A 144,179-nucleotide genomic window follows, 5' to 3' on the forward strand; every position below is an offset into this window, starting at 1 on the left:
CACGAAGTTGCCCCATTCTCTTTTCCACCCATCCTATGCTATTTTTATTGCCATTAAAATCAGTGTAAGAGGACAGCTGGTACATGACTTAGGAGCTGTGGAAACAGCAGAATGCTTGCAAAACAATTCTTAAATAAATTTAAGGGTCTTTTGTAAGAGACACAGCTTGAACCTAAGCCTATGAAAACCTGGTTGGGTGCTTTCACATGTCAGTTACCTGTCAAATTCGAGCAAAGCCTACTTTTCCTGCTGTATCCCTTTCCATGGCATTTTCTTCACTTGGATGTTAAAATAAGAACAAGCTCTTTAAAACTGTCTCAAGAAATGAGGATGAGTACGTACCCTTGGGGGAATCCTATGGACACCATCCCTCATTGAGAGGTCATCCTGTCTGCAATATGTGTCAGCTCTAAAGAAAAAAGGGACTGAAACCATTCCCCTAAACTTTGCAATTTGCACTGGTGAGATTTAGGCAACTCCCTAAAGAGCAGATACATTTTAATGTTGTCCTTCTGAGGTCTTATACTCTTGGAAATTAAAAGCTGGGAAACAATAGGAGGTATCTCAATCCTTTTGAGGCATAGATCTCTCAAATGACAGCAAGTTATATGCCACTTTTGGATGCTGAGCCAAGCAGGTATCAGCAGGTACATAGACTTATATGCCACTATGACTGTAGTTATAGATGCTTTTCTATTGAGAATGTTTTGAAAGACTGAGGCCTAGAAGTTAATTTGTTGGGGGTTTATTTTTCCATCTGGTGAAAAAATAATTGTGACAACGCAGGCCTATCTGCCACCACTTCCTCAAAACCACTGTTTTGCTAACTTTTCCTAGTATCATCACCAGTACACCTCAGAACGGATCCAGTTCTCAGTGTAAAATAAACTGAGACTACAAAAATTATAAAATAGAAGTATTTCAATGCTCTGTTTTGTGCCTGACAAATATGAAGTGCCTGAGATGCTGAGACCATAGCCAGCTCCTTTGACTAATGTTGTCACTGCTATGTCATCTCACTCATTAATAACTGTATGTGGTATCTTGATTTACAGTTGTACAAGACATATACTCCTTTTGACGTGGAAAGTCTTCTTGCCTTGTGTCTGTACAAAACCTAACACTATGGGGAGGAGGCCTAGGACTCGCGCTACCACGCGGTAAGCATTAAACATTGAAAAACAAATCTTGGGCTTAACTATCCTCCAGAAGAGGAGGATAGTTATGCTCCACATAGTTATATATTCATTATTATATATTATTAGGTATTTAAAAAATAAAAACAAAAAATCCTTAACCAGAAATTCACTACCATTCAAGGCCGTTGCTAAGCACTAAATATCAAACTGGGAGGATTCCAGTAAGCTACAGTGCAGTGAATGAGACCAGAACATTCTGACAAACATTTTTTTGGAAAAAAAAATCCCAAATAACTCACACTAATAATCATTATTTTTCACACACATTGCGTGTGATTACTTTGGTTACCGAAATTAACCAAAGACTTTTCTACAAGTAAGCAAGAGAGATGCTATCAAGGAATGTGAACATCCTGGTGATATTCTGGTCTAGACAAAAGCAGAGAGAGACTGAGGGTTGTGGAGGTGCATTGTAGATATCAATGAATAACCAGCAGAGGACACTATGAAATCTGTTTACTGAAGTGACATTATTTTATAGTTTATTTAAAACTTTTTGGTTTTCAGCTTAGATTAATTGTCTGAATGTATTACCCAAGCCTTATGTCAGGAAAGGAGAGAAACGGTAGGAAAGCTTTGTAGCAGGTCTAGTAGAGTAATTATCCATCAGGTAAAATGCGATAGTGACATACACTAAAGGTCAAAGCAACACAGATACATTTTGCTAGACTGTGAAGTTACAGCTTGAAAGAACACCAACAGTTAAACTTTTTGGGAGACAATGTGATTATCTGACTTCCTCAAAGCTAGTGCAGATAGAGATGGAAAGGAGTCTGTGCTCCTTCAGATGAGAAGGCCATTACTATCTTAAAGAGACCCATGAGGGAAGTTTTGAGGTGCATTTTGCCTTTACTGGAACAGAGTTGCCCTACACGAAGAAAATCAGATCAGAAACCCTCCCTTTAACAGAAGAATATATTAAGTACGTGCTGAAGTATTTGGGGAATGTGCAGACAAAAACCATGTTGAACTATTTAGCAATCTAATTGAGACCATCCTGCAAATGGTGCAGGATGCAGTCTGCAAAGCAAATTACACACTGAGTAAACAAAAGGCAGCATGCACATCCTGCAGTCTGGATGCTCACTGGATGAAACTGGGATTGCTGAAGTGCTGGAGCTGTAGGAGGTGCAGTCTAACACTGGCAAACCCGAGCCTTAGATAGTTTAACTGCTCTAAATTTATCCTGCCCTGAATTCAGCAGCTTGGTAGGAGTTATTAGATAATTGATATTTTTTCACTAATGTTCATGCTAACAAAGCCAGGAAGAGATCTACCCTAGTTAGACTGGTCACCACGTGGAAAGTGAGATACATTAACCTAGTGAGGAAACTAAGTCTTTCTAACATAGGATGTAGTCCAAATATAAATGTTTCAGCAATCATGGCATCTCAGACAGTAACTATGCTCTGAGCTGTGTCAGCTTCACTATTTTTGTAGAGAGAGTAAATCAAAATGGGAAACTGGTCCAGCTGATGGGTTTTCTTGTGTGAGTTATTTTTTAACTGCATCAGTTCTCTGATCTGGTTCAGTGAATGCCCACACAAATACTGGTGTCAGCACTGCACAACGGGCTGTGCAAGGGTGAACACAAACAAGCAGAAGTAGAGAATGCTGCCACTTAAAATACATCAAGGCCCAGAGAATCCCACACAGGAGAAAAATGTTTACTACAACAATTGTTTGATAGAGAGTGAAGCTCATGATGCAGTCTTTTGCCTACTGGGACCATTAACAGTTTCATTTTCTCTCTGTCAACCAAAAAAAATGTAGGGATTTAATATCTTCCCCCACCCCTCTTTCAACTTTCATTTTTACATGCTAATTGATGCAGATTACTATTGCTTTATAACATGCTTCCTAGAGGAGCAAGGTAACAGCCCTACTTATACCTACTTACAGATATACTTTCTGCAAAATAAAACATCTTAGCAACATAAACAGCCCATGGCAGAAGGCATACCAAATCCCTCAAGGCTGTAACAAATCCCTCAGAGGTGGTGTGTTAATGCATTAATGTCATAAGCTGACGTCTCAGCACTGCTGCTGAGAGAAGCAATCATGCTGCCTATCAGGCTCCCTTACATCTCTGTCCGTGGCACCAGCATGAGCATGCATTCATCTGTGTAATGAAAAGGATAAGGGGTTTGTTTGATCTGGGTCACAATTAACCTTTATTCATTTACTTACTGGTTTTTGCCTGGTTAATTGTAACTCAGATCAATTCCCTGAACTGGGTCAATGCTTGGCCATGAAAACAGCCATGTCAGCAGAAAAGAAGGCATGGGAGTGAACCAGGATGGACTAAGGAAAATAGAAAAACTGCTCCTTTCAGTAGCACTGTTTGCTTATCCTGGCATAAAGTTTAAACCAAGAAACGATGGCTCAAAATACTTTTTTCATTTCAAGTGAAAGCAAAAAAATAGGAGTGCTAGTTCTGTGGCAAAAGGGTCGGCCAAGCTCACAACCAACACCTGCATCATTTAATGGTTCAGGAAACTAAAAGGGACTCGGGCTTAGGAAGATTTCAATTCCTTTAATTAACAACAATTCTGTCATTTGTTGTTTCATATGTAAAATAAGATTCCTTTAACTACATGTCCTGATTGAATTCCTTCCAATAATATTTCTTTTCCAGGTGCTCTTAGAGTGAAAACCCAATGCAACCCAACATAGCACTTTAGATGCATTCAAATAGGATTTTCTCATTTCCTGCATTCTGCAGATTATTTTTAATGAATATCTTTCCAGTACTGACAAATAGGATATGATATGTAACCTTTCACAAATAGTTGTAGCACTTCAGAACAAGAGGATGAGAATGTACACATTCCACAGATTGTTAATAGGGGTTGCGAATCTACATGTTTTAAAACATATAGATCTTTCAAAAGCTAAATACACAGATTTGCTGGTTACCATGTAAACCTCTACAAAATATCTTTGAGATTGTTTTGCATGTTATTTCCTTAAAAAAAACATTATTTGTAATTCTATTTTTGTTTCTGTTCTGGTTAAATATCTAGTATAATATTCCTGTGTAGTTTAAATGTTCAGTCAATAAACAGAGCAACCTGATGAGGAAAGCGTAGCAACACCAACACACTAATTACAGAGAGAAGTCTCACAACAAGATTATCAAATAGTTTATTTAAACATGCAACTGTGACTTGTAAGAGCAGCTAACTGCTGGTGATAAGAAGCAGAAAAGTTACTATGATGACTACAGAGTATTTAGCCTTCTTCTGTATCTGAATACTGAAAGTAAATAGTGAATGACTGAAATAAATAGGAATCTACCCACATTCTACTTAAGGAAAATTGTACTAGACCCTGCCCAACACAGACGCCTCCTGCAACTGTATTGTAAAGGAATCAGAAAGACTGTACAGTGAAACACTGAGATAAAATATTGAGAGACATTACAGCACATAGGAGAAGTACTAAGCAATAAAAATACAATCTAACAGCTAACTTGATAGCACACTTGAGGCAAACCCTTCAATAGCGGCAAAGTGCCTAAATAATTACAGTACTTCTCAGATAGGAGGCTTAGCCACTCAGAACTTCATTTGTGAAAATATTTCAGTGAGGTAGGCCTAAACTTGTAGTCCAAACACAGGATCTTAATCAAAATTATATGCGTTGTCCAACTTAACTGAATGCTGAGAGTTTTGGAAAGATTCATGATTCAAGATAGAAGAGATTATGTTTTTATTAGATGAGAATGATCTGCAGCTAGATGGGATAAATTAGTTTGCATTCATGGTAGAAGAACTGCAATGGTTTGGAGTAACAAGGATGTTTTTGGATGGGACATTAGTACAGAGAGAGCTCAAAGCACGTACCGAGTGGTGAGTGGAGGTGACTACTAAGAACTGTGGACTAAGAACTTGGTATTTTAGATCCAGACTAAGTACAATGGTGCAAAAAGGCTATTCCTCCAGAATTACCGATTGCCTGAGAGCGAACCAGCAATCCAGCCAAGAAAAGAGGAGTAGAGCACTGTAAAATTTGTTAGCTCCTGATCAGAGCTCATGTTTGTATTTCTTTGTTGGTAAAAATCTCTGCTTAAGTAAATAGGTCCAAGGCTAATTTCCCTTTGAGTTTCAAGAACTGAGCATACCTTTCATGCTGAGGAAAGAACAGGACCCACATAAACAGAAGGTTCCAAAATCAGACTTACAAAGATGTCAATGATTAATGCCTTTTGCTAACATTGTAGTTTTCTACACTATAGCAGCAGAACTAGGAAAACCCCTCTCTCACATGTTTGTCATCATCAATACAAAAACCATGCTAATATCATTACAAGTAAGTCTTGCAGGATTTATTGAACTGATTTTCAAGGGGAAGGTGAACAAATCATCAAGCAATCTTTCTGTTAAATATGTATTAAAGTTCCCTGTAGTGATAATGCAAACCCATTTGCCATGGAAATCAAATTCTGAATAATAAAGTACATGACACCTCTGCTTCCTGGATAAACAAGTTCTATTAAAGAGAGAACAGCTGTCTCGTCATGGTAAAGGATGGTAAATATTGAACTCCTTAATACTGAGTTCAGTTCTGTGACATTACCGAAAGCATATTTCAGAAAATTTACAGGAAAAACTGTTAAACACCCAACATAAAGACTACAGAAATTATTGCAAAGATGCCAGAATTATCATTAGAGAACAAAAAAAGAAAATATGTTTGTACTGGTCATACTGTAGAATATTGTGCAATCTTGAAAAACGTGGAGATGCAAATGATACAGTTGTCATCTCAATGTATCAAAATCAGCTCTGATTATGTCAGTATCTCCTCCTTTTCACCACAAAGTTACGCAAAACACTTTTTGTTCAGGCTTGTATCAACATGTCAGAGAACCTGCAATTATGTGAAACACATAGCACATTAGTATAGATTACAACAGCCAATCATTCTGCAACCAAAATATCAGGATCCAGTGGTCTGAACACTTACTGTAATAAGGGCACAATATTTTATCCAGCACACACATACATCGTATTTATTATGACAGGACATATATGGCACAATGCACTTGTGCACATTTATAAAGGGACAGAAAAAAAGTGTGTAACATTGAGCCACACTGAAAGCCCATCCTGTGAGGTTTGTGACTTTGCTCCCCCAAGATCACACTTTTATGAGTAATAATACATTGCAAAGAAGAAATAGTTAAAAACATGCTAAGAAAATAAGTCATATCACCTATGTGAGGAAACAGTAACACCACCAATAGAATAGAAAGAGATTTATGTGACATGCTGTTCAAAAAATGGAGTTTTTTATGTTTTAGCTCACCTGAACAGCCAGATGAATCCTAAGTAGTTTAAAGGAAGACAAGAGAAGAAAAAAGGGAAAAGAAAAAAGGAAGGGGGACATCTGGAGGTATAGGTTTCTAGAGACAGACACATACAGCAAATTGCACTCTAGTAGATACAATACATGGACTATGATATGTATCTTAGAGAGATGATGAGAAAAAGAAATCACTGAGCTTACTGTTTCTCTATGTCCCTCTCTGGTTAGCACTGAATACTGTTGGTGTCTGTATTTAATCCTAGAGCATACAATCCATCTTTGAACGCAGAGATGCCTTTTTTGCTGTCCTCAGGTAAAACTGAAAAATGTTGATGCTGTCTTGGAAGTTCCAGTGTGATTTTATTAAAAAGGCTGGCCTATTTAACCACCATACATTCAGGATAAAGAAAGTAGGCAAAATAAAATCTAAGTTCTTTAATCTCAGATATTTAACAGCAAAAGCTTTCTGCAAGTGAGACTGGGTGAGAAGGAATCTCTCAAATAAAGCACAGCTGCTAAGCCTGGTATTGACCTGCATAGAGACAATAGAAAACACACTTCAAGAGACTATTTTTCCTTGGCATTTAAATGGGTGAGCTGCGTCTAATGGGTCTCTTTCATTACTGTTAGTTGTCTTCAACTAAGCAAATATAGAAAAGGCTTTTATGTTTTTAAAAGGATAATAATTTAAAGGCAAAGAAAATTCAGGAGAAGCACACTTTTTTTCCCTCCTCTTGTAGCTTCTAGACAGTAGCATAAAAAAGAAGCATTACTATTTTGAACTAAAGGAAAGAATATGAGAATTTTACCCAAGGATAAAAATGCAAGGAAAAACCTTCATTTTACCATTAATAATAAAATGCTAGAGAGAGCTTTGCCATTGGGATTTGTTGGTCAAACAATAAATCTGAAGCAACTTACTAAATGAGTTCTCTAGGGGGCCCTCTCTAGATTCAGTACTTTAGTGCTAACAAGACTACTACAGTAAACTTTCAATTGATATTCATTACATTACATTTCTGCAATGATTTTTCTGGCCTTTTCAAATGACAGGACTAAAATTGTTGTGTGTGTAGGGTTTCAGTATAAAAAAAAAAAAGCTATTTGACAAAACAAATGGTAGCATTACAGAGCCAAATTCTCCTCTTATTCACAGAAAACCTTGTTCCTATAACTCAGAGCAAAATTTAGCCTTTAGTTTGGCTTTACGCATTCAAAATTCTGTCTCTAACAAGTTACATACTTGTAAGATATGAATTTTGCTTGATTAGGGGTAAATAAGGATATAGATCAACAAGAGCATTTCCTATAACACCTTTGGGAGAGTGCTATTAAAATCTTCTACAAATGTGAATTAATTTCACCTCACAGCCCTGTGCAGCAGAGAAAGAACTTGCCACTGAGAGGCTATAACACAAATAAATACCTCCTTTAAGCAGGTCTGCTAGAAGTGCAAACCAGTAAAGGTTGTGTCTGAAATTGAGAAATGCTAGGCTTTTGGACCTGTAATCATGAGGAAAATTCAAGGTGTATCAAGTTCAAAGAAGAACACCTGTACTTGAAATCCAAAGCTATGTTAGAAAAAGTCAGCTATGTCAGATTTGGCCCAGGTCACACATCATGGGCTTTGCAGTATGAGAGGAAAAAACCATTCTGTCCTGATTATGAGTCTCTAACACTTACATACAATTTTGGAAAACTGTAATCAAACATTTAAGGAAGAACAACACCACAGTTCATTAGTGGCTTCAAAACATTTATCCTTGATGCAGAACACAAAATCTTAAATGCATTTACTTTTGGGGAGAGGGAAAAAAAACCAAAGAAAGAACTAAAAGATGATTTTATTGGATGTATTTTGAAAGGAAACTGACAGAGCTGAGTATCAGAATTGTAAGGATCTTCACAGCACCTACCTAAACACAGAAACGTCTTTCACAGAGCAGGTAACCCTGTCAAGGAAAAATTAAATACACCTTCAGGAGCTGAAGATGAAAGAGGAAAAGCTTAGCAATAAATAGTGGTATCTTTTAAGTTAGACGGGGCAGACACCAGTGTTTATTCTGCCTTTACACAGCACTAGCTTCACTGAGATACAGGTACCAGGAAGACCAGCAGCCCACCACATGATTTGTATGGAAAAATGACAATGCAAACATTTTAGGAGATACCTAAATAGAAAGCTAATACAATTAGTGGCCATGAGTAATGATGCGATGACTATTACAAGGCACTTTTGGGTGAGCTGAGCCAAGTCCATGACTTTTGCCCATGGAAGTGTTCTGGTTCCATGTCCATTCATTTTCCATTGACCATTCTGGCAACCTTGGCTGCCCACTGAGCTTGCACCACAGCCAGTTCTATTTCTGACCACAAAGTGATCAGAATATGCAGCATGCTGAATGGCCAGGTCTTTGTTACCCTTGCTGTGAGTTTAGGGTCCTAAGCTGTTCCTGAAGTGCATTTGGACACTCACAAGTTTATGGGACTAGATGGGATTCATCCAGGGGAGCTGGAGCTGAGGGAGCTGGCAGAAGAGCTTACTAAGCTGCTCTCCATCATTTATTATCAGTACTCAAGGAGCTGAGATTTTTTTAGCCCAGAGAAAAGGAGGCTCAGGGGGGTGACCTTATTCCTCTCTACAACTACCTGAAAGAAGGGTGTAGCCAGGTGGCAGTCGGTCTCTTCTCCCAGTGACAGGATGAGAGGACATAGCTGGAAGGTGCGCCAGGGGAGGTTCAGGTTGGACACCAGGTGGAATTTCTTCACGGAAAGGGTTGTTAAACATTGGAACAGGCTGCCTAGGGAGGTGGTGGAGTCACCGTTCCTGGAGGTGTTCAAGAAACGACTGGACGTGGCGCTTAAGTAACACGGTGTAGTTGACAGGGTGGTGTTTGGTCACATGTTGGACTCGATGATCTCAGAGGTCTTTTCCGACTTCAGTGATTCTGTGATTCTGCGATTTCGGGCATGGCTTCGGAGCGCTGCCACACACCTTAGCGCCCGGCTGCTTGCACCGACGCACCGCGACTTCGCCGCCCATCGCGCCCCAGCCTCGCCACTTCCCTCGGCGGCTCCCGGCGCAGCCCCGCCCGCAGCCCCCCCTCCCTGTGGGGATGGAGGTGGTGATTCCCGAGGAAGGAGCGTGCGGCTGCCACCGCCCCAGCAGAGGGCGCGGCGGCTCCGGCAGGGCGGGGTTTGCCGTCTCCTCCTCCTCCTCCTCCTCCTCCTCCTCCTCCTCCTTTTCCCCTCCCTCTGGTTATGGCGTTCACGGCCCTGACCTTCGTTCGGAGGCTGTGCTGGCGGTCGCCGTGCGGGATAAGGTGAGTCCCGATGGCTCCAGGGGTGCCCCGCGGACCCCTCGCGGGGGTGGCGCGGCCGCGGCGGGCAGCGCTGGGGCCGGGGGTGTCCGTACCGTGGGACTGGGCAGCCCCGTCTCCCCGCCGCCGGGGATCGGCGGGGAGACCTGGTGCTGCCCTGCCTGTGCCGCTGGATCAGCCGGGTTAACGTTCCCTGGATGGCCCCTGCCTTAGTGCGCCTGGCCAGACGTCGCTTTCATCCTAAAAACTGGGGAGATAGCTTTCTGCCTCAGCTGGGGGCACCTCCAGCCGTACCAGCCAGCTGTAACACTCTGTGTAACTTTCTCCTGTGGACAGGAATGTCTACTCTTGCTGCCGGCTGATCTTGGTTAATCACATTCCTGACCAAATTTACAGTTCCTAAACACTGGGGAAAATTGTAACTCAATTCCTTCCTTCAACTATAATTTAAGGAATGTTAAGGACATTATTTTTAGAAAGTGGTCAAAAATTAGATAGGCAAGCACAAAAATAATTCATGAAGAAAATTATGTTAACGTGTTTTTACATATTTTCAAGTTTACCTTATTAAGAAAAAAAAACCCTCAAAAAAACAAAACGCCAAGCTCCAAAACTTTATTATTAGGCACACTGTTAAAACAATAAAGGAATGGATGAGGGGCAATGTTTCTTGTTTTCCTAAGCTTATTCAGTTACAGAAATCTTCCAGTCTCTGAGATTTTTATTTTTTTTTTAATCTCAGAGTAGTTTACTGAACTATTACACTTTTTATAAGTGATCTTCAAGTCTGATTCAAAAAATAATTGCAGTTCAGGTCTAGTACTTCCCATTGACATGCACCCAAGCTCTGCATGTTCCAGATATTACAACTGAGGTGGTAAAAAGTTTTCCCTCTCTGGGGGGAACAACTGAGTATTGGCATGTTGTGGTTTGTTATCCAGCACCTTTGAGTAGTGGTGTGGTGGCTTGTGTGCCAGCACCTTTGAAGAGTTTGTTTTGGGAATTGCAAACTTATTGCTGTGTACTGTATGAAATTAAGGGCTTGTTAGCCATTGCTCTTGTGGAAGTGTGCTGTAAGAATTTAAGGGCTTATTGGCCAATACCTTTTCAGTCTAAATAGTGGGCTAGTTGCCAGAGTTATGGCGACTGTACAATAAGTTCCCAGACATGTGTCCAGTGTCTTTGCTCAGCCTGACAAGGACTTATAATGAACATCATGCCCCTGACCACTGGGTCGGGACAGCTGCCCCTGTCAGCAGCAACATGGCAGCAGAGGCCCATCCTCTGACGTGGTGACAGTGACCGAGACTCCCTGTTTGTCCTCCAGTCTCTCTAGAACCCCTGAGGTTTCCCTCTGGTCCCCTTAACACCACAGTACTCTGCTTGGAAACCCTTCCAAAACCATTATGGTGAGGGGAGGTGGTGATGCAGCAACAGCAGATGCCTTGTCAGGTGCCTGGACACCCATGGGAATGCAGAGCTGGGCCGCTCTTTCTGTGCCCTGTCCTCGCTGCATGGTGGGGGTACTGCCCTGAGGAGAGACAAATGAGGCTTCTCCTGGGAAAAGCCTCAGCAAGGGGTCAACTTCTCAAAAAAGCCTGGGCCTGTGGGTGTGCTGAGGGGAAGTTGTCCTGCAGGCAGTGGTACAGGCCAAGCGGGATGCAGTCTGCTCAGGATGCTGCGCATCTGAAGGACACCATGGGTTTGGACCTATTGTTTCAGATTTATTAAATCACAGCTGTCCTCCAGCTGGCTCAGTGATGCCAGAAGAGCAATGTACATAGATTGAATCTTGGTTTTTAGGGATTTAAAGCCCTCAGGATCAAGATGGTCTGAGTTGCCAGGCAAGAGACGATTTCATTGCTGTCTGTCTGCAAGGGCTGAAGGGCTGTGACCAAAAGAGACAGAGCTGAGATGAACCTCTGTGTCTGCAGAGACCCCCAGACATCCCCTCCAGCCCATGTTCCCCACTCACTGCTGCAGATCTCATCCACATAGGCATGCTTTGGTCCCTCAGGTGCTGCGTGGCCACCCCTAGGCACAAAGCTCTGTCAGCCCCTGTTCCCCCATGTGCTCCCAGCAGCACAGCCCCTGGCCCTGCCCTCCTCCCCCTCAGCAGGGATGACCCCAGGAACCACCAGTAGCTCTGTGTGGGCAGAGGTGGCAGAGGGAGGCTGAGGCCCAGCATGCAGCAGCTGGGGCTCAGGTAGCCCCAGGGCTGCACCTCCCTGTCAGTGCAGGAGCAGGGATGGGGGCCAGGTTGCCCAAAGAGGGACCCCAGGGGCTGGGGCTTACCAATGAACCTGATGGCCACCTCTTGCAGGGCGGCCTCAGGGTCCTCAAGGTACGTCAGGCACTTTTCAGCCCTGCTCCTGTCCTTCCCTAGCTGGAGAGAGCACAAGGACTTGGGCATGTCACAGAGCCCTCAGCTGGCTGCAGCAGTCCCTCCTGCCAGCACTCACTGTTGCCGAGAGCCCTCTCTCCCACTGGGTGCAGGGAAGGGAGAGGGGCCTGGAGATGAGCCCTTGGGGCTCTGTTCTTGGAGGACATAAACTGGGGTGCAGCTCCAGGCTGTGGGCTCTGGGCTGCAGCAGGGCAGGTAAGGCCCAGCTGCAGAGCCCACACCCCGGGCTTTGGGTGCAGGAAAACCCTCACCCAGCCTGCTCCCTGGCACTTTTCCTTACCAAGCACTCACCAATCCTCCATGTCTGTTGTGTCTGCACCAGGTCTTTGAGCTCCCTCCACCTCAGGAGCTCTGCAGCAGCAATGAGTCCTTCTTTGGCAGCCTGCATAGCATCAGAAGCTGTGAGATACCACCATGGCTGGCAAAGGAAACCTCTTGCCTTTGTCCCTGGGGTGGTCCTGCCCTTAGGAAGCTGGGGCATGCCCTTGACAAAGCATCTGGGTGTCTCTTGGGAACAACCCCGAAGGACAGTGACTGAGGCTCTCAGCCCTGGCTCTCGAGGTGGCCCAGAAGCCACATATCAGGGACAGCAGGGAAGCCTGTGGGGATATGCCTGTTCAGGCTTTGGTGGTCACAGGCTGCTGACAAGACCTACTGGAGCCGTAGGGCAGGTGTTGGAAATGGCTGTGCCAGCTTCTCCATCCCTGCTCACGCTGGTTCTGTGGGGACCTTTCCCACAGGTTATGCTGGGGAAGGGCTGCCCACTGCCAGCAGCCCTTGCCCTGCTGCCTGGGCCCCACGGGGAGGGTCAGCCCACCCCTCTCTGTGACAGTGCTCAGCCTTGAAATCTGTATCTTGGCCACCCTGGGGGGCTGGCTGCTCATGGGAAAGAGCAGCGGGACCAGTGCACTCCATATACAGTTCTTCCATCTCTTCTTGTTCCTCACCACCGCTGACCCCACGTGGTCTCTGAAGAGGCAGATTGAGAACTCTCGGATCTCACTGCTCTCCTGGCAGGAAGGAGGAAAGGTGAACTTCAGAAACAGTAGCCACTTGCCCACAGTGAAGGGGGGTTGTGATCCTGGCTGAGGGAGATGCCGACAGTCAGATTCCAGAGCAGGGAGAAGTAGCACTGGGCTGCAAGGCCCAGAAGCCACAAGAGCCCAGGGAAGTAGAGCCTGCTCTGAGTGCCCCTCACAGGGCTGGGCTGCAGGGCAGCTGTCATTGTGCAGTGCCCATCTCAGGTCCCACACTCCCACATCAGCCTTACCATGTCAAAGAAGCACGGGAGGTTCTCCACCAGATACTCATCGGTGGGGCTGGCCTTTTAATTCTTCAGGTTTTGATGTATCACATTTTTAATGATCATCGTGATGTTTTCCTTGAGATCTTCAGTGCCAAGCCACAGGAGCTCCATCATGTTAGCATGAGGAGCTCCGTTTTTCCTGCTTGTATGGCAGACAGAGTTTCTTTTTTGAGATGAGATTCATGCCTGGAAAGCTCCCCAGGCAGCCACCAGGCCCCAACATGGCAGCAAGGGTGTTTGGAGCAGTCACCCCACCACTTGACTCCCAGCCCACACCAAACCACCGCCTTACCCCCAGCCCCAGACCCCTGGATGCCAACATGGCTGTCCCTGATGCCACCCTGCTTACCAGGGCAGGTGTCTCTAACAGCATGAGGAGGCCTTCGAGCACCTGGGAGGCTGGCAGTGTTGGAAGCTCCTCATCAATGTTGAAGTCGTCATCCAAATCATCCAGCTGAAACTGTGTGCTACTGTCACTGGGGAATGGCCATAGAAGCAAGCACAGTAGTAAGATACTGGCAGAGTCTGCAGGGCTCGTGGCAGGGGGTCAGGTGCTTTTCTTCACAGCCAAGTCAGAGATGGAGCTGCTTTCTGAAGAAGAGGAGCTGGGACTACTGGGCAACCAGTTGACCTAGAATAAGACAAAGAATGCCCATAATATCCTGCGTGTCATCTTGGGCTCAGAGAAGATCTGTGCTACAGTTGCATGGCCACTGCAAGGCAGAGCACTGTCAGCAGGGCTGCCTTGACCACAGCATGGCCTGGGCCAGCCCCACATGGCTTGGGGTGCCTGGGGGCCCTGCCTGGGCAGGCAGGAGGGGGACTGAGGTGGTGTTTCCCATGGGGCTGGGAGCAGCATGGTGGCTCTGGGCTGGCTCAACCAGCTTTGGCTGCTGTGGGCCCGGACAACTCACCAGGGCTAGAAAGCCTGGTGGGATGGAGAACCCCGCTCCTTAGGGGTGTCCTGTAGCATTCCTTGGGTCTGGGAGCCAGAGAGTCTCAGGGTCCCTCTCTCCACAGCAAACAAGCCCTCAGGATTTTCAGGGCCAGTACCTGTCTCCTTGTGGAGCAATGCTCAACAGTGTTGTGACTACCTTCCTGGGGAAAAACTCAGCTACCAGGAGAAGCAGGGAGTCAAAGCAGTGCTGCTTTGGTCCTTCCTTGATGCTTTGCAGGCTTTCATGCATGAAGCTCACAATCTTTGGCACGTGGAGGGGACACAGGTGAGGATAGTGCTGCCACTGGAGTGCAGCCTCAGCTGCCCTTTCCATACCTCTCTTCTGCCTTAAAGTGCCTTCAGGTGCCTGAGACACCTGGGTTTGGGAGGGAGGAACAAGGCCTTAAAGGGCTGAAGGACAGGGCAATCCAGCCACAGGCCACGTACATCTGTTAGCAAGAGGTGTGGGTTATATGTGGCCACCCACAAAAAGTGTTTTGTAGTATTCCAGAGGCCTGTGTGGTTTTCTTCATCTCCTCCATGGCTGCAAGGATGATGTGTGTCCTCTCAGAGCACGTGAGGTACCTTTCAAAGGACTGTGGCAGGAAGAAAGAGAGCAAAGATGTCGTACAAGCTATCTAATGGTGCTGCTTAGCTGGGCATTGAGAGCAGCCCAGGCCAGAGGTGCCCAGCAGTGCCAACAGTTGCTGTGTGGGGGAGGATGAGAGCAGAGGGTCCTCAGGCTGAGGGAGGAGAGCTGGGCTCATGGTCATGGGGTGCTGGCCCTGCAGAGGACCAGGGCTCACTGGTGGGGAGGAGAGCTGGAGCTGCTGCTTGGGACACCAGAGTGCTGCCCTCAGATAGTCCCTGCTTGGGGACAGCAGGAACCCTCTCATCAGGGACAGTGAGGCCATGTCAGCTCCACTTAATCTGGGTCCCTTTGCTCACATGAGTGCCCTGCCGAAGGCATGGACAAGAGTCTCAGCAAGGGGGAGCTTATTATCTTGGTATGGTACTTTTTGGAAGTCGGCAGCAAGGAGCTGATTTCACCTTCTGCATGGTGTGCACAGCATTTACCCCTTAGCCTTGTCCTGCCTAAAGAGCAGGGCAGAAATGGAAGTCAGTAAGACAGAGCAGCTTTGCCATTGGGCTTTCCAAACCACCCTGAGATCTGCCTGCAAGATGGCAGGACAGGAGATTGTGGAGGGTGTCAGATTGGGATCCACAAACTGGCAGGATTGAAGATGGTGAAAGGAGCAGGGAAGAAGAGCAGCAGAGAACAGATCCAAGACATGAGGAGAGCACTCAGCTTCTACAGCGAAAGAGGGCTAGGATGCTACGGGAAGCAGCCAGAGGGGCAAAGGTGGTCAAGCAGAGAAACAGAGCTGTGAGGTGATGTCTGTGTGCGGAGGGATGAAGGCCACCACAATGTCCCTTAATTTTTTGCTTACAGATGAATTCACTGAGGTGAATAGTCTTCTTAGCTATAGTTCTCATTTCTAAGGGTATTTGTCAAAGGAGGATATGTGCCAGCAGATGTTTGAGGAATGAGATCTCGATGTCATCACAGTGGAGTTCTCTTTTTTAAGGCGGTCCTGTATGAGGGAGGAAGAAGAGCAGCAGGGCTGAGGGCAGGCAGCTGGTGCCAAAGCCTCATATCCGAGAGTGTGCTCAGGGCTGGATCCCTGGTGAGTCCCGGCTTTCCAGGGCCCTGTGGCCCCGACTCCTGGAGCAGTCAGCTGGGCAGCAGCCCTGGCAGGGAGAGCGGCAGGGAGAGGGGCACGGTGTGGCTGGAGGGTTCCTAGGCCTTATTTGCCATTTGGAATAGCTGTCCATCCATTCGCTCAATGTGCAAATCTTCTCCATGGCTGCAACCTGCACCTCAGTTCTCTCATACCTTGGAAAGTCCAGCAGCACCTGAGCAAAGAGAAGCTGCTGGTGAGCCCCAGGAGCAGGCATTCACTCCAGTAGCAACAGCGCAGCTCCGCTCCTGGACAGGACTTTCACTGTCCCTCAAGGCTTCCTCTGACCTTGAGCAAAGGCTGTAGGGAGGCTCCTGCCCCTGGGGTCCCTTGCAGGCCTGGGACATAGGCCCTGGGCCAAGCTTTTGGCCAGGTGGGAAGGCAGGTGCCACTCTCTGTGCTCCAGAAGAGCCTGGTCACACAGGAGGTGGGCACTGTCCCCGCAGCATGCTCTGCCTCCATGGCACTTGTCTGAGGACCACCCACCCACCCAGGAGTGGGCAACCCCTCCCCTACAGGGTGAGGAACAGCCCTGGGACTCCCACTCTTTGTGCAGGCCAGACCTGCAAGATGTTCTGCAGCTCCTCACCAATTCTGGAGGGAGGAGTGTTCCACACTATTGCCTTCAGGAGGGAGTCCATGGCTTCCAGGGTCTGCAAGGAGGACAGAGAGCAGTGGCAGTGATTCTTCACCCCCAGGAGGCTGATCTGAGCTCCCAGTGCCAGGGAAGGAGATGTGCCCGTGCTGCCCAGGAGACACCTAGGAGCAGGCAGTCTACTGCAGGTAGAGCAGCCTGCAGCACTGGATGTGTCTGGGCCCTGGGAAAGGGATGACAGAATGAGGGCAGGAAAGCAAAGCTGAGACCCTGCCCTGCCTGGTCATGGGGCAGTGCAGAATGGCCAGAGAGCAGCCCAGAGGGACTGGTGGCTCCTGCAGCTCACCCAGCACTTACCTCCTCCTGGGCTTCTGTGTCCCCCTTACTGATATGTTTTCTTTAGGAAGGAAGAGAACAGCTCTGAAGCAGGCTTCTAGGAGTCTTCTCTTTTTGCCCTCCAGCACCTTTTCCACTGGGCTGCAAAGAGAAAGGGCCCAACTGGACAATGGTGCCGGGGGAAGTGCCTTGAGGTCTTGTGCAGGGGGATGCAGTCCTCTGGGGAAGGGCTTCCTGGGAGTGATGGGCGTGTCCCTAATCCTTCAATAGCTAACAGGGTGAGCTTCTGCACCTCTGTGTGCATCTTCTCACGGGACTGGGCATCCAGCAGCATCTGCAGAGCGCAAATGAGCTGGGACCTGGCAGCTGCCAGCGCCCGGGGTGCCACCAGACCCCAGCCCTGCCCAAGTGCTGCCCTCGTAGGGCAGCATAGTGCCAGGGGGCCTTGCCCCCTTCCCCAGAGCTCTGAGTGTCCCCTCACCTGGATCCTCTCTACCATCTCATATCTGCAGCAGAAGTGGACAAAGCACTGTGATGAGCCACAGACTGTGGTGTGTATGCACAGATCCATGATTTTCTGAGGTGACCTTGTGGCCCACATTCTGGCAGCCAGGGGAAGAGAGACAAACAGGGGGGAAACATGGCCAGCAAGACTGGAGCCCTGTGGTGCAGTGCCCTATGGGAGCAGCAGAGCCCCTCTCAGTAGATGCTGGCACAGCTGCCATCCAACTGGCTGCAGTTATCTCTTTGGGGCTGTCAAGGGCCTGGATGGAGTCCATGACTTCCTGTTCTTCTCTGTACAGGGGTAACAAGCTGACATCTAACAGAGGGGTAGAGCAGGGAGGGCTGCAGAGGGTCCAGCGACAGGAGAGAGGAGAGGAAGATCTGCCCTCTGCCCAGCCCATGCCCCCTCCCCTGGCATGGCCTTTCCTTGTGGCTCCTGGCTGGAGGGTGCCCAGCAGAGGAGCTGCCATGCTGGAGCACATCGTGGCAGGGAAAGCCCCAGTGCCCCAGGCTGAGGAATGTGCTGGCGGGCAGACAGGAAAGGTCCAGCATCCCACTGCATCCCTGCCTCCAGCCAGCCATCTGCGTCTTGCTGCCCACTCCCTGTAGCAGGAGCTGGGGCCTCTCTGCTCTCTCCCTCCTCCTTAGCAGAGGCTGTGCTGGGGCTGGTGTCCAGCCCTGAGCAGCCTCAGCGTTCAGGCATCACATCCACCCCCAGGATCTTTTTGGTGCCAGCGTCCCGGGCAAACATGATCCTGGCATCATTGCAGGATCCTCTGGAGAGCCCCAGCCCTGCCCAGTCCAACAGGGCCTCTCACCTCTCTGCATCTGTGGTGGTTTTGCCAGGATCACCTGGTAGAGTTCTGCTGGAGATCTGCTTTCCTGGGGACCCCTATCCTCCATCCAGGCTACCTCAAGGTGTTCTTCTGGAGAGCTGCTTTCCTGGGCAGCACTCTCCTCCACCCAGGCCACCCTGGGCTTGCTGGGGGGTCTCTTCTCCATCCTGCTAGAAAATGACTAGGAATAGGAAAGGGGGAAGCAGGAAGCTTTGGGAAAATAACTCAGCACTACGGAGCAACAGGGAAAGCCTTGGGCTGTGCTCAGAAGATCCTTGCCAGCTCTGTGCTCCTGTCTTGTCCGTAACTGTCCTGCTGGACACCGTGGCTGGCACTGCAGCTGTGCTGACCACATGTGGGGTTTGTAGTTGATTGCTTTGTATTGTAACTAAAAAAAAAGCAAAACAAAACAACATAAACCAACTTATGCAACTCTTTCTACAATAGCAGCAACAAACCAGTATTTTGTTTAATTTTCTTCTAAATTGAAAGGAACGTGAGCAGAAGGATTGCCACTTTATGATCCTGTAACACCATTTCTGTGTGTGAAATGGCAAGGGGTGGTTACTGTGCCTGTCACTGTTCTGCATGAGGAATGTGTGGAAAGAGCAACGCAAAAGATGAGAGCACCGTGAGATAGTGATCATGTCACAGAAGAGATGTTATACATGTTATCTGAAGTATTACACATAATGGACAAAAGGTGCTCCAGGAGTCACCGAGTGACAGTTTGTGTACCGCTTGCTTCTGTCTAACAACACTTCCAATTCTTTTTCTTCCTTATCTCTCTAAAGCTACTTAAAATAATGTAAAATGAGTGTTTTCCATTTCTGTCAGGAGTTTTAAAACCACATGTTTCTAGCACCACCCACTGCTTTTAATCCTACTAGGATTTTTAACTGCTTTTGTGTGTGCTTTATTTCACCAGGCTCTACTAATGTTTTAAAGAAAACCTTTATTAAGTAAATGGAAGATGGATTTCAGGTATCCATCCTTTCTTTTGCTAAGTGTGTCTGATGTTTTGTGTACAAAGAGATCTTCTGGCTTTTGTTTAATCTTGAGAAAACTGCTATGTTGCTTTAAAAGTTAGGAAGTGACCAGTCAGTATTTTACAAAATGTTGGCATTTTTAACTCTATAAAGTCTTTATGCAAGTGACAGAAGTACGTAATAATGAGAGACCTGTCTTTAACAGGCTTTGCAGTCTTTTCGTTAATCACCTAAACAGTGAAAAACTACTTTAAATGTAACTGACTTTTAAAATCTGAAAATTAGGAGTCTTATGTTTGAATGTTTCTTGGGATAAGAGACATTTATGTGAATAGCTAGAGTGAGTAGGATGAATGGTGGGCTTCCAAGATATCTTGAACGATTAAATGGCAACAAAGAGATGTCTGAAGTAAGGAAATAAATATGAAATGATTGTCAGCCTGGATGTTTCAGGTTCAGGTAGTGATGACCAGAATTTATTTCTTTTTTCAGAGTGTACAACTGGCAAACTATCCAGTGAATGATCTTGTGGGAGTGTGCAGGCATTTGTCCTGGACTGTCACTACTCTGCCAAGTTGTGACTCCTCTTGCTTCTCACTCTCTCCTGGGAGCTGGCTTTTTACCCAGCTGGGTGAGGTTGCCGGGCCCTCACCACTCTTCTATGGGTGTCGCTACAGCAAAGGTAATTTGTAGCAGCGGGGCAGTGGCAGCTAATTGCCCATACAGGGTGCAGGGCAATAAGAGGAAGGTTTGTGTTATGGTTTCATACTTTTTGGTGAATTTTCCACAGAGAGCCTAGTCTCTGCTAGGGTAAGATAAACATCAGGCTTCATTGTTTTTCTAGCTCGGGCCTTAATGACTGTCCTATCGAAAAGCTAAATAACCTTGGCACACCGGCTAAATCGCTTAAGGGAAGCCCCATCCCCGCTGTAGCAGAGGAGCTCTTGTTCGTGTGTCCCCCCCCCCTCCCCGCTCCAGAGAACTGTGAGAGAATCCCTGCGGTGCTCACCCCGGGGGGGAAGGGGGGCGAGGGCCGCCCCACACCACCTCTGCTGTCAGGGAGGCTGCCTTTGCCCCGTGGGGCTTTTGGGTCTCCTCGCTCTTCGCCGGGCGGGCCGGCACCTCCGTCCCTTGCCAGCTGCCGCCCCCATAGCTGAAGTGAAGGGGACCCGGCCCGGCGTGGACTGTCTGGAGCGAGCGCTGTCGGAGGCGGCCTGCCTGGAGGGAGCTCCTTGTGCGCCGCGTGGGGAGCCCCGTTTGCCTGGAGCAGCTCCCTGTGCGCCCTGTGGGCAGCCCTGGTTTTCCGCAGCAAGCGGGAGCAGCCCGCGGGCGCCCCGTGCTGGTTGTGGTTATACCTGCGCCGAAAGGCAAAAAATGCTTAATTGGATTCGGTGAAAGTTTCGGTCACGGTATTTTTCTGGTTTTTTACATATGTATATGTATGTGTATATATATATATATATATATATATATTCAGCAAAGAGCTGTTATTTTCTTTTGCACACCTTTTCACCTGAAGCCTCTTAATTTCGAAGTTGTAATAACTTAGAGGGAAGAACCTGGTTTTTTCCTATCCCACCCTCCTTAACAAACATCTTTGTCTTGTTAAACTAAGACACTTTGGGAAGGAAATTATTTAGCTTTGTTGAAGTAAGTAGATGAGAAGGGGTAATACAGAAGGCTTTTTGATTGCCTTTCCTAGGCTTCTTTTTTTGCTTGGATTAAAACAAGTGCAAGTTTGACACTGGTGGCTTGTAGGTCAGGTTCCAGCCTCTCTGCCTGCCTTGTGTGGTTTTGGCAAAGTCCTGTATGGCCACTAAAATGGGACATGGATTTGCTCAGTGAGTGACTAAGAAGGATTCAGTGTCACAACAGGGGAGCAGCAAATGGAGGGAGCAAGTCATTCCCATAGTGTACTGCAGCAGCCTCTCCTATGTCTTTGGGATTCTGGCATGGCATCACTGTGTAGTCCCAGAGATGGCAATGCTGTTGTGTCTGCTGAGAGGTGTCAAGTCCTCTCCTCCTTGCTCTATGATCTAATTGGGGTGAAGGAGCTCTGTTCCTGCTATTTGTGTATGCCTCTGAAGAATGAAGTCCTGCCCAAGGTGAATAAAATGTGAAATAACTTAATCTTTCTTTTGTGTTTTCATCCTTTGTTAATTTAATAGAGAAATAATAGCATTAGCTTAGCCTTAACATTTTTTAACTAAGTAAAAACTGAACAGCAAAGGAAAGTCACTCTGAGTCTGGACTTTCTGAAAGATCATTCCACTTTTCCTCAACCAGATTTTTTTGTTCACCTAATTGTTTTTTTGTCCTCTTCTGACTTGTCCACTTTGCATCCTTAATAAGGAAGAGAACTTGTGACCTGCTAAATGCAAAAAAACCTTTAACCATAAATATATGTGTGTACATACCTTCAGACCAGCTGCTGTGTTGTTCCCCTCTCCCCAACTGCTCATCCTCAACTTTTGTTAATTTCTGGTCATTATCAAATTGTATATAAAGGAGAGTCTTAAAGTCTTTTTATAATATTGACCACAGCTAGGCTGGAGTGAAGTCCACATTGTCAAACATGGTGTAAGCCTATAGCTCCATTTTTAAATACTGAATCCACTTTAGTCACTGCCTAGATTGACAGGAAAATTTGTACTAGATACACAGATCATCTTGGGGACAGCAGCATTCAAGTAATTCCAAAGATGGATAGTAAAATTGGAGGAAAACAAAGCAAAACCAAAACAAACCCCTGCCCTTCCCACACTCTCATTTTCTTCTTCCTGTAAATGTGACTTCAAAAACATGTTTGGGAATAGGATCTGAAAGTAAGTGTCATGTTCTGGGCTTCCAGGACAGACCAATCGGAGAAATGCAGTATTAAAAAACTTGTATCTGTATCTGTTTAGGTACACTTTTTCCTGTTGAAGGTCTTTTATTGATCCTGGAAGTGAAGTCCCCAAGTTGGCTAGGTAGCATCCAAGTTGGTTAAGAGGTGAACTTGTTAAACTCTGACACAGTCTTGCGAACACATCAGTTTGAATGTTAATTAAACTGGCAGATGTTTAATCCTGGTTTGTCTGGGTGCACTGCTATCTTAATAAAGGCCTACAGCTGATCAACCGAAATAAAAGGACTTTCTGTTCCTGCAGCCATTTTTGATAGCCTGTTCCACTTTGTATTGTTCAGATAGGTTTCTTTTTACAGGCATAAGATTTTGAAGCAGATTTTGGAATACTTTCATTTTGAAAGAATTTCTCTGTATAACAGAAAATATTCTTTCCATGTCTGCCATTCAAACTTGGTATCTCCGAAATACCAGGAACTCTAGATTTTATTAATACAGACGAGCTATAATAGGACAAAGACCCAATAGATCTTACAAGCATTTTTACAAGACACCTAGACAAGCTATCTCCATAAAATGAAAGAGGAATAAAAGTGATGGCACATAGTTGGCATTCTTCACACTGTCTGCCTGCAACTTTTAGGCTTGCAACTGATAATAAATTTTCTTTACAAAATAAGAGCAATGAGGATATTTATGAGGTAGGCAGTAGAATTTCTTAAATTCTTGTTAGGTGTGTATAAAAAGGGAGAGTTTTCATGTTAGGTATGATTTTTAAATGATGGTTCTGTAACTGAAATATTAACATTAAATAGATTAAGCATTCTATCAATCTTCATTTGAAGTAATCATTAATTTTTCAAACGTGACTGGTTATGAAATCTATTATATATGATGATCTAAGATGACAGCTGTATCAGTGAGTTAGGATGGGAAAAGTTGGGCTTTTTTTCTTCTTTTTAAACTAAAATGGAGGAATGTTGATACAAAAACTGAGAACATTTTAAAAACAGTAAAAATGCTTGATGCGTATTGCAATTTAACCAAAGAAGGCTGTGACAACATGCTTTTGCCTTCTTGAAATAAGCCAAAGTTATTAGACTTCTTGGCTTTTGATTCCTAACTGTTGAAGTAAACCTGCTTTTACAAAGCATTATAGAGTTGGGTTAGGTTTGGTCCTTTGGAGTGGGGTTTGGTGGTTTTGGGGGAGATTTTGACAGAATTACCTTGTTCTGATGGAAGGTTGTTCTCCCAGAATGTTTTGACCACCTCTTCTTTAAGTGTCTACAGGCTGTTTTACAGCCAGTCCTTTTCCAAAGTACACTTTGAAATTAGTCTTCACTTATGGTGCCCTGATTGGAGAACCAGGTTTCTAGATAGAAGCACACACACTTGAAAAGTTCACAAAGAACAGACAGGCTGCATACTGTCAGTATGTCTATTCATAGGCATATAAAGCTGTTAATCATAGAATCATTTAGGTTGGAAGGGCCTTTAGGATCATTGAGTCCAACTGTTAACCCAGCACTGCTGAGTCCACCACTAAACCATGTCCCCAGATGCCACATACACACATCTTTTAAATACCTCCAGGGATGGTGACTCAACCACTTTCCTGGGCAGCAATGCCTGACCACTCATTTGGATATTAGGAAAATTTCTTCACCAGTCTAAACCTCCCCTGGTGTAACTTGAAGCTGTTCCTCTTGTCCTGTCAGTTGTTACTTGGGAGAAGACACCAACCGCCAGCTGGCTACAACCTCCTTTTAGGTAGTTGTAGAAAGGTAGAAAGTCTCCCCCGAGTTTCCTTTTCTCCAGGCTAAAAACCCCTAGATCCCTCAGCCGCTCCTCATCAGACTTGTGCTCCAGACCCTTTCCCAGCTCTCTTGCCCTTCTCTGGACATGCTCCAGCACCTCAACGTTTGTCTTGTAGTGAGGGGCCCAAAACTGAACACATTCTTGAAGGTGCCAAGTACAGGGGGATGAAATTTAAATAATTAATAAAAAGTAATAATTTCCAAAGGTTAATTATATTGCAGTGAAAGCAGGCTTCTAAAGCAACTTTCTTGTAATTTTTAGTATCTTGCTTGTTGATGTTTTGATTAGTGCGATATGTATGTTTTATGTATATTTTAAATGTCTTAAAAAGCAGCATATTCGTTTCTCCCCTAGTCTTACAGAAAAAACAAGTAATGGGATTTTTTTTCCCACTTACTCACAGACGAGCTGTTTGCATTCCAGCGATTCACCTGCACATGACTGCAGCCACCATGCAAGTCAGCCAGAAGGACTTTGAAAAGGCTCAGGAACAATTGAAGCTTTTGAAAAAGGATCCTGGGAACGAAACTAAGTTGAAACTCTATGCTCTGTTTAAACAGGTAGGCTTGATTTATTTCATTTTGTAAGGAGCATTTATAACCTGAGGGGATGGACCTGTAAAATATTTACTTGATTTAGGAGCTGTTCAAATGTATTCTGTCTTAACAAGCTCTTAATTTCAAGTGCTTGAATTCTGTTCTTGAAATGCCAGTCCCTTAAACTCTGCCTAAATTCTGAGGGAAGCCAAACCTGTTTTTTCTTATAAATCATGCTTTGAATAGAAACCTGTGTTCAAAGAAATAGAGCCAAATTACATCCATTGTGTGATGCCTTCCATATAATAATATAGATTCAGCTTTGGAAAATGGCTTATGCCTAAGAAAAAAAGAGTATACTGTATGCTTCCTCTTAAATTTGTTGTACCTACAGTCAGCTGTGCTTATAGTATAATGGTGCTGACATTTGACGGTTGATTTCTGATGGTTTCTTCTCTCTTTTTTTTAGTATGGTCATTGTAGGTTTTGTTTGGGTTTTTTTGGTTTTCTTTTAAATTCAGGGAACCATTCCACCACACTTTGAGTGAAGGTTATCCTTTATTACAGCATGGAGGGAGACCTTTGTAAAAATAGCTGCAGGTCCTTAGTGGGCTTTGTACTGGTATTTGGGGAAGTATTTGTGGATCAAGGTTGGCTGCAGGGTCATACAGGCTGTGGCTTGTTATATTGAAGAAGGCAATTGTAGCTTATTTAAAATAAAATCTCGAAGACAGGTGATGGTTCCAGGTAGCTTTACTAACTACTAATAGTGAGCTCATAAATGTATTCTTTCTTTCTTTTCTGCCTCCCACTTGAAATATTTCTCTCTGATAGTGTACTTTTCCTCAGGAGAACTGATCACAGAATGCTTCAGGATAGCTCAGAACTCTTGCAGTTCAATTGGTCAAATGCCCTTGCTCACAGTAGAGCCAACTTTGAAGTAAGATCCAACTTAATAGATCCCATGCAATGGTTTCTTTGTTCGCACGGCTTACGAGTCTGTAATTTTCTTTCTAAGTATAAAACTTCTGCAGTTTTTGAGGTAGGAGAGCTTAACTGTTTTGGAAACCAGTGTCTCATATTGGGTGGCTACTTGTGAAAGCCCACCACCAGGTGTCAGAAAATAGCAGACACTGAAAAGTTCATAGTATGTGAACTATCTGAATATTGTCCAACTACTAGGTATTTCTCCTGTCTCAGAGTTAAATTCTGTATCCAGGTCAGAAAAATATTCTGAATAGTTATCATTTTTTCTGCCAAGGCATCTGAACTTTAATGACGGGTTTAAGTAAGTTTGTTTTGCTCTCTTTTCAGGCTACTGAAGGTCCCTGCAATGCTCCAAAACCAGGTATGCTGGACTTTGTCAAGAAAGCCAAGTGGGATGCATGGAATTCTCTTGGCAATTTGTCTCAGGTGACAATACCTATAGTTTCACTTTGTAGATCACTCTACCTTGAAGTGCCTGATCTGTAAGTGAATGGCTGATGTCTATTACATGCTAGTTGAGCAACTCTGCTTCAGCCATCAAAATGTTTTACACTGTATTCCTCAATCATTTCACTGCTTCAGTGTTTGGAGATTTTTGTTTAGTGTGTAAGCCTAATTCTACGTTATTACTACCAGCTTGTATCAGTGTAAGAGATCTTACATATGTGGTGATTTCCAATGAAAATACTTTTTTTCACATTATGATCTATTCTGCTGTTCTCTTTGAGAAAGATGAATTGAGCTTCTCAGCTCTTACAACAAAAAGCAAATCTCTGAATCCAGCATATTAATAACTTTGTCATTTTAAAAAATCAGTCTCTTATGCTATTTACTAAAAGACTAGAAAAAAGTAGCATATGGAGAGCCTCTCTTCATTCTTTTTTTCTCAGTATATCTTGACCTCTTTAATACCTTTCATAACCTTTAGAGAAGTCAAGTGAAGCAAGCAGGAAGAATAAAGATGCAGAGATACATAAGCATTCCTTTTTCATGCAGACTGTAGTAAGTCTGACATCGCATATAGCTACCAAGGTTTCTTCAGTTACTCTTAAATGAAGGAAACAAGCTTTTCAAATCAGCTGTGTCACTGCTACATTAGGCCTGCTGTTCAGCAGTAGTTCTTGAGATCAGTCAAAGCTATTCCTTAATACAGAGGGTTTTTTCGCATTTTTTTTTGGTTTGTTTTAAAAGAAAACATGCTTGCATAATTTCATGAACATAATACATTCTTGTCCTGCTTTGGGGTTTTTGGGATGTATTTTAATATTTTTGTGGGTTTTTTTGATGGCCCTGCTTTTAGGAGTAGTGAAGAAACACTTAAGGAGAAGAATCTGGTCTTGATGTTAGAGTGGAGAGTGGATAGACAATTTCATGTGCTACAGATTATGGATTATAAAATTGTTCAAAGTATATTATGCTTTCAAGAAAATAGGTTGTAACAAGCAAGAACTGAAAATTCTTTTAAATCACTGTTTAATGTAGAGATAAGGAGACAGGATTCTTTAGGCTTCTGTGTGTCATGCTAGTGCTAAATGAAAACAAGTGTCTTCAAGCAATTTTAAAATGCCATAAGACCCATTTTAGCACTCTAATTTTCAGACCAACATATTCTAAAATAAAAGCTTTTGTTGGAGAAGTGTTTCACTGGAAAGAAGAAACAGAAGATCCATAGAGATGTGTAAATGCTGGGAATATGACAAAGGTCATCCTAGGTGTGGATGGGAGTACTTCACCGACAAAATAAATCTCATCATCCCAGCATTTATGCACTTCTACTTTTGTAGATCTATTGCTGCTGCTTTTCGGATGACTTTAAGCTTGTTGTGCAGTGTTTAAATACAACATGTTCCCCTTGTCACCCCCCTAATTAGAATGCTTTATAATTGAGATTTTTATTTTCTTTCGTCTTGAAGCACAGTCACCTTCCCCCTCATTTCCCCCCAGGTACCCATTTTATTAGAACTATAACTGATTTACATTTTAGCCTTTCATAATATTGTGTGTGGGTTTTTTCCTATTCTTTTAATTTTTTTTTCTTTCTTTCCTTTTTTTTCTTTTTTTTTCTTTCCTTTTGTAACAGGATAATGCCAGGCAGAAATATGCTGAACTTGTCTCAAGTCTGGTCTCTGCAGAATCTGCTAGCCAGAAGAAAGATGCTTCTCCAGAAGAGGGCAGGCATGATGGCTATGAAACATTAATAGTTACTACCAAAAACAATATCACAAAGATAATGTTTAACCGACCTGATAGGAAAAATGCCATCAACCATCAGGTAAGGAAATTAACTTGGGAGGATTAATGATTTTTTCTTTCCTGGGTAAACTATTGAAATTTTAAAGAATCCTCACTACAGGTTAAGAAGAACTGACTGAAACTTGGTGGTCTGAATTTTATGAGGGGCTGGTATCCTGACTCCAGTGACAACCTAAGGAATAAATATCCAGTACAAAATGAAATCATTCAGCTAAAATTTTACAGATTAGGCCTTTGTGTGTCTCTTGATTTCATTCAAATTTAATATAGGATTATGGACTGCACTAAACTAAAATGGCAAACTGCAGGAAGACTGGCATGTTTTGTGCATGCAAGATTTGACTGTAAACTGTGTGATGAAGGATTGGTGCAGCATTTGGCTCTGAACCGTTGCATACATGTGTAGGTAATCTTCCACTTCCCAGTTATCTTCATGACTAAGTCCATCATGTTGGAAGCATAATGATCATCCTGCTTAACAACTGCAAAGATACCAGAACTAGGGTCTTTGTCCCACTGCTGCTAACTTTTTAGTATGTTATTTTGCCCACTTAAACTACTTCTTAAGTTTTAAAATTAGCTTCCAGTCAGTGTTTGTTTAACAAAGGACCTTATATTGTCCTTTAGATTTGCATTGGAATTTTTCACTTTTGCAAGTGTGTGTCTTTATGGTCAGAAGTACCTCACATGTAATACTTAACCTTCTGTGAATGCAAAATTTTTCAGTACTTTAAAGGATCGTAGTTAATATGTCTCTTGAATTCCTTGTTGTCAGTGTCAATCTCATTTTTGTGTTCTTTTGTAGCATCACATTTGTACTTTGTTGATTTTCCTTTTATGCAGATGTACAGAGAAATTATCAAAGCACTTGAAGAAGCTGGAAAAAATGATTCCACCATAGCAGTTATTACTGGTATGTTTTGTATTATACCAAAGTATAGTATTGACATGAACTGTCTACATGTATTTAGGCTAAGATTGAACTGTGTAAGTGAGGAAATTCTTTCTTCTGTTATAGATCAAATATTTTCCAAAGTGTCTTGGCAAAATTACTTCAAGGTGGCATTTTGAATTCTTTAGCAAGCTTGCTGTTACATCAGAATGTGTTTCTCAGATGAGAATATAGACATGGAATACTCCTAAGGGCTTTTACTTTTGAGTAGCTGATATATTTGTTCCACAGCATCTTTGCTACTGCTTTTGGAGTTCATTGGTATGAGTTTAGTCAATTTGCTCTACCTCTGTGATACATTTGGAACACACTTAAAACAAACATCTGAAATCCTGTACTGGCACAGTCAGTAGAAAGTTTACACTGCATATTTACCGATGATCATCAGAAAAAATGGTATTTTACATTGATCCTTTTTTTTTTCTGTGGCTGCCATGGGAAAGGATTGGCCAGGGAAGCTGCAACCTGGCCAAGCTGTGTACATCCCTGTCACCAGATGTGTGCAGCTGGATGACTGCAGCACTGGTATTGAAAGGGCAGCCCAAACTCATGCTGCCTGTGAAGTCTAGCTACTCTGGGGACGCATCCTTTGGGTTCTCTAAAGGACTCCTTTGGTCTGTCTCTTATGCTGACTGAACAGCGTGGTGGCGAGGACAGTCAGCAGGGACAGAAGGACTGAGGGCAGGCACTGCCTGTGTGGCCCATCCTCATTGCAGTTATGTGTGTCTTTTTAGGAAATTAGCCAAAACTTGAGCTTTGGCTGACAGCTAAGTAGTGTGAATTCAAGGTGAATTTGGGCTTAAACCTGCTTACTCTGAGGTAATTGCATGCATATTCATCTCCACTGTCTGCTTTACCAGCAGCTGGTTCCCATTCCCAGGCTCCTGAATTTCCTTTCAGTAGCAATGACTGGGCACCACAGCCCTTACAAAATAAAAAGGGTCGTTCACACAACTGGAATGTCTGAGTAAATAGCAAACACCTCTGCACAAACCTTTCTACTGCATTTTACATAGTGAATAAGAACACTGCAGTGTAAAGTAATGGATGTGCCAACCCATGAAAGGTCCCATCCTGTGAATGTCCTCATGAAATATGGGATGATTTAGACAATTAAGTCATGCAGTCTAGCTTTAAAATGCTCCATGCTTTTTTGGTGGCACCTCAAACTGACTTATACATTCACTAACAGGTTATATGTTTCTTGATGAAGAATCCATCTTCCAGTACAATGATTTCAATGCAGTACTGCCAGTCTTATCCTTAGAATGCTATACCTTTTCCTAAATTGATCACAAAAAATGTGAAACTTCTACCTCGTATTAAGTAGGCTATTCTGTCTACTTTTGATTCCTTCATCAGTTTGAAGGTGGATGAAAGGAGATGCATCAACTTACATTTCCGTTGTCCTGTTCAAAAAAAAAAGATTTTCACATCTAAGTGTTAGAATGATTGCAAAATGACAGAAAAAACCCCTGAGGAAGTATGCAGGGAAAGAAACAAAATATTTTTCCATCTGACGGTGTTACAGAAAAAAAATTAATTTTCTGCCTCAAATATTTCACAGTTAATATTCTTTGGCTTTTTACAGCCAAAGAATTTTTTTTCAGCAGATTGTCAGTCAAAACTCCTTTTTAGACCGCAGATGTCCTTTAAGATAGTGTGTACACTTTGAGAAAATCCCTCCAATTGCTTAATAGTGTTAGACACTTAGTATGAATGTTAGACACTTAGTACTTCTTTTGTAAATCTAATAAATGAAAGCTTCTCTTCTCTTACCTACTCAGACACCACTGATGCATTTACTCATATGTGTTCTCTACAGGAAATGGAGACTACTATAGTAGTGGAAATGACCTGAATAATTTTGCTAATATCCAGCCTGGTGAAATGGAGAAGATGGCAAAAGATGGAGCAGTATTACTCAAGTAGAACATCTTGGTTTCATATATGTATAAGTTACTGTAATGGGTTAAATATAATTTGCAGGCTTTGTTAGAAAACACAACTGCAGGGACCCAATTATGCTACTGTTCATCTATTTAGATGACTGTGTCCAAGGGCTCACCATGTGCATAAACACAAAGATAATGTGGGAGGAAGAAGTATTAATTGTATGAAATAAATGAGATTATATTAGAAGTCTTTTTAAGTACAGTGATGCTAATGATTTCATTTCATTTTTCAGTCCCCAAAGTACATGCAGATATAATGACAACATCATTGTTTTAAATGTATATGAAAAAAATTGTGGGTTTTTTGATATCCAACAGTGTCCACATTAGCAGGACATGTCAAATTCCTTCAATGACAGACTTCTTTTGAATAGAGACCAGTTGGAATGAACTTGCTCAAAATTACACAGTAATTCTGAGATCTTGGCTCTATCTTGAAGTGACTTTATCTGTTAAGCTAATTTATTTTCTAAAGCCAAGTTGATTGGGGTATCATCTGACACAGAGGTTTTGGGGACAAACAGCATGGTTCTTTTTTCCCTACTTGAGCAGATTTTGTCTTCTCTTTTACTTCTGTATGCGATGATTGCATTTGGGAGATGCTTGCAAGTTTGATTGTTCCCTCAGGCACTTGAATTTGATGGAAAAGCTAAAATACACAGAAACCCAATTTTTTTATTTATATTTTAAAGATGAACTGCAAGTAAAGTACTCAGCTTTTACTTAGACAAGCTGTCTGTGGATCACACTTGCCCCTCAAAGTGATAATGATGCAGTGTGAACCTGTTTTGAAGCTGTTACTCAGTGGTACCTGCAAAGTGTTCCAGCCTGCAGTGCTTTATAGGGTGTTCAGCACAATGTAGAGCCTCATGTGCTTTATGGTCTTTAATCTTGCTCTTGTGAGAAGCTTGTGTTTGCTGTGCTGTTACTATTACACAAACATAGTGCTTCATTACAGCTGATGCACAGAGATGTCAGGGAACTGGAGTTCTTACAACACTGTTCGCTTTTGGGAAGTGTTTTATTTTGAAACAAAAGGCTCTTTCTTAAACCTGTGCAAAAGAGCAGCAGGTAATTCTGTGTTGCGGTAACATCACAATTTTGGTGCCTGTTGGGGCTTTGCTGTGGAACAGTCTGTGAAGGGAATGGCTATCCCAGGGGTGGAGTTGGGATGGATGTATAGGCAAAAGAGTGTTCTTGTTAGTGAACTGTATTTAGTAACTTTAGCTGAAGAGGAAAACACTGTCATAACTTGATTGCAGGAACTAGGAAAGCTCTGCTGACATGTACGTGTTTGATTCTTAGTTGCTAAGGAAATGCATGTGTTTCAGATAGTTCTTATTTTGTCAGAATTCATTTCTGAAAGGGTCAAAAACATATGCTACGTAGTTTCTATCTAGCTCATGAGTTTTGTTATGCAGTATCTAATCACATGTTTTGAAAGTTGTTTATATTGGATGAAAACCACTTGAGATGTCTCTTGCATCTTACATTTTCTCTTTTCCCTTCTCTCTAGAGAGTTTGTGGGTCATTTTATTGATTTTCCTAAACCACTGATTGCAGTGGTAAATGGCCCAGCTATTGGAATTTGCGTAACAGTCCTTGGGTTGTGTGACATTGTCTATGCTTCTGACAGGGTAAGTACATTGCATAGCTGATCCCAAGACAGTCTTTAAGACTCTTTCTCTAGCAAATACTATTTGATTTGGGGTAATCTTGGGAGAAAAGAACACTTTAAAAAAGTCTAAATGCATTTTATATCACATCAAGAAATGCCTATATTAATTACCGGCACAGGGGTGCACCAGCCAGTGGTTAATATGCATGGAATTTCCCTGCTGTGATTATGGTTATCAAGTTACTGTCTCCAGTTTAAAGGCTCTTTTCTAAGAACCTCTCTTCTATCATGATGTGAAATGATGCTTGTAAGGTTGCTCTCAGGTGTGGGAGGGGGAGCAAAAGTTTATTATGGAATGGAAGTTCAGTAGCTGGCTGAAGTGATCCATTACAGGATCACTCATGGCCTATGCGCTCCTGACATATGCTTGTATAATGTGTGTGATTTGTTCAGTCTATTCTGGTCCCTAGATCTCTTTTTTTACTAGAGAATTGTTGGATTCTCCCTCTTTCGCCCCTCCCAACTAGTCTATTTTTGCTACAGGGTGAACCTATTGTTTCTTGTTCCTCAGTTTAAAGAACAGACTGTTTTCATCCTCCCTTACAACAGCTGTAAATATGCTTAGTCATCAGCATACTTAGGCTATTAGATATAGCTCCGGTTAATTTTCACTCTCTCTGTCTTTTCTTTTTTTGAGCTAAACAGCTGCAGTTTGTTCAGCTTTTCCTCATGTGGCCTGCAGTCACATTCCTCTGGACTCCTTCCAGTTGTTCTGTGTCTCTTTAAGCGCAGTGGTACAAGCTGGACACATCACTTCAGCTCATGTCTTACTCATGCAAAGTGAAGCAGAAGAATTTCTCCACATTCTGCAGACTGTATTTCTGCTTTGACATCCCACATTGTTATTTGATTTACGTACTTGTGATCTGATATAACACCTGATATAACAACTAGTTAAGTAAAGTAAAGTTGCTAGTGAAACAATTGTTTCTGTTGTATACTATATTTTTGAGAAAGCACGCAGGATCACCCTTGAGGAGAAAAGACAACGCAGAAAGAATCGAGCCTTGCAGAATATACCATCCAAGGAGTCTTTCTGCTGTGCCTTTTGCAACCAGACATGCCTTTCTCGTATTGGCCTTTTTAGCCACCAACGCGCTTGCAACAAATGTGGGTAGAGCCCTTCCCAAATCTTCATTCGCGAAGCCTAGCCATGATGATGATACTATATACTAAGTTATTCCTGACAAACTTTAACTTATCCGTACTAAATAGTGTCTTCTGACTCAATTTTATTAAGACTATTTGGAATTCTAATCACCTCCCCTCAGCATAATATCTCCTTACAGCCATAAGTTAGTATAGATTTAATTGAAGTTTAATCCAAATAAGCATTAAATGTTTTGTCCTGTTAATATTATCCTTCTTTCTTGAATGGCTTGAAATTCACACTTGAATAGAGACAGTCTATTAGTACCTTCCTATCTGCACTGGTTCAGCTTTTGCTTGTGCCCTTGGTAACAGTTCTCAGAGTATTTCTGTAGGGTCTAACCTAACCTTTCATTTAGGTTATCCTTCATGAAAATTTTCCAATTAACCTCAAGTTTATCGAACCTTTCTCCAAGGTGATTGTTCTCTGTTCTTCCCTTTCCAGGACTGTGAACTCCCATGCAGTAAGGTCATTTTCATCCAAATTACTACTTAATTTCACACTCTCCAGTAGTTTCATTGGAGTGCCTTAGGCATTGACTACCCACTCCAGAAATGGCCAGCTTTGCTCTGTTCAGGATCTGGTTTTATTCTCAGCCAGGCATTCCCAGAGCAGATCATTACCAGCCACCTTATGGGACACTGCACAGCCCAGTCTGACAACAGAACAGTTAATGTTGCCTTCTGCACTGGGTTTTGCTCCAGTTCATGGGACACTAGTTTGTCCCCCAGAATATTTAATCTCCTGTTGCTTAAGCATGTCTAATACCAGTCTGCATCCTGACAGATGTTGTCTAGTCTTTTTGTACAATGTTATAAATATCACTTTGTTGCTAGGAAGTCTATTGATCTGTCTTACCATGTGGCTTTCTGTAGTATAGCAAGGGATTCTTTTTCAATGAAGATTCATGAAGAGGATTCAAAACCTTCTGTTTCAGTGAAAGCTCCATTGGCAACTTTTGCTCTCTTTGTGATCAGTTCATATTTTTAAATGGAAATAAAGGCAACCTTTTTGTCTTTCTTGCTTTAAGTTGATGTGAGTTGTCAAAACATAAAATTCTGCTGTTCAGTTCTAACTTGCCACTAACAATATTATTTTGTATGACCCCATGATGCATTTCTGGCACAGGCTCTTTTTAGATTTTCATAAAATTAGAGGAAAGGAGATTCAGTGACTTGAATTTTTCAGGAGCAGAATAAACTTAGTGTGCCTTCAGAAAGGCAAAAATACTTTTTACCTTTTAAGTTATTTGAAATATGTATTTAATGACGTAGGGCAGATGTGTACCAACATCCTGAGAGCATGAAGCAGTGTTAGCAGATGACATTTAAAGCCTATCGTGGTAACAGTTCAAGTGTGGTTTTGGTGAACTCTGTCACAATAGAAGCTTTAAAATGAAAATTAAATCCTAGTACTTTAATTCTGTGCTCTGTTGTAAGGTTTGCTTTATTTTGTTCTTTCTTTTTTTCCCCAGGCTACGTTTCACAGCCCATTTAGTCAACTTGGACAGAGCCCAGAAGGATGTTCCTCTTACCTGTTTCCAAAAATCATGGGCTTAGCCAAGGTAAGAATATCTGCACTGTCTGTGGGATCATCTGACCTTTGTGTGTTGGTATCTTCTGACTGTAAGTGCAGATGTGGTCTTCTGTCCATACTCTTATTTTCTCTGTCTACTCTAGAAATAAGGAAACTAGACAAGAGTAATTAAAAAAAAATGGAAAAAAGACAAGAGAGATGGCAGAATCTAAATTTTCTTTTCTCAGAACAGCATAACTCCTTTCTGGTTCTTCTGATATCCCACAGAAAAAATCTGTGTAATTTTAAATACTTATCTGATAATGCATGCATTAATACAATGTATTTTTGTTGACCAGGGTTTAAATCTGTAAGGAGCAGAGCGAGTGCTTATAAACATCCAAGTATCAAGAGTAGTCTGTTTAGTGAGACATAGCCTGCCAGTACATGTTCTAGAAATCTTGGAGTCACTGCAAAAGTGAACAGACACATTTATGGTGAGGTAATTTCAGATTACATCCTTGGAGCTCTGTTTAGAAAGACATGTACACTCTTAGTGAACAATAGGAACTGTAGGCCAGTCACCAGTGGTGTAGCCCAGGGGTTGATACTGGGTGTAATACTTACTTAACCTCTTCATTATGGCCTGAATGATGGGACGGAGTACCCTGCTTGAGCAGGGGCTTTGAAGTAGACAATATCTGGAGGTTCCTTCCAACACCATCAATTGTGTGATTCTGTGTTCTTTTCAGAGGGCAGATGTTAATGAGCAAGAGAGTAGAATAAATGTGTCATGGAAGTGTGTAGATTTCCTGTCAGATTACTCAAGTTTTGTGTCTTGTTGAATCACACTTTCTACTTTTCTTCACATAGGCAAGTGAGATGTTGCTTTTCAATAAAAAGCTGACTGCAGCAGAAGCCTGTGCCCAGGGACTTGTGACTGAAGTTTTCCCTGACAGCAGTTTTCAGAAAGAAGTTTGGGCAAGATTAGAAGCTTATGCAAGCCTCCCCAAAAATGTCAGTATTTTACATTTTTCTCCACCTTGTAAGCCTGTAGCACTCCCAATTCTCCTACCAAATCTATCCTGTCACTTGGTTTCATTCCATCCTTAACTGAAATAATGAGGCTCAATATATTTTCCTTCAAGCACAGATCTGTCCCTCTGCTACTGGGAAACAAATAGCTCTCTTCTACTCTGTCTGCACCTAAGACAGTGCACTGTACACAGAGATTCAATGACTGAAAAGCCTTCAAAACGAATTAATTAATCCATCTGTGCAGTCTCTCTATGACTGCCTTGGATGCCTTCTCTTAGGTTTTTATTTTGGCAATAATTTATTTTTAAGAACCTTACCACCGGGTCTACAATGTTAACTGTACTGTGTGCACCCTGCGCTCTCAAGATGACACTAGGTGACTTTAATTTTTGCTGAATTTAGTCATTCTGCTAGCTTAGGTTTTGCAAAACTACTTAAGTCACAATGGTATTAGGTTACATTGGACAAGACGAGACACCTGTGCCAGCTGCTGATAATGTGGGTTCATTTGACACTGCGGACAGTGGAGTGGGTTTCACTTCTTATGGCACCTACTGTGATTATGAGCACTTAGTGGGCTGCTGTTTTGCTTTTCATAAGCCTCCTCCACCTTATTAGCACTTTTAGTAATTAAATGCAATAAATACTTCCAGTGAAAAGGTTGACTAAAAGCTAAGAGGTGCAATATTAATACAACTGGATTAGGATTGCAGTGTGGGTTTTGTGTTATTTTTCTGGCGCTTTAAATTAAAGTATAGAAAAAGTATAGAATACTTAACTTCCTAATGTTCCTCTCTTCCTCCTCCAGTCCTTGGCAGTGTCAAAGCAACTGTTACGGAGTATGGAAAAGGAGAAGCTCCATGCAGTCAACAGTAAAGAGTGTGAAGTCCTGACAGAGAGGTGGTTGTCTGATGAGTGTGTAAATGCTATTGTCAGCTTCTTTCAGAAGAAATCAAAACTCTAATCTTTACCAGTAGAATCTGCACCATCTGGCAATAGCCTAATCTGCCCTTATCATTAATAAACTTTCTCTTCAAATAATAATTCTTAATACCTTTTGATGTGGTATATTTCTATTCTCAGTATTGGGTTAAAACTAGTTCATAAAATTAATACACTTTTATGTGCCTTGGATCTGTTATGGAAATTCAGACTGGGGGAAAAAAGGTTCACTGTTCTGTAGGCATCAGTGATGTTTTGGAACAATACTAAAGCAAATTGTCTTCCAAAAGAAGCAACAAATTCAATAGTACCCTATTTTGATAGCTCTTCAATAATTATTAGTGATTCTTTTTATTTATCTATGGGGAAAGAAATACTATATTAATGAAAAAATAAATAGAAGTATTTAATTACGGCTGTGCTTATTGTTATTCCTTTTGTAAAACATCCTCAGTGAGAGGGAAAGTAGTTCCTGGGAGGCATATTAATACAGTAGTCTTACAAAAAAGTATTCACATGACTTCGTGTTCATCGCAAAGATGTTTGTTTTGAGCTTTATGGGTCCAGTCTTCAATATATTTTTCCATTAATTCCCTCATATGACCCCTTTTCTGTGAAAAAGTGTGATGTGTTTGCTTTCTTCAAGGAGAAATGCAGCCATTGATAACCTGTTGATGGATGAAATAACAGAAACAGGGTTTCCTTGATCAGTAGATGCCAACGTGCCTCTTACAGGAATGGGAGATGAACCATTACTCTCCATGAGTAATGGGAATAAAACAACATTACCTCTAAGAAATGGAACTCCTATGTGGTAACTTTTTGAAAAGTTGAATCATTCTCATATCACTTAGGAATTTCACTTCATGTTCACATATACATTATCCATCATTAGTGTAATTTCTTCAGTAGATACTCTGTATACTCTGATGTTGGTTTATGTTATTAATGAAGTAGTATACAGCAGGGAGGGAGATTTTTGCTTGGCTGGTTTTCTTTTATTGGTACTGGGTCTTCCAATTTAGCACTGCAAGAGCCTCATCAGTACTTTCAAGTACAAACAACAATTCTTGCGCACCACATATTCTGATCTATAGGAAATGCTTATGCAGATTGAAAACTTCAACCTGAACTTTTAAAAAATTCACTTCCTTGTTTTCCCTAACTGCAATACGCAAATAATGGTATCTCCAGTTTCTATCCCTCATGATAATGAGGGATAAAAAATATGTTCACCTTAAGATTTAGTGATGTGTAGAGTTTTATATTTTTCAGCCAGTAAAATATCTATGGCAAATGTATTTTTTACCTAGTAGTTTAGATAAAAGTAGTATAGCTAATCTTACAGATATGAAATAAGGAATTCTTTACCTACTGATATGAAGGTTAATTTAAAAATCTGCAAAGGATCTGCATTGATTAAAAAAATAGAAATTAAAGTACTTGCAGAAATTCCATGGAGTTTGTAACAATATACCTAAAAGTAGATAACAAAACAATTTCTAAGTTACTACAATTTTCATTGAAGAGATGTTTTTGTTGTCTCACAGCACTGCTGAATGTTGTTTTATTTCTTTTTGGCATTTAAAGTTATGAGATTTGTGGAACATTTTAAAACATTTTTTAAAAAAGTATCTGAGCAACAAAAGGGCAGAAGCTAACTTCTGATCATACTGTTCCATTAGCCCTGATCTTCTAAAACTGTGTGACTTCACAGTTCTTTTGTGACACAAGGACAGAATACTGTTTTTTTAGCAATGTCTACCATTGTAAAGGAAGTAAAAGAAGGTTTCGTTAAGTACATAAAATTCTGCAGTAATAAACCAGAACAAAAGACAGTCTGTATTTGTCAAGGACAAACAGTATCAAACCGATCTAATTTTCTTCATTAGTGCACCTGGCTTGGTGTAGAAGTGGACAGCAGTGAACATAATTTAACTTTAGTAAGGCTTTTGTGCTGTTCTGCTATGCAGCTGCTGAAAACAATTCCAGTAAATGGGATCTAAATTAAATCACAGTTGTAGGGTTGTAGAATTGGCTGAAACACTCTACTAAGAAGTAGTCATCAGGTTATCAAAGTGAGAGGGCATAAACTGGGATCTGACAGGAATCATAGAACAGTTTGGGCAGGAAGGGACCTTTAAAGATCATCTAGTTCCAACCTCCCTGCAATGAGTAGGGACACCTTCAACTAGATCAGGTTGCTCAGAGCCTCATTTAACAAGACCTTGAATTTTGCACCACATCTCTGGGCAATGTGTTCCAGTGTTTCACGACCCTCATCGTAAAAGACTTTGTTCTTATAGCTAATCTAAACCTGCCCTCCTTCAGTTTAAAACTATTAACCCTTGTCATATCGCAGCTGGCCCTGCTGTTAAATCCAAGTGTGATAATGGCATGTATCTTAACATTTTCTGCTGTTCCTTTTTCTGAGTGTGTTTGTGAATGATTTGGATGTCAGAAGAAAACATTGTTTTACAAAATATGTGGCTAACACCAAGTTTTAACAATTATGAGCTGGACTATTCATAATCAAAAGTATGAATTTCAATGAAGAGAAGCATCTTTCCGCTCATACTACTGTGGCTGCATTTTCTTTTCATGATGCTACTGATGATTAGATTATCTTGTAGCAATGCTGAAATTAGATGCCCCAAGAACATAATTGCTCTAAAATGGTTACCTGAGAACCATTTCAATAATGATTATCTTGTTTTAGCAAAACCTTACCTATGTTTGTTTCAAATTTAGTTCTTGCTAATCTACCCATCAAGGACAAACAAAGTCTGCCATATGGGGTAAGAACACAAAAATCCCCTTAAATTTAGCACTTCCTTGTCCCAAACCCTCTACTTTCTTCATAGTTCTTCATCTCTGAGAATGTGCTTTCCCTTTGAGCTTGTTGGAAGACATAAAGAAAGGCCAGACCAATGGAGTGGAGAGGGGAATTGTCCCAAATTTTGCTACTCTGTGCTATAGCTAGCAGAGAGTACGAGTAAATTTTGGAAGGGGGTTTTATTGAAGTATGCTTTTGCTTGAGTTTTGTAAACTATATATTCCAAAATATTTAGGAAGAATCTCTGTGGGATTGCATTTCCCGTTGCACGACATTCTTGTAGCAGTTGTGCCATCTGCTTCTGTAGTAAATCTGGAAAAGGAATGAAAATATGCTTGGTTGTCTCTGTTGGGAGTCAACTGGAAACTGGGAGAACCATGATGGTGGCTTCTGCCAATCTCTCCTCCCCTACTTTGTAAAATCTCATTGGAAGTTCAGTCGCTTAAGCAGTGCTAAGTAAAGGCAGGTAATATTTTACCTCTGTGGTGGATATTAAACCAAGAAACCACTAAAAAATTTTTTTAACTTCTTTCACTTGCATTTGATGCAAAATCAGCTTAAACCAAATAACAGTTTCCCTTGTGCCTTTCAAGCTTTATTTCCTTTTACCATTCCTATTACAGATAGACACATTGGTATCAGTTTTCTTCTTCTGGCCAGTATTCTGGCCAATACTTAGGATATTCTTCGTGGGGCACTGGGCTTCTCCTGGTTATGGGGAAAAGGAGATTGGAGATAGAATGCTTTTTAGACCAAAACCAGACTGCTGTGTTTGTTGGTTTTGGTTTATATATTTATTCCTTTTTGCCCAGTATCTAGCTGTGTTATGAAAGTTTGGATAGTTTTTAATTCATAACATTGCAGCACATACTCTGAACAAGACTGTACTTTGCCACAGTAGAATTTCTCTCATGGAGGGTCAGCTGGGAAAAAACAAGGAAGCCTAGACAGTGGCACATTGGCAATAGTTTCTCACCTGTGTTTTGATGTTGTGTGCATCTTCCTGTGAGAGTCCCAAACAAATCTGGAAGTTAGTGGCACACGATTAGGTTCAGTCTTTAGAGCAGAATGTGATAAGCAGATCTTCTGTGAGATGATTTAAATTGCTCTGTTGCATATATGCGACTACTATAAAATTTATTACATGGTATGAGAATCTCTGGATTACTTTTAGAGGAAAAAACCTTAAGGAAAAAAAAAAGCATTATCTAGGCATTATTTGGGATTCTTATGTAAACATAGCTGAGTTTTTTATTAAGTCGTTAGAAACAGATTGCAAATTACTTGCAAATAGGAATGGACCTGGTATATTAGTTTTCATGAGCTAGCAGAGCAATTTGGGTCAAGTTGTGAAACCACCCATTTTCTTCCTTGTCAGAGTGCTTGGATATTCTCTGTAAAAGAGGAAGGTACCTCTATGCCTAAATTTGCTCTGCAAATTTAAACCTCCTGGGGGGAGAAAACTGATAGGCACTTTGCACATTTCAAATTGAACTTAAGAACTCACAGAAAGAGTGACCAAATTGTCATTATCCTATGGGAAGGAGATAACCAAAGGAAGAGTTGCTGCAGGCAGTCCTCGTGTTCAGCCATAATGTGGCATCTTCACTCAAGAGGCTAAAAGAAAGAGCACCTTTACCAGATTCATCCAGCTCACTTAATCTGTCTGGATATGAAATCCAGAGTGAATTTTATCAAATTATTTACAGAATTCTGTGTGTTACCTTTCTGGTTGTTTAGTGGGTACACAAATAGCCGTGGTGTGGAGGTCAGCTTGGCTTTAGTTGAGCAAAACTTTGTTCTTTCCCATGGAAAAGCTGCAGCCCAAATGTAGGGTTGTTCTACATTGAGTATCTCATGTGGATAATGTTTTTAGCATGAACTTTGTTTTAACATAGGAGAAAGATTTGTAGAATGTCTGAGCTTTAGGTGTACTTAGATAAGCTAAAGCTCCTTTTATAGGGAACATGTGAAGTTCAGCCTCCTCCTTTGAGAGCAGGGTTTAAGAGCAGAAAGAACACAGGTTAATTCACAGATGAGTGAGTGTGACAGCTCAAAGCCACCGTAAATGGTATTTGCAGAAGAAACTCGCTTTTGTCAAAAATCAAGAATATTAGTTCTGCTGTTCCTTCTTTTAATGTGTTCGGCACTGTTCTTACTCTTTCCTATAGTACAGCTCAAATTCAATAAATTGTAGGAAGAATATTTTCCCACTATATAACCACTAACTGAGGGTTTTATACATTGGACAAGAATTATGGCAGCAGTGAGGCTGCTACAAAACAAACCTTTACTAATGACAGAAAACAACACCAAATTGTCACAGTCCTCTCCAAGCTGCAGGTCATCTTTCTTGCCCTGTGCTCAGAGCATGGCTAACTGCAGGTTACTTGGCATCACATCCTATTCAATCCTGGCTCCAAGGACAGATGTTTCACTGCCTGAGTAATCTGTTCGGTAGGTGCTGCTGGCTTCATATCACATCACCTTCACTTCCAGCAGCCTACAGGACAGGCTGCTTTCCTCAGAGCATTTTCCTTCCAGTGTTATCTGTAGAAGCTCCACCAATCCATTTTTAGATCCTAGTACTCCAGTCACGGTGCAAGGAATGAAGTGGCTGTATTTCCAGCTTGTGCTGATTACCCCCCTCCCACTTCCCATTTAGGCAGGGAGTTTTCGAAGTGGTAGAGCAAAGAGCATCAATGTCTCTGTTTGAAAATTGGATATGCAGAATGTCAAACCAAGGCTATTAGATACCCTTTATTCTGTTTAGACAGATGACGTAGGGTGATTACCTGTCTTTTCACCAATGAAGAAATTCACCTGCATCCTCTAAGAAATCATACTTCTGCCTGGTAACGTATCAGATTCTGTGATAAATCTACATCTGCAAAGGGACAGGTCTATTGTAGCTGCAGGTTCAAATTAGCTTTCAGAAACTTGTAGAACATGTCAAAGAGAGTTTCACTAAGTCTATGAAAAGATCCAGTTCCTGTAACAATACGGGATTAGGTTTTTGACGTGTTACTGGAAATCAAGAGTGCTTTCTTTTTTGAAGAGCTTTCTCTGCCTTAGAGTGCCCAGTAACCTTTGTTATTAACTTGTTTCTCTTTAAAGCTGTATAGCCTTTTTTTCTTATTATTCTTGGGAGCTAGTATCAGTCCCATTCTTTAAACAGGGCATACTTCAGTTGTGCTCACTGACCCCTCTCCTAGTTTCTTTTTACAAGAACATAAAGCTACCTTCTCACTTGAGAAGTCACTTTTAAGACTGAACCATGAACAGCTGTAGATAGTGACTGTATCAGTTATGACATATTTATTTCTACCTGTTCTTAAGCAGCCTTAAATTGAATCTTTGTAAATACTCAGTTTTCACTATTATATAAATAATTATCCCCTACCTACTTTATAGAAAGATCTGGGCCCCAATCATCAAAATCAATGTTTATGAAGAAATAATCAAGACAATGAAGAATTCAAAAGTTGTATGATACAAAGAAGGGCAAAAGTTTTCATTTAGAACAAATATTTGTCATAAGTTTAAATTAGGTCTTAGTTGTTTAAGGACATAAAGCCTAGGAGATGCATTTGGTAGTCTCGCTTCTGTACCCCCACACAAATATAGTTAAGATTAATAATGTGATACATAATTGACAAGTTAATAAATGAAAGCACACACTCTATCCCACTTCACCATGCTGCTACTCCCATTGGGCTGTTTTTTTTTTCCTTATAAAGATTAATCTGTAAGTATGTATGACTTCTCTTCACTGTTATACAATGCAATTCTTTCATCCCCTGACTCATACAGGCTATTACCTCGCTATAAACGATAAAAAAAGGCACAAGGAAAAACCAAAGTGAATCCACATGAATTATTTGGTGCTGAGAGGGCTTCCAAAACCGGGGGAGAGGCAAAGCTCCATTTTACATACTTAGGAAGACTTCTTCCACAATTTCTTTAATGCCTCTGACACCTAAGCAGATAACCCCATTCAAAGAATTATACTTTATTTTTAGCGTATTTAAAAATTGTTCATATATTTCCCAGCTTTGTAGTAGGACATTTGTAAGCACAACAGAAGACAGGATGTAAGCAAGTTTCAAGCATAGTTTATTAATTTCAAGCAACTGCCACTTCCCAACATCCTCCACCCGCATTACAACTTTACACATACTGTAGAAGATCCCTCTATCTCCAGCAGTATCACAGACTGGTCTGCCTTCTGTGTGTGGGTCAATATACACATAAAGGTTCTTCAGAGGTTTAATGCCACTTACCCTATGTATGGAGATAAAGTATTATTAAAAAGGTTTTAAAGGAATCATTATCTTCTATTAGAAACTTTTAAATGGTAATTAATTCTTAAACTATAGTAGTATACACCAAGGTAATAAAAACACATTCTAATTCCACAGGGCTGGAATCTTGTTTTTTCTGAATGCTTGGCAAACTGAGTATATTAAATGTGAAGCTCCTTGTCACCATGAGGGAGAAGGAAACAGAAATCAGCACAGTAGCTTCAGCCAAACTTTCTGTCCATAGGACCTCTGGTGAAAATATGAATTACATCTTTGTGTACAGGAGGAAAAGATTAAGTTATCCTCCCTCTTAGATCAGCTGAGAAATAGTTCACTCTGTAGCACAGCTGTTCTGCTTGCACCCAGCCACAACCATGAGAATTCAGCTGACTGCAGTGGCAGCTGCAGCTACTCTACTCTCCTCAGAGACCTCAGGCTATTGGGACAGATATTGCCCAAAACTGGAGGCGTTCCTTAAGAGTGTCACAAAGTCCTCAATTCCAGAGGTTTTTGAAGCCAGAGCTAAAGATTTTCTCTTGTTGCCAACAAGTATCAGCTGCATGAGGAACTGAAATTCACTTGTTTTGAATAACCTCTGCCAGCTAGTCTCTGTATCGACAACTAAGTTTGACAGAATTAAAATATATAATGAACCTACTGAAGTCAAAGAAAAAAGCACAAAATCTGCTTAAATATTTACTTAATACACACATTTTAACCAGATATAATGGCTGATTTTTTCTTAAGTGTCATAGACTTCGTACTGATCATCCTGTCATTTTAAGAAAACTACATTTAAAGGGTTTATTTACCTACATTTAATCACAATAAAAAAAAATCTCTTCAACCAGAAATGAAACAATCTATGTAACGAATTTTAATACAGCACGTATGTTTCAGCAATTATCAGTACTGCAGCAGTGTTAATCAATTCTAAACTGAAATGCTGGAAACTAAAAGTTTAAGACAGAACTAGATGAAGAGTATTTTTCATATCTTTTATAGGACAGAAACCTTTGTTCATGTCTTCTGGTAGCCATCATCTTCTTTTGAGCTGCACCTACAACACAAAGAACAAGTAAACGAGCAACTTTATGCTTCTCCAGAATAGCTTATAACAGTTCTGTAGGCATTAAGGGGCATCTTTTCTACTGCTTTGTTTCTGTATCACCAACTCATTTCATTGTTTCATATTCCTATTTTAAGAATAAAGTACAAAGCAACAGAAAGAATAAGCTATTACTAATCTGTGCAAAAGTGCCCTCAGAAGTGCTGCCTATGTTGTAAAAGTGCAAGTTATACTTTCTGTATTTAACTACCAAGCAACTAGTGTTTCACTAAATGTGAAAGCTAACTTTCTTCACTTCCTGTATGAAAAAGATACCTTAATATGTGGAAATAAGGAGAGATTGTTTTTTATTAGGGATTTTACAAAATAAATTGAGAAGAGACAGGTTAAAGGTTCCAAATAGGCATACAAAACCACCCATCTCATGCTTGTTTTCGTAGTTAGTTCATTACATCTCCTCGGTGGGGTATTCCCCACCAGCAGAATGACCTGCTTTGTGGCATTTTTCCATTCTTGAGTGCACTAAAAGTGCATGATTGTTGCCATTATGTACCTAGATGGATACAAAAATCCTTCTTAGTTCAAAGTATTATAAAGTATGTGAAACCAGTGGGGTTTTCACAGCTTGTTAGAATATATTAATAAAAAATGAAAAGATGAACTTCTTAACATCATCAAAGAGAACATTAAAACAGCAGTATGGACCTGAAAAGTTTGATTCTGTTTTCCTCACCCTGTATAACCAACTCAACTGTCTCAAGCTTTTTTAACTCGTTGCTAAATGTTTATCTACACATGCTGTCAGAAATAACCTTGTTAGGAAGGTGAAGTTGGTGTCTCAGCAAATCAGACCCATGGAGTAGGCGTTGAGTGGCCTGTGACTCGCTTTCCTTTTTTCTCTTTCAGCACCATCAAAAGGAAAAGTGAGAAAAACAGCACAAACATTAGTCAAAGCCTGAATTTAATCCCATGTCCTACAGGAATAATTTCATTACAATGAAAGCAGACAGACAGTATCTGTAGGGTTTTTTGCTTTGCTTTTGTTTAAGCAGTGATAATTATATATCCAATTAACATAGCCTATAACTCTCCCAAAGATCATAACATTTAATAATTCCTTTAATTAAATGATAATAGGAAATGCAGGAGTGGGTCTTACGAATTACCTGATTTACCATCACTGAAGACAGATTCTTTTAAAAATGGCTACAAATGCCTTGTTCACAAAAGACTTTATTATCTAATGATGCATACTGAAAACATACAGAAATCTGCATGGTCCACTTTACATGCAGCAGAACAATCTTCACTTTACAATAAGTAAGTGTCAACTGTTTTATGCAAGAGACAACACTTTAAAGTCACATTTCTTAAAGAAAAGCTTCATTTACAAAAGAAATAAAAGGTAAAGAAGCAATTACCGCTTTTAAAAAGCAGCTGCTTTGTTCAAGAGTGGAAGGTTTATGCCTGTATTGAAAGACAACATGATCACAAATAATGAAAACAATGAACAAATGAAACACTTTTAGCATAAAGCAGTACACTTTCAAAATGACATACAAATAGTTAAAAATTTCTTTATGTTGTCTATCTATCCTTTAGATATAAGGTCTTTCAAATGAGATCCCAACATATGTAATTACTAAATGAAAACTCTTCTGTAAGTATTGGTTCTATGTCATAGTGAACTGTATTTAACAAAATGTATACAAAGTCTATAGCAAGTTGATTAAAAAAATTAAAGTAATAAGAAACAGTACACTGAAGGCGCTCTATCCATCAAGTGCGCTCTCTCCAAGTTTTAAATGTGATGAACAGAACAGAAGTTGTAACTATGCCACGGTTGCAATGCCAGAAAATAAAACAAGATCATTTATCAAACATGCAGGGAATTCTGCCACAATGCTATTGTCTCTCATTTGTCAGTTGTTCCAGTAAAATAACAGCTTAAACACCGGTGATGTTGATGGGTTAGCTTACCTTCAGTGTACTGAAAGTTGTACACAACCTGCTTTAAAAGAGGAGACCATCCCTGCGGGCAGGCTCAAGAAGGAACAGACCCCCTTCGGCACTGACTACACCAAGGGCATGCTGCTGTGGCCTGCACACACACACCTAGGAAAATGTGAATATAAATAGCATTTATGCTGGCCATTTTTTAAAGACAAAAATGAAGCCAAGTCTGCTTAAAACAAATCAACCACCCAGTATTACTGCTCTCTTTTTTTTCTTTCTTTTTTTTTATAACAGACGCTTTTTTCTTTTTATAATATATACGAACTGCAACCATATACATTAGCATTGTACTTTTGTGCAGTCTTGGCAATTAAAACAGTTCTACAGTGAAAATTTTCACATAAGACACAAAACAATTACTCTAACATTTCTAAAAGAAATATCAGCCTTGATGTTAATTCAAATGTATCATTTCTTCCTCAACTTTGCAGGGGAAATATTTATGTTTATATACATTAATAACTGCTGTGAAATTTCTTCAGTCTTTGTATCTTAATTACTCAAACCCTTTGAACTTCTTCATCTGGTTTAGATTTTTTCCTGGATGAAGGCATGCTGTAGAGCCTGGTTGATGCTAATCCGTTTAGCTGGGTCTAGCATTAGAATCTGGTCCAACAAGTCCTTTAGCTGGTGTACTTTTTTACGCTGGTCTTCAGGGAGTCGTTGGCACCCAATCAAGTCTGCTAATAGGTCCTTGGTTGGATTAATGGTGCTCATAACAGTAACTTTCTCCTACAAACACAAAAATGGCAACCTTGTAGAACAGAAGTACCGCACAAACCCCCATCCGTCCCTTTTACAGAGCTTCAGCAGCAGCTTTTCTGCAGGCTTGTCTCATATCTGAGCAGCAACACCCTTCCACCATACAGCCTCATAAACCATCGTGTGGGCAGAGAAAAGAGGGAAAAGAAGTTGGTCGGGGGTAGGCCACCAACAGCAGGTGCATACATGAACCTAACATCCCAGCTAACTGAGAACAGAGAAGTCCATATGGAAAGTTCCCATATCTGACCACTAATTCTGTGATTCTTGTTAAATATAATATGTTACAATGATATCAAAATTAAGTGACCTCATACAACATAAGCACATCATACTGATATGAAAGCACAATTTTCTTTATTAGTAATTTAAAAATAGATTATGTGAAGATACCCTGTATATCTACCAGATTAAACCCAGATTTCTCTTAATTGCATTCTTACATGGTAGGAAAAAATCTTTTGCCATTTTGTAACTATATAATCTGTCCATACTGCTGCAAAAGGACATATTAGTTTCCAATATGTCTTTTTTTAATTAAGATGACGGCATGTTTGAAAGACTGTAATAGTAGGAAAGCTTGAAAAAAAGTAAAGAGTTAATCAACGCATTGAGGACTTACCCTTTCTGTAACTTTATCTACTTCTATATACATAAAGTTGAGATTTTGATCAAAGTGCTGATCTTTGAACACACCTTTTCGAATCATCTGGAAAATGAGGAAGAGGCAAGAGTTTCAGGCAAGTTCTCTGTGTCTTACATATTTCACAATTAGCATCCATGTCTACTAACTTATCACAACATGAATAATTTAATACTAATGAAAAATATATCAAAAGGACAGGAAAAAATGTCTAGATTGAGTAAAAAAAATACAGTTAAAACCAGTTGAAAAAGGACAATATCTTCCATTGACTTACGTATTTTTTTCAGGTCAGTGCTTAGAAGGTTTCTGCTTTCACTTTATACTTAGTCTATGAAAAAGAAGCTGTATACTTTCACTTTATAAGATTTTAAATCAATATCAATTACACAGTCAGAGTAACATCTGATATTTACTTACTGTTAAGAGAAGATGTACATGATAAAAAACAATATTCCAGGAGAAAAAAGAATGTATGTTCTACTGTTTATTGCAGCAGTTTCAGATATTAATTAAAATAACATACTTATTTTTCTTACCTTGTTTGGCATCTTTCCTTTGAGATCCATGGCAAGTTTCAACATATGATTATTGGTTTTGCCAGGAAAGAGTATTTTTCCTGTATAAAGCTCATATAATGTGCAGCCTACAGACCACATATCTATACCATAGTCATACATTTTTCCTATAACTGAAACAGAGCAATACCAGTTAATTCCACAAAGGCAGCCATATAATATCACAAAAGCAGACAGATGAAAAAATTATGATTTCTAAACTATATTGGTGCTGCTCCTCTTAGGAATAAAAAGTTTTGATAAAAGAAGCATGCAAAATATTAAAGTATCCCTATTTTAGAAAGGGATACTTTACCTACCACCAAACTAATCAGCAAAAAACCAAGAAGTCCGAACAACAACTACAAATTAAAACTATAACCCATCAGAATGACATCTCCCCATCCTCACTGAGCTGACCAACAACATACATGAAAAGTCATACAAGTGCTTTCAAAGTCTGAATTTCTGACTGCCATCATATTTCCAGAGTCATGTTTTGCTAAGACCTGAGGGTAAATTCAAGTCAAATTCTCATCTGCTAGTACTGGTATGTCTTGCTATGTGATTCATGTAGAGAATCCAAAGTGTACTTACTGATTTCTGGAGCTCGATAAAATCTACTAACTAGATAGGGTGTGATGTCATTATCTGCAACATGTGAAGCTGATCCAAAATCACAAAGCTTTAGTATTGTTTTAGACTCATTCACCTGAAAATTAAACATAAATATCTATTAGCACCATTTGTGGACAGAATTGACAACAGCACTGTGAAAGTGACAATATATTTAAGTCAGAGGTAAGACAAATATTCAGCCTTTAAATTGGAAGTTCCTTCCTGTCTGTATTGTAATAAAACTGTAAAACTTTCTCAAACTGAAAGTGACAGTTAATGCCTTCAGGTTCTACAAAATACAAAAAAAAGAGTTCAGTTTCAGGTACTTTTTCCTGATCAAAATATCCTTGGTGGACCCAAATTTCATTCCAGATACTGAAATTTGATCAGTTTAGACTTGAAACTCCAGTATCCAGAGTACCTACCACTCATAAAACAGCATATTATTCACATATTTCATGCTTGCATAGTAAATTTTAATGCTGTGATGGTAATAAGAAGACATTCTAGATAAATTAAAAATCTGAGTTTGTCACAGGGACAACCTCCAAGAAAACCAAAGGAAATCTCTTGGATTTCTCTGATGTAGCTCTCATGCCCTAAGACAAAAGAGGAATTAAGGACCTTTCCCTGTTATCTCACATAAACAAAATCTCCATCCAGACTCAGATAACCTACTTCCATTTTACACAAAGGAAGAACATTTTTCAACTATCAGTGGAAAAATTCCAAGTGTTTCTCCTAAGAAAACACACTATCTTACTTTGGAAAATTTGCTCTCTATAAAGATACAAGTGGACTCATGTTCGTTTGAAAAAGATTTTATTTATATGTGTTATTATATTTCCTACTTACTATTTATATCACAATATCATTTTATACCGAAGTATAAACCCGAAATATTTTCAGTAATTTTTGACTTCACCTAAATTAACCGAATGATATAAATTTCAAATATGTAATTTTACACTATATACCGTGCAAAATAAATTTCAATTATTTCTTACTTACCAAAATATTATCTGGTTTAATATCTGCATGTAGGATATTGCATCTTTTAAGAAGTTTTAAAGCCAGGAACAACTGCTGGCTGTAGGAACGCACTGCTTTAATATGGAGTCCAACGTCTTTCCCATATTTCTTCAACACCTCTCGTAAATTCATACTGTTAAGAGAAAGGGAGAAAGAAAGAATAGAAAGGATCTTAATAAAGAAAAACACAGTGGCCTCCTAAACTGTAAGATAAACTTGAACAAACCAGTTAGCTTTAAATATTTTTTGAGAAAAGCAGCATTCAAATTAACATACTACTGTTAGCTACAGCAATGAAACAAAAAGGCTGGTCAAGATCTATCCCATGCTGTATATACACTGGACTTACTTAGTTCAGGGCACATTTTTATTCAATTTTAGTTTGAGAGGATTTATTTGCACACAAACAGCATTTTCTTAACAACTGTAAAGCCTTTGTACTCATTTTCTTCAGAAATAAATGAAAAAGAAAGCATGCAAAAGATAAAAGTTGAAGAGATTTTTTGGCGACTTAAACAGCAGATAAAAAGACCATAATTCCAGGACAAAAGCATAATTGTATATAAATAATGTACAAGTGTGTTATAAAGAGATAGTGCATTTCTCTTAAGAAACTCAATTTGTTATATGGCTTATTAATGGAAATACCATAGTAATTTCATAAAATTTGCATTGTTTCACCATATAACTTATCTTCATCCCAAATATGGCAAAAATCAAAATGACATACACAGAAAACCTAGGATATGAACAATAAGCAGGAATGGGGATTAAGACAATTAACATATCTGTAGCTATCATGAAACTGTCTACAATTAATGTGTCAAAAGAACTTAATTACTTAAACAGAAAGTGAACATGAAAAGAAACCACTGTAACAATTTTCTTCCTCAGACTGTTTACATATATATACATATATACACATTCTTCACAGAAAATACAGCATTTGCGAAACCTGCTCTGGGTTTAATACAAACCCTTAAAACAAAGAATTATGAAAACTAATAAAAATACTGACATACACATAGAGAACATCTTAAAGAGCAGTACTGATGAAATGAACCACCTTTAATACATTATTTTGTTTCAAGTATTTTCCAGGCAGAAAGCTTACATCAATGCTTAAAGGAAATCAGAAATAGTTCCGTAGTCTGTGGATTTGTGCCTCCAGATAATTTTTTTTTGTTGTTTGAAAGTTCCATGCATTCTTGAATCTTGGCAATAGAACAAAGTATCAAAACAATAGCCAAAACCAGAAAGGTAAAGAACACTCAGTAGTACTTTACCTTTTACGGAGAACCCCAAACATTTGTCATCTTACCTGAGTGGCTCAAATACCAGACAGAGATGTTGTTTGTGGTAGAAATGCCTGAACAACCGTAGACAATGAAACTTGTCATCAGGATCAGCATCATTGAGCTTCTTTAAAAATTCCAGTTCTTTTAGGCCAGTTTTTTGCCTGAAAACAGAGGAATGTGATTACAAAACAAAATCAGATAAATTCCAATAGTTTTTTAAATCTAGACATTCACTTGTGTGGTTATAATTATCCAGGAATGAAAAGTGTCTTGTCATTACTTAATGTACCACATCTTAAAAAAAACCAAAATCACAACAGGGGTTTGGTGTCAGTGTCTACGTACTGGCTAAGTTTATTTAATTCTGATCCTCACTGTGCCTTATAACCTACTTATCCCTTCCTCCTCCCTCCCAGTTGCATGCAAAGCTAAAACTGGATTTCCTCTTGTAATATGACACCGAAATTTCAAACAGCACTCACCTGAGAAGTTTATTTTTTTTAAAAAATACTTAACCACGTTATTAAAAGAAGATTTAAGCTGAACTGATTATAGATTCAATTACACAACCAAGCTTATTACCTATACAACACACCAAACTAAAATAGCTTATCGCTCCCCTTTAGTTTTTAAAACTTTTCTAGATACTTATTCACATAACTAAAAATAATCCAGTATACAAAAAGTAAGACAACTCTCAAAACTTCCAAAGTAAAATGCATAGAAAAGATTTTCTTTATAGTTGTCTTTAGCAGAAGAGGACATAACAAATGGCTGTAGAAATACTGCAGCAGATACTGAAAATGAATATTGTAGACAAGTCCTCAAATAACATAGTTTAATAGATCATATTTGTTAATGTTCATTCTGAAAGACCTCACTTTTTTTTTTATTTCAACAATGAGAGTCTCATCCCTTTTTATGTATCTTATATACATGCAAACATATAGAAAAGATACCAAAATAATTAATGTATGGAGGTCGTTTTGTAAATTGCAGATGATTGATTGGGATCCAACCCACAGCCTGCCACATACAATTTTGTCCATCAAAAAAAAAGTTCTTTTACAGTCCAGGACTCCCATCTCAAAAAATTTAGGTCTGGGCAGGCCTCATAATTAACTGTAACCTTGTTCCTTGCCATGGCTATTCCCTGCAGTTTTGCAAATGAGAAAGTGCCTGATGAAAATGCAAGTACCCTTCTTCCTGTGATAGCTGTAAAGAAGAGTGGATACATAGTCCTCAAGCGCTTCCCATTATCTGGCTCAAATTAGCAGAAAAGGCAGGAATTACAGCTGTAATCTGTCACTTCACTTGAAACAAAGGGAGATTCAAATCACATAATGAAAAAAAAACATTCAACTGTCACACATGCTTTATTATTATCAAACAAAGACATTACTTACATAAGTTCGTTGTTCCTGATGATTTTAACCGCTACTTCTTGGTTTGCTCTCGCCATGTCCCTGGCTCGCACTACGTTACTGAAGACTCCCTGACCAGTGTAACCATAGACATTGTAACGTTTATCTAGAACTTCACCTATATTAACACCTAAAGGATAAAATCAAGAATTTCAAATTATGAGTGACATACGTAATGGAACTTTTCATGAAAACTTTTCATGAAGAATAAACCATTCTCTATAATTTCGAGAAAAACAGGGTAAATGACAAAATCCTTCAATTTTATGGTGTACAATCACCTAGCTTTGTGGAAATTACGGGGAACAAACGGCTATTCTGTATATTTGGAGTCCTTTGATAACTCAGGTTAAAATCTGCATGCTCATTTAATCCATTACATTACACGATTGGAGAGTGCTCTGTGATATATCTACATTAGAATAACATTTCAGTACTTTTCCATGAGGATTTTCTCCATTCAGCACTCTCATTCTATCTGTCCCTACTGATCAACAAATACCACTTACGGTAATAGCCTTCTGCATCAGTCCAGTTATCCCTGAGATTGGGGTTTTCTTTGAAGTCTTTTCCAAACCCAGCAGCCCTTAGACGAGCACTCTGAAATAAAAAGAAAAGTAACAGCTTTGCTTGTGTGCTCTGTATTTTTCCTCGATGTTTACTTACCAAAGCCCTTTTCCCCTACTGAAACACTGTTCCTCTCCACAATACAAACATACTTATCTTGTAGGAGGGAGAAACAGCTTAACATAAAAAGCCATTTACATACCAGTATCTAAAGTCTGATGCAAGGAAAGAGGATGACATCAACCAACAGAAGTATTATTAAACATAAATGGGTAATGTTTCAATTAATACCCACAAGAATTTTTTTTACAAGTCACATTAGAATGCACATTTTGGACCATCTAAGTAAGACGACTTATTTACAGCATAATAAAAAAATTAGCAATTTGGAAGGAAAATATAACTCCTTAAGCCTTGAATTTTGGTTCATTCAATGGCACTTGTTCCATATATTATACATGAAAGTATAACATTACTACAATTGCTGTTGACATCTCTTAAGAGACTTGGCAATATTTTATCACAAATTCCAAACTATGAGTTGGAAAGAATATCTTCAATTGAACAACAGTTTCGGGAAGGGGGAACTGCTTACTTATAAGCCATATAAATCCCCACTTGTAACTTCTGAATTTTTAAAAATACACCCTCACACACACATTTGTTATAATTCGTTATATTGACCATAAACCAAAATTAACTGGAAAATTTCTAAGTTAAGAAGGAAGTTCTTGTCTTGACTTATTTCTTAGTGTTGTCAACGAGCAACAATGCAAGAGGATTTATAGAAAATGGCACATAAAGTCTCAAAACTAGTCACTGGACTGCCAACATTTCCAGGTCACTTCAGCACATGTAGAGAAAAGCTGATGGAATAGTGCAAAAGTAAAACCAGGAAATATATCTTTCCATCCAAAAAAACCTCACCAAACAAACCACCAGATTACTCCAACATAGCATCATTAGACAATTAAAATATCTTATGCATTTTTTAAATTAATCATACATGAACCTCTGAAAACAGAACAGTGCAACATGGTAACATTAACAAAAAGCTTAACTAATAAATAGGTTCATGTTTTTGCCCTATGCCATCATAGGTCCTATTCAAACAGCAGGTGAATTCCCCAATTGCTTCCTCTGGTAAAAGTCACACTAATTTCAGCAGGTTTTATTTCAATGAAATACTAATTAGAACCACTTTGTCTGACTTGGCTGATCAAAAGATTCAGAACATACAATCCACTTAGCTGCACATGCTTTTACAAATCAAAGTTCCCACAGCACTCAAGTGACAGTGACTAACAAAAATCAAGCAGAAAGAGATCGTACATTTCATCTCCAAGAATTACCTACATCAAAGTATGCAGCGAACATATCATCTGATTCTGTGAACATATCAGGAGCTAGCAGTTTCTTCTGAGATGAACCTTGAAATGAAATTTAGATTACTCAATATGAAAAAGATGTCGAATGATAACTTTGTTGCCAGTATAATTTGACACTTGGTATTTTTACAACATAGTCTAAGATCGGTATGTTGGCAAACAGGAAGCTCTACGAATGTTTCTAGAAAATACCATTTCACGTATTTCACATTCTAGAATATAAAACTCAGACTAGTTCTTTAAAGCATTCAAAAATTTATACTTCTGTGAAAAACTATGTGTAATAGCTTTCAAGTAATTCACACAGCAGAAAGAAAAAAAGCTAAATATGTACATGATCCCCACAAATAATAACTATACATATAAAAACAAGTATAAAATGACTGTGCATATATGTAAAAAAAATACTTATGTTTTCAATATACAACTTCAGGCTTTTCTGCTAAGTATTTTGGTAAAAACCAAAGTTGTAAAGCCCAGACGTTGCTTCTTTGGAAAATGTTTTCTCCAACCCTGCCAAAAAGGACCTGGTGTGTAGCTTTTTGTCAAATACAATGTTTACTATTGTGTTAAAGGGAATCATTTTTAATGTGGGCAAGATTATCCCTTTCTCACCTTTTAATCATCTTTAAATCCCAAAGACATTTTACTTGATTGATAAGATAACAGCAAAGAAATATAAATTAAGTACATAGCAGCAAAAGCAAGCAAACTTCAAACTGTTTCATAACACACATTATGGCAGCAGGCCTTCATGAACATGGTACATCACAGACACTCCCTTCAGGGTACTACGCAATGGAGAAAAATAAATGGTTAAGCTAAGAGGCTTCAGGGTCTCGTGATGCATGTAACCAACCACTTCCACACAAAACAACTAGACTGAAATCCGACAGCATCAAAAAATCATCCATCATGCTGATACTGCTGTTTCAAGATATAGACCCATCACCCAACACTTGTGGGGAGACAGGTTACACCACTGTTCTGAGTTACAGACCCTTCCAGAGACTTCCTCAAATTTTCTTTTTAATTCCGATCATTCACACTTGCACTGGGCTACAATGAGTTATTACCTAGTTTCTTAGCAACTTATTACTCTGGCCCTGTAAAAAGTCAGGATAGGAAAAGAATGGCTTTTGCAAAGAAAGATACTTCACTGCTTTCAGCAGTTGTTACAGCCACCTCCAACCCAGGATCCCACCAGGAAATGAAAAATTCCAAGACTTGAGTGTAACTGATGTGTTTTTAGAAACCTTTTTCATGTGTCTATGTGGAAAATGTCTATGTAGTTAAGGGTTATATTTTCATACGCTTTTGTACACAAAATTACAGAGCAGTACATGCTAAGACAAAACTTGAAAAATTTACTGTCTGTTACACATAAGAAGACTAAGTCTAAAGTTGTGATATGCAAATAAAGTGCATAGGACAGTTCTTTTCACAACTGTTGTAGGAGAACAATCTGAAAACACAATCCTCAAGGGAACACCAGGACAAACTACAGAGCAGTACAGCAGTCCCAAAGAGACACAATTTCATTAATTGGAAGAGAAGCATCCACTAGAAGACAGCGTATTTAGCCCCCAAGGATATGTGTGGCGCATGACATGAAATACAACCCACTGTCCAACTATTTCCCTCTGAGGGGCTGGGCAGGTTCCACAGCCCTTGTTAAACAGTGCTCTTGCAACTAAACTGTAAAGAGAAACTGAAGTAGTTTAAACTATCTCATGTATGACCACACAGCAGCTAGACACACCTCTGACTACTTGGAAGATGTATAGTAATCCACTTTCAAAAGACAAAAAAAGCAGCAGATTTTCAATATTACATTGTGCATGGGGAGATGCTCCATTTTCCCTTTGCTGCTCCTGGCAAAAGGCAAGTTTTATATCAAGATTTATTTTATTTTAATATTGCTGTACAATTAATTATATGAAGGGAAGAAGAGAAGGAAATAGCCATTTCAGCAACTAGTTATGCTGCTAAAATGACCCTCTGAAGTCTTAATCATTTTAAATGACTACAGACCCATCTCCATTCTTCTGACACATTGGCTTTGATCAAAAAAAAGGAGAAAAGGAGCATAATTTCCAGCTCACCCAAAATAAAGACTAGGCTACATTAAGCTTCTAAGAAAACAACACGCATGAGTGAAAAAAAAATCTGGAAGGGTGATTCTTAACTATAAAGACAGACATTCTATTTGCTCCTCCAAATGTATAGCACAAATTGTGTTAAGAGTTATTAGAAATACAGAGAACAAATTCTACTCATATTATCCTTCCTAATGAGGAAGCTTTATTTTAATCTTTTATTTTTAGTACCATATTTGTGAAAACATTCATAAATTCCATCCAAAATGTCAACCTACTTCCAAGTCTGGAAGTATGTAAGGAAACTAAGCAAATGCCTGAGCTTTCATAAATTGCATTAGATAGATTTCAGAATCTTACCGTTGTTCTGTTCAACTGTCATGAGGTTGTGCTTGGCTTTTACTGATGCTTCAAATGTGTCCACATTTTCCCGTTCATACTCCTTAACATCAGCAGCTACTCTTTCTAGTATGTCGTCAGGCGAATTTGAGCGACTACGTGTACTACTTTGAGGACTGCTTGGTTCAGATGGTACAGATATATTACTGTCTTCTGTCTGGCCCTTGTATTTCTAAAAATAAATTTAATTTTTAATGTCACCATCACAGTTTATCACAATTTAAGCATTTTCATACCCACCCTTTCAATGGCTTGTGCTAAACCTTAACCTTTGCCTTCATAATCACCTACATCTCTAAAGACAAGATTATTTGCAGAATGGGATACAACTTTTGAAAATTGACTTTTTTCACAATGCACCACAGCCCAGACCATAAGACTGAAAAATTAATGGGTGTCTTTAGGACTTCATATTTCTGTAAAAAGCGAATATTATTGAAAATTAACTACTTGGTTATGCACAACAAACTGTCAGCAGCAACAGATTTATTACTAAGCCATTCAGGCATACAAACATTGAAACAGTCTCAGAGGAAAAATTAACTATTTTATGTCTTGCATTCTAGAATCTTTCCCATTTTTATTAGTGTTATGATAGAGAAAAGCAGGTTTTTAGATTCATGTTTTTTATTTGAATTGGAAATCCTATTTATTCATTCATTCATGTTGAAAAATTTCAGAAGCATTAAAAAAATTCAAACAACATCTTTACAATTTTTTTAGCTTTAAGTACTACAAAATTACACAAACCTCACTTCCTATCCCAAAAGCTAAAATTCAAGTTGAATAAATGCTGATACCACTCAAACTATTCAATAATACAAGCAGAGGTTTTCCATTTAGGGAATCAAGCTCTGGAATTTTCTTCCTGCATGCACCAACATCAGGTGTAACTGGCCTTTAATGAGAATTTATATGGTTTTTCTCAGTCATAGTTTTGAAGGATTTTACAGTGGGCTTTGCATAAAGCTCAAATCATGAGCGGTATTTTTATTGCTACTCAAAATAAGCAGTACACTAAAACCAGTGGCTTTGTACCTCATTAAATAAATATGCCACAGCATTTTGCTTGCTATGTTCTAATTGTGTGCCAAATTCCACCTTTGAAAAGAGACACCTGACTTGTGCTCTACAATTTCATTCCCTTTGGTCACAGCTCCCTGTCAGGGGTCTCAATCATGTATTACATCTGTGATTACTGATACATTATCTACCTTAAGAGAGGAACCCACGCCAGTGGCTTTATGAAACTTTGGAAACTGACATGGACAACTTCTACTTGAAAAAAACTGATACATAACTTAGAGCTACACTGACATTATTATATCAATGATATAGCTACAAAGAAACTCTACAAATGAAAATAATATAAGAATATTTTTAACATGGCCCAAGACTGTCAGAGATGTTTAAGTGAAGCAAAAAATGACTTGCAGAAGAATCACTTCAGTCTTAAAAGCAATGCTGTTTCAATAGAAGTGTAAAGTTTAACAGAGACTAACATTTACAATTAATTAATTGGAAAAATATAGCGATAGTAATTACTATTGTAAGGTAGCAATAGGCAAGGAACCTTACTTTATCCCAACATTTTACACTACAAACATGAAATTAGTGTCTGTAACCACATACCTGAACAATTGCTTGTCGCTGTAATCTCCTTTGTCTTATCTCTGCTTCTTCATCCTCTTCTTCCAAATCAAAGTCTTCTAGACTATGAAAACATGATTATTTTTTATATAACCTCATAAACAGGAGATTATCTACTGAATGTTACCAAACACAGTTCTTTGGTGTAGAAAGCATAGAAGACATTGAACAATATTGTTCAACTGACTCAAAGCTACAGTGTATTGAATCCCAGTGTGTATATTTACATTTCCTTACAGAGAAGATTTATCTCTTAATATCTCATTGGGACATTCTGTAGATCATTTTTAATTGCAAACAATTAACAGCAGCCTTTTAAAAGAAAACAAACAAACAAAAAACCTTCTTCATTTTCACTGCAGCATCCTTTCCTTAATAATTTGATTAAGAATGCATAGTCTTGCACAATTGAATAAGTAGATATTTAGCAAATATAAACACAATTTGCAGACAGCAACGAATCCTTTCAGCTATTACAGCTTTTCCTCAAGCAGTAAGCTTTAGTAATCACACCACAAGTTTTAACAAGATACTGATCAAGCTGAATTAACAAATCTAGTGATATATCATCCCCTCAGGTCTGCCCACTAGCCAAGGTCTTGATATTTTTTGCATATTCCAAAGTTTTTCAGAACATCCCAAAAGTACTTTGACAAGATCACAAGTACTAAAACATGATTAAGGTTTTAGGTAACAACTCAAAAACTACACCATGAAGATAAGTATTAGTTCATTCTCAGTATGAGTGGAATTACAGCTTTTAAATGATCAATGCAAGTTAGAAATGAATTCTTACTTTTCATCTGATGAAGACTCCTGTTCAGCTTTCATACCCTCAGAAAGACTACCTTTAAATTTGTCTTCTTTAACTTTGCTTCTGCTCCTACGTCTATGGCCACCACGTGACCTGGACCTCCTTCGAAGGCGAGATCTACTTCTTCGGCCTCTATCCCTGTTGATAGTAAGAAGGATTTAGATCTCAGGGTTTTTGGTTTGTTTTTCTGAAGAAGGAAAATCTATTCATAAAACATAAAGGTATATAATGACTCCAAGTAATAAAACAATTTAATTCATGGAGAATAAAATGAATTCAACTATGTTAACACACATAAACATGGACAAAAAACCCTCATAGTCTTTACAGATAAGATAGCAGTCCTTACTCTTCTAGTAATACTTTACAAAATACACTTGAAAATACAGGGTTGTGTTTACCTTCTTCGAGGAGATCTACTCCGCCTCCTTGGAGATCGGCTGCGTCGAAGGGGTGTGCGAGATCTCCTTCTAATGGGGGACCGAGACCTTCTTCTGGATGGGGACCATCTGCTGGGTGGGCTAACATCTTTTGACCTTTCACGTCTTGACAAAATATCATCTCTGGTCCGTGTTCTTAAAATAGAGTAAGAGAGTGGTAGTAAAAATCAGGAGCAAGCTGAAAACAACAAAAATCACAGTTCCCTCTAAATAATCACTTCAAAAAGTCTTACTGCAGGTGAGGGACCACCAGATGGGCTTCTGAGAGAGAGATGGATAAGTACACCACAAAGGTGGCTGCCCTTCCTGTGTGTCTCTCCCCACCCTGGGAAGTATGTGCCCACACACAGGACTAGTTCAGGACAAGTATGGAAACAGCTTGCTAATTACTACCTTGCAACTAAGAGAGGTTTTAAAACAAAGGTTGTTGTTTAGGACTTACATAAATAGTGGTCTGTTTTCATGTTTATCAGAAACAGTATTTAAACAATACATAAACCCCAAAACCTTATTATTGAGAATTATTTCAGCATCTTTACAACATAGTATTGAAATCTATGCTTAGGATCATGCAACTTCACAGTAGTGACACTAATGCCTATTTCAATTGGGGCACTAGAGCTGCATGGCTTCAACATTTCACGCATTCTAATACAGCAGATGAAAACTAGAATTCTTAATTAACATGTAAACTCACCCTTCTCAAATTAAAAAAAATAATTCAAGCTTGATTCTATATACTATTCAAAATTTGTTCATTCTTGTGAATTCACAATTATTCAAGAAAAAAATCCTTAATGGGACAACAACATTAAAAAGCTTAACTGCAAGACAGCAAGACTTCAATCAAAAATTGGAATGAATATAAGTTAAAAGTGTTTAAGAACTATTCTAATGAGGCAGCATCAGAAATTCTTGGAAAGTAGTTCCACACTATTTTAAAGAAAATGTTGCTACTCTATTAAATTTTTTTTCCCCACTCCTTATTTTTCGATTTTTTTAATCAAATTGGAACAACTTATTACAGATGCTATATCTCACCAATGAACAAAATATCTTGGGTCTGAAAGACTAATTGCACTCATTCTGTAATTTTGTTTGTTTTATTTTGAGACAGCTGGATCAGCTTCAGTTACCTTAGCTAAATATAATGATCAGGCATACAGAACTGATGCAAAATAGTAAACACTGGGGCAGAAGGAAAATTTACACACGTGCAGAGTATTGGCAGTTTCTACGAAAAATTACTGTACTCAAATGCTTGAATAGGTCAACACCTTTAGCCCAATTAATTTGTATTATGTTCTTGTGAACAATATTACACAAAAAGTCACAGGATGAACTGAGTTCCAGGCTTCCTGGCTAATGAAGTGGTTGTACTGCCAAAACCCAATCAAAATATCTGTTACAAAAAATAAACCAGTTCAGGCATTACAGGGATGAGTAGAAGCTGATTAAAAATTCATAGTAACATCATATAATAAGTAACTTCAGTCAAAGACCTGAGAAGTGTCTTACATGATTAGAACACTGGAAACCAACTTGAAAAATTAAATTACTGGGATTTTTTTGTCAAAACTGTTCATGAAAGCTCCTGAAATTCTCTGGCAGTTTGAGTAATTACAGGTAGTTGAAACTCTAACATAGCTGGAATTAGTTCAGATGTCCCACAAAGAAACATTATTCCTGCTGATCTGCAAACACTTCCAGGAGAAAATATTTCTTAGTCCCCCACTCACATGCTGCTCACCACAGAGTTACAGGATTTGACAGCAAAATTCTAGACACATGCATCACTTGAAGTAAGTGTCTAGACAACCAATTCAAACTGGCTGCAATGCAAGCTGTCATGAAGAATGAAAACTGAAAGATGCAAAATGTTACAGAAGAAAAGTCAAATACTATGCCAAAAAGTAGGTGGTTGTGCCAATACATTCCTGATGCACCAGAAAGCAGCCAGATAAACTGCTAGCATTTACAATATTTATCTAATCTGATTAACACCAGTGGGGCCATTCTCCAAAGAACCTGAAGATACCCTGTACCTGAAGATACCCCATACTTGAAACCAGAGTAACCTTCAGTGATTAAGGCTGAAAGACCTTCACGTTTTTTTGGTGCTTATTTACTGAGCTCAGTCTTTGTGGTTCTAATTCCAGTTTTCAATTTATACTTCTTCATTCTTAATTCTCAGACTGGGTGAAGCTAAATCCCATGATAGAAAGTTTCAAAACATTCATTATGTAATGCTGAACTCTTCTGCCTCTTGAACTTTTTACAGCTAATGAGTTAACTTCCAAAAATGCATACACTTATATTGTTCTCTTCCTGGAAACTTACCATCCAGGCATTATTAGCTTTCATAGCAATTTCAAGGTAACTGCTTTCTTAGGCTTAATTGTCTTCTTTAAACAATGCCAAGGCTAAACCCATACACTAAATAGATTTCCATTCTTCTCCATTAAGTGTATGCAAAACATATTAATTATATACAACAGTCCGATAACAAAGCAACACTACCATCCCTCTAGCAGATGAAAAATACACAGTATTTTTAAAAGAAAAAAAAAGAGAGACTGAGAGGGACATTTGGATTTAGAAGATTTGCTTACATTCATGCATACTGACTCTATCTTAAGAGTTTTGAGGCGAAAATGGGGTTAATTACCCACTTTTAGCCAACAGTAATATGTAAAAGTAGAGAGGACTCTCCAAAGTCCATTTCCAAAGAAATTCCTGAAAGCAACAGAACTATTAACAAAGAAACAGAATAGAAGCCAAATTCTGAATCCAACTAAGTGATAGAAAGGAGAACATCGAGTTATAAAACTTGTTCCCAGTAATAGTGTGAGCAAAAAATAACTTAGCACTTTAACAACCATAAGCTGCATGTGCCTGTCTGACAGCTCGGAGTATTTTTTAAAAAACTAAATACATACAAAGTAAGCTCACAATATAACACACAACCCGATTACTTTTTTTAATAGCTATTTTCAGAATAAAACAAGTAGGTAAGCACTGAACTAGAAGATATTTCATCCCATGATGCATTTTTGCAATGGCTCATGACATCTTTAAGCTACCTGGGAGAAGAAAGACGCCTCCTTTCTGATTCTCTTCTTTTCCTTTCTGCAGATCTACTCCTCAGTCTTCTAACCGGAGACCGGGTTCGAGAGGGGGATCTACTCTGTTTAGACTTACGATCGTTAAAGAGAGGGGATCTGCTTCTTCTTGACTTTTCACGTTGTTTGGGAGATAAGCTTCTTCCTTTTGGGCTACGGCCAGGTCGTCTAGGGGATCTGTTTTCTTTCCCTGAAGAAGCATCTTTAGAAGGAGATTTAATTGGCTTTTTTTCTTTGTCAGTCTCTGATCTCCTAGGTTTTCTATCTTTGGACCGTGATCTTCTATCTTTGGATTTGCTTCTTAGTTCTGCTGGAGATTTAGACTTTCTGCCACGATCTCTGCTTTTGTTTTCATTAACAACTGGAGACTTTCTGCGATCTCTTGATTTACTTTTATCATCAGACTTATTTCTATCCTCTGGAGGAGATTTAGACTTTCTGTTTTTCTCCTGAGATCTCCTCTTAAGCATTGGGGACCTAGATTTCCTTGTCTGATCTTGAGACTTACTTCTCTTATAAGGGCTTTTGGATTTCCTCCTTTCTTTTGACTTGCTTCTAGTTGTCTTCTCTTTGACTCCATCAACTCCTGACTTGCCTTTCTTTTTGTCAGACCTGTGCCTAGTCCTTTCTTTTGATTCACTCTTACTTGCTTTCTTGGAACCAGTTTTATTATCCACAGGTTCTAATTTCCCCTTAGTGTTTGACTTTGCTGTAGGTCTCGTTCCATTTCGTGCTTTTTCATTAATCTCCCCCTCTTCTTCAGATCCTGACTCATAGCCTTGTAATATTAATCCCATCCCAGACTGGACTTTTCCTTCCATTAATTCATTTTCAAGTTCAGCTTTCAATAATGCTCTTTGTTTCTCCAAGTCTTCCAGAGGAGCTAAAAAATCAATTTTAGTTCTTTTAGCTGGTCCATCTTCTTTGTCAGAGGCATCAGCCACCTCTTTCCATTTATGTTTCTTATGTTTGTGTCTGTGTTTATGTTTTTTGTCCTTATCTTCTTCTGAAGAATGTTTATGTTTCTTGTGTTTACTTCGGTGTTTGTGTTTCTTTTTTTTGTGTCGGGTGTGCTTGTTCTGAGGTTGGTCTGCCTCTGATACTTCCCCATTTTCTTCATTTACACTTTTCTCAGATGCCTCAGCATCCTCAATCCTGCAAAAAAATAAGAAGATCAGTACTATCAACTTGCTGCAGTCTTTTATCTCATGTTAAGTCAACAACTTTTTTTATGACAAAAACTAACTGGCGTTTAATCACTTACCTTTGGGAGAATTAAAAATGCACGACTAATTTAACTAAGTTGTAACAGTAGATACAGTTCCTCACAGACAGCTACTGCTGCACAGCAAAATACTACAGAAGGAAGATACAGCAAATGCACTGACAAAACAAGATATGTGGGTGGAATCACTGTTCACACCTTTAGATTCAAGGCTGACAATATCTGTTAATAACATACAACAGTGCTGCATATTTACATATCTTGTCAGTCCATCATTATCTTTTTCACTTGCTGTTCCACTCCAATGCCTAACCCAAGCTATGCCTTTTAAAGGTATTTTCCAATGGTAGAAAACAGTTGTGCTCCAAAGATCAAAATTTATTTCAAGGGATGATGCTGACCAGCTAACGAAACCTTCTTGTAAAATCTCACTCAGAGCTGACTGACTCCCTTAACGGAAACTTCTTTCTGTAAGTGTACACACCTGTTAGAAAATCAAGAACTCTTCTTACACATTTGTATTATTTATGCAAGGCAGGGAACACTACTGAGGAAGAGTATAAATTAAGGAAGTCTAATTTCAGAGCAGCTTTCTGACACTATACAGCAGATAGCAGCTTTGAAAAAAAGTGGTAATCTTTCTACCTGTAAAATGACATTGAGTGAAACAGCTGAAAATAAGTCTGCAGCAGGTTATTAAAGTAATAATAACATGCAGTGTTTTTTCTAAAAAGAATAGTTTCAATTAAGTATAATTTCTTTAAGTAGAAACTTTAAAAATGACAAAATTTAGATGATGTTACACATTCCCTTATATTATCTTCCATAGACAGTGAAACTGGCTTAACTATAGGTTTTTTACACTGTTTAGCAAATACCTCCTGATCTCCTTCAGAACATCAATCAAGTTACTGTCTGTGGTAAGACAGACATTTGCCTTTGGAATCTGTTTCCAAATATTATAGGTGCCAGAGCTCACCTTTCTACAAACTAAGCTAATACCAGCTTACTAAGCAAACTAGCTAATACTTTAACAACTTAATGTTGCTCTTTCTGTATCCCAGGTCTCATTAGTTGAAAACAAATCCCCTAAACATGACAGTCAGAAGCAGGGGGTGAATGTACACAGAAATGTCAAAATTATCTTCTGAACTCTACTAGTTTCATATGACAATTGTTTCTGAAGATAATGATCAATGATCTGGTAGAACAAATGTATCAGAGATACTCTAAGCCAGGTCTAAAGGACAGCACCTCGTTATAAATTTGGTTAGTGTCTTCCTAATTCAGGACAGGGTCTTCAAACAGCGCACAGTTACTGACTCTCTCCAGCCTGAGTTAATGCAAATTCTAGAACTAGTAATAATACAAACTTTTCTGCAACATACACTACAATAATTTGCTAAAACCATTAACACTTTAGTGCTCAGAAATGAGAAACTTCCTAAGGGATTGTTTGAGTTAAAAACATGCAATATTCAGAGACTTTAGTCAGAATGCTGCATGCCTTTTCTTTTAGATCTTTACCACTACTGCTGCTTATTCAAGGCACATGGAAAGGTTTTTTTCTTAATTGCATCCTCCTGATACTGCACACCATTATGACAAGAGAATATCAGAAAAAAAGAGAAAAACTGCCTTAAAAAGAACTTACTCTAAGTTGCATTGGGCAGAAAAGAAAAAAAAAGGAAGGAAAAAGTATTAAATGCAGAACTTCAACTTGGATTTGCAGTCCTGAGCAAGTATGTCTGTGACATAAGTTGGTTAAAGGGCAAAGAAATGTCACAAGGAGAATTTTAAGGGTACTATGCATCTCTCAAGATTTCTTTTAGTTGGACACAGGATACTGCAGCAGTCTTCCTTCTCGCAACAGCAGAAAGTGACACTGAAATCTTTAAGGAAGTTATTTTGTTATATCGCATGTATTTTAAAGTTATGTGATAACCTCATCTTAAATTCCGGAAAAGTAAGCTGGCAGAGAAGGCACTAGATGAGATACAACACCCTAGCAATATCTCAGGCCATTACAGACTGCCAATACAACTGCCAGCTGTCTCTGTAACTCAACAATAAAATTAATATTAAGTTTATTAATATGCATGAAATAGTTCAGATTTTCTTCATGTACAGGAATATATTCATTTCAAGTAATTCCATCAAAATGTGGATAAACTTTGACTTCATTTAAACGCTTCAGAGGTGTGTTGACATGGATGAGAAACCTTTTAAGAAGATTTTAGAAGGTGATGAGGTAGTTTAGTATGTGCATGTTTAGGCACTAATGGCTTTAAATAGAGACAAATTGTGACATGATCTTGTTATAGCCCTACTTTTTCCTACTTTAGAATTAAAAAAGAAGAATTATAGGAAGTTCATAAGGATTTGCAAAGAGATTTTACCCATCTTTTCCTGCATACAAGGTTCCTATCATCAGCTTCTATCTTATCACTTAGTTAACTTTCTCCATGCAATATTAAACACTCATGTGTTTTACATAGTTCACACGTACACCCACCCTATTTCCTCACCCGTTTTCCACTCCCACGATTAACAATAAAATCAAGCCCCAAATCAAAACTTTTTAAGGCAGAAAAAATACAGAAAGCAGTTTATATAGCTAAAATATTTATATAGTGAAGAGAAGTGATAGAGTAAGCATTAGGATGTTAACTCTGGGCAAAATTTCCAGAAGACTGTTCACAAGCTCCTGAGTGTGGACAAACCCAAACCACACGGCACTAACCAGGGTGCCAGGAAAACGCACGCCCGGGAGCCCCGGTCTGGCGGAGAGGCGGCAGCTCGATCTCCGCATCCCAACGGGAGCCGGGAGTTGCCAGTCATTTCGAGGGCTGGAAGGAGGGGCTGGCGGCAACAAATCGCTTTCTGCTTCCCGCAGCACAGGCACTTTCCCTACCGCGAGAGCGGCGGGGCCCAGGGGAAGGAAGGCGGGCAGAAGGTGGGCTCGCCGCAGGGCGGGCAGCGGCTCGGCGGCCCCGGGGCACCACCGAGGCACCCGCTGGCCCGGAGCGCCCCTGGCCCCGCTCGGACAGGGCGTGTGTGGGGGGGTGGTGTGTGAGTGGCGGGGGGGGGGGGGGTATCCCGGGCAGCGCCGGCCCGGACCCACCTCAGGATGCCCAAGTCCTTCGCGCCGGGCGGCGGCGGCCTCGGAGCCACGCGGAAGAGGCGCCCCACACACACACCCTCGTCCCCCTGTCCCATGTCGCGGCAAACCCGGTTCCCCAGCGGCAATCACCGTTCCCCGTGGCCGCAGCGCCCCCGGGGCGGGAAGGCGCACGCGGGACTCCCGGGGACACGCGCCCGCCGCTCCCGGCGCCGCTTCCCTTCCCTTCCCCCTCCCGCGCGGCCCTCCCGGATCCACGGGCGAACGCAGTGCCCCCGGCCCCGCCGGGTCGCCTCGCCGCGAGCCCAGCGGCTCCTACAGCAACCGCTCTGCCCCGGGGCGGCCGCCTTCCCCCATCCTCCTCTCCTCCCCCCCTCCTCCTCCCTCGCCACTTCCACCCGGGCCGCTTCTCGTCCTCCCCGTCCCGTGTGTGTATCCCCCCGCTTCAATCCCCTCGCCCGCGCTTCTCCCTCCGCCACCCTCCTCCTCCCCGAGACGCCGCGACGAGGAGACTCCCCCCCAGCCCCAGCTGGTCCCTTACTCGGGCGGTCGCTGCTCGGGCTCGGCCGCGGCGGCCATTTTGAACTTCCGAACTCCTTCGCTGCCGCCGCCGCCGCTGGGAGGGGGGGGTAGTGGCGCGGGACCGGAAGTGAATCCCGCGCGCGGGGCCGCGAGCGCGGCGGAGGCTCCGCCTCCTCCCCCAGGGGCGTCAGGGGGGAGATGGCGGGAATGGAGCCGGCTGGGAGTGAGTGGTGTTGGCTGGGATATTGAGGGGTGGGGACGAGGGGGTGCTGGAGTAGATTGCTCAGAGAAGCTGTGGATGCCCCATCCCCGTGAGTGTTGAAGTCTGGCTTGGCTGGAGCTTGGAGCAACCTGTTGTAGTGTCCCTGCCCGTGGCACAGAGGTTGGAACTGCTTGATCTTCAAGGTCCTCTCCAACTCAAACCATTCTGTGATTTCATGGTCTTGTTGTAAGGCGTTGTTCGCTTAATTTGCCTTTCCAGGCTGCTGGGGAAAGGCCGGTGGGCTTTGGCAGCGGGATGTTTGGCGGGATGTTTGGGATGCGCTTGTGATGATGGCTGTTGGGTTGTAGGGGTGCAGATTTCTCACCAGCGTGCTTGGCTTTTAAGATCAGTATTAGATTTAAAATTACTATTGCTGTGGTCTCTTAACAGGAGCTGCTGTAAACTTTACACAGAAATGCCGATTTCTGTAGCGTTATTAACCTGTAGTTAATTTTTAATTTCAACAGGTGACTTGAGTAGTCATTTATGGCATCATTGTTCTCATGAAGAACTCTCACTTCTTTCAGATAGTCTTAAAATCTGTGGACATCCCGAGGACTGGAATCTGAATTTGGATTTCACTGCACGTTAGAGTTTCGGTAGGACAGTTAAAGTGCCTTAGAGACTTCTTAGAGTTTGGATAAGTGAATTTTAACTCTTTTTCTTATTGTCTTTTGTAGATTTGTCTACTAGCAACTGCAGAAAATTAATGAATTTAACTACAAATACCAGTGATTTCTGTCAATGCACCTGCACATCACCTCAAGGACATCACAACATGCCGCTGTGCTTTTTTGAAGTCCAGATTGCCTGGTCTGGTGGAAATATTTCAGGTGGAGATATACAGGTGCAAGCTCTGCCATTTAATAAGGAGGATCAAAAGTAAGATCAGGATGCACCTGGCTCAAATGTGTGAGACAGATATGGCAGGTCAAATTTCAGGGTATCCTAAAATGGACAAAAGTGAAGATGAGTCATATAGCATGGGAGATGAAAATAATGAAAGCAAATAAACTCTTGCAAAAAATAACTGTCCTGTTGCCTGTGTATCAGATGCCTCAAAATATGAGTCCTCACTATTGTGACATGAGCCTGAGCATAATCCTCATGCCTCTCACTCCTGTGAAGTGAACACCTTGTTTGGAGAAGCAGCAGCTCATTTGCAGCTTGAGGAACCCTGCAGTGCTGACTTCTCTTCTATATTCCAAGAGAAAGGATGGAGAAGCCCAGTCTGTGAGTCTTAGCGTCTCTATCATTTTACAGTGTTAGAACTCAGACCTTTGCTGGGGAGATAAAAACTGCTAAAGCTGAATCGAGGTGTAAACATTACAACAAAAATAGCTGCAAACTTGATGTGAAGGGTCAGCTCGTTCTGTGGAAGATGCTTGTACCTTAAAGCTGGGTTCTGAGAGAAGGCAGCACTTTTGCAACATGTGCAATAGAGCACTAGAGCCAAAAGATGCTGAGCAAATCCATTGAAAGGGTCATGATGTGGATCGTGGTTTTAAATGTGTTTATTGTCCCATGACCAAGTGGATCTTAATAGAAAATCGCTGAAAAATCACACAAGCAGATAAAAGAAACCTACCAGTGCCTCATCTGTGCAAGTGATGTCACAAGATGCCTGGAGAGTGAATAAAAACAACCATTAGAGGCAACCTCGTCCCAGTGCATGGTATATCTGTCCTCTTCTGAAACTGAGCAGATAAGAAATCTTCATGTAGCTTGCTTACCATTATCAGGATATGGTTAGATGTCCACACAGTGATTTTACCAGTAAGTCAAATTTTGTTTTTCATTCTCATACAGTTGCCTCCTCAACTATAAACTTATCTGTGCAAATAACTTTATTTGGTCAATACAAAATTTATTACAGAGTTTCAATGTGAGCTGTAAATGTTACCGTAAGAAGCTACTGTAAAACATCTTCATGCTAGTTTAAGCAAAGAAAATGTAAGAATTGCAAAAATTCTAAAAATGCGTTGTAAATGTTCACATTTAGATGATATTCCTTCATTCTGAAAAATCCTGTCTCATTTTACTTTGGATTCTGAATGTTTCTAGGAGTAGTTGACCATCATATTCCAATTATTTCAATATTATTAGCTTCTTAATGGCTCTAATATTACTGTAAAGGTACTTCTATCAAGGTTAATGCTTTTTTTAGCTTTTTCAAGTTTTGTGACACTGCTAATAGCTAAATATTGTCTCCATTTATAAATGGAAGACCTTGACTGAGTAACATAATCTGTGTCTCCTAAATCACAAAAGGACATTATTCCAGTATTTTCGTGCTGTTCACCTTTGCATTAACTACTGATGTTGCTTATTTACTTTTTTATATTTTTTCTCTTATTGATTAAATAATGTTTCTGCTACTAATTGCAAGTGTTTTGCCCTCAATAAAGCTATGCATTTAGTCAGTAGGTAAAATCTTGAAAGATTGTGTACAAAGGTAGTCGGGGCAATGTTCCGGTTAACCTTTCAGTGTTGTAGGTGATTTTAGCAAGGTTTCCATGCCCGCTTCTGTTAATATGAACAAAATTCCTGCTTTATGCTTTGAACTACTGATTTGGTTCTGATTGCTCAATAGGGCCTAGTGAAAAAACAGGGAATTGTGAAATAAGGTGATGGCTCATGGGTGTGCTCTGGAGTTTGTGGCAGTGGTCAGGTAAGAAAACTGCCAATGTTAGGAACATTGGGGAATGTGCAATGACAGGGCTTCCAGTAATTGTAGCCAGGGCAAGCATTGCATCTGTGTCACAGTAAAGGTTTTGAAGGGTTTAGATTGGTTATATGTTACGCAGTCTAATTTTGATGTCTTCATTGTCTTTGGCATACATTGGGTTGTTATGAGGCTTTTTACTGTTTGAAAGGGCCAGAGATAGAATTTTTATAGAAGGTTATAGCAGACTTTCTGGTGAAAAATTGATTGAAAAAACAGTAATTTTTAGAACTAAAAGCAAAACAAGTATTTTATTTGCTTCACAAGGACTTAGAGCATCTCCACTTAACTGTGTGTGACTGCAAGCCAACAATAAGGCTGCAGGCCAGTATAACTTATTCTCTAAGGGATTGGGAAGAAAACCGCATGGAAAGACAGCTGCAATTCACAGTATTTCAAAATAAAGATGACTACAACAGCAAAAAGATTCATGAGTGTTTATACAAACGATGTTTTTGTAAGTGAAAGGATATCTGGTTTTTATTAACGAATTATGAATTGCCTCTTGAATGAATAATTTCATTCCTTTTCGGTGGGAGACGTGGGGATCAAAAATCCGTCTCCCTTACAACTGAAGTGAGAAAACCCGGGACTAGATTTTTCGAGATACTATTTTGGCAATTTCCAGTATGTCTGGGGGCAATGAATTTTGAAAATTATAACTTACCATTCACTGTTATGTTAACATGCAGAAAGTTTACTTAATTTTAGCTTCCTGGTGAAAAATTTAATATGTTAAATAATAATTTTTAAATACTTGGTAGTAGTATAGAATTGTACGTGTTTTATATTTGTTCTGATTATTGTTTACATTTTTATGATAAATGTGAGCAAAGGAAGCCTTTCTAAATATTCCTTTAATGCATGCTAAATTTTTGAAGTGGAGAAGAAACATTAAAGGAACTAAGAAACTTTCAAACTTTTTTCAGGTGTTTCATTCCATTAAAGGAAGCTTCCACTAAAGGAAGAATGTGTAACATGAAAAGGAACTGTCCTTTGCTGATTTGTTGTGCTTGCAGAGCTAATACAATGGGTATAAGAGCCTTCCTGCTTGCTATGGGGATGATTTTTGAAACAAGTTTTAAATGTAGCTTCGCACTTGCGTAAGCTTGTGTTTAACTTAGTGTCACATTTCAGCTGTAATTGCTGAAGTTATTTGGTACAATATACTTGTTGTAGCTTTTGACCTATGCGAAAGCCTAAGTGGTTACTGGGAAAAAAATGTACAAATTGCTAAAATACTGAAGTTTCTTCCTAATTTCTTACTTGGGACAAAATTATCAATTTGTCATTCTGGGAGATTCTTGTATGAGATTATGTGATGTTATTTGTTTTTCACTTTTCTAAAATAAAACAGTTGTTGATAGTTGTGTAGGCTGTATGGTGACAGTCTTCTATCTGCATCAGGGATAGAGGCAAAAGACCGGAAAGATTATTCATGCTGCCTGTCATAACTTTGGGTCTTTGAATCTCAAATCTTAAAAAAGAGTTCAGAAGTTGCTACAAAAGTTGAGTGATTTTTATATTAAAACCTTTACAGGAAACAATTAGTGATCTCGTTTCCATTTCCCATTAAACTGAAATCCTTTCTGCAAAACCGGCAACCTCCAACCAGTAGTTTCTCCAGACCAAATTTAGGCTGTTAGCAAATGTACTTAGAAGAAAATGGACATGTAAAGTACATTGTGTATGCCACTAAAAGTAATCCTTTGAAGCTTGGGTATTTTGATGTTTCCTAAGTATCTGTTCCTTCAATATTTTTCATATGCTTTATATTTCACATCAAAATAGCTCCACTGTAAGGATGTATTTTGCTAACTCATTTTAAATTGTGGTTTGAACTCTTTGAGAGCTCCTTGTTATTGTGTTTTGGTTTGGTTTTTTGTTCTGTTTTGACATTGGGAGTGCATTAAGCATTTGTAGAGCTGAGCTAACCTTGGATTTGCTGCCAAAGGCCCCATGGTCAAATTATGTCTTCATAATCAATAATTGCTCTTTATTCTGAAATCTCAGCCAAAGTTGGTGTCATGTTACTTAATAAGCACGAAATACTTTTAAACTACATAGGAGTTAAGTTTGAATATTTATGTTAATGATTGTTTAACATGGATAAATGTTTCTCTTCTGCTTTAAGTTACTGTATTTACTCTGATTTTATCCTATTGTAACAAACTGTGGCCTTTAATACAGCCAAGGAATGGGTTAAGGTCTGCAAACATCTGTGGAACCACAGTTACATTTTCAAACTGTATCGATGTAGTGAATACAAGATGTGAGAGATGATTTTTCCAGTTTTTTCCCTTTTCCCCCAGTGCTAAATATTTACTTAATGCAAGTAAATTTGTTTTAATTGGTGGAAGAAGGCTTTAAAACTCATTAAGGTAGATTAGAACTGTTTTGAATGGCAGGGGGAAGGACTAGGAACTTCTTACAGTTTGCTTGAAGGCACTAAACAAAGCAGTCAGTGGTGGTGGGATGTGGCAGCTGCACTGAGCTAGCAACTGAGCAGCTAAGTAGTTAGAGGAAAAAAGAAGGCAACAACACTCAATGCAGGGAATCTGGATGCAGGACATGATGAGATGCTTGGATTTTTGATAGTTTTTATGTTGATTTGAGTTCCTGATGGGCTTATTTTGGCAATTGATAATTGCTTGGTTGCATGGCTAGTTGTCTGTTAGTTTAAAAGGAAATTCTTTCTTGTTAAGTTAGTAGCGATAAGTTTATCTTCCTTACCAGTCTTGCTTCATCTTGCTCAGTGACAGCTTTATTTCCATCTGCAAGAGGAAGGTATCCTTTCTTCATACAAGGAAGACTGTATTACATCACATTTTTATTGTTTGTTGTGTTTTCAAACTTGGGGTGGGGATACTGTACTGCTTAGCATGTCGAAGCTGAAGAATGCTTCGTGTCTGAAGCTTTTCTGGATTTCGCTTTGTGTCAATGTAACTGGAATAACACCAGAATTGTAATACTCTTAATGATGACCAGGTTCAATATTCAATTTAGATCTGTTTTGACCCAAAAGTTTAGTCTCTTTCTGATTCCTTTTTGGACGTTTAACAATGTCAAAAGTGCATGCTGCAGTTCATGCTGTTATCAGTTTCAATTCCTCAGATCTCGACCTGCAAAGAAAGACCTAGACCTGTGGTAGAACAGAGCTATGTGAAGAGACTTGTCCCCATGTCTCTGATTTCGGACTGCTGTCTTCGGTTAATCTTATTAAGTGAAGCAAAGTGAATCTTATTGGGAAATGTATAGCAGCCTGTCAATCAATATATTAACTTCAGCTTCATCAAATGAACAATTCTTATGGCTAGCTTCAATACTTCTTAAGTCCTAAAGCAACTTTCAAAGAACTCTATCTAGCTTTGTCTCTTGGAGGGTGAACAAAAATGGAGCGGGGGGGAACTGTGCATTCTTACACCATCAGTGTTTGATTTTCTAAGTTATCTTTAATAGTGGTAAAGGCTGTACGTCTCTAGCAGCAGTTCTTCATGCTGATATATACATATCCTCCCCAATATTATGTTAAAGGTGGCCCCTTTCACTGAAATCAGTAATGAATTTATGATGTACCTACATCTCTCACTTCTATATTTTAACTGCACACTTTGTATTTAGAATTATGAAACCACACTGCATTTTTTTTTTAACTCTAGATGATCTGCTGTGTTACCAGTGTTGTTATTTATTTAAAAGATACTGTTTTCACTGGTTCTTCTGTCTTGCTTTTTTGTTTGTTTGTTTAAACTGTTTTGACTGAAATTTCTCACCATGTTCTTTGCCTACAACTAAAACTTTTCCTTTAAGAACAAATCAACCAAAATGTTTCAGCCAATTTTCTAGAATACATATGGAGAAAACCTTCTGTTCATAATGTTTTCAAGTGGAAACCATAGGATTGTGGGTACCTTTTATTTAAAAAGCCCTAATAGTCCATGGCTTGCAGGGAATATATAAGCATTTTTCAGATGGTGTCGTCTATTAGAATAGACAAAAGGCCACATTCCTGATGCAAAAATCTGTTGAGATTTGGCGTCTTCACAGTCTCTGAAAAATGCAGCGAACAAAGATGATACTTTGCTGCAGGAAGCTAGGTGTGACAGACTGTTTTAGGGAGGCGGGGACAGGATCTGAGAAAACTTGCCAGTTTTCTTTGATACCTGGCTTGCAAAGATTTTTAATTCTTTTGTAGACAGCATATAAAAAAAATTGAATACTGAAGACTGGTGGAGCTGGAAAACCTGTTAGAAGTTGCTAGAGGAAAATATTGAAATGAGGAGATGAACTTAAGCAGAATTTGGCATGTTAGGAAAACTGCTACTGGGACAGGGCAAAGTGGGCAAAGAGTAAAATAATGGGAAGTCTCAGAAAATGAGAATAACTTGGGCAGCAGTTTGGTCTGAAGTGGACAGAAAGGATTTAGTCTCAGACATGTGAACCAGCACTAAAATAAGAGGCTACACAATCACTTCTGTGTACTATTGCTGCCATTATTCAAATGACAATCAGTTCAAGCATCAGAGGTTTCTGGCATATACATATGACTTCCTTTTGTGAAATCTGGAATTTATGTTTTAACTTCTTAGGTATTTTGGTTTAAAAAATAGAGCCTAAAACCTGTTAAACATTAAAAAGAAAACAAAACCACAAAAAAAAGTTAAGAAAACTCTTGACACAGGTTAAAAAGCCAAGTACTCATCTGTGTGGGTGGGTACACTTGAAAAATCTTCAATTGCCTGACTTGACTGTATATAAATTTCTGCCTCCAGTGATCCTTTTGAAATTCATTGTGTAGAATGGGTACTGCTTCATTTCTATTCTCTAGAGAACAGAGAAGATACACAAAAACAATGAAATTAAGGTTACCAAGGCAACTTTAATTTTGGCAATTCCTAATTTTTATTTCTTGGTTTACAATCTCAGTGGATTTAAATTTTATGTGAGTTTTTTTAATATAGGTTGTATTTTGTGTTGTGGGAGATATGTTGTAAGTCTATCTTAACATACTAAAATAAATTACGAAAAATGGCATCTTCTTTAGCAGCTGCTGTGTGTTCTGAGTTACTAGGCTGTACATTGCTATACACCATGTATGAACCATACAGAACATGGCTATATAAAAGTTCACATATTTCTTCCTTAGGTCCTGTTAAATGTAGACCCTTTTAGGGTCACTTGCTTCAGCTCCATCACAATATCCTTACATGTGTTGGTGGTGCCTTGACCACTGAACCACACTGGAGAAACTGGTGTACACTGAATTGGAGGGTCAGGTAAGTGTTTGTTTATTCATAATGCTGTCTTGTATACAGCATATGAAAAGAACCCATAAGATTTTGAATAATTTTTTAATCTGTAAACGGTCACAAAATTGGCAATTTATCCTTCCTTTTCTCTCAGTCACTAGAGACTCCATAATCCAGCAGTTCTTGTAATCTGATGCTTGCCGTGTCATCACATTAAAAAGAATTGGCAATTTAATACATAAGGCTTGATGAAACTGGGTGAGGAAAAAAAGTCTTTATTTTTTTCTTTCTGTAAATAGCAGTGTGCTGAAATGTCTCACATTACCAAGTTCCAGTTTTTACAAATCATCTTCAGAGTTGATACAACTGTTCTGAGATTGATTTATTTTTATAGCAATTAACATTAGGTTTTATATCTTGTTTATAAACTAGGGAGGAGGGAAAAGAGAATTTTGGGTACTTTGCTACTTTGTTGCTAATACAAAAGCAATAATATACAAACTATGTCAAATTAAGTGATTCTGTGCCAAATAATGCTGTGGATTAAAGTATTTCACTTACTCTGAAGCAAACACTGACTATCTTCTCAATCATGTAATAGATTTTTTTTTCCCTAGTTTTATAAAATATATATGCAGCACTGTGTTTCTTAAGCTTATATTTTAGATTGGAAGTGGCTGACATTTCATTGATGTTTGTATTGGTCTTAACAGTGTAATTAGAATTATATGCTGTTTTAACAATATTTGGATATTCATGATGTAAGTCAATTCCTTGCAATATAGTAGCTGTATTATGTAAAACAGTTGTTTGTTCTTTATCTACAGGTCAAATGAGATACTTGAAAATCACGATTCTCCTTCTTGCATTGTCACTTTTAAAAGGAAAGGGATATTTATTGTTGTGGCAAGTGTGTAAACACAGTAGTGACTTTCCAAATGCTGTCATTTTTATGATTATAATTTGTGTTTACCTAATTTTGGTTTTATCTTTTGATGAGCCAAGCAGAACTTTAGCAATTTTATAATGCAATTGTACATCTAGTAATGACAATCTGTACTTCCTGGGTGTGTGTGAATGGCAGTTAAACATTTCTCTGAGTCACTTGCCTATTCATTGTATTTGCAATATATGCAAAAGTAAAATAGAGCAGTGCTTTCCTCAAAATCACTTATATTTAACTTGGATCTAACTTTGTCCTAAAGGGTAAAAAACAGACAAACAACACAAGAAAATGAACAAAAGACAACCCCAAAAAATGGCTTTTTTTGAGAAGCTCTATTTTATGTGTGTTTCACAAACATAATACAAAATGAGGAGCAAGGTTTATTTTCTCTACAACTTTGTCTTTCACCTGAAAGTATAATATCTGAGATTTTTAAGTCTTTCCATCACTGATGGTATTATAAAATATTGGTTGATAGTGTATTTTGTGTTTCTTTTTAAATGAGTTTACGTAATTTGTTTGTTAATTGGCAATCCAGAGAACCGTTGAAGGAGCGTATGGAAAATCACACAACTTCTACATCAGTTTTGTCTTCGTTTTGGGACCAAGTATTCAAAACCAGACATCAAATGAGTGGACATCACAAACAAATCCATCATGAAAAACCAAACCCACAAATGAAAGAGAGGGACAGAAGACAGAAGCCTGAAGATAATCCTGTGTGCTCCAACACAAAAGCAACTAGAAAGAAGGATTCAAGTCAATTTAAATGCAATACCTACAATAGGTACCACCTCTATTACAGCAAAACTTGCTATTTTGTTCCTTCATTGCAGAACTTTTGATAGTCTGGCACATTTATTTGTTTGCTTATTTACTTACTTATTTTTATAAGAAAGTTGCCCCTGGATAGCCTGAACAAAAATAAGGTACCCTGTTCAAATAGCTGCCTTCTACTTGGTTTATGATATAGTACCAGGCTTTTGAAAAAATTAACCAGGTGCTGATCAAAAGGTGCTGCTAAAGGTTTTTGTTGCGTTTTGTTACAAGAAACAACAAAGTGGAGTCACTGAGATAAGCTCTTGGAAGAGCCAAGAGAGGTGCTGTGAGACTTCTTGGAATTCTACAAGTTAACTAGGTGAAAAAAACAGCTTCCTTTGTAGTCAAGGCTGCATTTTTAAGAGGCATATTTATTGAACACCAATTTTATCAGTTAGTGTAAAATTCTACTTATCTGCAATTTTAAGACTTAACACCAACACTTTACCTGACCTCAAGTGCATCCTTTCTTCCAAGGAGAAGTTGAGAAGGCATTTGATGCTTTCCTATTATTCCGAAAAGGTCTCTCTTTTTGATGAAGAAATAGTAATCTCTGGTAGCCACCTGTCCATGAGTTGACATTACAAAATATTCTGATAACTTTCCTAATCTTTAGATAGAGAAGTTTGTGTACATCTGTTTCTCTAGGTTTCTTCTAAGTATGTGAATTTGGTTTGGGGCGTGTTCTTTTTTTTGTTGTTGTTAATGGCCATACATTATTAGAAAACGTTTTCACAATAGTTTAACTAGAGAAGTCACTTCTACAGTTGTGTATTATAAATTAATTCAAATTGTCAAGCTTTTTTCCCCAAATAGCTTCTTTATCCCACTGTTTTCTAGGGCTGAAGTATTTATCTATACTGAATCTGGATTTCCCGATTTGATGTTGATATTGCTTGCGTGGAAAGAAATAAACACATGTTTTAGGAGCTTGCTGAAATTGGTACAATAAAAAAAGAGGCAAAAGTGGAATTTGGATTTGGTTAGTTGAAGGCCTAATTGCTTGAAGTAAGCTAGCAGCTTTGTTAGTAGGTAGTGAGTAGACCAGAGTGTTACTATGTACCTTTCACTTAGGCATCTGTCTTTTGTTTGGGTTTTTTTGTTTTTTTAAATGAAGCAGTCAGTTAACAAAACTTGCCTCTGTTTTAAGTTGGAGAAGTATAAGGTTAAGCACATTACATTATTGTATCATTGCCACAGTTATTTTTGAACCAGTGGAGTATGACAATACAAATTTTTTCTGAGGTTACATGTTAAACATGTCATCTGATGAACGCACTTCCTTCCTGTTTCGAAAGCAAAGGGCACATTTATGGACTGGGTCTCTGGAGCTCTCCCTGCAATGCTGCTTGTAATTACGTCAAAGGTTAAGAACTTGAACTTTTCATACCTAGTCCTGACTTGAGCTTTGCTTGACTTAGTTTTGTACAGCAAAACAAACTTCGTGTCAGCACTGTTTTTTTCTTACAGCCCCCCTGAAGTGCTAACTCCTGAAACCAGCAATTAGCCGTAGTGCCTGCCTGTGGCTGTCTCTTAATTCTTTCTGCTGAAGGCCCTGACCCCGTGGCAGAACAGGATCTGTCTCCAGTTGCAGCGAGCTCAATTGCACACAGCTCCAGCCAGCTGTGTGTCCTGCAGCATAGGATGAACAGCTGATGGCAGAATGGCCTCGAGACAACACTGCCATGCTGACTGCAACTCCAAGCACGCGGGCTGTGCCACCACGCAGAGCTCCAGTATGCCAAAGTAAGTAGCCTCGTTTTCTCTTTGTCCCAGTATTGTCTCTCGTTATGCCTAACACAGTCACTTGGGAAGCATATTTGAGAGTCTATTGATGCTGTAAAACTTTAAGAAATTCTTTTAAACTGAAAAAGGTCTGCCGTCACAAGGTTACCAGTGAAGTGTTCGTAACGGGACTTGGAAAACCAGCTGTTTTTCCTTGCTGTCTTGTGGCGCTTTGTTTGTTTTTCACCAGGAGGGGGCAGCAAATGAACAACGTCAGAGGGGAATTTTTACTTTTCAAACGCTTTTCTAGTGTTCTTTTTTGCCTGAGATCCTCAGTGTGAGCTGCATACCGATGTGAGAGTTTAAAATGATGATTTCTACCTATTTTGCTACAAGGATAGCTGGAATGTATGAATTGGAAATCTTCATGCTTTTTGGTATTAAGCAGTAAAATTTATTTAGTAAAATCTATGTCAAGGTTATAAAAAGCGCAGTTCTGTATGAAGGTTTAAGATTTTTATGACTGTGGCAATTAGGTCTGGGTATATTTTAAAGGATAAAATAACCAAAAAACCAAACCCCATGACAATATTAATTAATGTCACCTGAGTCTTACTTAATATGTTTCAAATATTTATTTTCTATGTTGCAAGTTAATGTAATATTACAATTCAAAATAATGTTCTCACAGACGTTTTTCTCCCATCAGAAAATAAATCTGAGGATACACTAAATCTAGTGATGCTTTTAATTTGTGTATAATTAATGCATTCATGTACAAGGGTGGCTTGTGTGTACTGCTGACAGAGCATGGGAGTTAAAGGTCTGAATTCACAGGAAATTCTAGTGATGCTAAACAATATAACCAAATTTTATTGCCTTATTTCAGCCACAAAGTACAGTTTTGTCATCTAAAACTTTATGGAGGCATACCATATTACTGATTGGGAGTATAGTGGGGTTTTTTGTGACTGTATGGGAAAATGCTGACTATTACCTATCACTGTGAATTTCTTGAAAATGTGTGGCTATGGTTCTGTTAAAGTTAGAGATCAAGTAGTTAGCAAGAAGCCACAGAGAGAGGGCAGTCTATTCTTTTCAGTTGCTGAGTTTTATCCAATAGTGCCTATAAAAGAAGGGCAGATCATAGTGGCATCTATGAGTGTTAGCTCCTATAATCGGTGTTCAAAAGCTAACTGGGAAGAATGAAGCTGATTCCTAACAGGACTGATTTGTTGATGGTCTTGCCTTAATGGTTTTCATTAAAATCCTAAGTGTTATAATGTTGTGGGACCTTTAAGGAGTTTAAAACTTGATCAAGAGAATTCAAGACCCTTTGGTCTAAATGGGTCAGAATGTCCCACTGTATAGATACACCTTATCTATATATCAGGAATGACAGGCTGAATCATCCATATTCCGGGTTCCTTTGGACTTTTGTCCCTTAACTTTAGAAGACTTAACCAACCCTCCTTTTCTCCTTCAAAAAAAGAGAACATGTCAGTATTTCTGGGGATTTTGCACTGCAAGTGCTGCCTACGATGGCAACTTCATCAGAATTCTGAAATTTTCATTTAAAGCTATTAAATGGGCTGGAAATGGGCAATTATGCTTACACTGTCTTTTTAAAGAGTAATTGAAATAGCTAGAAAGTCCAAAAAGCATTACTTTTCTACAAAGCATTTCAGAAAGGTTGTTCTATGAAGTCATTATGAAATGACTTTAAATGCATTGAATATACAGTTATAATTCTCATTTAAATGAGTAGAAATGAAAACAAAAAATATTTTCCAAGTCCATGAATTGGTATGTTACACCTTTGAACTACACTTGGATTCACAAGATTATTACAGAAAATAGCCTCTGCATTTTTGGTCTCTGCTTCATAGCTCTAAAAAGGTTCTGCCTATCCTGTAGGAGTTAAAACTCTAGATCTTTGACTTCTGGGGTTTTTTTTGTGATGGTTTTTCCACTTTAAAGATGACAATGTTCAGAGAAGCGGGGGAAATTATTACAAATAGTTACACAGAATGGCACAGCTTGACTTTCAGAGTTGGCTTTCATCTTGAAGCCTGCTGTTTAAGTCCCAGATTTTTCCATATTGGCCCTTGGTTCTACTGAGGTCACTGTTTTAGCACCTTCTCTTCATCAAACACTTCAACAGCTCCCCTGAGTAATTAAATTCTCTCATGCAAGTTAAGGGCTTTTATTCTTTTAGCAATGTAAGCTTCATTTTTGTGGTGGAAGAAAGTGTTAATCCACACAAACAACTGAGGATTAAATCCCCTCTTGCATCTTTCTTGTTTGAATACTGTTGCATAAAATATCAACTGTATGGTTCACTCTTACTTTAGAATTAGCAGAAATACTTTTACCAGTAGAATTCTTGAATATAATATAAACTAATTTCATTGTTTTTTAAAATACTTTGTTTTCAAAATAGCTAGACTTTAATTGCCTTCATAAATCTGTTGTGAAAATAGCTGCGTTTTCATTATAAAGTGTTTAAAGATGAGTAATCCTGTTTATTACATCCAACATGTGAATGTAATGCATGTATTTGGAAATAGTATTTACTCAGTAATTAATTATTTACAGGTATGTGTCCTTTTGCTGAGTGCTTGTCAATAATCTGGATAGAGGTGCACCTTTTTAAACCTGCTATAATTGACTTCCACAAGGCAAAAATTTAAAATTTCTATGCTCGTCTTTCTCCCTTTGAAATTATTGTGTGTTAAAGATGTGACTTTACAGCATTAAAGACTTGTGTTTGAATTTGTCAATAGCCAGTGCTTCCTCTGTTGCTGAAATTTGAGGAACTCTTAAGTTAGAGCTGTATGGTTTTGAGCTATTCTAAGCATGGTATGGGGAAGAATCTGGAAAATCAAGGAATTTGGAACACCACATCTGTGATCTGCATCGGTCTTTTCAAATGTTTTAAAATTTTGATTCCTCGGAATCCTCTTGGTGTATAAGCACATACATAATTTTCATATGCTTCCCCCCCCTTTTAAATAAATTCCACTTGCAGGCCTGAAAGAGTAGCAGGTTACACAGCAGAGACAAATAATTTCTAGAAGACTTAGGTGGACCATTCAAACATAAAAATACCACAATCTGATATGATCATGTTGCGTTATGCAGTATTGGCTGCTAGTAAATTAATTTGACACAGCAAACTGTCATTTTGGGAATATAAGTAAATAACTGAAAAATAATAAACTAGTGACTGAAGTATTTCATTGTATATAGGTTTGATAGGAATCTTTGTGCTCTTCTCCATAGTGATATCAATCTTTCCTAACTAATAGCCTTAAATACTCATAATAAAAGGCATTAAAAGCCTAAATTAACACAGTAACTGAGAAATGTAATCCCTCCAGACCACTTATACAGGGAGAATAGATGATGATTTTCCAGCTGTGACAAGGTTCATTTCCTTTTTGACAGGAAGCATTCTTACAGTTAGCTCTGCAGAAACACATGGGAATGCATGCTGGCATCAAAGCCTTTCATTGCCAGCACTGTGACTAGGAAACAAGGTCTCTCTGATACAGCAGATGCAAATGCATACAGGTGGATTACATATATGTCTTCTCTATGTTACCACTTAAGTAAACTGCTTAGGGAGATAAAAAAAGTACTGTACAGTTGAATATTGAATGCTGTGTAGGAGTGATTCTTTTGTGACATGAAAAAAATTTATAGAGAAAAGGGGTATTTTTCCCCTACTGATAATTTTCCCTCTTATGTTGAATATGCAGAAACCAAACACTGTGATCCTGATTTAACAAAATAGGCAAATTTTTAACAGAAATGTTTTTTGGGTTTTTTTAATGGCAGTTAGGCATATTGATCTTTAAGGATATATTTGATCCTGTTTTAGAATTTGTGTTCAGAAGACACCTACCTAAAGATACAGATACTGCAAAGACAAGGATAGCTTATGTTGCTGGCTTGTTAACTGAAAAGGATGTCTCTGCTAGTTCAGAGGGATGTGGGCTTTAACCGGTTCGTAAGTCTTTTTCTGTTCTGGTACTCCATAGCTAGGGAAGAAATAGGAATGTCTTCTCAAAACTTTTAAAATCAGCTTGCACGTACTGGCATATTTCAAGATTTTCAGTATAACAGATTTGTTTTTCCACCTTGAGTACATTCCCTTTCATTTTCTGGAAAGCTTCCTGCTTCAGTTTTTTTGTTTTGAAATTTAATGTTGAATCTCTATCAAAGGCCCAGCCTCTCTGTGTCTTATGCTCTGGGGTTCTTTCTGCCTCAGTCAAGTGATTTGTTTACATAGACTTTGTATTGCCATGGTTATATTAAGTCTACCGTTCTGCCAGAAAAGGCACTTGCATTAGAAATTCCGAATTACACTGAAGAAAGTACTTTGTAGCACTGTCTGCTTGGAACTGTTGGATCTACTCCATCTTGTTGTTATTTAAAAAGTAAAGCTTTCCTCCTTTCTTCTGAACTGAGCATTTCATAGGATTAGAAAATAAGTTTAGCTGAATGAATAGGATGGAAACGTGCTATGTTGTGTTAATGGTGTCTTGAAAACTGCTACTTGTTATGTGCAGTGGGTGGGTGGACAGGACAGTGGGGCCAATTCGATGCTTGTGGTAATATTTAAATAAAATAGCTTGTGGAGAACTTGTCCTATAGGACCTGGCAGCATAGTGACTAGGGAATATCCACCTTTGTCCACATTGGCAGAATTAACTTCCTGTCAAGTTGAAGAAATGGAATACTCTTGCAGTCGTTTGGCAGGAGTGCTGCGCTCCCAACACTTGAGCATTGTGGGTGGTGCTGCATCCTATAGCGTTGGAGACACGACATCACACATGGTGACAGAGGAGAGTAGGCAGATGTCTGGCAGGAAACATAGGTGTGAAGGGGGCTGATAGACGTCTCATGCTACTGGGACAGATGGCTCTCAATCTCTGTGGTGGCAAGTGTGCTGTGTCTTCAAAGACAGACATTTGTTCTATTAAATATTCTTAGCTTATGTAGAAGGCAACTGACAGGGCTTCTAAAGGTACAGAAGAAGGAGAGTGATGGACAAAAAAGCGCTAACTGACTTCTACTGGGAGCCTGGCTAGGCAGTGTGGCTAGGCACTGTTAATGGTGTTTAGGTGCATAAGTAGACAAGTGACCAAACCCACACAAAATAAATTAAACTTATGCAAAAAATAAAGACACTAAGTCACTGACTAGAAGAACATTTGCAAATCTAGAACTGTCTCCTATTCCTTGTTATGCTGATTACCACCTATGTGACCCACAGCAAACACATGTAATTAGTTTTAGGAAGCTGCTTATTAGCTATGAAAATATAATTTATTGTCTAGATAACCAAGCCATTGACAATTGCTCCTGAAAATGTCATCAGCCTTTTCCTGTTTACTTCCCCGTTGACAACTGGGGGTAAGCATAAAGAATGCTGGCTATGCAGTAGTCTTGCAATGTGATATCCCCTGCAGTAATTCTTGAAAGATAACAGTAATAAAACTGGCACAGTAGACTTACTTGTAATAATGTTGGTGTGAAGTGTCTTGAGGAGAATTGTTACTATACCAGGGTTGGAGTTAGGACTTAACACCAAGGATTCTTAAAATTTGTTCATTTCTCACTATTTTTTTTTTACTCAAATGTTTTCATCGGTATTTATTTTATTTTTGGCTATAAAAATGAAAATAAGTTTACCTATTTGGGGGTTGGACTGAATGACCTCCATTCAACCCTTACTTTTCTGTGATTCCGTTTAATTTTTTTAATCTGTGGTTAGGTTCATTTCAGGTTTTCCACTGTAAGACTAATTTTTCAGAATTTTCATACAAATATGAAGTTAAATATTGTAAATTAGAATTTGTCAGTGAGAATGTAAATGAAAGGGGAAGCTAGTTCTTTGAGAATATACCTCTTAATGTTTTTATTATTGAAAGTCATTGTTTTCCTTTTTCATTGTGACCTAAATATTGTCCTTGCTGTCGTTAGAGAAAATTCTTCATGTTTTCTTCATTAAGTTAAAATGCCTTTACCTTAATGTAATTTCCTATCGCTTCTTGAAAATTTCCTGTTCTGCTACATTTCCCCTTTGTGGGGGATTTGCTTGTTTTCAGTTGGTGACATAGAGTACACCGAAAGTTGTCCCTCTGAACTTTAATTCAGAAAAAAAGATCAAAACTAAATTTGGAAATAGTTCTGCCAGTCTTTCTTGACCAGACTTATGGTTGAAGCCAAATTTAGATGAGGTAGGTCTGCTACTGGTAAAACAGACTACAACCTTTTACTGCCCAGACCATTATCTAAGATCATGCTTCATTAGCAACAGGATCATATGAAAGATGAGCTGTGGCTTGGAGGATGTGCTATAAATGCTAATCTGGTGATACTTTTCTGAATTTCCCACACACACTTTGTGTTCCCCTGGAAGATATGGCATCCTTCATATTTGCTTTCCATTCCCTGGTAGGCGAGAAGCCTTTCAAATGTGAAATCTGCTCTTATGCCTCTATAGTGGCACTTGCAAACACATGCTAGTGAGACACCATGTGAATGTTGCCTTTGTTCATATAGTTGGTAACTGTAAACAATCCCTCTGTCAGACAAATTCTGTACATCTGTTGGCTTTGAAAAAACAACAACAAATCCCCACACCTTAAGGTAGGCACTCCTTACTCCCATCACTACATATATTCGTGTTGGGACCTTTACTCTATGAAGGCTTTTTTGTTTAAGGGAATTGCTTTCTGTCCCCTATTTACAGCTCTTTCTGTATTTAACTACCACATAGACTGTGCTGCAAGATGTATGGAACACTAACAGGATAAATACAAAAATATCCAGTAGAAGGTGACAGTACCTGTGCATGTGTGTGAAAGGGTACTCAGACAAGTGGTAGGACTTATGTAAAAAAAACAAAAATGTGTTCATTCACTAACTATATGTCCTATTTGGTGGTTTAGGTGCACCACGTTGCTTTTTCACTCTGATTTTGTCTGCAGCTTTGTTTGTAGTGTTTTGATTCCACCCTCCCACAGATTGAGGAAATGATCACATTTTTGATAGTGCTAACACATCTCATTTTGCAGTGGTAGCAGAGTGCATCATGTGATAAGTGGGAGCATGAGCTGGTCTTAGTAAAACCAAAGTACATGTTGAAAGTATGTACTTAGCAGGCTTTAAATGTTAAATTTGTGTGTGTCTAAACTCTTTACACTAAATAATGTACTGTTTGCTTTGTTTATTTTTTTTTGTTTTAAAGCTAAAAGGTTTAAACGAAGGTAAGCTAATGTCCACGAGTCACTTCTTGAGGTGTGCAGTGGTTGGTGGAAAGACAGCTTGATTAGTTTTGGTTTGTTACTTGTGTAACAAAAAAAAAATAAAAAGATTAGTTTACTCTGGTTCTTTAGCTCTTATAATAAAGGTAATTCTGATTACAAAACCAGTGCTCCTTTTGGAGAGCCTTTTGATGCCAGAATTAAAAACTGGAAATGCAACCAGCAAAAGTGATAAAATACCTTGAGCTTAAAGTAAGTTCCCTCTTCACCAAGAGGTGTTCAGTATCTGGTAATGGAATAACAGGAAAAAAAGGCTTTTTCCTAGTTTTTGTGGCAGCTGTGTAAAAATGCAGAATTGTAAATATTATCCAAATGTTGTAACAAAAAATGAAGGAAATTCCTATAATGAAATGATCACTTACTGGCCTTGTTGCAATGATTTGTTTAGTTGTTGGATACAACTAAGCATGGCAGGGAGCTGTCATTGAGTCCTGTACTACTGAGTATCCTTTTTTGAGACAAATCATTTTGTAATACCTGCCATGATATTTCATCTCTTTTTGCAGTGTTACTTTAGAAGCATATACTTTTTCATTTACTTGTAATAAGCCTCACTTACAGGAACCAATTATTTTGTTTCTTTCAAATTGTCAATATGCCTCCTTCCACCAGCCTACTTTGCCCTGTTAGATGCATGTTAGCCATCATATTATAAACATTTGCATGCTTAACTTTTGCTGTAAAACTGGGTCCATTTGAAATTAATAGAATTGTTCTTTAATAAATTTAAAACATTATATAAATTTAAAACATTATATAATGAGAGTCTATGGGATCAGGAAGTGAATGTTTTAACCAGTGTCTGTAAGAGTAAATGCTAACACCATCTGAAAGTACCTTTTCATTGTATGTGAAATCTATACTTAAAAAATATTTAGTTCATTTCTGCATAGTGTTCCAGACCTAAATAGTTTGGATGTTTGAAATTGCCACTTGTGAAACAATTTGCCTGAATTGGGTAAATACAGTTAGGGTTGTTTTGGTTTTGTTTTTTCTTAAGTAATTTATTTTGGGTCTGTAATAGTCCTAAGAATTTTAAGCACAATAGAATGTAGCACACTCTATTTCAGAAGTTGTATCAAAAATACAATGAAGTGTAGGAATACTAAAGAAAAAATAAAGAAAAAAAAACCTAAACAAACCCAACCTAGCCCCCAAGCATATTCTTTACACCAACACAGAACCCATTGGCTGATTCAGTGTGCTGTATTCAACAGCAAGGTATAAAGGGTAGAAATCACATGCAGATCTGAATGTAAGCAAGACTAAGGATGGCGTACCTGCAGTGGTGAAATATACAGAGAAGTGTGATCTCTAAATCTTTACTGTATTTTGATATAGTTCATGAATAAATATAAATTACTTACTGATACTCATTTACAAAATAATGTATCTCTACGTGTATTGACACGTGTGTATATATATGTACATGTTTGCAACTGGGCTGTTCACAACAGTTAGTCTTTAATGCTTATCAAGAGGTTAGAGCTATGTAGAAGAGGAGATGTATATTTGCTTGAGATATCTGCCTTGCTTAGTGACTTGGAAGAGGCAGGTGACTGCTTCTGATGGCACAGAATCTGACGGGTTCACATTTTTTGTAGTCTTGCTGTCAAAGACTGCAAGAAGATTTCATGGAAATTGTGGAATTCTGATGATAGTAGAGATAAGGAGGGTTCTGTGCTGCTTTAAGAATAATTTATGGGAAAATGTTTCATCCTTTGTGTAAATCTTAGCTTGAAAATGCATGTTTTTCTGTGCTAGGTCAATCAGTTAAATTTCTTGTTAGGTGTGAGGGAAAAGGAGTGTTAAGGTATGCTTCTCTATTAAGTTAAGCATACTTCAGGATGCCTCAGGTCTTTTGCTTGGTGCATTCCTGTAATAACACCATCACCAAACACTACTACCCCAAATACAGAAAACCCATAAATATTGGCATCACTGACCATGAAGTTTTTAAACTGGTATAGTATATACATTGCTAAGTCTAAAATTTAGTTTTAGCCAACTTAATTGTTTAATCTGACCTCTCTGTAGATTCTATTCTATATTCAATGTAGAATGATGGGCATTCCTACAAGATGTCTTAATTTCATATGAGATATTATTTAAATGTGTGGGCTAATTCACCTGTTAGGATTTCTTACTACCTGCCTACAGTTAACTTTACAGTGGAAATGTAGAAGATAATACATCTGTTGACTATGTGGGTTGAATCCTCCTGTAGATGATTGTTTTAATATCTTACCTCATAGGTCTGCAGATAGTTGCTGTCAAAATAAATAGATCCTCAATATTTGTTTGAGGGAAACCCAAAATTCAGAGAAGCTTATGTCATAAATTGGTAAGTTTTGGAGTCTCATTGTTTGATGTTAGATAAATGCTGAGATTAACCCAAAAGTCTGCGTCTAGGTTCTCTTGTAGCCTGTGTACAGCTGGATTCTTGGTTGATCTTGCATGAGGGAAGTGTCAGAACCCAAAGGTTTAGATTTTAGATTTGATATTTCCTACATCTGATAGAACTGAGGTTTTGATTAGTATCAGATGATAATTCCACTGTCTCAGGGCACGATTTTGACCAATAGTAAGTATATGGCAGACCTCACATTTTAGTACAGAATGAATCCTGCACAGTATTTGTCAAGAATTAACTTGTTATGGTTAAGTTCTTTAGTTTGAGGTATGTCCCTCAGTCATAGTGCAGAATAGGTAGAATAAATGACAAATGCAAGTTCAGAACTTTTCAGTATATTCTGACCAGTTCGCAGCTTTCAGTACGTTGAGCTAGAATTATATGCCCATGCAAATATGTGCATCGCTGGTGTATGTGGTTTCATGCTGGTGCAATTGTATTCAAAGGATCTAAGTGCATATAAGTCCTATTAAGACTAAAAAGTAAATTGGGACACTTTTTTTGTAGGAGTTTAGATCTTTTGTTGCCTCTATAGAGGTTTTATTTTCAAAGAATAGATATATCCAGAAGAATATCCACAGCTGCACAACTAACTGAAATAGAAATACTGCTGAAAATGTGGTGCAAACTCCACTAACTTACTCCAGTGGTGGGGAAAAATGGTGAAAGGCGTCACCTTGCTTGTGTAAAAGGAGAGGCATTTTAGGTCTAGAACCCCTTGCTTGTGAATATAGCTAGCTATAACCAAAATCAAACAGGAGAGCTGTATTCTGGTCTAGCTCTGCTACTGGACAGGGCCATTAGATCTTGAGAAAGATGACTTACTGTTTGACTATTTTGGATTTGTGAACACTACAGCTAGAGACTGACTGCTTGTGCTTGTGCAGTGTTCATTCACTGCTGCTGATGGTAGTAATGACTGATACATTTCTGTTTCATTACAGCATTCAGAAGAAGAGCTTGGACCTTCACATACACTGACCTCACACTGGTGAGGTGTTTGGTTGTGGTTTTTGCTGCTCTTCTTTCCCTGGCAAACAACTTCTCTGAAAACATATTAGGAAATATCACCTGGGTTCAGGAACCTCATTAACCAGTTCCCAGCCCATCTTTACCTTCAAATTACTCCTTGTGGAACATTAGGCTCTTCATGCTTAAACTTCCACCTGAGCATCCCAGCAAATAAAGAAGCTGTTGGCATGGTCAGGCTTTTGTGCTGAAAGCCAAGGATTATCTGCAAGAAGAGAAGAAATGGCCCTTATGTGGCAATTAAAAGAACTTAGTATGGTCTTTCCAAAGTACTTTGTGTGAGGTATGGTACAGGTGGTAACTTTAGTGTGCTGAGAGTATCGTAGAGATTTATCTTGCACAAAGGGTGGACATGTTGATTTTTGGTCTGGTTACCTCTTACTCATACATTCTGCTTACTTACTAATGAAGAGTTTGACATTTCAAGGCAGAATCTGTTGAAAAGCGTCAAAGCTGACAGTGAACCCTACAGGTGGTTTGTGTATTACATCTTTCATTTTTAATGCAGTCTGTATAAAACAGTAAATGACTCAAGAAAATGTACTGATGCTGTGGCATTCAATGTGGTTAAAAGTATTCACTAAATTTCTTCATGGTTACTTCTTATAACGTGTCTATTATCATATTATTATTATTCAATGTTGAAGTAAAAATATAAACTATTGAAATATGACATCAAATAAACTTGACTTGAAAATTCAGTGGTTAAGTACATCTGAACCTTATTTACCCAAATAGAAATTGCTCAGTTTAAAATGGTTTTATTCCATTATTATTTGCCTATGATGGTTTAAAAAACCCATGGGGATAAAGAACCTAGTATCTCAACTTTCTACCAGACAGAATCACTGTTCTCTTACACAAAATTGTAAAGAACATACTACTGCAACAGGATAAAACTTTCCGTTCAGGTAAGTTGTAGATTTCTTGATTTACAGGAAAATGTTAGTAAGAGAGTTATGTGGAGAGGAGCTACTGGCAATTTATAGGTAGAACCTTTATTAAAGAATTAAAGAGAAACTTTTTTCAGAGAAGAAAATTCTTATATTGTTAGAAACTGATGAGCAGAACAAACCTCATCTTCCTCTACATTTGGTACAGAAAAGGTTGGAGATGCATACCAAATATAAACGCTTTGTCCCTCTCCATCTGGAAGCATAATAGTTGGACATTTGCAACTGAGCACATACGTTATTACTAATGAGAAATATTTCTTTCCTTAAAATGCTGCAATGTAAATTGCATTAACTTGTTTGCACAGCAATCTGATGGTTCTTTAACTTGAAATTGCTTGAGTGGTAAGTACTCATTTATGACAACAGCAGCACTTTATTCTGAAGGATTGCAGCTGCTTTTCACTGATTTTGCGCTGGGGAAACATTTCGATCCATGTTGATGTTTGGCCCAGAGGACACCGACGTAACACGTTGGTTGCTTAATAGCATTTAGCAGTGGCAAAGGGATGCAAAGGAGATGCAGGTATGTGGAATTTAATTAACCAACTGGAATTCAGCCAAAACTCAGATCAACAGTCCCAATCTTGCAAAAAGCACAAGGAGACTTGTAATAGTTGGTAAGTGAACTGAGCTTTCATTTTGGTGTCACCTTGACAATCTACTTTTCTAGGGAATTTATTCAGTAATGTTGTGAAGGATGATCTGTATCACTTACTAAATTACTAGTAATTGCTAGAGATTATTTCTGGCAGCATTCTGCCCTGGTTTTATATCTTTCACATAAGCACCAAGCTCAATCTTAGCATTTGAGAACAGGCAAGAGTACATCTTGGAGTAGCAGAGCTGCAGGCATAGCATGGTGCAGTTGCATGCCCACTAGAATTTTTAATGTGCTGGGTTGTTTTTTTTTTCTTTTTTTCCCCCACTGTTGCTTGAGGAGGCTGCATAATAGGCTTGATAAGTTAATTAGAAATGGGATCTTGAATACAAAATAACCACTTTATTTCTTTTTTTTTTCATATTTATTACCCTGTTGTAAATGGGCAGAGATATTCAGCATTAACTAGTTTACTGAAAAGACTGACTGATGATAGCAGGTTTTGTATGTATAAGGTATGATTTATAGAGCCAAATTCTAATCTGTTCTTTATACCAGCCTCAGGCAGTACAGTTATTCTGCAGTAAATTGAGGGATTTTGGTATGTCCTTGTAAGTGATCTTTCAATATGAATATGACATGTTCTATCAGAATTATTTCTTTGCTCTCTAAAAAGGAAGAAAATTTAGATACAGAAACTAATAATCTTGACATGTTTCTGTTTTGTTTGTAAGACATCTTGGAATAATAGCTTTTTATCAAAAATCCACACACTTTGGTCATAGTGGAAGACTAATGTGGCTATCATGTAAAACTATCATTTAATGATATAGAATATTTAAATGCAGTTAGATCAGCACGCAATTAGTTTCTAGTCCAACTGCTAGGTATAGTAGAAATCTTCCAAGCCTGCTTCCAACTCCCAAGCACAATTTTTCAAGGAATATCTGAGTTGCTGTGCTTTATTTTCTTTCTATGTCGTCCAGCAAATGGGGATATGTGTGCTTTTTGTATGTCAGTTTATGTGAGTCTGAGGGGAATCTGAGGTAGGTTTTCTGTGTGACTGTTACAAAGGTGTTAACTGTGCTTACTCTTGAACGAACTGTCCCCTGTATTCCCTTCCCTTCCTAATTCCATTTGCTGTCAGGAAAGACCTGTCATAAAGCAGCAGTTCCACGAAGTGCAGGCTCAGCATAGGTTAGGAACTGTAGCATAGTTGACAGAAGACTCTTTGTTGTGTTATATTAAGGCCAAGGTTCTACTGCTATAAATAATGCATGCTTTAATTGGAAACTGCAAATGGAAATGTCAGTCTCTAAAGGCTTGTTGATCTCAGTGTAATCTCTGGGGGCAGATTCTGCTTATGTGCTGAACATGCAACACCTTTCCCAAATTTGTGGTTGCTTTCTTTCATTAGTACTACCTGTGCTAGTGAGCTTCTTCCTATAAATTAAAACAAATGTCATATCTAGATAATCGTCTGGAAATTCCTATGACCATATATTGTAAAAGTTGTATAAAACACCATTACAAGACTGGGTACCCACTGATGTTAAAGAACTCAAGTTTCCATTTCCCTTGATCAGTATTAATTGGATCGTGCACCATACCTGTTAAATTTCACTATTAGTAGGGGATGAGTTTAAAAGCAGATAATAAACATATTCATTTCTTGCCAGATTTTCCTGGATTTAATCACACTGTGCCTGATGTTAGCCACAGGTTAAGGCCTGCATGTACAATTGCAATGGCTAAGCTGATGCTTGGCTAATTCGTGAATCAGGAACACTGATCTCATCTCAGAGGATGAGCACAACTTTTTGTACTATTTTAATTAAATTGATTTAAAACCACACCTTAAGGCCTCTTCTAAACCTAATATCCTACCGACTTCACTAAGTGTGTCCGACAGTTAACAAAGCGGTGTCTAAGCGTGTGAATACAAATCTGTGTGAAGGCTAGTAGTTTGCTTTGGGCTAGGTTGACTTTTGCATTAATTTGGATCTTTTCTGTTTGCATGCATTTATCAGTCTTGCTTAAATCTTGTTTAACAGCATCAAGATGAATTTTGCAAATTTTTTAGAAGTTTGTAGATATAAAATAGTAAATGAACCCCTTCCCCCAGCTTGTGGAATTGTAGAAAAAAGGGAAACAGATTAGGGTGGCCAATATCATTTTATTGCTGTCCGCCTTAAGCACCCTAATGCCCTGTTGTTTATGGGCAAGCCTGAGCAACTCATACCTAGAACGCATCTAAGGTGTAGAATTTAGGAATACAACAGGATTTAAATGTGTAGAACTCTTAACTGATATGGAATCCTTCCAGAAGTGCCTGAAAGCTGATTTCAGAAAATGCTGTAGGAACACCAGACTTAGAGCTTTAAGTGCCTAGAGCAAATCAGTATCCCAGCATGGGTATGTATTGAGTTACAGGTGAGCTGGGTGCTTCAGAGTTCAATCCAAAAGATGCTGACATTGAGTAGGGAGCCTTCAAGATAAGAGACAAGGCTGAATGTAGGATTGAGTTTTACCCCGATCTTCAGACTGAAGTACCTTCAGCTGGTCATGATTAACTCATGAACTCTTACCTCCTTGTTAAATGGCTGAAGTTTGCTTTGACAAAACACAACCAGGGAAAGTTCTGGCACCTCTACCTTAACTTATTTGCTTGTGTGAAGCTATTACATAGTGGTTCAGAAGACTTCTTTGCACAGTAGGTCAGTCTTTAATTTTCTGCGTTTCCCAAGAGAGTGCAGAGGGGTTAAAACCTTTTGGAAATGAGATTTATCAAGTGCTCCTATGAAGATGCTGTTTATGCATGAGGAGACCAGGCTTCTAATTTCTATTTCAGAGAATATTCAAATATTCTGTATTGAATGGAACAAGGTTTAGGTAACAACATTCCACATAGCATGTCTTAAGTGCTGTGTTGTTGTATAGATATTCTCTTCTTTTTCTAATGGCTAAGAGTGACTGAATTAGTCTGTTTGCTTAGCAGTGGCTTCAGATGTTCTTCTGGCTTTATGGTCAGAGCGCTTTCTTTAGGGATGGTGGGGATAACATAGACAAAAGAGATTTTTTTCATTTTTCCCTCACTGAGGTTTCAAAGCAACTCAGGGACAGAAGTCAGGCAAGGAAATACAGTTCTGTCTCATGCATGAGTCTTTTCAAATATACCTGTCCTCTTTAGGACAGTAGTAGAAATAGAGAAGAAAGGTAACTTCCTTCCCTTCTCCTAGAAGATTCTTCTTGAAAAGAAATTCAGGATAGCTAATAAAACTAAAAAGGTAGGAAGGAGAAGTCTGACTCAGATAGAACTGCTCAAATCTGATTTTTGTTGGAGAACCAATAGTTAATGCTATTATATGTAGGTAATTCTACATTCTGCAAAGCAGTGCATTGTATTAAGTACATTATTCTTTTCTGAATCATAAATATACAGGACTTAGTGCTGTACATGATGTACATTCTTAGATTGCATTGCACCTAAATCAGTATTTTTAACTTCACATTCCTGTTCTCAAGGTAATTCTGCATGTAACAGGAAATCTAAAAGGCCAACAGAAATAAATTGGCTATAAACACAGCAGCAGTGTTGGCAGAAAATATCTTGAAAACATTTTACGGATTATGTTTTTTCATTTACAGTGTACGTGTTATTTTCAAAATAAGCAGCTCTCTGTGGACTCTTAGGTGCAGAAAAGATGTGCCAAGAGATGCGAGTAAAGATGAACCAGCAGACCTAGGGAGGCAAAAGTTCCACACTGTAGACTGATACTCAGCATTCTTTTAGGTCATTGCCTCGATAACTCCACACCCACTGAGTAATATGGTCATACAACAGTGACAAGCCACTATAGCCCCAGGAGAAGGAAGCTCTTTTTAAGTTCCTAACCAGGCATATGCAGAGGTATGCCCATAAGCTGTTGCTGTAAGTGCTGACTGCATCTAGTTGGTGTTAATTTATTCAAGTCTGAGTTGTACTGACTAATAGCTGTTAGCAGGAACAGAGGAATTTTCCTCTTTATAGGTGGGGCTCAGAGCATTGTCAGTTCAAGTCTTGCTGGAGAACAGAGTGTGCTGCTGTAATTATTAGTAATTCTTATCCCCAAGGAAAAGAATCTGTAGCACTCCTCTTGGGTCATGAGGAATATTTTGGCCAGAGTTTTAGTATTCTTGCCAGTATGGGTTGGCAAGCAATTGTGGCTCCTTCTCCTGTCTATCTGTTCAGTGGGCCTACCACTTGTGTTATGTTTGCTAGCAGCCCTTGTCCAGAACGAGGTTGGTCAGGGAGTCATTCTCACATTTTTGCTATTGACGCACTTACTGTGAGACCATGTCTTTCTCTCGCTCCTAGTTTTTAGGAGTGGGTGTGTTCAGTGTTAGAAAATGCCCTGCAATGGTAAATAGCTACATTACTGTTTACTGACATTCTTTGTTCATACGCAAATACAAGGAAGCAACAACCAAATGTGATCTTATAACCTAACACTGAGAAAGCTTCCCTTCCTTAGTGATAGTCGGTGTAGCTGGCTCAAGGTGTTTGATTGTTGTCTGAATTTCGGAAATGATGCCTTGGTGATTGAAATGCCCTTTCTTCACTTGCCAGCTGCTGCACGGAGGTGCAGCAGTTCCATTTTCATGTGGCAGCTTTAATTTCTTTTTTCTTAACAGAAAGTGAGCAATGCAGCACACCTTTAACAGGTTGCAATTAAACCTGCCTTAGTCACTGCTGGAGGAACAGGCAGAAACAGGTCATTTAATAGAAACTGTCTCTAACAAAACTGAGGAGAACATGTCCTGTTAAAGATTTGAGGAAATCTCTTCAGGCAAAAAACCTGCTTCCTAAGGATGGACTTTGCGTGGCCTTCCTTCTATTGTACTTTCCTTCCTGTAGATGACAGATATGGTTAAATACTGGTACGAGTCATGTTATTCAGAGTAAAGCCAGGATTCATGCACCATTTCTGCAGGCAATGACTTTATTCCACACCCTGCTAAAAAGAGTCATACTGGCTGCTTCTGAATCTTCCCAACCTGATCTTATATTAATTTTGAACTCTTCTGGAGCCAGATGCATGATTGATCTTTCCAAACTTTAGTAGCCTAAGCAGTCATGCATTCTATCTAAAATTAGGCACTTGGATTCCTTCTGGAGCCAATGGAGGCAGTATTTATTTCCTGTGAGTAATTAATCCCACCCTGACTGGGGTGGTGGGGTAGCAGGGTGATTTCTTCCAAGATGTAGCCACAGCAGGAAGTGTTCTAACAGCTAGCACCTCTGCTCTCTACAAACCTGACCTCGTGAGGATCTACCATGGAGTCTTTTTCAGGTTATATTTTCAGTAAAATGAAATGCTGTCAATAGTCAAATGGGTTATTAAAACTCCTTTTTAGGATCTATCTGAAAATTGCAACAGTATTTAAAAAGACCAGTCCCTGCAGCAGTCTCATGCTCAGTGTGGAGTTCAGGTAAGTAAGAAAAGCAGTATTGTCCATCATATTTTTCTCTACTATGTTTTGGAGAGCTACTTAGAGTACGATTGGTGAAGGATGCTTACTATATGTCCGATCTGAAGGAAAAGTAACACACTGGTTTAGATTTTAAGGCCAAAAAGAGGTCATCAGATTAACATCTCCCAGAGAGTATACAGGCCATGTTTAGCTCAGAAAATAAGCTACCTGTAGCCATAGCATAAAATTACTTTTGTAATATTCTCACTTAAGCAATTTCACAAACAGCAAAACTATTGAAGCCTTGTTCCTAAGGTGTGTGTATGCGTGTCTCATGTCCTCCCATGTGGATTCTTTGATGTCTAATTCTGTGGCCTGTTCCTCTGGGAGGAATAAGAGATCCTTGGGTTAAGAAGAGATCTGCTGAGTTAAGAACTGGCTGGATGCTGGGCCCAGAGAGTGGTGGAGAACAATGCTGCATCCACTTCATGTTCAGTAACCAGTGATGTACGCCAGGGATTAATGTTGGACTCAGCCCTGCTCGCTATCTTCATTGATTATCTAGATGAGGGGATTGAGTCTACCCTTAGTGGATTCATGGACAACACTGAGTTGGGTGGGAGTGTTGATCTGCTGGAGGGTAGAAAGGCTCTGCAGAGGGACCTGGACAGGCTGGATAGATGGGCCAAGACCAACAGTATGAGGTTGAACAAGACCAAGTGTCAGGTCCTTCACTTTGGCCACAACAACCCCATACAGTGCTACAGTCTGGGGGGCAAAGTGGCTGGAAAGTAGCCCAGTGGAAAAGGACTGGAGATGCTGAGCAGCTGTGGCTAAACATGAGCCAGCAATGTGTCCAGGTGCCCAAGAAGGCTAATGGCATCCGGGCCTTTATCAGCAAAAGTGTGGCCAACAGGACCAGGGCAGTGATTGTTCCCCTGTACTCGGCACTGGTGTGCCTTGAGTCCTGTGTCCAGTTCTGGGCCCCTCAATACAAGAAAGACACTGAGGTGCTGGAGCAAGCAGATCCAGAATAGGTCAATGATGCTGGTGAAGGGTCTGGAGCACAAGTCTTACGAGGAGTGGCTGAGGGAGCTCAGTTTAGCCAGGAGAAGAGGAGGCTCAGGGGTGACCTTATCGCTCTCTACAATTACCTGAAAGGAGGCTGTAGCCAGATGTGGATCAGCCTCTTCTCCCAGGCAAATAGCAATAGGACAGGAGGACATAGTCTTAAACTGTGCCAGGGGAGGTTTAGGTTGGACATTAGGAAGAATTTCTTCACGGAACAGGTGATTAGACGTTGGAATGCACTGCCATTCTAGTGAAAAGGGAGGTGGTGGAATCACCATCCCTGGAGGTGTTTAAGGAAAGACTGGATGTGACATTTAATGCCATGGTCTAGTTGACATGGTGCTGTTTGCCCATGGGTTGGACTTCAATGATCTCAGAGGTCTTTTCCCACCTAATTGATTCTGTGATCCTCTCTTTTGTCTATCTTCACGTATTATTTAAGCATTTCATATTTTAGAAACCCCCCCTACCTTTTTGCTGAATTTGATTAAACTTTGCCACTGGGTTCCAGAACTGCTAAGAGGCTGTGGGCAGACTCATATCTATGTAGAGCACAAAGACATGTTTTATTTTCATAGGAAACTAGGCAAAAAATTAAGAGTGAGGGGTGTGGTGATGTGTTAAGAGTGTTGAGAAATGACTGATTTCATAGTGTGGTTGGCCCCAAAAAGCACAGAAAGGTGCCTGTGTCAGACCTCCCACCTTGCCTGTTCTCTATAGTCCATTCCACAGAACTTCTGTGTGACAGCTCCTGCCAGACAAGAGGTGGTTTGTGTTTTATGAAAAAACTGTATCCTTTAAAACTGAAAAAGAAATGTACTGCTTCTGTTCACAATTGGTCTCAGCAATGGGTCACAGTAAAAATGCTACTTATTTTATTTTTAAATTGGTTTTATTTTTAACTTTATTTTTTTACTATTGATTCTTGCAATGCATCTCTCTGCGAGGTTAGACAACCCTCTGAGACTAGCTATTTTTCACCATGAGGGGTGTATGTGCTGTAGTTGTATTATTCTTGATTTTATTTTTGATAAATGAAGCACATTGTGTTCTTTGGGCCCCTATGGTAGGGCATTTTCTCTAGCCTTCACATTATTCTGGCTCTTCACTCTGTAATTGCAATCAATGTGGTCAAAAACAACTTCTGAATTACTTGTCAGATTCTGTCTGTAGCATGCTTTCTGGCTGGCACAGAACCTGGAGAAAGAAAGTGATATCCAGTTTCCTATCTGCTTTGCACGATAAAAATTTATTATAACGTAAAGATGGCAGCATTAACTAGTTTGTTGGGGTTTTTTTCTTTTTTTTTTTTTTTCCCCATGTGGCTGGGAAGATGCTAGTTCAGTACAGGCTATAGAACCAGCTAATTCATGAAGTTGCATTTTTATATTTATATTTAGTTTTCCTTTTACAACTCTTGCATTCATTAGCAACCATTTGTCGAACTATGCTGTTCCTTTGAGATCCTCAAATGCCCTACTCAAAACCAAGCAGCATGTGCACTCATGGAGATGTTGGCCTATCACAACATGTTTCCATTTTTCTCTCTATGAAGATCAATTTAAATTTATTATTGCCAGCTGTTTCTTTCTAGAGTGTTGTGCTGGTTTTCTTCTTATGTGATTAGTGATCCTGATTGATTCATCTCCTTGCCCTGCACTGGGATAGCATCAGCTCTTCTGTTATGTTAACTTGCCTGGCAAGCTAGCATCACAAAAGATTTAAAACTATATGCAAAAGGAGCATATGTTTGACCAGATTTTACTCTTTTAAAAATCCCCTCTGGAGGAGTAATTTATTTATTTAATAATTACAATAATAAACAAATGTGAATAACTTCAGAGTTTGTCTTAGTTTTATCTAGAGTGGTCATCCTATTGTGTTTTTGTTGGGTAAATACTTGCACCAGTTTTGTTTGCTTGCCACTATCTGACACATGAGAGCATCATCTCATTGACTGCTGAAACCCCTTGCTCATTGAATGGTGACTGTTCCACACAGACAGTGATATGCTTAATCCTTGGTCTCTGAGTGTGATCAATAGAGTCAAGTTAACCATTTCACCTTACCGCTAAACATTAATTACTCAGAGTGTACTAGTGTCCTTTTTTTAGAAACATTTTAACCTAAAACCTTCAGTGATTAGTGCTGACAGGTCATTTTTTTCCTGTGCTGCTGCAGAGCAAAGTTAAACTTCGCTGACTGCAGCTGTGCCTCTATCTGGGTGATGAGTTGTATAGGTTTAAGACAGCACTGACAAAATGGATGGGTTGAAAATCAGATTCCTTTGTTGTTACAGAACAGTCAGGCTAGAATGAAATGGCAGTGGTGCAAGTGCATGCTAGACAGACCATATGGTCCTTACAGTGAAATGAAATGGTGTTGTACATGTGTATTGCTAAGCATAAGGACAACAGCTCCAGCTTTCAGAACCGCTGGCAGGAGTCCTACATAGAAGAAATGTTCTCTTCCTCTCTCCCTTAAAAGTCATTTAGGAGTGAAGCCAATGTCCCTGCCTGTCTCATGCTAGAGCAACATGTCCTAGGAAAACATGCCTGATTTAAAGGAGTGGACATCATTAACATATTTCAACTATATATACAACTAAGTTCTAAAATGGTCAGCTAAAATCACCACAAAACTATCACTTCTGAAGTACAGGGCTGTAAAGGATCTCTTGGGTCATAGAGTCTTATCCCTCTTCTCCCAATAATTAAATGAATGCTGATTAATTTTTCAAATTCCATTTTGAGAGTTATAATTTTCCTTCCCTATTGCTCCAGAGCTCTTAATTTTCTAATTCTATCTCAAAATTCTAGATCTGTTTTCTATATTTTGATATCTGTTTGCATCTACTCTGATATCACTCCTTTCTTTCCCTGGTTCTTCTTCTGAAAATGCTTTTCTAGAGAGCATGCTCTCTTCTACAGAGCTTGTGAGCAACCAGAAGCAACAGGAACACTTCTCTGTGCTATCTGGTAAACTGGCATTTTGGGTGAGACTTCTGTTACGAACCATGCTTGACACCTCAAAAATGATGTTAAGTTCAAGAAAACCCCACTCTTAAGAACATATTTACAATAAATTTAAACACATCTCTCTGGATTGGAACCATGTGGTTTCCCTCTAGGATTCTCAAAGTATTTTTGAGTTTAGAATTGGAACCGATGCTGTTTAACATCATTTTCAGTGATGTGGAGAGTGGGATTGAGTGCACCGTTGTCAAGTTTGCTGATGACATCAAGTTGTGTGGTGCAGTTGACACACTGGAGGAAGGGATGGCATCCAGAGAGACCTGTACAGGCTTGAGAGGTGAGCCCGTGTGAACCTCATGACATACAAGAGGTGCAGTGTCCTCCACCTGGGTTGGGGCAATTCCAGCCACAAATACAGGCTAGGGAGAATGGATTGAGAGCAGCCCTGAGGAGAACTTTTGAACATTGATTGACAAGAAGCTCAACATGACCCAGCAATGCTCAGTTGCAGCCCACAAAGCCAAATGCATCCTGGGCTGCATCAAAAGCAGTATGGTCAACAGGCCAGGGGAGGTGATTCTGCCCCTCTGCTCTGCTCTGGTGGGGTCCCACCTGGAGTGCTGCATCCAGCTCTGAGGCCTCCAACATAAGGACATGAACCTGTTGGAGGAAGTCCAGAGGAGGGCCATGAAGATGATCAGAAGTCTGGAGCACCGCTCCTGTGAAGACAGGCTGAGAGAATTGGGGTTGTTCAGCCTTGCCAAGAGGAGTCTCTGGGGAGACCTTAGAGCAGCTCTCCGTACATAAAGGGGGCCTGCGGGAGAGCTGGAGAGGGACTTCTTATAAAGGCGTGCAGTAACAGGACAAGGGGGAATGGATTTAAACTGAAAGAGAGTTAATTTAGACAATATATCAAGAAGAAATTCTTACTCTAAAGGTAATGAAACACTGGGACAGATTGCTCAGAGAAGTTGTGGATGCCCTATTCCTGGAGGTGTTCAAGACCAGGTTGGATGGGGCTTTGAGCAACCTGATCTAGTGGAAGGTGTCCCTGCCCATGGCACGAGTGTTGGAAATAGATGATCTTTAAGGTCACTTCAACCTAAACCATTCTGTTATTTCATGATGATTTTATAATGGTGAGGGAAAATAATAATGGGAATGGTCAAACGAAAAGTTGCAGATCTGCAAGAGGTCTTCAGTGGAGAAGAAATGAGGGACTCCTCAGTGAGGACATATTGTGTAACCCTGTGAGCTTTTTGGACCTCTTGGCTGAGTAAAAACACAAGGATAAGGCCTAAAGCAGTTACTTGTAACCCAGTATAAGTTTAGCTGACAGCAACTGGCAGCTGATTTGTCTCTTTTCTAAAACTATAAAGTCTATACTAGAACTTTTCTGGTAATGGAGGGGGTAGGGATGTTAAGTCAGTGGTTTAAGTGCAGTGTAAGGATTGAGGAAATTCTGGCAATTAGGTGTGTCGTCTCTGTTCTAGGCTGTCCCCTGGTAAAACGTTTTCTGCCTTTGTTGCTGTACATTGAAAACTTGGTATGGAAGGTGCGAACTGACTCCTATTGTTTTACTTGAATGTTAATATTGAAACTAATGGAAGCTTAATTTTAGTCTACTCTTAAAACTCCATTTTACTCTTTTCCAATTTAAGTTACTTAAAATCTTAACTCCACAATAGTATGTTCAACATGGGGTATGAGTATCTCAGGTCTTGTCCAGACTGTGTAAGGAGGGTAAGGTGAGGTAATGTGCGTTAGCAAAAATCAAGGTGAAAAACACATTCTCTGTATCTTTTCTAAGCAAGGGCTTCTTCAACATTTTAACTAAGGCTAACACATCTTCAACATTTCTTCTTACTGTATAGAAATCCTTAGTGAATAGCAATGTCTTGTTCTCATCTGAGAGATGAGATTACCTCACATTTCAGTACCTCACTGCTGGCTATTTGGGAAAGCCATTAACAGCATTTGAGATTTTTGTGATAAATACCCAATTGCTTTGTGTCTGGGAGAGGAGTTTGACATGACAAATGGAGTTTGAGTAAAAAGTGTTGGTTGAACATCTAGCTGTTGGTGACTTAGAGCCATGTAGTAGAAATAGTAGTTTATCCAGAGTGCAAGTGGTGAGTGAGCCAAGTCATCCTCAGGTAGAGGAATTAAAACCACAGCCTTCCAGGAAATGTACTTCTAAAGGCTTTTTTTTCCGGCTTTACAATTTGCATGACCTTAATTAGTGACTGTTCACACCTGCATTGATAGATCTCCATAGGAGATTTTCACAAATCCCATTGCCTTTTATGTGGTGCTCTAACTAAATCAGAACAGGGATAAAAGCAAACAAGCCCTGCTGTGACTCAGGCACAGGTAGGACAATGACAATGCAGTCATATGCTGAAGCAAATTGCTCAGACTGTGAGAAGTGTAGCTCTACACCCTTCCTCACCTACCCTCTCCTATCCTTACACTCCCTCTTTCCTCCTCTGGATCTTTCTCTGCTCTTTTCAGGTCATGATGCTATTAGCTCTGGTGCTGTGCTCTGCCTACCTGGGTAGCAGAGTGAAGTGTATGTGCATGTCAGAAGGCAAATCTCAGAGATTTGCTTTGGCTTTGCTTTTTGACTTCTGACTCCTGTGTTTGGTTATGAAGTCATTTGCTAAAAAGCAGAAAGGATTAAGCCATTAGCAATAAGCCATTTCCTTCTTTTTTATTTTCCTTTCATGAAATGCTTTCACGCTCTTAAGCAGAGCATTGGTTCTGCATCGACCCTGCCTGAAATTGTGTGTTATGCTGGCTGCCATCCAGGAAAGGAGAGAACAATTTAAACACCTCTCCATGCAGTGACAACAGAAACAATTGGGAACTACTAGGGGAGTCTGGGAAGTGTGAGGGGCATGTGGTATAGTGGTTTTCTCATTGCTGCCAATGAGTATAAGGGACTGGTTTCCTGCTAGCTCTGTGAGTAGAGGCAGAAGTAGTAGGAAGCCCACTTTGTCACTGATGAATCTCACAAGGCAGTAAGAGAAATACAGTGCTGCTAGAAGGGAGCTTGGAACTGTGAGAAATGGCATTGTGTTGTGCAGTTTGACTTGCACTCTGTACATTAGTGTGGGATTTTGAGGTCAGGTCTGCAGCTGGTAGGAATCATGACAGTGAAAAACAAATGTTGATGCAAGTTTCCCTTGTAATTTTTGACTCATTTTTGTAAATCATATGGCAACTGCAAAACAATTTGTCTTTGCATGAGGCAAAAATTCTAAACACTTGGATACTTTAAGTAAAAAAAGCACATCTTCAGATGAAGATGTAACTTAGATCCAGCTGCATAACACCCAACCCAATCACCTTAGTGGAAAGTAGCTCAGAATTCTGTATTACTAGCACCAAACACTGCAGCAGCATTAGATTTAGAGCTAAGTGTCTTCTGCTGTGGCGCTGGTGTAAATTTGGGTCATATCCAAAGAAATTAGTGGGCTGGCACTGTTTCTACACTGGTGTAAGTGAACAGACCAGTGGTTTCCACTGGAGTATCTAGGCCTCTTCTACAGAATCACAATTCTCTCTCTAGGAAGGGATCTATGCTGCAGACTTCTGTTGACACAGAAATATCAGCTAGGGATATGAAAAGGTGTAATCTCTGGCTAGTGGAGCCAGGCTAGGAAAATCTCCTAATACAAGTGCAGTTATCCCATTGTAACTTATACAGTTACAGGGTGACTTTCAGAAGGGTTGTCAAATGTAGGGGTCCCACTGCTCTTCATCCATACAAGAGGTGCTTTGCTGGATGCATTGGCTGAAATAGTTACTCTAGCCAAAGGTCCTATTAGTACAGATCAGATACGTATCTTTTAAGACCTGCCTTCTTTAGCAGTTAATGATTGGCAGGCTTTAGGCAAATGGGGGAGATGTGGGTTTTAGGCAAATTGTAGAAGACAGGTTAAAGCTGCCAAAACCAGCATATATGCCACAACACCTGTGAAACAGTAATTACAGTCCCCCTTGCAAGCACAACATTTAAGACAAGTTTGTGTTTTACTCATAAACTATTAAGTTTGTTGTTTTGGTTTGGGGGTTTGTTTGTTTATTTGTTTTTGGTGGGTTTTTACTTTGTTTGTTGTTGCTTTTGTTTGGGTTTTTTGTGGTGATTGTTGTGAAGAGGTACCAAAAGACATGAGGTATAATACCAAGTGAAGTACAAATGTTTTGCAGAGATTTTAAATCATAACACGATGTTTGGATTTGACTGATCAAGGAGAAGCAATACTGCATCTGATCTGGATATAGATGTTTATCCTGCAACCTTACTCCCAGTGCTATTGGAGCCCATCAATGAACCCAATCCCAAAACCATGTACTTCCTTGGAAATAGCAGATGCTTCACATCTAACAGAGCTCTTTTCTCTCCCGTCTTTCTTATTTATGGAGCCTTTCTCCTGGTCTGGTGATCTTTTGCCTAGTTAAAAATAAATAAGGTTCCAGAAATGAATAATAAACAGGGCTAATAATAATATTAAATAAGCAAACAGATCTCTTAGAGGAGAAAAAACATAAAAAGAAAATCTAACTTTTCTAGCTATTTGCCTTATTTTAGGAACATCATTTGCAGTAATGCTTCCAGCACAAAGTTTCTTAAAGAGTCATAACTCTTCTGCTCTGTAATTTATTGCAGTTTTGGACAATCTAGGCGTTGTTGCCAATGGCAGGATGGGGAAGGTGGGACAAATTTATTCATATATGTACACTAGCACTTTTATTCATCTCTGGTTTATATGTGCCTGGAAGGAATCACATCCCTCCCCTCCAAGTATATGGCCTCCACATATTTGGGATTTGTAACATTCCAGTCAGTGCAGCATAGGTCCTAATTAGGTAGGTCCTTATTAGGTAGGTCCTAATGATTCTTACTATTCAGCTGGGTGTGTATTTGATGACTCTAGCCATTTACTAGTAGAATTTGAAATAGACTTGTACTGAAACATGTAATAAAGCAACCTTTTAAGTTTTAATACCTCTTATTGCATAAATTAGTTTTATTACTTCTGCCTCTTCACACTGACTTCTTAAGGCATCTCCCTTAATATGTTGCCAAATCAAGATATTGCAGAGAAAAATATCAGAAAATAAGGAAAAAATCTGTAGAGCCAAAGAGAAAGAGGAAGAAGTTTCTGTATGTGTGATCTAAAATGGGACCGAGAACTAGTGAAGCGAAATACCACCAGGAAAACTGCTGCTGTCAACACTGCTGGGAAGAGCTGTGATGGAACAGCTGGTTCTGGTAGGCAGATGCAGAAACCTTGAAACTCTGTTACTCTGCAACACATCTGGGACACTTAAACACATTTTTAATTACATGAATGCAAAAGGATGGAAAACCAGGCTCAGCAGTTTGTTTTAGTGTAATACAGTAAATGTGGTAAGCCTTCTCCAACATCATCCAGAAAAAGCAGACAAGAAAAGTGACCTTTTTCTAAACAGACTCCCACAGATCATGCACTGCATGTCCAAATATTTCATAGGCAAGCCCCCCCAGCTAATAACATATGAACACCAGCAAGATTATGAGCTCTTCTCACTGATTCAAAACTGTCATCTCTGCTGTGTTTTAAAAAGAATCTTCTCTAGAATTTCTACCATGCATCTCTTAAGGAGGTAACCTTTTGGGGGCATGAATTCTGATTTTAGCCTTCAAGTTTTCTATTTGCTGTTACAGTGTCTCTTGTAAGAGCCAATTGAAAGTTATTATTAAATAATTTGATATGGAGTATCCACTGTGGTTTGGCATCTGTTGTGTTGCTGATCGGACTAGCACCATCGAACTGTTTTGCATGCCTATCACAGAACACAAACAAGCAGACTTCCAAAGATCAAAGGAGATCTTTAAGAAGACAAACTCTGATTATGTCAGATGGGCTTTGTAGAAAATGTTACAACTCTGCACAATTATTAAGGAAAGGACTATTTTATTCGAAAACTCGAGACTTTCACCTGAATCTTACCAGTTGGCCAATGTGGTTGTTGTGCTACATTTAGTAAGCCCTGCAGAATTAATGATTCAAATCACTGTACAAGTTGCAGATCTCTTTATTTACTGTTGAAGTCTCTAAAATCTGATTTACTGGAAGTCTAGTAAGTCCTCTTATCACCAAATTTACTCCCTCGTTATTTATGGAGGGACTTAAAACCAGGTTCACTGTGAAAATGTAAAGTACAGAGCAGGAATAACTAGCTACCTGGCACAGACAGGGGAGTTTTATGTGAGGATAAGATGAGACATTTTACTGCATCAGAAGATACAGGATTTAAAACTAGTAGCAGAAAAAGCTTTTTAAAAAGAGCTTGTGCTGATCTGATATGATGAAATAACCCGACCAGCTCACCTGGATATAGAAAGCACCTCTAAAAAAAAATTCAAGAGGCCACTCCAGTTTACTGACTTTGAAGGTATGAGATTTTCCAGATATTTGAGCTGTTTTGTCAGCATTTGGAAGCATTTTCTTAAAAGGTACTGTGTAGTGCTGAATTACTCTGCTTGGAGCAACTCTGTCATTCTCATTAGCTTGAGAAATGAATAATGCAAGCTGGAGGCAGGCATGATACATCCACCTCTATGAAAGGCCCTGATGGTTCATTCATAATGTTCAGTAGCCTTGTTATAATTTATCTTCTGGGTTTCTCCTTTGAGGGCTATTCCTGGTGTATCCTAACTCACTTAACCATCTGCAGTAGTTTGAGAGCATCCAGTGTGGCTGTACAGGTGAAATGGAAGACATCTTGGAGATTTCTTGTTAGCTTTTGTAAGTTTGCATTAACAAAACTATCTAGTTGTTCATGGTCACTCTAGCAGCCCTGCTTCCAAACTCTGCCCTCAAAGTCAGTAAGGTGGGATGCCAAGCTTCAACCCCACCAGGACATGGCTGTTGGGATAGGCTGCATTAGTCGACCAATTTTCACACCACGTATTTGTGAGGCATTTGCTCTGGTGGTGCTGCACTGGGTGAATATGGTGATGGATGGAAAGCCAGGGTAGAGACAACTCTGAAACCTTGCTGTCCTGTGTCTGTCATGGTGTAGGCATGTAATGTTCTACCTAGGCAAAACAGTGGAGAAGAAGATTCTGCCACATAAGACAACAGCAACCTGGTCTTAATTCTCTTTGTTTTTCTCAGCTGTCACATTTGCTTAAATCGAATAGACAGTTGTATGAATAGCTTTTTGCTGCATCTTCTCCTGATATTAAAAAAGAAATTTTAAATACTATGCAGCAACCAATCTACTTCCTGACCTGATATGCACTACGAATTATCACCCTGGAACTGTGGGATATAAAGTAATTGAGTTTCAAACTCAGGCTTTCTGATCCAAAGCTTTTAGGAGTGAAACACACCTGCCTTTACAGACAGCAAAGCCTGGAGGGACCTGAAGAGATTAGAAGCTGCTGCAGCTTCACTCCTCTGCTCTCAGCTTAGTTTCCTGCCCATGTTGGTGTCAAAAGTACAGTTGCAAGGAGGTCCAGCATAAGGTATTTGGTAATTTTGAATAGTTTGGGTTTCACTTGCAGTCAGTCACTTTTTACTTATTTGTGCTGAATTTGTAACAACATGTCTGGATAAGAAACAATTCCAGAGTAAATGGCAAGCAGCTGCCAGGTGATCTACATGTGTAAATACACCATCAGTGGCAGCAGAATGGCAATGGTGCCTCTACTGTGAGACTGTTTGCCACTTCGAAGGGGCCTATCTTCCTTTAGTGCCACACATAGCACAGTTTGGGGACCCCATTGCAAGTAAAATGTTTTCTATATAGGAAGTTGATTTACAGCTTGCAGTGATTGGAATTGAGGCAAACAGTATTGAGCATGTCCTCAAAATACATGAGTCTTCTTCAGAGCTCTTTCTGCCTTGCAGACATATGGTTTAATTGCTGCTGAGCAGAGTGCTAGAACTATGCTAAAAGATCAAATTACTCAAGATCCTTAGTACTATGCAGTATAAATTAAATTACATTTTCTCTTGGTTTAATGCAGATTTTTTTCAGCGTTTTTGCTCTTTGCTATTACTTATTTTTTAAAAAGATGTAGTGGGAAGGGAATGTACAGTTCCCATTTGAAAATCAGGAATAGTAGAAGTGTTATTTGCTGAAATGTGGAAAATGAATATTCTGTTCTGGGCCAGTTTATTTTGGCATCTGGGAGCATGCAAGTTCTCAGCTGGTTGCTAAGCATTATTTCATGGTCTTCAGATAGTCTAATTCAGCATTTCCTTCTTTGAATTACACTTCTCCCACTTGTTCTTGGTGCATCAACTTTTTTTTTTTTCTCTCTGGAGAAGTTTAGTAATTTTTCAAGAATAAAAAATGTTTGATTTTCTTCTCCAGAAAAAAAAACACAAAACAAAACAAAAAACCAACCAAACAAAAAAAAACAACCCCCCCAAAAAAACAAAACAAAAAACCCCCCTTTTATAGCATTTTTATACTGGTATTTGAGCAGAGCAAGAGACAATTGAAACATGCTTGACAGAAACAAAGATTCTTATTAAGAAAAACATTAAATATCATCTAAATTTTAGTTTCTAATTGTAACTGGACTTGCAGCACATTGGCATAAACCCAAAATGAAGCATAAGCTTGAATTTTTTACTGAACTGCAATTTCTAGGTAGCTGGTATATCTTCTGGTGCCAGGGAGGAACAAGTTCTCAGAGGACTGAATAACCAGTCTCTTAAAAATCTATTTCTTTTGCATATACTGTTATTGGTCTTACAATAAAGCAAGTTCTCTCTGCATTTCATTAGCTTTGCCCATGCATGCGTATATAAATAGTATGGCAATGCCCATTGAATAGACAGTCTCTCAGTACTCCATTGTGTTTGCACATGCATGCATAAGAATGTTGCATTTTAATATATAAAGGCTCTTGTTATGTGGTCTATGATGATGTTTGTGTAAGTAAGCAAGCTTCCTGGGTCGTTTTATCTCATGCTGCCAACAACCCTCTCACCACTTGCCTGCACTGGGCAAAGAGGTTTGGCTTCCCAGATCCAATACTCCTGTTTCATGTGATGGAATTTCTGTATTAAAAATTTTCTGCTCTCTTTCATGGCTTTCCTACTTGCCTTGTTCAAAAATAAATAATTTTTCTTTCTTTGTGATCTGTGTTGCGGTCCAGTCATTTTCACTTAAACTCATCATTTTAATTCTATAGAAAGAAGTGTTCAGGTGGGCCAAAATGACACAGATCTGTGCAGCAAATGGTGATGGCAAATCTGTATCAGCGTGACACCCAGACCACAAAGAAATTGAATTATTTTTACATGTTACTGCATTTACAGACATCTTTTCTGTAGAGGGAACAAGACCAGGTTCTTGTGGATTAAACAGCACATGATCAAATGATTAAGAAGACTATTGTAGTGTATAGTGTGGAGGAAACATGATTAAAAACCCCTTTGGGACTCTTAATGTGGATTTTTTGTGTAGGAAAAGAGACAGGCAGTATTTAGGAGTGTGAATCGGTAATTAAAGTCTACATAATATATACGTGCTTACACATGTATTAAAAACCTGTGTAGTGGAGTACATAAGTGATGGAGATAACCAGCAGAGTAAAATGATGCTAAATAAAAAAATTTACAACTTTCCATGAAGTGATGTGCTTTGACTGGTAGCTAAATGATATGTCCCTCCTGTTCTAGTCTAGAGGGGGCTGTGGAGTGGTGGTGACCCTCCTTGTTCGTATGATAGAGTGAGGTATTATCAGTAAAGAATTAGATCAGCACTGCCTCATTCAAGTCAGACTTTTTTTTTCAAATTCCAGTTTAAATATCAGTTACAACAGAGAAAAGCATTTTATTGAGATGCTGAATCTGAAGTTTCTTCCTAGACAGCCTTGCAGACCAGCAATGCCACTCTCCTCCAACTTTCCTCAGTATCTCACCCCTGGGCTGTTTCTGTTTCTTCCCAGGGGAAGCTGATCATACTGAGTCCTCTGCAGGAGCATGTGCTGATGCCTTCTGAAGTCAGTGGGCATATGTTTATTTAATCAAATGATTATCAAAGCGAGACCCCTGGTGGCCTAGTGGTTAGCGTGCAGGACTTTCACTGCTGCGTCCACGGGTTCAAATCCCGGTCTCCTGGCCTGATGGAGGTCGTTAGCCCTGTGTGGCCATCCATCTATGAGAAGGACACTCTAAACAAACCTACGTCCTGAGGACCTCACTGCCATTGTCCAAGCTTGCTTGGTCCCGGCAGATGAACCTTAGGATTAAAGGGTGGGCTCAGTTCAGCGCAGGCTGTGTCTCACCTAAAAAAATCCATTGCGCAGGCTGGAAAGGTAAAAGACCTTTCCCCAAATCTTCGTTCGCGAAGATGGGCCATTATTATTATTATCAAAGCAAACCGTCATCTTGGGCAGTTGCAGTGCTTCCTATAGCCAGTGGGGAAACATTAACTTTAACTTTGATCTGGCAGTTTTTGGGTACCATCTGCCCTGCCTGGCTGTCAAAAAGTACAACTCAGTAACCCAGCTGGTATTGTTTGAGGACATAGCATGGATAAATATGAGCAGAACATGATGGTTGCTTCTGCATCCTCAGTTATTGTTCTAAAGCAGTCTTTCAGGAGGTTTCCAGCTGACATAGAAAAGTCTTAGAACCCAAAGTAAATACACCAGGGAGTGGTGATTCTCCACATTTCCTCTCATCGACTCCACCATTTTAATGAAGACACTGCTCTTGGAGTGAAGCAACTGGGTAAATCCTGACCTCTGCCAAGTAAAGTCCCAGCTAGTGCCAGGGACAGATACATAAGCTGACAGATAGTGCTTGACTGACCTGATCTAAACTGATGCTCTAAAAATCAAAGCCACCATTGACCATACATCAGTTTCCTCTATCTGAAATGGAATTCTTGAAACCATTTGGGTTTGAAGTGCTCAGAAAATTAGACTTTATCTGCCTGTAGAGAGAGATGGGATGGGGGGTAAATCAACGGGTTTGATTATTCCTCCGCTTTTAGTCTTGATTCTGTATTATGAATTATTCATGGCATCAGTGTATGGTACTGCTGACATTTGTCATTGCAGGTTTCATTATATGCAAATATGCAAGCCCCTTTGGCAGACACTACATGAGACTTTTTTTCATTATGTGAAAGAGTGAATGTGTAATTAACAGTGTACTGGTGAAACTAGCACTTACTTGGCCTATCATAACAGGAATCTTCTTCTCTAATAGCATTTTCAGTTCATCACACATACCATATCTCCTTGTAATATGAGTAATAACCTTTCTTGAGTCAGATTCAAATGGTACTTTTTTTTTTTCCCCTTATTGCTGTAAAAGGAGTCTGAACACTGGTAAGTATATGGTAATTTAAGCTAGCCCTGTTCAAATATTGCTGGCCTCTGCTGGTACATAAACCTCTGTGACATCAGGCTTTCATTAGCTATAAGCGTGAGAATTTAGCTCTGAATGTGGTTATCCTGATATATCTGGAATATGTCCACTGAGAGCCACAGCCTGACTGCAGATGTTGAGTTGTACCTGGGGTGATGGATTGAGCATGCCTTGGGAAATGAGTCAAGGCAACTGGTACCCTGTGAATAAGGCCCTAGATTTATGTGTAAATAAGAGAGGGTTTTGGTTCCAGAGTACCAAATTATACTCAGGGGATGATGTTTTCATTGCATTTATTTTAAGAAAAATCTGCTTTTGGAGAAGGAGCTATTTAACTCTTATTATACTCATTTCTGTGTGACTCAATGAAGTATTCCCTGCTGGAATATTATTCAGAGGTGGCTGATCCCCATAAAAAACTCCTCATTTATTTAAAGTTTCTTAGGATAAAGCCTCATGTGCTACAGAAATCATTATAGTAAGCACTTTCTATATGTCAGAGTTCACCCAACCTTTCAAACTAACAAAAGAATATTGCCCTTTTCCCTGCCCCTTTTTCTTTAGGTCAGTGTTCACCCTTCCAACACAGCGCTCAAATAAACAGGTTCGGTTTGCGGGTCTTCGGTGGAACAGTGGGGGAATAGAGAAAAAATGATTTATACAAGTTGTCATTACTTCAGTGTGGAGGAAAAAACATCACAGTGCTCTGCCTGAGAATCTTTCTGGGGCTGCTGCAGTCTGTGTCAGTGACTGAGATAAGGACTTATCCAGCCCATGAGGATCATAGACATACTTCACAGGGGTTTTTTTCTCCCCTCAGCCTGTTGTTTCTACAAGCTCAGCAGTAAAGAGGGTAAGAACAGGGAAATTTAAACGTATGCTTTTTAAAACATTCAGTGTATACTATCTTAAAGTCTTCCCCAGAATATTTGCAGAAATTGCTCAAAACCTTTTTCTCTTCCTTTCTCAGTTGGAGTTTTGATTTTGGCCAAAAAAAGGAGATTTTTTCAATAAAAATGAAAATGTTTTATTCAAAAGCCCTTACAGCAGAAAATCTTTTTGTTTGCTAAATTAAAAACAAGCTATTTTACTTCGAAACTCCATCCTTGGCTTGTTTAAAATCTTCATGGAAAATAATTTGGGGTTTTTTTGGTTGTTTTGTTTTTTTTTTCAACAGCTAAACTAATAATATGTAGTAGACTCTTAGGAATATTGTATTGTTGTTAAAATGCCTTAGCAAATGAAGCCTTCCCTAATCTGTGATTTCATCTCATTACCTCTGCACACACTAGCCTCAGCAGCACTCAAAAGCCATTCACTGTACTGAAACCAGACTGAACACTGCTGTAACTCCTGCAACTCAGCAGGTGAATTTACCCTCTGAAATCTCCAAGGCAGTTTAGCAAACCTTATTTGCAGAAGGGATCAGGTGAGAAATTGTTGCTGTTCTATTTAATCTCATTCAGTTTTCCAGTTGAGATGGAACTGTTGATCCCCCTGTTCTGCAGCAGGATTTTCAGTGCATTGTGGAGATCAGGCACGTGAAGGTCACACACACCCCACTTCAGCTGTGTGTTTTTTACCTCTGGAAATACAAACTTCTCAAAAAAGGCATGATTGTTATTGCTACTTATATTTATGCCTTGAAAGAGCTGCCATTATGTAGTAAATTACAGTGTTTATACATGGGTTTGGGACCTTGAACAAAAATAGAGAATTTTCTTAATCCTGTTTGTCAGAGGCAAAGATTAAGTGTAGATGATCCACTCTAAGAGAAATTGAAAGAGTGTCTGGATTTGATCCTGACCTGACAGAAGTGCTAAACTGAGGATGAAACTATTCACTCTTAAAGCCAAGCCAGTGATTCTCCTGGAAACCATTATGGCTATTGATAAATTCTATAGAAATCCCTAACAGATGAAAATACAGCACACATAACATCCAGAGAGATATAAATGAAGCCAAGCAGAATTCCTAAACATTCCTGGAACTGTTGCACAGAGAAGTCTTTGTGGTGGTGTGCATAAAAAGTATTTAACCTCTGGCAAAAGCAGTTTGCAAGTACCACACACGTCAGAGTAGATGATAGCTTTTTAGAACTGGCAAAGGGAGAAACTGTGACATTGCACCCACTATAACCCCAGATATTCTCCAGGGATTGGGCAATGCATCTGGGACTCCTGAAGCATCTTTTGCATTGTAGCCCAATGCCATTGCTGGGAACAAGCTTCTGCCAGAGGTGGAGCTCAGGCTTAGAAGGTGCAGCTAAAAGAACGAATGCAGCTATATTAGTTGTGTCTATTATCAGAGAAAAAGTAGGGCAGTGATAAGACTACATGAGTTCAGAGGTAACAGGGCTAAAGATAATAGGTCAGATCTCTGTCATTAGTAGTAGAAGTCTGGGACTGGTGTTGTGTATGTGCAAAATATTAATATGTGTTTTATAAGATAAACTCCAAGAAAAATATGGCATATGCACTGATTCTTTTTGCCTAATGTGAAAAGGAACTCTGTGCTAGTATTCATTCCCTTTAATATGGCATATCAGAAGGCAGCCACAAACTAGCTAATTTATTCCAAGGAGAAAAATTATAGAAAGGAGGCAATATTTTTGTTTAAGTGTTTCAGTGTAGAAATTTAAAAGCCAGCACTATTTAGATGTCTCTGAGCTATTGCAGGCTGCTCAGGCTGAAATGAAGGAAGCTTCCTAAGATTAGTTCGAGTACACAGTGGGTTTTGCCATATCTGACTGTAGTGGAAATTGATCTCCAAAAATTTATAGTCTGTCTCAGGGTTCAAATCTGTTTGACATGTAGGAAGAGCCTGGATGGTTAAATGAAGCTTCAAAGGTGACAAGTGTGTTTTGAACTTTAAAGCCCTTTGTAGAAGTACAGAAGTAAGTCTTCTAATCAAAGCATTTGAGAAATGTAACAAGAAAAGGTATATGATTGTTTATTAAGAGTTTGCAACTTAAATTCACACACTTATGGCAGAAAGGGAAATGTGTTGCTTGCTTATGGCTGAGACTTTGAAAGCCTTACGGTCAGCAAATGCTGAAATGTAGTTTATGTTATTGCCTCTGGAAGTGATTACTGTGAGAAGTCACTGTAATCAGCATTATGTAGCCCTACTCCCAGCAGGAGGAGGGGGAAATGCTTTTTCAGCTTTAAAAAATTCAAGAGTTGACTTCAAAACACGTTGTTCTACATATATTACTGTGCAGGAGTCAGGATTTGGCTACCACATGCTCTGTAAAAAACCCCAGCTGAATTTGCTGTGAGTGTCTAAAAATTTGGTTTTTTTCCAGGAAAAATCTCATAGTGAATAAAAGTGGAACAATACAGACAGGCCATACATAATAGTGCTGCCAAAATAGTTCCCTGTTCTTACCTGAGAGAGGAGTAGAAGGACAAAAAAGGGTTAAAAACTACAAATCTATTAGTCAGTCCTGAAGTACTGCTGTTCCATACAGCATGGTGCTCTCACCACCATTTTTGCTCTGCCTTTGCTGTCTTTTTCAGCCAAGTGTAGAAACAAATCCTTATTTACTCTTAGGTATTGGGGAATAGTTGTATTAAGAAAATTATAGTGGTAATTTGCCTGCTTTGATATGTTCAACCTTTGAAAAGGAACTTGTTTCCAGAAAATTATATGATATTCTGCCCAATGCCCCAGATTTTCCTACCCTAGAAGTCAAGCTAGAAGTCTCCAAACAAAATAAAATTCATAAATAAACATCTTCCCTTGGGAAATGCCACACCAAGCATGGCTCCTATTCCCCAAAAAAGGCCACTGCTGACATTCTTTGGTTGGCACCGACATGAGTTGAATGTCTTTGAATGTGTTTTTCTATTTAATTCTCTTTTTTTTTTCCTGCTGCTGAGCTCTCTCACTATCTGTGACTCTGGTCTTGCTCATCTGAATTCAATTTATTTTGTGGTTTTGAGAACTGCAGTAGTTAATGCTGAAATCCATGAAGGCCAATAATGAGTTACAAATCCTTTCAGTAAATTCTTCTGCAATGAGCATAGTGCTTGAGAAAGGTCCTGAGGAGACAGGATTGGGCCCCAAAGTCTACTCCTGCCATGCTTGTGTACCAAGCTCTACCAAGGCAGTATTCCCCTTATTTCAGTGAGGTGCTCCCTTGCACGTGGCTGACTCAATAGGATGTGGCCACAGCTCTCGATGCGCCTGGCTGCTCTTCTTGGCCGTGCTGATGAGCTGCTGGCCAGCTGCTCTATCTGTCCACGCTTTGTCTTCCTCTGCAGAACAGGGGCAGTGCTACCAGCCATCACAGCATGCCTTTGGAAAGTGCTCTGAAGGGAAAGGGAGAGCAGCTGGACAGTTATTCTAGAAATATATGGTGAAATATCCTTTAAATGACGGGATCATATTAAAATTATTTTTTTAATGTGCGTCAGTGCAAAGCTTGATTAGCTAGTAGTCAGAGCAATGCAAGGGAGGACTGCTTCTGAGTACGGCTATTAATTATGTATTAGTATTTATTAATAATAGATACTGCTTTTTTAGACAGGCAAAGGAGCTTGGAGCTAGTTGAATGTGCCTAAGAAAACCATCCCTACATGGAGGGGTTGAAATTGGCGGGAATTGCACTTGAGGATCAGCACAAACACAGTCCTGCAGTTTCTTATTGTATCTGACAGTGAAGCTTTTGTGGGGCATGAAGGGAGGGAAGGGGAAACACAACCACAGCTGGAATTTTCCCTTCTGCACACTGCTGCCTCCCTTGTTGTGCCTCTTTAGAGCTGACACAGTTACCGCAGAAGTAAGTACTGGGTGCAGTAGCCTCCCAAAGGTTGCTCTGTAAGGGTGAATTTCAACATCTGCCACAGCAGCAGCTGAGCTGGGATACCAGCTTTTTCACTTGTGTTCATGTGAGCATTGCTTTCTTTTTGCCTGACCCTTTTGGACTGGAGGCAAACCCAAGCTAAAATCCCATTTACCCTTATGGTCTGGATGGAAAGAGCCTGTGTCTCAGACATTGTGGAAGAGATGCCTCTAGAGCTTATTGTGGTTTGGCACAACCCTACATTGGTTTTAGAAGCCAGCAGAATGGCTGAGGGGCTGAGCTATAGAAAAAACAAGGTTATTAAAGTAATTTGCAATTTTAATGCTGAGAATGAGAGATAAATCTAGAGGTGTTTCTGTCGTCTCTTTCTAACAAGCACTAATAGTAACCAGGGAATCCCACTCAGGCACAGAATTCAACCCCCCCAAGTGGTTTCTCATGATCTCTTGTTTTGGATGGTGACTTTTAGCCATGTTTTGGTTAAAGTTCCTTTTAAGTTACCTGTTGCCTTTCAAGAAACTTAATGGCTTTGTGAAACTATCAAATGAATGACAACTCCTAAAGCCCCTGATGCTCTTCCTCTGTAAGGTTCAATGATTGTTAACAATGCAGAATACTGGAAGAGGTCAGTGCAGACTTCACTAATCACATATATCAAATATTCAACACCCTTTCTTCCTGCAAGGAACTGACAAGAGCATCCTTCAAGTTAGACTGGATAAATAATGAGAGCATTGCTTCTGTTTTTCATGAGTCAATATAATAATGTGTCAAACAATAAATATGTTCTCTATAAAAAATTTTATTGCTTGTGCTACAGGGAATTTATTACTTCATTAATAATAATATTTAAGAGATGTATATGCTATTGTATAATCGCATAAAGTGAGATAAAATAGCGGTAATGAAGACAGTGCTTTTCAGGGCTAAAAGAGAGCTATGCCATAAGAGATCTGAAGTAACAGTATTATCATGAGACATCAATTAATGTGTGAGCCACTACCAGAGTGGGATTGGAGGCAGGAAACATGTTTTACAAAAGCCAGTTAAAGGTTTACGCATTCTAAGTTTCAGGTAGATCCTGAAGAAGGTAGCCTAGAATACAGGTGGTATTTCTGGTTCTTTCATGGAGATATGGAGGTGTTTTCATGAGTTATCACAGTGCTTTGTTACTCAAGTGAAAACTCTCACTCTCTACAGAAGCATTTTGTAATGTCAAAAAGGTGGTCTTGCAGCCCTTACGTTTTGTGCTATAATAACTTCAGCATGTCTGCAACCATTTCCCTCTGAGAATCACTCTGGCATCCCTTGAGGTAAAGCATCACGGACATATGGTTGTTCACAAGCCTCAAACTGAGAATTGCTGCCATAGGTGAAGGTATATTTCTTGTGTTTATCCATCCCAGCTAATGATTTTGGAGGGAGGTAGTCAGAACAGAAAACAAAAGAAGGAACAAACAAAAAAGATAAGATGTATTTTGAAAGGTTTGTAGCATTCCAAGTTTGAGTTTAATACTGAAATGAAGATTTTTCTTTCTTTTGGTTTTTTGATTGTTTTTATTTGATTGGTTGGTTGGGGGTGGGTTTTTTTGTTTGTTTTTGTTTGTTGTTGTTGTTTTGGTTTGGTTTTTGGGTTTTTTTTAAATTAATAAGAGCCCTGCAGACATTTTGCTCTAACTGGAAGCTGCAGATAACTGAGCAAGAAAAGAAATTAAACAGAATAGAGAGCTGCAACAGGGAGCCAAAACTGTGGGTGAACCTTTCACAGAGCTAAAGAAATGAAGAAAAAAATGAGAAAGTCAACTATCTGTGAGGGATTTTACCCCCAAAAGCTTTCATGAGGTGGGAATTCAGCTACCAGCAGTTAAGGAGGCAATAACTTGCGTGACAAATGTACTGAAAAAAATCTATGGCTCTACTTGCACAATATTGCTTTCTTTGTGCTGGAAACTTCAGAGATGGAATTCTGTAGTGTTATTTTTGGTGGCAGTGAGCTTTGTTCACCTGATGTGGCAGAATTTGCAACTCATTTTGGAGTAACAAGGTTCACATTGGTGCACTGCCATGCAGCGCCTGCCTGTGCTGGCCTCAGCTCTTAAGGCTATTGATTCACTGGTGCTGCTGATAAAATCAAACAAATAAGAGGGATCAGCAGTACCCATCCAAATTACGAAGCTCTTCAGAGAGGCTTTTGATTAATAGTTAGTTTGATTATGGTTGATTCAATTATTACTATGTTTTTACTCTATTATTTTTCTGTCTATGATAGCTATGCTTTTAAAAGCAGATACCAAAAGTCTTTTAGATGTCATATTACATGTCAGAGATTTTAAGACTTGAGCAGTAATAAAGACATAAAACTGCAGTTTTATTGCTTAAGCGCTGAGCTGGTGGTTTGATCAGATTAGCACTATACGGGCCTTTCTTTTAAAACACTGACAAATCTGACTGCAGTGGCATATATCACAACTGAATTATATCCCAGGGATCAGGATTTTTGCAGAACAGTTTGGACTATTCTTAGAATGACCAAGCTTAAATAGCTTCTTTTAGTGTAATGCTTTATGTATGGGTTTCTGACAGATACACAGCTCAAGGCTAGGCTTTTCCTGCTGTAGCTGGACTTTTAAATAAGCATTTTGAAGGTGCTGAGTTGCTTAGGGGACCCCCTGCACTTCATGTGAACTGGTGGCATTCAGCTGAACTGATAGCACTAGAGGAATTTTGAAAGTGTGTTTGTGTGTTTCCCTAGTGCTGATCTTTTCTAACACATCTGAATTTTAAAATCTTGAGTCATATTTATTTACTAATCTCCAAGAGTTAATTGCTTCCTTGTGGAAATCACAGAACAAAATGTACTCCCTACGCTGTGCTAGGAGAGAAGCAGAATACACATTTCTTGAGGTACCTTTCTTTTTCTGAGGCCTTTTATTACTGATGGTGTAATTCGATTAATTTTTTTCACTTTTCACTGGTACAGGTGAATGAGGAAGAAGTAATGACCTCCCCTCAAACTTGCCTTAATCATAAGGGCAATTAAAGAAACCCATGAACTGGCAATTAGAAGGCACATATGTGGAGTGGCCTCTACGGCTGCGGCCACAAACAACCCAAGCAGTTGGCTGCCTATGTGGGACAGCTCATCTCCAGAATAGGCTCGTCACAATAGGAGAACCCTCTTCCCCTCCTGGGAAGGGTCCGCTAGATCATTCTAACTGCCAGATCATATCTGATGATGGTTTAGGGAGAGTGCAGCTGAAATTGGTAAATCTGGGACAGAGATGATGTTTGGGTAGTTCAGTGGTGGAAAGGAGCATGTTGGAGCACCAGGGAATGCTCTTGGACATGGATTATCAATGAGGCCTAAATAAGTAGTGTGTGCTGATGCTCTCTTGCGCTTGGCAACCATATCTATATGGCAAGAGGAGTCAGAAAAGGTCATCTCTAACTCTGCCTCAAAAGCAGATAGATTGTTTGATCCTCATCAGTGTAGTTGTCACTGTACCTCTGGCTGAAGACATGGGGAAAATTACATTTCTTAAATGACTTATGATCATATTGCTTCTACTGCTATTACTACTACTTAGGAGCAGTATGTCGGTCTGCACAATCTGGCTGTAGCCACTACTGCTGCTCCAGACAAGTACTCTTGCAATTTCAATGTCACCTCATGGGCAGGAAGCCAGTTTGACAATGTTAATTCTCAGAAGTTTGAGTGCTCTTCCCATTATATCAACACACGCGAATGTTAGTAGTGGTTGTAAAATTATGCAGCCTTAAAAAAAAAAATCCACACACATGCCAGTTCTATTATAGACCCCATCTGTGTATCTACTGGTTTAAAACAGAAAAAAAATCCCTTGCCTAGCATGTTGATCAACTAATTATTATAAACTACATCTCGCAGTAACGTTCTGTTTCAATGGTGTACAGCTGTTTCTGTTGCTCTCTGTTTCTTTCTCCTTTTTGTATCTTTTCCCAGCCATCTTTCTCAGTGCTTTGTAGCCAGGGGAAGAACTGATGAAGTCTTCAAAATATTTGATCTGTAGTCTTGATTCAAAACAGTGTGCTAAGTAACAGTCTTTCAAATTAATTCAGTGGACTTCAGATGAGTATCTAATCATAAAAGACAAAGAGCACTGAAACTTACCCTCTGCTTTTACCCCACAAAGCTACAGATTTTTCATCTTCTTTTGAAGGCCCAAAGGGTTTTAAATGTGTTTCTCAGGCTGTCCTGTGGTGTGGGAGGATCAGACGGGTGCTTCAGCAGCATCAGAGCTATCTTATGGAGCTCTGGTCCCTGTTGGGTCAGGTCAGGGTTTCACAAGCTGTTGTGCATGGCAGCCAGACTTGCTCCATCTCTGCCTACATTCCCCTTCTCCTTTCCAGGCTCCTCATTCGATTGGACTAACACAGTGACTGGTAGAATCCCACCCTAAATGGGTTTAGGGAACCATTTTGGGTTGTAAGTCCTTATTTCCCTCCTATCCCCCAAATATCAATGCTCCTTTTTTAAGCTTGACTCTTCTCTTTACTGATGTTACAGTTTATCCATGGAAAGGGCCGTATGGGCAGACTGAAGACAAACATCATGGGGTGAGGAGCAGCGCAGTCAGAGGAATAAGCCAGGAACTATTTGCAGGGTGTTTTTCCCCAACCAGTCAATGCAGAAACCAAGGAAATGGAGCTTAGCCAAAAGACTAGACCGTGAGGCTCAGGGTTCAGTGTGAATATTTCTGTGAATATTTCCACTGAAATATTTCCACTGAAATTGCTGCTGCTGCTCCCAGGAAGGAAGTGTGAGCACAGTCTAACTCTATCAGCCCCCGGCTCCAAGGCAGGCCCATCTGGTGGTGGAACTCTTTCAAACATGAAATAAATTGAGAGTGATTTATGCTGTTACCTAAAAATCATGCAGTACTTCCAGAGCTGAATATTCAGTTGACTCTGAACCAGGCAGCATTACAGCTATGTTTATTTTAGTTGTTTGTCTTTGCAGATCAGCTCAGACAGGAGGCAGAGAAATATCTGCATGAATGATTGCAAACAAAAAACTGCTGATTTCCCCAAACTCTAGTTAATTGACCATCCACCAACTCCAGGAAAAACAGATGGAAACTGTGGCCAGAAAAATACTTTTTAAAATACAATCCTTGAAACACCAAAAAAGAATCTGCAACACAAGTCTGTAGCAATGGCTGTCTTTTGCGGATCTTTAGTATTCAGTCAGAATAGTGAGCAGAGCAGGGCATACATGACCCTTAGACCTCACTTCATGTTGGCTGAGAGCCACCAGATTGTTGCAAATTATAAACATTGCCTCCTTTACCCTGGCACTGACAGGTTTTCCCACGATGGGTCAACACTAGCAGCACCAAAAGCTTTCTGAGGGTTTCTCAAAGAACAAAGTTGTATCTGAGAACTGGAGTCCAAGTGGCAAGCCAAGGAAAGGCCTCTGCAACAAGTCATCTGCAATAAGTCATCTAGAAAAGATAAAAAACACTTTGTCTGCGGAGGAAGCTCTTTGCTCAGAGTTTCAAAGAGTATCTCTGAGGAAATGCCTGTGGAGTCTATGAATATACCCAAGGAATCTTTCTCCTGTCATATTATTACAATTTGGATTGCAATTATATTGCAGTGTTCAAATCAAATCCAAGATCTAAGACTGTTCCCTGTTGGTTTCTTGGCTGTTCACGTAAGAGGGATGAGGAGAGAACACAGAAATGTCCCTATTTGCACTTCTTGTTTGAAGCCTGTATTGTGCAGTCTAGACAATGGGCGAGATTAGTCTGCTTGAAAGAAGTATATTAAAGATAATCTTTGAGCAATGGCTAGTCTTGAGGGAGGGATCTGAAGCCTCTGTCAGTGCCTGAGGAAGAGAGAGATGCTTAGTGTTTCACTGGAGACTAACCCTCAACATTCATCTGCTGGCCCTAATCTCCAGGCTGATGATGTGATACACATTCCTCTTCAACTGATGGAAGAAAGAAACAGTTTTGTACAGTGACTGTGCTGGTGTTGAAACTATTTCTGAATTTAGTGACAAAAAATTATTACAGAAAATGGTGGGATACTATTTTTGAAATGGCTGTTTTCACTGTTTCAGGTAAGAAGATCCAAGGAGTTTGCCCTGTAAAGTGAGGCCTCTGAGTAAGCCTGTGCACTTCAACCTAATGATTCTTTTTTTCTGAGATAAAAGTTATTTCAGATGCCCTGGGGGCCAGAGAACATTGTCTTCACTTGCCCCTACATATCACAGCTTACAAAAAACTTCCCTACAAATTAAAGTTGTGACAGCAAACATCAAAAGCCATGACTACCATATGTGCCTCAGGAAGAGAACATGAGGCATCAGGGGATATCCCTTTGATAATTTTTTTCTCTACAGTTTTAAATCACTCCACAGTTTACAATTGCAGGGGTACTCCTGCAATTACTAAGATACTTTCTCTATGAAAATAGTGATATTTTCTCCCCACCATTTCAAAGCAGACTCAGATCTTCTCTCCAGTTCCATGAGTAGTTTTACGTTTCACAGGGAGCTTTTCTTCCTCTGAGAGTCGTAAGATATTTCTCTATTTGAGCTTCATAGACGTGACCTTCATACCTTTACCATCCAGAAGGTGTGTGTAGCAAGTGCTTTCCACACCAGGCAGTGATTAAAAATTAGATAGCTTAATCCTCAGCCACAAGGCAACCAAACAGTGATGTGTAAGAAAAGGAGAGGCATTACATGCTCCACCAAGGTGTCAGTCACTCAGGAAGTACACCACCTTACTTCATGCACCACTTTTTTCTACTTCAGGCTTTTCTTTTATCACTCACTACATCTTTTTTAAACCTTATAGGTCACTGCATGAGTCATGCCTTTGTTGAGGCCTCCCTTTTTGAAGGAGGATGCTGTTTCATCATGGCTGAAGCCAGTCCAAATCTAGCTGGCTGTCAGTCCATGCTTTTTCCCACCCCAGCTGGTTCTGTTGTCAGGAAGTGGAATGGTTCAAAGAATTGATCTGGCTAAAAATTAGTTTAGCAAAAAGAAAAAAATTAATTTTAAGTTCCTTCAAGTGGCTTATTTTCCAGTTGCTATGCTACTTATTGTTGACACAAATGAAAAAGTAGGGAGATAGTCTACAAAGACAGAATATTTGGTGATTCAGCAACCTGCAATAGGCATAAGGTCAGGTTAGACACAGCCAGAGTGATTCCATGCTGGCTGTTGGATAGGGATTTTTCAAGAGTTGTGGACAGAGTTTCATTCTGAATGATAGTAAAGAAGCAGAACTCTATGGAGAAGCAGAATTAAATGTCTTTGTCCTTGCCTTCATCAGTGAGATCTGTAGGAATGTCATGGAAATCTTCTGAAGGATGAAAGCATAGAATCATAGAATGGTTTGAGTTGGAAGGGACCTTAAAGATCATTTAGTTCCAACACCCCTGCCATGGGCAGGGACGGCTTCCACTAGACCAGGTTGGTCAAAGCTCCATCCAACCTGGCCTTGAACACTTCTAGGAATGGGGCATCCGCAACTTCTCTGGATAAGCTGTTCCAGTGCCTCACCACCCTTAAAGAATTTCTTCCTAATATCTAATCTAAACCTATCCTCTTTCAGTGTGAAGCCATTCCTCCTTGTCCTATCACTACATGGCCTTGTAAAAAGTCCCTCTCCAGCTCTCTTGCAGGCCCCCTTTAGGTAATGGAAGGCTGCTCTGAGGTCTCCCTGGAGCTGCCTTTTCTCCAGGCTAAACAACCCCAATTCTCTCAGTCTGTCTTCACTGTCCTGCCTTGTGAGCAGGATGTTCTATTTGCAAAGTTCAGAGTAGACATAGCCAGCCTAGGGATGTAAATTCAGATACTTTGGTCTACTCTAGGACAGCTGAGACCATTCTACACACTGTCCTAATTTACCAAGCAAGTGAGGTATAAGGGGAACCTCGCTGCACAGACAGCAGCTTGCTGGAGGACAAACAGGCACAGGAGCGGCTGGGGCTTGCTGACTCAGCTGTAGCAACTCCAGTGCTTCCTCACATCCTGCTGCTTTGCATCCCCAGAGCTGGAGTCACAGCCTTCAGCCACAGGCCTATCACCTCCTGCAGTCCTGAAAGGCAGACAGGGAGGTGAGCACACGCACGCACAAACACACATGCGCTCCGTGCCGCGGCAGCCACAGCAGCAAGCGGATCCTGACAGTTGCACAGCAGCAGTGCCCTTATGGCTCATGCAGCTGCTCTGCATCCAAGTAGGGATGTCCCCTGTGCTGCCGTGGCAGATGTCAAACACGGCAATTTAGGGGACAGGGTGCCACTGCAGCCCCAGCCAGGAGGCCATGAAAGAAAGGGCACAAAGCAAGGCCGCATCTGTTCTGGAACAAAGGACATCTGTTCCTGGCCCGAGCAGCTTTCTGGCATGATTTCACAAGGACAAAGGCTCAGGTTGACTGATACAAGGCTGGTACTCTATAAAACAAGCCATAATGTCTTAGGCTGTCCAAATGTGTGCTACAGTGAGACAGCACTCTGGCAGCAGTGAGGTTTTATTCTTCCATCTGAGGGAAGAGGGTAGGATAGTCCCCATCCTGTGCACTGCCTTTAACCACACATCTGCCCATGTTTTAGGATCTCTTTGAGCTGTTCAAAACCTAGACTACTATCAGATTATAGACAACAGATGTTCTGTTCAAGTAGTTTTGTGTGTGACATCCTCGTAGCAGGAAAAGTTCTTTTTGCCTCTTTAGAAGCTGGGTTCATCTGTTGATTTCTCCAGGTTGTTAAATTTTACTTGTGTGCAACTTATTTATTGAAAGGCTCCAAACTACAGATGTGCTTTGCCTGCCTCAGGAATGTGAGTCTTACAAGGTAAAATCTTTTAGAAAAGACAGACTTCTAATGTGCCTTCAATAAAGTGTTCTGGAAAGAAACTGATCATAGCAAATTCTAATTATTAACTTGCTTAGCATCATTGTTAAATGGTATGATCTACCTCCTTTCCTTCTCTGCTGGTGCCAGTAGTGGCTGTAATGCTTTTTAGCTGATCAGAATCACAGCAGAAAATTTCGTAGCCAAGTATATGTGCACATGTACACAAAAAAATAATGTAGTGGAGATTTAGTAGAACAATATCACAAAACCGGAACAGCCTGGGTTATTCATTACTCGCATTGTGTTAACAAGATGAGTCTATTTAGGTTGTTATATACTGAAAAACAGAAGCAAATGACCGTTAGCATTTTACAACCTTGTAACTTTTTCCTACGCATTCCTTTTTATGTTCAGCCCAAGTTCCTGTATGTCTGTCTGTGAGGGTATGGGTAACAGCCAGCAAAATCCTCACAGTGGGCTGCTGCACAAGTACCCAAATGCATGAGAACTCTGTAATGGATTCAGTCATTTTAAAAAAAAGCCAAATGTAGGAAGCTTTTTACATAGTACTTCTTAATCACTTGCTGGATCCTTTGTGTTTGCCCATGCTTGACAGTGTTAAGAGAGAATAAGGAAGAAAGATTTTAGCCTGGTTTATAAAGGTCTGGTAGGGATGGTGTACTCACTGTTCCTGCAGGTAAAAGCCTCTGAACTTCCATCTCCTAGTGATAGTTGTTCAAACTGCTGGCTTTGCCTAGCTGTTTAAGAAGCTGATTTTCCTATTCCACCTCTGAAGAAAAAAGAAAATAGAATGTATTGCAGCGAATGAGTACCAGGGATTTGTCTACTTACTCTGCTCATTGAATGGGAACTATGACCGAGAAAAAAAGGAAAAAGAATTTCAGAACTGTAACATTCTACTAGATGGTTTTGAACTTAACACCTGCTGATGTATTTGCTGTGTCTGTAGTTTTAACAGAGAAGTGTGAGGCCCAAAATTCACACTGGGATTGAGATGAATTCTGTATATCACAAAGTACAGAGTTAAAATAAAGAAGGTAGAAATCGTTCTTGTGTATACAAGAGTATCCAGATAGAATTTCAAATGTCCAGTGATGGTATGAGAAACTGCAATAAGAGAATGGTTTAAAAATGATCCAATTTTCAACTACTAACAGAAGATTTTTGTGGGGTGAAGCCCCACAATTAAAGTTTGAGGCCGTGTTCCATGCAAGCAGTGGAGCTGGTTAGATGGTTTCCATGGACATGGCCTTGGGTTGCAGGGAGTACAGGGTTGAGACGGTTTGGTAGTGTGCAGGTGCTTGGATTCCTGGATGTTGTTGTAGGAATATGTTTATGTTCTGAATGTGGGAAAGTGGAAGTTAGTTAGCTCAATAAAAGGCTGCCTGCCACGCTGAGCAGGCAGACATCTCTTCGTCTCACTACCTTTACGTGTCGTGTGTCTTTCTTCCCCCATGGACCAAGACCCCACGACAGTTACCCCCTTGCAACAGATTTTCCTCTGCAGAACAGTTTGTTACCTACTGCTGCTTGATGTCTTTGGCAAACACAACAGTTTGTCCCGCTCCTGGCCACCTCTGGTTAGAGGAATGCCTCCCAGCTAGCACATGCTGAGCATAGGAGAAGGCAGAGCCCTCTGCCAGATCATCAGGTTTTCATCTGAACCCAGTATCACTAGCAAAGGATGAACTCCTTGAATGCTCCTCCTGGTTCCTGCTTGGAAAGCTGCTATTAGGTTTAATTCATGGCCTACACAAATGTCAATAGCTATCAGCAGGCGAGGTAAAGACATCAGTTTTGTCCTAAAGCAGCTTAGTAGAGGCTTGTGGGCATAGGAAGAGAGTTTAAGGCATCTATGGATACTCTTGATGATAGTGCCACCTTCAGCACCATCAGTCTCAATTTTGTTTCATTCTTCAGTAGTTATAATGATGAATCAGATCGGGGGACTTGTGTTAAAAGTATCCTGATTTAAAACCTGGATCAATTTTCTGACCAGTCCACCTTGTGATGTTTATAGCTGCATTACATAACCACATCCCAAATAAACGTTCCCTAAGAGCAAAGTCATACCACCTGCGGTTTGTTCAAACGTGAGTTTCTAATCAGCAAGTGTCCTGGCACCAAAGAAGGGGTGGTGAAGTAGTGGAATTGAATAGTTGTGAAGGGTATGGGAGCTGATGGAGATTCACATGACCACTGTGAACAAAGGAGACATGCAGGAGCCATGGTCTGGGTGGACTGTAGATGTAATGTACGATACAGAGGCAAGCAAAAAAAAAAAAAAGATATTCCTGAATTACTATTAATTAGGAAATACAGACGTAGGTCTTAAGCTCCTACTACAAACCTGAGCAAATTAGTCTGCTGGAGATTTTTCATTCTCTGAATTCCTCAAACACTCCAGTAGTTATATATAGCTAAAGTTTTTGGAAGGCTGCCATTTATGAGGAAAAGGACAGTATTTGGCACATACTGCTACTATGACTGGCACTCAGAGAAACTGTAATAATGTGCAAAGTCAAAGAGATGTTGTGTTTACAGGTAACAAACTCTTCAAGTAATTAATACTATCAAGAGTTCACTCAAAAGGATGAATATATATTTATTTTCTTAGCAAAACAAGAAAAGGCGGACTTTTGTTTTTCTGGTTTTGAACTGTGATTTGGCCTCTCTCTCCAGCTATCTGAAACAAAATAAGAGGCATTGTATATTTTTTTGTTTAAAGCCAGTTTCTTTCACTGATCTTTCCTAAATCTTGTATTGTAAGGATCAGTACTTTGCAATGTACATTTTAGCCTTTTAACATGTATTTAGATTATGTTGTTTAAAAAATAAGTGCCTTAAGTATTCATAGCAATGACTGAGAGAAATTAAGAAGGTCCATCTCTTGCAAAATATCATTTCCACTCTTTGTAGTTAGCCTTAGCCCTCAACCAGAATTTATATTCAATTTATATACCACACCCCAAAGAAATACTAATGTTTTCATAAGAGGAAAAGAATGCTTTGGGATCACCAGAATACAAGCTTCCAAAAATATCTTGGTGATTGAGTCATAAACAAAGTCATTTTGTAATGGAGGGATAAAAGTCATAGTGTTTAATACCAGATATTGCATGTTTCTAACCATTAGTACTTCTCCAGTCTTGCTGTGGGGGTGAACAGACACTCCAGATGTGAACCATGGGCATGCTGAGTCCAGAGATATCCAGGCTTAGCCTTGGTTATGGTCCCTGTTACTTTCTCCTGTCCCTCCAAGCTCCAGAACAAAATATCTCAGTCCTTTGAATTGCCTCTGAGGCCTGAACAACACCTCTGGCTCCTGTAAAATCCCATGCCCTAAAATAGAGTCAGGATGAAGTTGTAAACAATGGAAAAGAGATTGTTTATTAATGCTACAAGTAGCAAATAGAACCCACTGTTTCTCCACAGGATTTAACATCCGAGTTATTTAAACACACTCTGGGTTGTCTACTGTCACCAGAGAGCTTTCCTTAGGATTGGATGAAGAACTTTGCAGGTCTTTTGCTTGTTTCTTGACAGTTTTTGATATTACATTGAGCCATTTATTTTCTGGTGGAAAGTCTAAAAATGAACACTGGAAATTCTTAAATAAAACCAGACAATTTTAGAAATTTGATTGCCTTGTCCCTTTGCCCCAAATCCTTCTTATTTCTGTCACATCCATGAGGAAAATTTCTGAATGAAATGCAGAGAGAAATATCTATTAAAGACAAAACATAAAAGCAACAATAGTCTATTTTTGACTACCATTCATCTGCCTGGATATCTCTATATCTATAGGTTTTATTTCTCTATATCTATAGGTTTTATTTATTTATTTATTTACCTACCTATAATGACCAGTCTTCACGAACGAAGATTTTGGGAAAGGTCTTTTACCTTTCCAGCCTGCGCAATGGATTTTTTAGGTGAGACACAGCCTGCGCTGAACTGAGCCCACCCTTTAATCCTAAGGTTCATCTGCCAGGGCCAAGCAAGCTTGGACAATGGCAGTGAGGTCCTCAGGACGTAGGTTTGTTTAGAGTGACCTTCTCTTAGATGGATGGCCTCACAGGGCTAACGAGCTCCATCTGCCCGGGGGACTGGGATTCGAACCTGGGTTGCAGCGGTGAGAGTCCCTCATGCTAACCACTAGGCCACCAGGAGTCCCATTTACCTACTTTGTCATTAAGTTACAGGAATGATCATTTGCTTTCCTCTGAGGGGCTGTTAATTGTGTAACATGAATTGTCCATGGTTGTAGGGACGGCAAACTATTTGGTAGCACAATGGCCCCTGTGATAAATGGTGGAGAAGCCTCATCATGGTACCTCTTAGCACTATTTTAGTTAAGAACCTGCCAGTTTCCATTAAACCCCTCATTATTAAGGATTTCTGAGCAATCTATAAATATTTACTCTGATACAAAAGAGCTCAGATGAAGATCTCCTATTTTTAGCTGTAGGTTAGGTTTGGTTGTTTGTTGTTTTGGTTTTCATTTCCTTTTAAAAGATGCTCTCAAGGTTAATGGAATCATAATTTGATCTCCCTTTTTAGTACTGTACCTGTTTGCCCTGTGCATGTATTTCCATATATGTGAGTATTCCCCCAACAAATGTGTCAGAACATGACTTACTGCAAAACATGGAGACCAAACAATAAATTCATTGGCAGCCTGTACAAAACTGAATTCAGTAGTAGTCAGGCACGGTGTATCTTCTGTTACAAGGGTTTGAACCTTTGTTAGGAAAAAAGGTCCTGTAATTAATCCTCAGTGTGTCTCTTCGGGCTTAATCAGGCGAGGTGATGTGCCTATACTGCCCTAAATGCTCAGTGAATGGTGTCATCATCTCCTGCCCTGACCCAGCAAAGCACTTCAGTGTGGGGGATAGCTTTTGTGACACATGGGTCTGATGGGTTTGTCTTTTATTATATGTTATGGAAGTTCTCCTAATGAACGTAGTAGTGGATTTTTTTCCCCAGACTGTTCATTGTGCAGCAATGGAAGCAATCGAAACTATCATCAATAATAGTGAATCTAACTGAGCTCACTGTCCTTATTATGAAAGGATCAGACCAATTACTTTAAGGGCCAAATCATGTCTCATAAAACTCCTCTGATGAAGAATACTGCACGTTTTGATTAGTGTTTATTGGTGTTCATCTACATAGCTGCCATCCTGTAGATACATAAAAGTGGAAGGAGGGAAATACCTGTTTGGGCCTTGCCCGTCTGTCTCTAACTTGGGAGATGGAGTAAGAGGTAGGCTTTTAGCTGTCAAACTTTGCATATTCAATCTTGCATTCTGCAATATTTTACAAATACCTATTAAATTTTGTATTGAAAAAAATATTGCTAAAGCCTTGCCTTTGGGATCTGAGAATACTACAAATTAAGGTCACAGTGCAATCTGAATTTGGCCCATTTGCACATACAGAGTAGAATAAAATATCTATTGACTCTTACAATTTCAGTGCATGTGACTGACCAGACACGTGTTTCAGGTTCTGGGTTGCCCTTCAGGGTTCCCAATTATCCCTGGTTGTCTCAGCATAGTTCTGGGCTGCCCTCAGGGATTCACAGTTACTTCCAGTTGCCCCCAGGAACTCCTAGGGAACTTGAGAAGTTCCCAGTTACCCCCAGTTGCCCCCCAAAAGGGTCGTTGGTTGCCCTTAGGAGTTTCCAGTTGCCCTCAGCAGGGTTCTGGGTTGTTACCATGCTGTAACATGGGAAATTCTGACTTTATATAGGGACATTTTTCTACTGTGAAGATGGTCAAACACTGGCATGTGTTCTTAGAGAAGCTGTAAACTCAGAACCCTTGGGGATCTTCAAAATAGAGCTGCAAAAGCCCCCAAGCATCTTGCTTTAACTAGATCTGCTTTGAGCAGGAGGTTGGACTGGAGACCTCTAGAAGTCCTTTTCCAACTGGAATGACTGCATGCTGATTTTGAAGGAAAGAAGGTATGACGTTTATTTCAGTAATTTAATGGGACACCCTAGATCTTGTGATTGGAGTTAAAAATAGAGTTTGGAGTTTGTCAAACCTCCAATCGATCACATCTGTTTCCAACTTCGCTTGCACAACAGGAGAGCAGTTGCTTTCTTAGAATTGTTTTAGATGTGCCTGGCTGTGGAAGGTAGTTGCAATGACACAGCAGAAAATTATAATGAGATTGTCACATGTAGAAAAGGTTTGGTGATTGCAACTTAGGTCATGGCCAAACTCGACCTTAGAAAGTCTTTTTTAAGCTCTGTCATTCCAAAGGAGTCAGTTCAGCCTTGGTGGAGTTCAGCAAGTCCATTGTTAACTGTGAAATCATATCAGTGTATTTAACTGGAACACATGATTAGTGTAGTGAGCCCAGAAAATGCCAGATACTTGCAAACCTACACGCTATTAAAACCGTATGTTGAACAGCTTATCCGTGATGATTTGATTTGACTTTGTAATTTTGTTAAAAGGACGTAGTCTGGGTTTGTATCACTATATGAAACATGCCTGGGAATGTTCCCAACCATTGAGGCCACCTGGTGTGGAACAGTCCTTGTCTATGCTGGTGAGCTGGATTTGCCTGCAGTAGGTGGCTGCAAGCAAACTGCTGCTTGGGTGTGGTTCCTGGCACACTCCTGCTACCAAAACAGGTCCAGAAGTCGTTTGGAGTAAGTTGGAGCAGCCTGCATTCATGCCAGGGAACTCTCTCACAGTTTACTAGCGTAGGTAACATTGTGGGCATGCATGAATTTATTTTATACTCTAAGGCAGATGAACTAGTAAGTCCTCGTGATGGATGAAGGAGACATGAATGCCTTTTCTTGAGACATTATGGTTAGGTGTCCTGGATCCTCTCCTAGTACTAGCCTGATATAAACTTCTTGGGGGAAGGGCTCAGCCTTTTAAGTTGGCTTTCACACCCTCACAAAAACTTTAATGTATTTCCCTATGGCAATTTCCAGCATCTTGAGTCTTAGGTTAAGGAAATGTTAACAAGAAAATTTAAATCTCAGCTAGATTTCTGATTCTGTTGTGGTTCTCTCCCGTGAATAAGTATGTGCACAGACAGAGTCTCCTGCAAGAAAATAGAGCAGGCTTGAGAGTCAAGGCTTTCCTGACCCACTGAACCTCTTTGGGATTGTGACTTCTCCATGACTACAACCAAAGATTGGCAAAAGTGTGTTTCATTGATGTCCATGTGATACTCTGAAAAAATCTTTTATGATACAAACAATATATATATTTCAGATAGTTCCAAATGAAAAGACCTAGAAACAAACATTTCTTGTTCCCATTGTCATATGAACCCAACTAAGCATGCACTACAGGCCATAGAAAGGCTAAAAATTAGAAAAGTTAAAACCCATGAATGTTGTTCCTCTCTACAGTATGTGAGCAGAGCACAAATATGTCTGCATAAATCTAATCTACAAATGATGTGTAATTGGAATCAACCTGACTCAATAAGGACAATAACTATTCTTAAGGACTGCAGGACAGAAGGTGCTGAAGTGGAGCAATTGCTTGAGTTAGACATGAGGCATTTTTCTGTTCTGAGCATTATTTCTGTTATACATAGGGAAGAAATCCCTCTATTTTTGATGACTTCAAAAAGCAGTCTACAGAGAAGGTCTGGCCAGCACTCTGAGGATGTTGCTGACGCTACAACTTCAATGCCTGCATGTATTTCTTTTCTTTGTTCATAAAATCAATTTTCAAGGTCTAAAGGACAGAAATCAGATGACAGTGTGAACTCTTGGCTTTCCCCTCTTCCAGCTTGGAGAATACAGCCATGCAAAACAGAATGTCACCAGGAGGTGATAAGCTTTTTTTTCCTGGAAGGACTCCTAATGTGGCAAATTGATAGTATTTGCTGTTGTTGCATTTTGCTACCTGTGCTACCCAGTAAGCCTTCCTGGGACTGCAGAAACAAAGTCACTGAAATGATTGCCAAAGTAGAGCCATTTTGCTTTTCATTCTGAGGGTATTTCTATACCCAGGCTGAGAAAATACATCCATGGTCTTTCACAAACTGTCTTTAAAAGCTTGTGTCATGTCCAAGGATACTCCTAGGGAAGCATTGCACAAACTCTGCTCCAGGGAAACACTCTGTGGTCAGAAGACTACAGAAAGTAGTTTTGACTAGTTGAAGGGACTGCATCAGGGCTTATGTAGGATGTGTCCTGGTAGGCGGCAAACACCATGGCTGCAAGGATGTACATTTGCTTGGTAGGCCGCACATCATACTCTGCTCCTGCCTAAAGAAGGGAAATTCTGTGGACTTGAAAAGGTCCATTAGTTCTGAAATATGAAAATCACTCCTCTGGAGCTAGCTTTCTGCCAGCTGAAATCACTGCATAGGCTTTCACTTGAGATCTCAGCCTTTGCCTCAAATCCTTAATTCCAGGTTCAGGGATAGAAGCGGTGCTACCATGGCACAATAGAAATCCCACAAACCTTACAATTTATTTTCTATCCACCTCTTTTTGAGATTGGGATCAAATTATAACACAGTTATGCAAGATATAACTTCGACAGAAGAGCCACATAGTGCTGTTCTATTAGTGTTTTTCCGTAGACATAAGGAATGAAAGAGTTTAGTTGTAATGTATGGTATAAATCTTGTTGGGGTTTGCTTTACAAGTTTTAAGCTGATCCTCAAAAGTGATCCTTTTTCTCCCTGTTTTGAGGTAGTTAATTTTAATTCCAATACCATATATAGTTCTGATCACTGTCTTTGCAGGAAGGTGAATTGAATCTGGCAGATGCAGAAAAGAGCAGTGAGAAAGGGATTCTGCTTTCCAGTAGGAAATTGAAGGGAATGATTTGTTTAACCTTGCAAAACAAAAGCAGAAATGGGATATGTTTGCTGTCTGGAAGTGCATCATGTGGGTAAATACCAGAGAGGAGAAAAGGAGCCATGGGTGCCTTAGAATACAAATGACCAGGAATAAATTTAAGCTTGAAATTAGCAAATGAGTTTTAGGGATTTAAACAGCAGCTCCACAAGTGGGATTTTTGACTGCTTTTAAGATGTATCTCACTGGAATGGGAAAGGGTGGTGTGGGCAAGTGGGCTAGACTGAATGTCCTGGTAGGTGCCTGCTAGTTCTGTCTTCCTGCCATTACTGTGTTGAAAAATTGTCTTAGAGATCGTACTGTGATGACAGCAAAACACGCATCCACCAGATCTCTTCCTTCCTTATCTGGAGTTTCTCTTCCTAATTTTACATTATCTTTGCTAAGGCTTGCGACATTTCCTGGCTTGAATGTTTTTGAATGCCTTAGGGAAAAAATCCTAATACTTCTAGAGATGGGCCTGATACATTTTGAGGACAGCACGTACCTGCTCCAGGGCAGGAAAAGCAGCAAGGACAAGCTTTTTTTGGCCCTGGTCCAACTCAGTCATCCCAATGAAGCCAGATCCAGGACCTGCATCCCATAAAGATTTTTGCGGAAGAGAAACTTACAAAACTTTTCAGCTCTGCAGGAGCAGAGAATCTGCTCTTCCAAGGTTGTGGGTGCAATTGTAAAGGAGAACAGTGTGTACTGCAATAAGTTTCTTCAGAATGTGAAGAATTCATGGATATTTCAACAGATATTTCTACCTGCTATAATGCTGATGTTTCTCTGCCAGGTTTTCAGCAAGCAGAATGGCTAGAGGGCCCAGGCAGTGCCATCTTCATGAGAACAGCTCTTCTGTACACCTGAAGATTTCTACACAGTGGAAGTTTGGGATGGCTTTTTCCCCTGCAGATTGAGCCATGCTGATGAATTTCCAACCGTATATGAGGCCAAGGCAGATTATTTTGTGATGTGGAAGAAAAACAGAACTAAAAGGGTAGGTTGACACAGGCTGAAAGAAATGAAAATAAAGAAGATCCAGTACACTGGAGACTTAAAATCCCCTAAAAGCCATAAAAATGGGGTCCAGTTAGTGACAGTCCAATTTCATTTGATGTTCCCTGAAGCTGTGGGAAGAAATTATCCTCTTAGCACAAAGTCAAGGTTCATTGAAGTGGATAAGAAAATTGGTTGAATCACACCCAGAGCGTGTCAGTGCCACAGTTTGGCAGAAAAACTTAGAAAATGAAAAGTGTAGTGCCTTTCTGTAGAGAATGGAGCTGATCTAACTCGTGAGTAATGATCAAGCCATGAGAGCTGAGGCCCTAGAGAACTGTATGACAGATCCTCTGAACTATGGGGGGATGGAAGGGAAAGAAATGCCTTAAAATACCATGGCAAAATTACTGAAAAATAGCCCTCTGTGGTAAATGAATCCAAATTGTAGAGAATTGTTACTTTTTTTTCTTGCTCCATTATTATTTTGATACACTTTTTTTTTTTCTTGTGACCACTTCAAGGCCAGCTCTTTCCTAGCAGAGATTTACTAGAGACACTCTGACATCGATTCCCATTTTGTTCCAGAACCTGTAGCAAATGGGCAATAGAGCTGCAATCATGGATGAGCTAATAATCTCTGGGGTGATTTGAAGGTATTCAAAAGGAAATTTGCTCCTCAGGCACAACCCTCCACAAGCATAGCTGCTTTGCACAGCATGCTCCCACAGTGACAATTCTGATGTACAAATACAGGCCTACCAGTCTTGAAACTGTTTTCATGGTTGCACGTATCATAAATGTGCCGTGGGCCATGGGTCAGCTAATCCAATTTGGCAACACAGAAACTGGTAAGAGAACAGAGATTGAGAAGAGGTTGTGTGATACATTCAGATGTGAATTGTCCAGAGGAGGCAGTGACTAGATGAATCTGCAGTGTCCCAAGAAACTAGTACTGGTTCATTTGGGGTCTGCATGTAACATTGTAAATGAGTTGGAGGTTGTTTGTGGCATGAGACAACTCAGAGCTCCCAGCTTGCCCCAAGTATGTAGTGACTTCAAATCTCTGCTCATATCTGCTGTGTAGGTAGATCAGTCATGTAAAACAGGCAAGCTAAATCTCTTGCGCAGGACTAACTGATTCTTGTTTTGGAGTGCAACTTGTTAAATTGGCCCTGAATTCCATTTGTTTCCTTGCTTATTTGCTTCCTTGCAATATTATTCCCACACTTTTTATAGTATGTCAAAACTCCATGATACCTCTTCTTGCCCCTAGTGCTTAGGTAACAGTTTTGTATGTAGTTCATATAATCCGCCTAACCTTTTCAGTTGAATATGCATCCTATGACAGACAAGAAAATGCAACCCTTTTATTCTATTCATGTTTTTAGTGCAGACTTGTTGTCATAAGCATCTATTCTTTCCCTTGTCTTGTCTTCTGTTTAAAATAGAGATAAGATAGACAAAGTTTCTACTTCACCGGATTGAGGATTGTTTGAAGGTTGATATAATTAATGTTTCCTAAGTATTAATGTTATAGGATTACACTATTCCAAGTGAGGTATTTGGTGCCTAAAGAATACCTACAACAGTCCAAAATGAAGCCATCAGAGGAACTTTATTCCTCTGGCTTGCATTCAGTCAAAGCAGCTGAAAAGCCTCTCATCCCAACTTCAGTAAAAGGCTTTGAGGAGTATATGAAGCTGGTGACATCAGCTTGGCCCTTTGCAGGGAGCAGAGCATGCATTGCTAACTCCTGCTAAATAAAGCAGATGGCTTCTCTTTTTTCCTTTGTAAAGAGCAGATTCCCTTATGGAAAAGAAAAAAAAACCAACAAAACAACACCAAGGTAACCGATCTCATTCCAACACTTTCAGGTTCTGTTTTTATTGCTCTTGGCTCCTTCCTACTACCAATTATTTATGGAAAAAGCTGTGAGTCACATGGTGGAGCTGGAGTGATTCAGGAGTTTGTTAAGCAAAGAGAAACAGGAAAAGAAGGGCCTGGCAGTTCAGGCAAATGACATCAGTGCTTCGGCATCTCGAACCAGGCCTTCGAAAATGCAGCCCTTTCTGTGAGAAAAGGATTGCAGAGTGATGCTAGGAGGCAGAATTGTTTTGGTTTCTTGGCCGCCATGCAAAATAACATTAGATGTAGCCTCTTAAGGTTTATTGGTAATGACAAGTCAAGTGGGAGATGTGGATGTGTAAATTGTAGCAAGGGAAACAGCTTATAGTACTGAAGAAAATTTCATCCAAAAAGGTGATTATGCATCTGTAAAAAGTACAGAAACTGTAAGGAGTGTCTAATCTTCTTTATATTTCTTAGTTGACTGCTAATGCAGGTTTGCTTGGCTGGATTTCCCTTTTTTCCTTCTTAAGAATAGGAATTATACCTATGTGACAATTCCTGTGAACTCTGCAAGCACAAAGCTAGTAAACAATTTATCTATTTTCCAGCATAATGAAAAGGAAGCTGCCAGGCACTCATCACAACCTGATAGCCTTTATCTGTGGGTTCTTGAGACTGTGCTTCTGGTACCTCGTGAGAGATTAGCTGAAAAATCTTGAGATGCTAAGGTAGAATGTTTGCATTGACATATTTTGCTTTCGAAGTGGGGCTTTGGCTTAAGGACCACTCAGCACAGAGCTGATAAGACTCTCTGAAATCCAGCGCACTGCTATAGCTCAGTAGACAGTGCCAAGGACAATGGTTTTCTCTGCAGCTGCTAAAATACAAGAATAAAATAAAAATCAGTGGCAGTGTCTGGCAAGAAGCACGTCCTAATGTAAAATTGATGGAGGTACATTGGTGAGGGAAAAAATCAAGTAAGTGCTGATTTCAAAATGTTTTTTAAAACTTGATTTGTAGTGTTATTTCCTGTCCATTATATCCTGGTTTTAAGGAATGTACATACTTGATGTTAGTAATGACATTTTACTGACATAGTATAGTGATCTGAAAAGTCACCTTGTAGCAAGCTGGTGAAAAAAAGTTTTCTACATCAGTAGGCTCAAAATGTACAAAATATTTTACAGAATCATGCTGCTTCTGTTTTCTGCTTTACAACCTTCTTGCTGAAAGGACTGAAAAAGTCCAGTTGTAGCCTCTGCAGCGTGACCCAGGTGTTCCACTCTAGAGACAGGGAAGCTGAAGCACAGATATTGTGCCAGTGCAGGGCAGAGCATGTGCATTCTCCTGGGGCTGCTGCCACCACTTCTGCTGTAATGCCTGTCCCTCTTCCAGCCTCTCTATAATGCACTGGGAAAATGTGGTGTAGGAAAAGGTACAGAAAAGGCGATGCAGCCAGTTAGACTGCTCCTCTGGCATGTGATTCCTCCCTAACTGTGCTCATTTGCAACAGGCACAAGCAGCGCTAAAAGCGAAGCAGCATCTGGGCTGCTGGAAAAGAACTGTTGCCTAAAATCAAAGAAATAATTATGTGGACAGTGTTAGTATAGAAAGGTAAAAACCAGCTCTTTAATAAGGCATCTTAGATGCACAAAGATGGCATATGCACCCCACACACACACAGGTTTTACAAACTTATAGTATCATCTAATTACAATATCTATTACCTCATTGGGATACACCCAGCCTGAAAATTATCTGTCCCCCAGGACCTCCTACAGGCATGCATCCCAGAATGGGGTTGATGTTCCCTAAAAACCAATACCTTGTCCCACTTTCATCTTCATCAACTGCCTCTGTCCTGTTTGGACCATTTTCAAGGCTTCTGGGCCCTTTTGGATATAACCTTTTGACTGAAGTTATATCGAGGAATGTGTTTATGATGTCCTTTAGGTACATCTTCTACAGATTGGATGTTCTTGCTAGAATCTTTATCCATTGAAATCCTTGAGAACACTAAACAATATTTCAAGAATTTGGTACAAAGGATGTCAAAGGGTGATTAGTTACTACTATTATTGTGTTAAAAACCATATTGAAATTCTATATACTAGGACCTTAAGATCTTAAGGATCTTAAGGCATCAGAACCGGCAGCAGTGGAGCCAGGCAGGTCAATTCACAATGCGACTGGCAGAGCCATGGGACAGAGTCAGGTAGAAGGCAAAAGGGTGGAAGCAGGCAGTGATAGTCATAGCACAGGTGAAAAAATAGCTCAGGAGCAGGAAGGCATGAGAGTCCCAGCCTGCTGGGTGCTGAGCTTTTTGGGGTGAGACTGTGACAGCTTGTGGATGGCATGCAGTAGATGTGGTTTGCTAAAGTGAGCTTTCCTGGCAGCTGTGACTTGCAGCAGGATTCTGGTCATTGCCTGCTCTGGCAGGTGCTCTGGCCCTCCCTGTAAAAAGTACTTTAGGAAGCTGGTTGGTGCAAAGGACCTTCTGCAGGTGCCCTCACAGAAGGAAACGCCAATGGGGAAGTCACTGTGTTTTACCCCTTTGCCTCCTACACTGTTCCCTCACTGACTGGCACTGGTTTTCGGAGAAGCTCCTTGCCAGATCAGCAGCACATGTGGTGTATTCAAAGCCCCGGCTGAGTATCCCTCTCTGCCTAGTGCCAGCCAGCAGCCCTAGACACTGTGTTTCCTTTTTTTATCTTTAAGATGTGGTACAGCAAGAGAAAAAAGGTGGCACAAAGAGGGTAATGAATGTCATCTCTTTCAGAGGAGAGGTGACCATCCCCGTGAATCTCTTCCCTGCTAGCAGCTCCAGTGGCACTGCAGCAGGCATGGCTGACAACTGAATGAAAATAAACTCATGATTCACTGGGAGGAACTCTCAGGAATGATGAGTGTTTACAACTAGCTTAATTAATGCCTTATATTCTGTCACTGTAGGCACATGATCAGATTTCAGCAGTCCTGTTCATGCAATTATAAGGTTGAAGAGGGAAATGCCGCAGCAGTGGAGGGCTTTATGTAGGGGTGGGAAGTTGTAGTATCCCTTGGGAGTTCAGGGAGTTTGCAGTGGGAACTAGTGAGCACTGTCACTGCAGCAGCAGCCAGTCAGAAAACACTAGGCCTTATGTGGGTTAGTCATGTCAAGTCACAAGATGTGACATTGACTGGTGACTCTAGAACACACTGCAAATTGCTTATTTTTAAATGCTGAAAGAATAAATAAAAGCAATTAATTTCCCTTTTTCTTGGTAAAATAAACCAACAAAATAAAACCATTTTGACTGGATAAAATATTTTGGCAGCATCCAAGTTTTGTTGAGGCATTTACATTTGTTCAAACCTCCTTTAATTCTCTTTTAAAATTATACTTAGACAATTTTCAAAATAGAAAAAAAATTGTCGTTTGAGGATGTCAAAATAGTCTTGGCTATCCTAATTTTCCTTCTGTTGTTTTAACTTAAACTGTTCTATGATCTTGTTCCAAAAATGTAGATCACTCCCCCCTTTCACAAAACTTCATTTTTCAGTGAAGTTTTAAATTATATAATGTTTATTTAACCTTAGTACATTTTGGCAAATAGTTATTTTGCATTTGAATCCTGCCATCCAAAAGGAGCTGGATTTTGCCTTGAATGCATACATTATTGGAGGAAATCTTCTCTGACTTAAAAGAATAAAATGTCTTATGAAAACTGTAGAAGTTTGAATATGTTTGTATGAATATGTAGAAGTTTCTTATATACCACAGTATGAAAGAGAAGGATGGAAATTGAATAGTTCCTGTGTTTTCAACCGGGATCCTGACAGCTCAGAAAAAAAGGGGTTGATTTGGTGAAGGTGAAGCTGGTTGCAATGGGAGAATAATTGTAATTACCAGTAGAATACACAAGGCCAACTAGAGATGTCTCATAATACCACAACTATTTTTAATTAGCCATGTATGTGGGAGAGATAAAACATCTACCATTTAGGTACATTGTCTTGCAGCAAAACTTCAAAAAGCAGGAACTACATGGCCTTTAAGCCAAATGAGTGAGTTTTGCTCCTTTCTTTCAGACAGCAGTAGGTGGCTGTAATGTATTTCCTCTGCACTTGATTTTTACTTTGTAAAGGTATCATTGATTTTTTTGTTGGTAGCTTCATTCTCATTCCAACACATCCACATCCTTTGGACACCCTTTATGTTCTTGGAAAGCCCAGGCTGAACCTGGAGGGTGGATGACCAGCTCAGATACCCCAGACCTAACATTCTTCTCTCTAATGAAATTGCCCACATGAGAACCCAGGGAAACTTTGTATGAGCAATCACTCAGTTGTCTTTTTCTTTGACATTTCATTGGTTCATGCTGTTTCTGCAATCTGTTCCCAGGAACATTCAGAGGGCAATGTTACTGCCTTGTGTGCCCATGCTGTAATGCTGTCAGCAGACACAGTCAGGACCATGAATTAAAATCATAGAGGAATATGAGTGCCCCAAGAACTCTACCTGCAAGAGTGGCCATTTAATGGTTTAGATGAAGATCTGTCTACAACCTTTCATGTTTCTTGACCAGCATGAATTCATATATGCATTTATTTTGAACAGCTACCTGAATATAGAGAAGTAGTTGTTAAGAGTGTTTAAAGTCTTGTTATAGGACAACGACGCCCAAGAAATGAAAAGATGAATGCAATAAAATAATACTCCAACCATTCTACTTTCAAAGTATTTCATAAACACTAGCTTGTTCTCAAAACACTTTTGTCAATTAAAGAAATTTCATCCACA

General features: G+C 39.7%; 3 protein-coding genes and 1 long non-coding RNA gene across 10 annotated transcripts; 2 read left to right on the forward strand and 2 right to left on the reverse strand.

The window, feature by feature from the left end:
- Positions 1-9,751: 9,751 nt before the first annotated feature.
- Positions 9,752-37,564, forward strand: ECI2 (enoyl-CoA delta isomerase 2). 5 transcript variants are annotated; one of them, XM_027676265.1, is made up of 12 exons: positions 9,752-9,835; positions 19,421-19,476; positions 19,974-20,163; positions 24,568-24,704; positions 25,995-26,093; positions 27,748-27,939; positions 28,764-28,833; positions 30,698-30,800; positions 32,344-32,464; positions 35,130-35,219; positions 36,044-36,187; positions 37,017-37,564. In XM_027676265.1, exons 2-12 carry the CDS (start codon positions 19,459-19,461, stop codon positions 37,170-37,172), a joined length of 1,320 nt encoding a protein of 439 aa, XP_027532066.1. In that variant the 5' UTR covers positions 9,752-9,835; positions 19,421-19,458; the 3' UTR covers positions 37,173-37,564. The 5 variants fall into 5 exon arrangements, with proteins under 5 accessions (XP_027532066.1, XP_027532071.1, XP_027532068.1 ...); XM_027676268.1 differs by lacking the exons at positions 9,752-9,835; positions 19,421-19,476 and adding exons at positions 17,223-17,323; positions 19,834-19,890; XM_027676270.1 differs by lacking the exons at positions 19,421-19,476; positions 19,974-20,163.
- On the reverse strand, positions 11,354-12,682 carry LOC113964266. Its single transcript, XR_003533137.1, has 3 exons — positions 12,528-12,682; positions 11,808-11,866; positions 11,354-11,720 (listed from the first exon to the last, which is right to left on the reverse strand). It is a non-coding gene; the product is annotated as an uncharacterized LOC113964266 (long non-coding RNA).
- Positions 37,565-44,083: 6,519 nt separating the features above from the next.
- Positions 44,084-69,190, reverse strand: PRPF4B (pre-mRNA processing factor 4B). Of its 3 annotated transcripts, XM_027676272.1 has the most exons (19): positions 69,076-69,166; positions 64,150-65,343; positions 61,028-61,201; positions 60,609-60,764; positions 59,795-59,876; positions 58,124-58,334; positions 55,633-55,706; positions 54,219-54,309; positions 53,692-53,839; positions 52,309-52,446; positions 50,967-51,120; positions 49,935-50,049; positions 49,320-49,471; positions 48,760-48,846; positions 47,340-48,107; positions 46,781-46,826; positions 46,172-46,258; positions 45,305-45,350; positions 44,084-44,270 (listed from the first exon to the last, which is right to left on the reverse strand). In XM_027676272.1, the coding sequence occupies exons 1-15, from the start codon at positions 69,111-69,113 to the stop codon at positions 47,904-47,906; spliced, it is 3,018 nt and encodes a 1,005-aa protein (XP_027532073.1). In that variant the 5' UTR covers positions 69,114-69,166; the 3' UTR covers positions 44,084-44,270; positions 45,305-45,350; positions 46,172-46,258; positions 46,781-46,826; positions 47,340-47,903. The 3 variants fall into 3 exon arrangements, with proteins under 3 accessions (XP_027532073.1, XP_027532072.1, XP_027532074.1); XM_027676271.1 differs by lacking the exons at positions 44,084-44,270; positions 45,305-45,350; positions 46,172-46,258 and having other exon boundaries at positions 46,575-47,474; positions 47,830-48,107; XM_027676273.1 differs by lacking the exons at positions 44,084-44,270; positions 45,305-45,350; positions 46,172-46,258 and having other exon boundaries at positions 46,575-48,107; positions 69,076-69,190.
- A 24-nt stretch (positions 69,191-69,214) lies between these two features.
- On the forward strand, positions 69,215-92,132 carry LOC113964281 (zinc finger protein 26-like). The gene is given in 11 exon segments (XM_027676287.1): positions 69,215-69,279; positions 69,786-69,917; positions 69,999-71,094; positions 77,190-77,319; positions 78,744-79,025; positions 79,898-80,000; positions 84,233-84,323; positions 84,326-84,358; positions 87,255-87,297; positions 87,299-87,361; positions 91,480-92,132. Coding segments are annotated over 7 exon segments (669 nt in total). The 5' UTR covers positions 69,215-69,279; positions 69,786-69,917; positions 69,999-71,094; positions 77,190-77,319; positions 78,744-78,795; the 3' UTR covers positions 91,586-92,132.
- Positions 92,133-144,179: the final 52,047 nt, after the last annotated feature.

The sequence above is a fragment of the Neopelma chrysocephalum genome, unplaced genomic scaffold (assembly GCF_003984885.1).
Source record: "Neopelma chrysocephalum unplaced genomic scaffold, ASM398488v2 Primary Assembly neopelma1_26b, whole genome shotgun sequence".
Taxonomy (NCBI): domain Eukaryota; kingdom Metazoa; phylum Chordata; class Aves; order Passeriformes; family Pipridae; genus Neopelma; species Neopelma chrysocephalum.

Excerpts from the sequence above, each read along its gene's own strand:
- PRPF4B (XM_027676272.1), bottom strand. The coding sequence starts at position 69,113 with ATGGCCGCCGCGGCCGAGCCCGAGCAGCGACCGCCCGA. Across the intron at positions 51,121-52,308 it reads CTGGTATTTGAGCCACTCAG|TATGAATTTACGAGAGGTGT; the intron begins GTAAGATGACAA and ends TTCTCTTAACAG. Across the intron at positions 50,050-50,966 it reads TTAAACCAGATAATATTTTG|GTGAATGAGTCTAAAACAAT; the intron begins GTAAGTAAGAAA and ends TTTAATTTTCAG.
- ECI2 (XM_027676265.1), top strand. Across the intron at positions 35,220-36,043 it reads AAATCATGGGCTTAGCCAAG|GCAAGTGAGATGTTGCTTTT; the intron begins GTAAGAATATCT and ends TTCTTCACATAG. Across the intron at positions 36,188-37,016 it reads ATGCAAGCCTCCCCAAAAAT|TCCTTGGCAGTGTCAAAGCA; the intron begins GTCAGTATTTTA and ends TTCCTCCTCCAG.